At 38.4% G+C, this 144,179-nt stretch overlaps 1 protein-coding gene and 1 long non-coding RNA gene across 5 annotated transcripts; one reads left to right on the plus strand and one right to left on the minus strand.

Moving 5' to 3' along the window:
- Window positions 1-1,731: 1,731 nt before the first annotated feature.
- Window positions 1,732-99,936, plus strand: ST18 (ST18 C2H2C-type zinc finger transcription factor). 4 transcript variants are annotated; one of them, XM_023648623.2, is made up of 22 exons: window positions 1,732-1,768; window positions 2,490-2,593; window positions 8,901-8,955; window positions 11,031-11,061; window positions 37,102-37,301; window positions 44,880-45,671; window positions 50,260-50,394; window positions 52,019-52,109; window positions 53,087-53,191; window positions 55,507-55,700; window positions 57,911-58,122; window positions 66,481-66,726; window positions 73,368-73,483; window positions 78,910-78,972; window positions 79,786-79,854; window positions 82,599-82,661; window positions 82,766-82,846; window positions 83,792-84,013; window positions 86,357-86,445; window positions 93,077-93,180; window positions 95,137-95,280; window positions 97,484-99,936. In XM_023648623.2, exons 3-22 carry the CDS (start codon window positions 8,901-8,903, stop codon window positions 97,622-97,624), a joined length of 3,153 nt encoding a protein of 1,050 aa, XP_023504391.2. In that variant the 5' UTR covers window positions 1,732-1,768; window positions 2,490-2,593; the 3' UTR covers window positions 97,625-99,936. The 4 variants fall into 4 exon arrangements, with proteins under 4 accessions (XP_023504391.2, XP_023504392.2, XP_023504393.2 ...); XM_023648624.2 differs by having other exon boundaries at window positions 44,883-45,671; XM_023648625.2 differs by lacking the exon at window positions 66,481-66,726.
- A 26,886-nt stretch (window positions 99,937-126,822) lies between these two features.
- LOC138915399 (uncharacterized) lies at window positions 126,823-132,958 on the minus strand. Its single transcript, XR_011421291.1, has 3 exons — window positions 132,587-132,958; window positions 128,164-128,436; window positions 126,823-127,685 (listed from the first exon to the last, which is right to left on the minus strand). It is a non-coding gene; the product is annotated as an uncharacterized lncRNA (long non-coding RNA).
- Between the last annotated feature and the right edge of the window lie 11,221 nt (window positions 132,959-144,179).

Here is a 144,179-nt window from a genome sequence, read left to right on the forward strand (position 1 = left end):
TGTAAAGAACTAAGAGTCCATAATTATTGGCTTGAAGTAAAGCAGATAAGTGGAGTACTCTGTGATGACTCCATTGAACAAGTCAAGCTATGTCTTAACTAGAAAGCACACTTAAGGACTATGTAGCCCATTAGTTTACTAACACCTTGGTTGTCATATAGTTTTATCTTTTAAGATTGCTGTTTCATAAAAGTATGAGCTTCTATGGAAAAGTGTTCATCCTAGTAGGTGGGGGTAGAGCTGACGCTGCTGCAAGTGTGGGAGCTGGTCAAGATCCCAGGTCTCGGAGAGACGAGTACTGTGGGTAACACTTACACGTGGAATCTAAAAAAGTCAAACCTGTAAAAAACAGACAGAGAGTAAAAGGGTGATTACCAAAGGATGGGGGGTAGAGGGATAAGATTGATGGTGTTTAAAGGTGCAAACTTATAAGAAGCACCAAATAAGCCATCGAGATCTAATGCATAGTATATTGAATACAGATAATAATATTGTACTAAAAAAAACCGATTCCAAGTCTCAGGGTAATTGTCTTCCAAAATGCGTATTTTCTATGGCTATTTTAGTTAAGTCCTTAAGTTTTATAAAAATGGTTTAAGATCAGCAAAAGAGATGAAAGTATAACAATTAATAAAAATGGATTTTTAAAGTTATCTCCTTGACATAATAATGGGGCACATGCAGGGGATGGAGGGAACTGAATTCAGTGGAAGATTCCTTTTGGTATCAGCCAAGGATATGTTTCCAAAAAGCAGGTGGGTGGAGTTATTAATGATAGAGGAATGGAATAGGGAGCCTCTGAAGGGCTCATATTTCCCATTTGTATTTTGGTGTACTTGGACTTCACCAGCCCTTTTGTGAAAATCACATTTCTAAACTTATCTTTCGTTGGCGCCCTCTGTGCACTTCTCCAAGTCGATCTCAGCTGTGCTGCCTTAACTCTCCTCCCCAGGGAGGGGAGAGACGGCAGATGGGGTTAGGGCAGAGGGCTGATGCATCTGACAGCAAACGGCCGGGTTGTTGAGTGGAAGCTGCGAGCGTCAGGAAGCTACTTTTCCCCTGAGAACCAACTAACCACTGAAGAAAGTTGAAAATGAGCCCTTTGAGAAACGCTATTAAAAGTAGTAAAAAATTGCAATTGTGCAGATGATGTGCTGCTGTGTGCTTATTCGGATGCTAATGAGTTTGACATTAGGGAACTCAGAGGGTTTACAGCTACTCCCTTATGTGATTCAGTTCTTTATTGGCAATCTTTGAGAAAATAAATGGAAAATGTATTGCTAATAAATACATAACACGATAGGGTATTAGACAAAAAGCCATTACTTTCAGGATTTAGAAAGAGCTTTGCTCACCAGTGTGACTGTTTTCCAGAATCTTTTGTTTTACGTTTGAGTATGGCAAACAAAGGGGATAGGCAGGTGGAAAGCTTCAGAACTCTTTTTGAACTGAGGATGAAGTAGAATAAGCCAAACACATTTGTAGAGAGAGCGCTTTTTTTTTTTTCAGTTGCAATCAAACACAAACTAAGAATTCTCAAGGCCCTGTGCTACCTTTCAATTCTTGCATCCTGTACAGTAACCTACCCTATCACTCAGTTTTATCCGTTTTTCCCCAGGAACTACGGTTGCTGACTTGAGTTGAAGAAGCATCTGCTTAATGTCCGGTCAAAGCTTACAAGCAGTAATACAGAAACCTATGGTTAAAAAGCCGGCACTTCAGTCTCCTGCAAAGGGTGAAACACAGGACGAGAAGAATCTGCAGGGAGGTTGGTGGCTTGTGTTTGAAAATATCAGAACCCCTATACATACAGATTGTAAATGTGCTTTGATATATGTGGTGTTTGTATCAACAGCCCCTCTCTAGTATGCTGAGTGTACTACACTGAATTTTCAAGTTTTCTCTCAAGGGCCAAATGGCCTGAAGACAGATTCTGTACCCATCCCTGGGACCAAGTATAGGTGATGCAGCTCTGTGTATTATGTCTGAATGCAAAGTAAACCAAGAGCCAACTGTTTCCATGGAAAGCAGGCTAAAACATTGGCAAAAAGCACGAGTAGCATTTTATGACAGTCTCATTAAAGAGAGCCCTAAATAACAAAGGGATGAATTCTGAATCTGTTTTTTGTGACTTCTTGAGTATAGCACATTCCAAATCTTATCTGAACTGTTTCTTTTGATGATTAAAAGTAAGAATAACAGTGATAATAACTGAGAGCCCTTTTATCCAATTTCACTATGAAATTGAAGACATAATATATTTAGTTTGGTGATAAAGACAAACATGAACTTGGCTTACCTTAAAAAATGTAAAAATCTTATTCCCATTGATGTGTAATATAAAATTTTTTGTTCTTTTTAGAGTTAAATCAAATTATAGGTAAAAGTGTCAATGCATTGTCTATTGTTCACATCAGTGTTTATTAACGCTCTTCGATTTATTTGTCCTACCTGGTATGCTTTCCTTCTTTTATTTTTTACCTTAATAGAATGAATTTCAGGATTTCTCATTGAAGTGGACAAAGACATTTAGTCACTCCGACGGAGCGGGACAAACTGAGTTGGCACACAAGTCACCTGCAGAAAGAGAGAGGTAGGGCAACATTTTTATTAAAAAGTATAATAGGGGCCACCTAGTGGCATAGTGGTTAGGTCTGTGCTGTTCGGCTTTGGCAGCCAGGGGTTTGTGGGTTTGGATCTCGGGCATGGACCAAACGCTGCTCATCAAACCACACTGTGGTGGCCACATCCCACATACAAAATAGAGGAAGATTGGCACAGATGTTAGCTCAGGGACAATCTTCCTCACCAAAAAAAAAAGTTGAATATATTGAAAGGAAATGAATCCAATCAAAGCATTTATGTAAAGGCTCTCCTCCACAACAGTGCTTTATCTCTGCATTTGCTTTGAAAGAAATTTATTGTTAGTGCTGAATTTAGAATTGTGATTTTTGTCAGAAGCATTGTCACTTTAATATTTAAAAATATTAAACAAGTGAAGTCCTCTGAGCCTACAAACCCTTTTGCATATTGATTGGCACGTGTTATTTGTTCACACACATTTGCCCTTAAAGAAAGGTTCAGCATTAAAATAGTTTTAAAAATCCAATTTGAATTCATTTGTATTAGAAATCAGTTTACTTAAGGATTAAGAGTAAATTAGTGAGATGTTTTAAAAGCATGTTTTTTAAAGCACTGTAGATGACTTCTAGAGTTAATTCCTACAAATACTGAAAAGTAAGGAATTAGATTGTCCTTGGGAAAAATCTACTTAAATAATTTATCCCTACATGAATGAGCTTGTTTTCTAACATTAACATATTTTGCAACACATGCATCTCAAAATACCAGCAAGCAAAAATTTTTACGGCCCTTTTAGGGTGTTCCTTACATGAATTATCCTTAAACAGGTCGTATTAAAAGAAATTTTTCAAAAAGTTTCCTAAAACATGAAGCTGATGATTGCCCCCTTGTCTCCCAAAGCTGTGACTCAGAGGCCATGGTCTGGCGACTAATAGAAATCCTTGGCACATGTTGGCTACCTAAGGGAATAATAGAACTATTTGCTGGAATCGTTTGGCAAAAGGACACAAACATGTGGCTTTGGTTTGTATTCAGCATTACCAGTTGTGCAAAGTTACAGGATGAAGTCTACACCAGCAGTGACAACTCAGAAATAAGCAGCGAGAATCCAAACAGATCAGTGTCCTTCCAAAGCTCCCCAAGCTTGCCTCAGGTCTAAGATTTCTTTTATTGCGGTGCATTTCCAAGTGACTCTAGAAAATTCCCTTTGAAAATCACTTCATCTATGGGGGATGTGCATGCAGTTGGACCTCAGGAAGACCTTTTTCTAAAGAACTGTGCTTAATCTGAAAGCAGACCGGATCTGCTTCTTCCTTTGGTTGTGGTGTTTCTTGGGAGTGGGAGCCATTAGAGGAGACAAGGAGAGTTATCCTAAATTTAAAGGGGAGACATCATTGAATTCTCCAGCTTTCTATACTGAATCAAAGACAGTACAATAAAAGACAGATAGCAACAGAGAGTTGAAATCAGGGATAGTGTGCCCTAAATAAAGGATTCTGAAAATGTTTATTTTATTTTGGATAAAGGATTCAGAAAAAGTTAAGAAAATTATTAGTATGTCCTCACAGGTGACTTAAAAACCTCTGTTTAAAAAAACCTTTGTTTTTTTAAAGTTTATTTTCTGAATCACTCTTCCTGAGTAATTGATAAATGTATGAAAAGAAAACAAGAAAAACAAAAAGAAGGTAAGAACAGAGAAAAAACATACTTGAACATTCTGTCTTAGTATTCTTCTCAAGAAGTCAACTATTCTTTTAATGTCACAGCTTATTTTCCCCATCTTTTCCCTGTGTAACAGGGAAACATCTTTTGCTGCTATTTTGGGCTGATCCAAAGCTATGTTTAAAACAAAATGATGCCAGAATCATCAACAGAAAGGGCACTCAGTGCAGGGTTCTTTGTTCTTCAATCTGGCTAAATTTCCTCCAGAGGTACTGGCATCATCTAGTTGTTTCATTTTCTGGGTTTAGCCTTTTCCAACTTCCTGAGTTTCCCTTTGTCATTTTTTTAAATTGACTTTTGGAAAGGAAACATCCATGGAGGATAAAGGCTCCTCATAGAGAGGACCCCAGGACCTCTTCTCAGCAGCCACAGGGCTTCCTCTCACCATGGCCATGAGTCCCTAGGATTGAAATGACATTGTGCAAGAGTAATGTGACACAACTTTCAAACCTGAGTTGCCAGTTCAAAAATCTCAGGAGAGGAACACAATGAAATCTCGCTAAAAGTGGAAATTCTTGTTGAATGTATACGAAGGACTTCTCAAATTAAAGGAGCTACCTGCATGAGATTATATATAACTAGATAGTGTTAAGATTAATTGTGTAAGGATTTTGAGAAAGTGTCTACAAAACCTATGGTCACCAAGGCTTTTTCTATTAACTCAAGACTATTTATAAACATATATTGAGGATGTCAGTGTCTAGAGTTCTCATGAAAGGAGAAATCAAACAAACATTACTAAGAGATTTGTTTTATCAAATTCTTAAGAAGCGGCTAAATATTGACTTGGAGGGTTTTTGTTTTGTTTTGGCTTTGTTTTTGTTTTTACCACTAGGTTAAAATAGAATTTTGAGTGAAAAATAAAATCAAAGGGAATGAAATCTCACATACCAGTAATTGGCTTGCATGAATGAAAGCAAAATTGAGTTTATGAATCCTGTGTCCTGCTCCTTGAACTTCTCCCTCCAACAAACTAGCAATTCCAGGACTCCCTCTTGAGCCCAAAGGCAGGCACCAGACCTGTGCATCAGGGTGATGTGGCTGAGAGATATGCTGAGCGCTCCTGATGGAAGCGCCAGTGAGAAAAGATGGGCAAGTACAAGTTACTAGGAAATCACTGTGTGTACCTGTGCATGGGTGTGTAAGTACATAAAGATGTTAAATGAGAGCTGCCCAAGTTCAACTAAGTAGTTAAATTTATTTTATGGTCATTTTTCTTCTTCATTGCCTATCTTCTTATTTCCATTGTTTGTTCTTACATGTCCTTCCTCCAAGTTTTGCTTCCTTGCCTTCTTAATTTTATAAATGTCTTTTCCTCTTGCCATTTCTCCTTATATTGACTCCTGTCCCCAGAGAACTGGAGAATGAAGTCTTCTTAAAGTTTTCTTCATGGCTTTATTATGAATTAGATACCAAGTAAGAACCATTTTTCCCCCTTTCTATATGAATGCCATACATAATATGTCCATACTCATAGGTTAAATGAACTTTTCTTGAAGTAGTTTTAGATCATGAAAAATAAGAGTGGCAAAGCCTACTTTTAATATTCCTATCTCTATGAGAAGTAGATTGTCAAAGCCAGGAGGAACTCCTTATAGGAATCTCTGAAAGTATCTTCTCTTGTTCCTTTCCATAACAACAGAATGAAGCAGATAAAGGCCCTGAGAAACTGGGAGAAGGACAGCTTTTTAAAAATTCAAATCTCTGTTTTGAGAAAAGAAATGACACATTAAGTTTTACAAGATTAATTGCAAATTTTTCAATAGTGTTTGGGACTTAGGCAATAAAGATGATCAAGTCTCCTTTTCTGATAGAGAAAACCAATGTTCCCAGCGAGAAGCATGGTTTTCAAGATTGCAGCACAAGTTATTTAGGTCAGTGTCCTGAATCAAACCCTAATCTCTCCTATAACTCTGGGAGGATGTGAAAGGATGATAATCCCACTCTCCCCTCCCAGGTCTCCCACGCACTGGGGTAGAAATCTCTTTCCGCCTTTAATCAACCATTCACTGAACGAGGTGCCCACTGAATATGAGGTTTGATTTTACAAAAATTGTCTACCCATTGGCAATTTATTAAAGTCTGTGAGAATAATCCAAATGAAGAATACTTGGAAATTTCTACTCCCATATACAAGGTTTTAAAGAACAAAACTTATTTTCAAATTAAGATCTATGAGGAGGGTAAATGTTAAAACCTTCCACCCCTAACAAGAAAAGCATATGTGCTTCAGGTTTCTGGTGTTCTTATTTCCCAAGAAGCTATCAGACGTGAGTAGATAGTGAACTTAGTAACTTTTAGTGTTCTTCAGGTGTGCAGGAGGGAAAGAAGGTGAAATAATGGGTTTTATATTATGGCCTTGGTCCATTTCAGTCCTACACTTTGGCCCACAAGTTAAATTTGAAAACCTAGTTTTATGAATGAATTACTAGTTTTTAAAATGTTTATAGAGGACATAGATGCTACACCAACAAGAGGACAATAGCCCCACAAAATGCAATTAGGAAGCCAATATTCTAAGCACAATCTAGCAGAGGTCCGTGAATATTCATGCATTCCTTCCAATGACTGTAATGGGGAGGTGGCTGCATGGTGTGGTGACAGAACAGTCAGGTCCGAGGATAGCTGAACTGCAAAGTAGAATTAGTCTTAAAGCTGCTATAAAGGAGGTTAGCTTTAAGTAGCTTTCTGAAACTTTTGTAAGTGCCTGCTGGCACTGTTTGCAGTCTGAGTTACAGTTTAGTAAAGAAACTCATGGAGTTCAACCTGCACTTGCTTTTTGGGGGAATTGTTCGGAGTGGTCGGGGAGAGCTAATAACACCTGTTTGGCAGGCTACGTTAAACTCGTGTGGAGTCGATGCTCACCCACAGGAGTAGCTTCCTCAGAAATAGTTGCTGGTTTTCATCACTTTAACCCTCATGCTACTGATCTCTCTTAATCAAGTGATTCATTTAGCACATGGAGGGGAGTTTGCATGAGTTAGGCCACTTTATATGCAACAGAGGTGCTCATGGAGGAGGAGGATTTCACAATGCAGTGCTCACCATCCTGAGTAAACCAAGCCATTTTAATCCTAGGCAGTGTCACATCCATCATAAATTCATGTGGTTTTAAAAGAAGGAAAATCTACAGGAAAAAAATGATCACCTCTGTTTTACTGTTGTTTTCTCTTATTATGTAGTTTTAAAATATTCATAACAATGGGCCATTTTATTCAGATAAAGCAACTGCTGCTCAGTAAAAGCAGTGAACACTTTTTGTTTGCTAATTTAAAAAGCAGTTCAATGATTGGTGTGGTGTTTATTATGAAATGATGACAAAAGAGTACTGGTGGTTTTAATAGTTTTAGCTTACGAGGGCTGTCGTTAATTTTGTCCATAGTGTTGCAGGTGAAAAAATGCACAATGGATAAATAGTCTATATTGGTTTAACTGAACATAATATATAGTGTGTTCTGGAGTTGTTTGTCTCAATAGACTATAGTAATCAAAAGTAATGAACCTATTATGTGCAGGACCTTGGAGAGCGTCGAATGGCAGTAAAAGTGTGGCACATAAAAGGTTTATTAAAGGAAATTAAAGTCCATCATTGCCACACCTGCTCCCCTATTATAAGTCTATGGCAGGTCAGTGCCTTCAATCACAACTCAGCCTCGGAGAGCAGAGATGCGTCTCCCATTACCATTGCAGTCACACCACAACCACGCGAGTGTCAGGATTTAAGGATGGCAGCCACGGAGAGCACCTTCTGCCTGCTTCTGATTTTCAACTAGCAAAACAACTTCTCTCTATTTAAGAATTCCTTCTGATAATGTGAAAAAGTGGATTAACGTAAGAGATGATTAGAGGATTCTAGTGAAATGGATGAGTGTAGTCAGGTCAGACTCTATCTCCATGTGGACAAAAACAAGCTTTTAAAGACTTTGCATAGCTTTGATAATTTATTTGATTATGTTTAAAATAGTCAGTATTGGCATTTTAGGGAATTTGCTACTGACACATACAACACTCAAATTTCACCTTCCTTATAGATTTGGATGATTATAACCAATATTTATTATGGAACTCTGGGAGTAAATGTATGTCATTGTTGGTGATCAGCATTTCCAATGGGACTTTGAAGTGGTGGCATCTCAGAGGTTTGCCTTCATGTTGCTTTTTTATATACAGGGAATTATCTTTTCTGACTTAGAAAAAGTCTAGAAATGCAAAGGAATAAGGCTTTAGTAAATTAGTCTGAAACCTTTTGGTTTGGTGTTTGAGGTTTTGTCTCCTTCACAATGGCTGTTAACCAGACAATCCTTTTTTCTATCTTTGTAATGCCAGAAGTATTTGGATCACTAGGAAACACTTATGGACTAGGACATCTGCCCTCTTGTCACTGTTCCCTCTGGTTCCAGCATCTATAGAAGTATTTCTAAAACTTGGGGAATGTGAGGGCAGTCCCAGCTCTCTCCCTGTAGACTCAGAATGTTGTACAAGAGCATCAAGGCTACTGTCTTTTTCATAATGACCTTCAGAACTTTTAAAGATATGTTTTCATATTTTGGTCAATGTCAAAGGAATGACCTCAGGACTTTGTGTTCATGTTACAGATGGATGCAGACGCTGAAGATAAAACGCTGTGTACCCGCTCTAAAGGAACCAAAGGTGAGTTAGCAAGCAGATTCCACGACACCGTGCCCACCACACCATGAAATATGGGAGCTCCAATGCTTAGTCCCTAATGTGTAGTAGGAATGATTACAACTTCCTCAGGGCTTCATTTTTAAATCACGCTAGGACACTGGATCATGGCATTGAAAGGCAAAATATTATGAACCAGAAGTTAAAGGACTCAGAAAAATCTGAATGATACATGATGCTAATTTTTACAAAATGCAGTCATGAGTGGATTTGAACATCATGCAAGACAACATAAGGGTCAGCAAGGGAAGAATGCTTCATGGAGACCTTCAGATTATTGAAGTGACCTTTAATGGCCAAGGGAAAAGACTGAATTGTTAGTGTATTGCCAAAGCAGGTTTTGGTTTTTATGTTATCTGGTTTAGTGGCTCCCAGTCTAAACTTAGTTCAAGTAAAATGATGATGTTTGTTTTTTGACTGTCCCTGCTGGGAATTTCCAGCAGCTCTGCAAAGTAATGTTTGAAAGGTTTAACTTGCCGGTTATCCCTCTCTTTTTGTAACCAACAGATGGTAATGTAATATTGAAATATAAACAGGCCCTTGATGATCTAAACATCTGGAAAACAGGATTGACTGGCAATAATACCCCTTAAGGAAAATAACTTTTATTATAATTAGCTATATTTTTGTGACCCTTAATTCTAAATGGAAAACTGTAGGTTCACCATGGCCTCTGAAAACACTCTGGGTAGCTGTTCCCTACCCAATTCTTCTCACAGTTGGGCAGCCATCATGCAATCTTTTGGAAGAGTTTTGAGATTTACACTTGAAAGAGGCTAATCAAATGGAATTCTCTCGTTAGCTATGTTTATATATGTAGTCAAGGTAAATAATTCCTGTTTGAGTAAAGTCCAGAATCCTCAGATTTTTAATAGATTCCAAGATGATTTTTTCAGTTAAAATGTAACCATAGTTATCATTAGCCATGACAACCAAAATGCAGAATAATGTGGTATAAGATATGGAACGTTTTTCTACCCAAACAGAAGTTTTACACTCGATAGTTTTCCAGTTTTAGTTTAAGGTACTTTTAAAGTATTCACATCATATATCCTAATATTTAGAATGAAGTATTTCTAAATATTAGATTTTTATGCCCCAAACTTCTCAATAGAATACAAGTTTAAGAAAAACAATTTATGTCATAATTTAGGATAAGCTCACATCTGCCATAAATATCAGCATTTGAAAGACTCTATTTGGGTTGTTTGAATCTCCTGTTTTGACTTCTAAAAGCACACTACTCTATCATACTTTTGAAATGTGGGTCCTTTAATTTGCAATTCTTTTTGGACTTCGAATTCTTTTGGCACATACATATACATCCTTAAATAGATCCAAAATGTTCTTCGAGAAATGAAACAACTGTTTCTCGTGTAGCATGAGTAATCTTAAAACCACCTGTTGTTTCTCTCAAGATGCTGCTTATCCTCATGTAGGCAGGTATTTATAAACATGAACTTCTTTAGTTCCCATCATTTCAGTCAGAAAAATCAAAGCATTTTTTTCTATAAGTTTCTTGTTTTTAAAAAGATGTTGATATTAACATGACTGCAGCTTATCCTCCTCTTTCTAGACATAGGAAATTTATGGAACAAAATCTTGGGACATATTCATTAGTAAAACATTGCCAGTTTTACTTAAACACTTGTTTAATGTCAATGAAAATGTAAACAGGACTTTTTTGAAAACATTCCTATAAGCAATAAAATTGATTTAAAAAATAACTCAAGTCCTTGGTGCTCCTGTAATTTTTCAATGAATCCCTGAGGGCGGGTATTTGGAAAGTCCACTCCATGACTGCAAGGTCCCAGGGTCGCCAAAGACACTAAACCCAGAATCATCTGTTCTGGGCAATATTCATCTTTCCTCTTGTCTCCAAAGAACCAGAACCAGACAAGATCAATCCACCCAGTGGGAAATAAGGCAGGGTCTGTGCTCACCTTTATTGGTCATTATCTCTAGGTGAGTGAAAAGTTTCTGTTATACAGCTTTCAAAATTATAAACTGATTTTCCTTTTGTTTCTTTTTGTCAACAGTGCCAATGGATTCTCTAATTCAGGAGCTCAGGTAAGATTTTCCCGACATTACTTTTTCTAATATTGATTGGCATTAATTATTAGAATGTTTTGTACTTTTGAAGACTCAGAATCCCTGTTTTAGCACAAGGAATAAGCCAAAAGGCTTATTTCACATAGCCTCTGTCTATTCACCAAAGAAGCAGAGAAAGGGAAAAACTACTGAGAATTGATTGAAAACAATTCAAGCTACTATTTTGATAACAAAACACAACAAACTTTTGCCATAATGTGAGTAATTTCCCGCTTTTCTCTGCAGAGTGTGTGCTGCCTCTGTGTACACACCTTGCATGTGGTTTGCTTTTACATTGATGATAAGTGAAGAACTGAGTCTTCATCTGTGAACCTGATCAAGAGATAATCCAAGTCCTAAATTCTCCACTTTTTTTTAATTGTTAGATAATTCTATCTGGTAAGCACATGATTTTTTTTTTTTTTTTTGAGGAAGATTAGCCCTGAGCTAACTGCTGCCAATCTTCCTCTTTTTGCTGAGGAAGACCGGCCCTGAGCTAACATCTGTGCCCATCTTCCTCTACTTTACATGTGGGCCGCCTACCACAGCATGGTGTGCCAAGCGGTGCCATGTCTGCACCCAGGGTCCGAACCGGTGAGCCCCGGGCCACTGAGAAGGGGAACATGCGCACTTAACTGCTGCGCCACCAGCCAGCCCTGCACATGATTATTTTTAATGTAAACATTTGAAGATAATGTGACTGACAGGTTTTTGGGTGTATCTACGCATTTTCACTTTAGACACTGTGTGTGCACCTCAGGCAATATTTTGAAAATTCCACCTTAATAGGTTTTACAGAATAAACCTTAATTAGATTTTCTTTCAGAGTCTTTGTGAGGTGTAGTTAAAAAGAAAGGTACATATTTAAAAAGAAACACATGCTGAAGACATATTTTCTGTACTGGTGATATTTTTTAGCAAAATTGTGTCAGGAACAAGATGAGTCCCTTGTCTTTCCTCTAGGTTTGCTCTTACACACCCAGAAAGTCCCAAACCCACTATACCCCAGCTTTCTGAAAACAATGGTCTGATATGTGTTCCTCAGGGAAATGGTTGAAAACTAGAGGTTATATAACTGCATGTGGTACACCTGAAAATTTGTAATGTATGCATTAACAATTTACGTAGCTACTTTTCCAGGCAACTGTGCTCTGCGATTTCTTGAAGCAAGAGCTATCTTAGATACTTCTGCGTTGCTTAGGATTCCTTCTGTCAGTTTGGGTTCATCTCTTTAGTGGAACACCTATCTATCCAAACTGAGTACAAGCTTTCATGCTGATGCTCTTCTCTGTGGAAACTTGTTGGTAGGGAATCCATGGCCCTGATTTCATCACTGGCAATTTTACATTTTAAACTACTTTCCTAAGAGCAGAACAAATAGTGCACCCATACATTGGGACAGGAGTAGATGACTGAATTGTCTGGGTCACTTAAATTCTTGCTTTTTAAATCTGCTCTCATTTAAACTTCCCATCTGTTTAGAGACTTTATGTCTCCTGTAGAATGATCAAAAGAAGTTTAAAATGAGCGAAGGCTCCGAGTGCGTGAGCTGTTTGCCACACCAGGGGGAGGTTTCCTAGTGGTCCACTGCAGAAACAGAAACAGGCGCCTGCAAACTTGTGGTCGCCTCACCTGCTGAAGTGACTTTTCAATCAGAGTCGTTTTTGGAAGTCGAACTATGCATGGGGGAAAAAGGCCTTTGAGTGATGTGTCTTGAAAAATAACTTAAAAAGAAAAGAGAATTTTAGTGTGTGCTTTGGCCTAAGGAGAGATGTATAATTCATAGAGAAAGAGGAAGGAAGTAGCAAAGAGAAGTGACTTTTTGAGGAAAAAATGTCTAATATAACCTTTCTGAAGAAATAGAAATTACCATTTAAACACTTGATTAGCATTAATAATGATAATAAAACTAATATTTATTGAGGTCTTATTGTGTGCTAGACACTCTTGAGCGTTCTCTTTACCCTGTCTCATTTGATCTTCACAAGAACCTTATAAGGTAGAAACTATGATATTTCCAATTTTCAGATAAAGAAAGTGAAAATAGTTTATGTGAATAGCCCAAGATAACACAACTAGTAAGTAATGCAGACTTCTGACTTAGAGGGCAACTTCTCAAATGCCAGGCTGTGCTTTCTCTCCTACACAATGAATATTAACTGTCCAGAATAGAAATCAAACAGAAATGACTTGTGTTCAAGTCCTCAGCAGCTGGATTTTTAAAATTCTATAATTTAACCTTTATGGTTTGTTTTTCAAAGTCTAATTTTCTGAAATTCACACAAAGAATATATTTTAATTAAAAATAATAATGTTTCCTATTCTACTAACTGTCTAAAAATTATTTTTTGTCAGATATTCAGTTTTACCTCATTTGTCATTAGATCAACTCAGAAAGCTGGTGATAACTGCTCAGAAAATTCATAAACAAAACTAATTCATCCATTTTCTTTAGTAAAAACCAGTTTGTAAAAATTACTGATTATTGTTAACGTTATAATTACTTGTTTTCAACAGAACAATCAAGCTGAGGCTGAATAGGTCCCAAGTTGTTTCTTAAATGGTTTAAGTTGACCCAGCTATAGACCCTAACTATCGTTCTATATCAATCTTGAAAAAAAGTTCTGATTTATATGGGATGTTATATTTTTAGTGTCTTTTTAATTTTTACAGCTTTATCCATTTTCTGCAATTGCTCCCCCAGTTTATTCCAGAGACTTGTTGTGCTCCAGAATCCAGAATTTGTTGCATGCCTGAACTCTCAGTATCTTAGGAAAAGTATCATGTTTTCCCTGGTGTAAAAGTTATGGCTATTTTGTAGAGAACATTGGCAACTTTATTTAGCTCTTCTTTTTAGAATGCAATGGACATGTTATTGCTTCTAAAGCTACTACTTACAAAAATAGTAATACAAATGAAGCTAATTTAAATATATTGTATATTGTTCATGACACTAATAAAAATTGATACTGACATTCTCATCTTCTTATTGTACTCTATGTCAGCTACTATCATCACCATTAAAAAAGCAATTTATAACCACAGGCTCACCTTTAATCTTATACCTTATTAGCATTTCCAGTCTTTCCTCCAACACAATTCAGGTTACAGGTGGTGTTGAGAAGGCTCTCTTGCATCTTTCTAAATCATGACCATTGTATTTTCTCTGCTGTTTTCTTTTATTACTGTTATCCTTAATCCGATCTTCATACAATTGCATCTACTAATATTGGTAATTGTCTCATGCATTGGTGAAGTGTTTTACATCAGTCCATCCCCCTTTTTCATGTTTTAAGTATTTAATAACATCTTCTATATCCATGTTAGCAATATGTCTTTCTAAATATTATAGTCAAACCTATAAATTAGAATCCAAAAATTTGACAACTTAAAACCCATTTTCCTATAAGCTACTTTGAGGGGGAAGTGAGACTGATAACTAAAGAAGGTGATGATAAGGATTTAATTTAGAAGAGAAAGGTCCATCTAGGGACGCCCGAGGCATCACTGTCCGTTTGCCCACTCTCCTCCGTCTTTCTCACCCACACCTCTGTGTACTAGGTAGGCTGGTGTTGAACATGCAACTTTGAGCCATGAGGCAACTTAATCATCCCAGAGAGATTATTTTGTTTACTGTTCTGTACTTACTAGGGTAAGAAAGTGTCTTCAAATATATTAGGGATGCTTCCAACAAGAATAAAAATTTAAAAAGGATTTATTGTTTAACAAGAAAATTCTGTTAACTATAATGCTATCATATATGTATGTGCTTACATAGCACTTTATAGCATTTAGCATTGAACCTGCTATTGAGTGGGCCTTCAGTAGGTGTCTATTGAGTGAATTGTTGAAATAAAACATAGTGTCTAATTGGATCCATACAAGAAGCCTATAAGGTAGTCAAGACAAATGACGTTTTCCACACTTAACTCATGAGCCAAGTTCAAGGAAGTTAAGTGCTTTATATCTGGTCTTTGACTAATAAGTGACTGAACCAGAGGTAGCACTTAGGTCCCGTCTGTGGTCCAGTGCAGACCCCATGCCTCCCCATACTCATGGTAGTCACTGTGTTGTCTTCCATAAATGCAGGCCCCAGCATTCCTTTTTTTTCTTTAAATAGACTTTACTTTTTAGAGCAGTTTTAGGTTCACAGCAAAACTGAGCAGAAGGTACAAAGATTTTCCATATACCCACCGCCCCCTACACACACAGCTCCCCCATTAGCAACATCCCCACACCGGAGTGGTTCGTTTGTTACAATTGAACCTACATTGACATAACAGCATTCCATTTTGTCATCCACATTTTGGGAAAACATTAATTTAAACTTTATTTATAAACTAATAAATCAAGTTGAAATATATCGGAGCTACAAATTAACCTCACCACATTTTCTTTATTCACTGCACTGCCAATTATAAAGAGGCCACTGTCCATTCCTTCTAGATTTTTTTCTTAGAATTGATTATGAGATTTTAAGTCTATATTGAACTATCTGGAGATGACATAAATATCTGTTTATTCTATTTGTTTTCCCTTTCAAAATGCTACCTCCCAGGTGGTGAGCTATCACGAGCCTTGTCTGGCAGAGACTGATTTTACAGTGTGGGAGGTGTGTGTCACTTCACATCCACCTGAGGCCAGTGACAGGCATTTAGAAACGGGCCAACAATGGGCTCCTGTCCCTTCATAGCACATTGAACTTAGAGACCAAATAGCTATGTGTTTTCCAGTTTGCTCAAACACACAGACACACTATGTATATGTATATATGTGTATGTATATATACACAAAATTATGATTACACGGGACAAGGCCCTGCCCAACTTAATTGTATATGTTTTATTTTAAATTATAATACCTCGATTTCAGAAAAATACTATGGTACTTATAAGCAAATATCCAGAGTGGAGTTTTTCAGAAAAAAATAAGAACAGGAAAAAGTGCTTTGTTCACCTTACCTTTTTTTCTGTGTTCAAATATTATCACAAGGATGTTGGTGGCCTATGTCAACCAATGGGTGATGGGAGTCTAAGGCACTAACATCTCCAGAAATCAGACTTTGCTAAAACTGTGACAAAATGCCACCACCGTGGGCTGCAGGTGAAGATGTGCTTCACTGTGGCTTTTGGATTTGCAGAGCTCACCCACAGAGATAACTTTTTCATCCATTTAGCTTTTTTTTCTTGTAACATAAATTTTTTTACACAGCAGAATGTGCCACTCTTGATTGAGGAATGAATATTTCCTTTGCTATTTGTTCGTTCAACGCTTGTTCTGCACCAGTATAGTACTGGGTAATGTGGTGGAGACAAAATAAATGGCATGAATATAATAAACTCAGGAATTATGTAATAGCATCACTGTGGGTGACATAAGAAAGTGCTACAGGCATTCAGAGGCAGAGATCACGTCCAACTCGAGAATCAAATATAACCTTGGAGCCTGGCTGCTCAGAGTGTCAGCATAGCAACATCCCCTGGGAGCTTATTAGAAATGCAGACGCTCAAGCCCACCCCAACCTACTCAACCTGCATTTTAGCAAGATCTCTAAGCTATTAATGTGCACATTAAAGTTTGAGAAAAACTAACTTGGACTTTTCTACTTACTTGAAAAAACTCTTCTCTTCCTTGATAATTTTTAGTGGTTAGTTGGGTTGGCAGAAGAGTCAAGTGTCTGGGTTTCTTTGGAATTTTCTTGGTCTGAGAATTGTTGAGTTAAAGTTAATGACTGTATTTCTATTTGATGCAGACCAGCAGAATACTGAACAAACAATGTTGACAGTTGTATAGCATAACGCACAAGACTTGGTCTCCTGCAAGTTTTTGTTTTTACCTCTTAGAAGGGTTTGAAATCAACCAAATCTTCCATAAATATTTCTCACAGATCATTAGAAGCAGAATTTATGTAAGGATGCTTTTTTTTACTTTTGCTAAGGAAGATTCGCCCTGAGCTAACAATCTGTGCCAATCTTCCTCTATTTTGTATGTGGGTCGCCACCACAGCATGGCCACCTATGAGTAGCGTCTGCACCCAGGAACAGAACCCAGGCTGCTGAAGCAGAGCCTGCTGAACTTAACCACTAGGCCACGGGGCTGTCTCTAAGGATGCTGTTTAAACACCATTTTGTATGGTTCCATAGCTGACTCTATAGTCATCTAGAGTGTTTTCTCACAGTATTAATTTATTACATCTCAAACAAAATCCAAAATCTCTGTCAACATCCATATGTCACAGGACTGTTTTGCCACTTTGATACATTGGTAACTAATATGCTAAGGCTTCTTTCAACTTGCTCAGGCTCTTCACAGTTTATTTGTTCCTTTCGGTCAGTATCTTGTTATCCTAATGTGCCCTTGAACATCTCTTAACACAACACTCAGTTATTTAACACTATTTTTTGTTTCTCCTCAGTCCTCCTTGAAGGACTGTATTAACTTTAATCCTCAAGTGGAGCACCTCATTTTTTTTTGCTTTTATCTTTTAAGTAAACTATACACATGTGAAGTCCCATTTCAATTAATTATATGTTTGCAAACATAATGTTTCTGACATCTTGCAATCTTTTTCATCTTAAAGTGTGAACTGAAATAAATGTGTTCCACAATGTTGACAAATCACTCCCTAAAACTAAAACATGGTGTGCTTTAGTTTTCAATATTTCCTCATAGTGGGTGACTTCTCATAACTAATGCAAACCTTCTCTTTGAATTTGACTGGTAGTGGAAAGAAAAATGGGTTAATAGCAGCACCCTGGGTTCTGCAGGCTGTGTCACTTTGAAGAAGTGATCAAATATCAAGTCTGGCTGCCTTCTTGACTAATGAAACTTTTTTCTATGTAACACTTTCAGTCCTGGCCTCTGGATTCCCCTCTCTCCCTCCCCCCATCTCAAAGCATACTTAAATTTCACTTCTTGCTTTAGTCAGACATATCTTCTGAGTTCATCTTTGTCTTTGAGCTTCTTCTTTGCCACCTTTTCCTTCCAAGATCTTTCTCCTTGTTTATGTTCTCCTCCTTGAAGGAGAATACTCTTTTTTCTAATCACTCCCATCTCCAAATTTTGTTCTTCCGATCTCATCACCATTCTACTTTCTAAAGGAAATCCCATGCCTAAAGCAATTTTTTATTTTTCTTTTTATAAAATGCTCTTTCCATCTCAATTCTGTTACAGGCTATTCCTGGAAAAATTCTTTCCTTCATCTTTCCCATATGGGATTTGTACTCATCCTTTAAGGCTAATGACTAATGTCATCTCCTCCATGAACTGTCCCCATGACCTTTTAGCTGACTAATACTTTTTTCCATTGTGTACCCAAAGCACTTCTTTTCTTGTCTGTTGTAAAGCACTTATTACTTTGAATCATAGCTATTTTATTATTCATTCATCCATCTGTCCACCTATTCAAAAGAAAGCAGATCCCCTGCCTTGAAGTTTACAGTTTGGTTGGGGAGCCAATAAAAGGGAACAAACTATAAAAAAACTTTAATTGCTCATATATAATTTTTCTCTTTTGATACACTGTCAACTTTTTAAGGACAGTAAATTTATTTTTTTCACTGTTGTATCCCTAGCACATGGAGTTGCTTATGAAATATTTTATTTTGCATTGTCTACCAGTGTTTGTTTTGAGAATAAATAATATAGTCAGTAATTTATTGTAAAGGAATTTCTATTTCATTTATTGATTCTCTATAAACTATCTTTAAAATGCCTACAACTTCTTTGCTTCCAAATTCTTAGATTCTTTCCCAATTCCTGTCCCTTTAAAGTCAAGATCGTTTAGCTAGCAAAGCTTCCGCTGGCCCCTTAACCACAAACCAGCCTACTTTAGCTGTAATCATTTCTAATTCATTTTCCTACTGTCAATAAGTGTCTTCCTCTACAAACACATTTTATGAAAGTTTCAAATATAAAAGTGAGATTCTCTTAACTCTGTTAACTTCTGCCTTCGTCTCAATTTGGTCATTTTCAGTCACAAGAGAAAACAAAACTGGAATAGAAACACATATTGCCCATTTCTGAGTTGCTTGTATGAAGCGATCAGCCAAGTGAGTCTGTAGACAGGAGTGGCCACATGCCACAAGGTCAGAAAGTAAAACCACTGCTGGACGTGTGAATACTTAGAAGAAATCGAGGGCTGGGGCAGCCAGGTACAGAGCAGGGTAGATGAGGAAGAATAGCTTTTGAGCATGGATTTTCTTTAAAGATCCTCACAGTGGTTCTCAGCCTGAGGCATGGGAACTTACTCCCATCTGTGGGGGAGACACACACGGGGATGATTCCCAAAGTGGGGGTGGGGGATGTATCTCTATGACTCATTTCAAAATCAGGGCCAGGGAAGTGAAACTTGTGCAGAGAAATGATTGCAATATGCCCCTGGAGGCATCCTTCCTGCCTTGTGGGAATCACAGAGTAGACTGTTCTTCCAGGCTGCCCTTGTTAGAATAGAGAGAATTTAGACTTCTAGACTCCTCAAAGTGTCGATGGTAATTGCTCCAGAGCCTCTAAGGACCCTGTGTCCTTGTAGTGGAAGCTGACACAAAGCCTACAGTCTGTCCTGTAGGTTCACTAAGTGCTGGGTTCCTTGAAGGAAGGGCTGGCAGGCTCACTCTTCATGGTCATTTTCAAAGAAGCTTGACTTCCCGACAGGACATGCCCTCCGACTTCCTCCTGTCTCACTGACTGTATCTTTAGTTCTCACGACTAGTTCTCTCTCAACACCACTATCTGTAAACAGTAGAGCCCCCAGGGTGCATCCTTGAGCCTTTTTGCTGGTATTACCTTGGTGATCTCATTCAGGCTTTCAATATATCTCTCTTCCCTGAACCTCAAAATCATATCTCCAATTCTGGAGTCAATATGTTCATGTGGATCCCTCATGGGTATCTCCAAAATTGGAATCACCATCTTCTATAAATTGGGCACACCCCCAGCTTTCCTCATGTCAGTAAACAGAAGTACAAAAGCTTTGGAGCCATCCTTGATTTCTCTCTTCATACCCCATTTACAATCTCTCTGAACATTTTTATGGCTCAAATTTCAAGATAAATCCTCAATCTGACCATTTGTATTGCAATTACTCTACTGCCCACTGCTATCACGAGGCTCCCAAACCATTATTGCTCACCTGAATTACTGCAGTGACCTCCTCACTGATTTTCTGCCTCTGTCTTTTGCCCCTTACAGTTCACTCCACAAGGCAGCCAGATGATCTTGTTAAAGTGAAAGTCGGATCATGTCAGCCCTCTTCTCAAAACCCTCCAATGGGTTTCCCTTTTCTCGAAGGAAAAGGCAAAATGCCTACTCTGGCCTGGTCTCTCCAACTTCTCCATTGTTCCCTGTACACCTAGGCCCCTCTCTGGATCAGACCTACTGATACCTCAGTCCTTTACACGCTCTGCTCTCTGCCTGGAACGCTATTCCCTGCATAGCTGCATGTCTCTCTCCCTCACTTGTTTCGGGTCTTTCTCAAACTCCTCAGGTCAGCAAGGCCTTCCCTGACCTTAGCCTTTAAAATACCAAGCTTTCATTCCTCTGCTTTTTCCATTCCCCTTCCCTGTTTTATTTTCAGTGAAAGAAAATTGATCACCTTTTAACATGCAGTACAACTACTTATTACCTTGTTTCTAATCTGTCTCCTCTCTGACAATGTAAGTTTTCTGAGAGCAGGGATTGTTATCTTTTATTTCATTGATAATATTCCCAATATCTAGAATAGTGCCTGATGCACGTGAGGTGCTAATGAAAAAATAGGCATACATGTGCTCTGGAGTAAGAAAGGAACTCGCAATTTTTTAAAGGTAACAGCCTAAATGTGAAAACACGGTGTGATAATTCCTCTAAAATAGATTTATGGAAGGGAGCACAACGGAATGAGTGGCTAATTCTGGTTGGGGATTTGACCTGATTTGGAAGGATGGGAATGTATCCACCCAGGGAACTCCTACAGGCAGAAAGCAGGGAGTCTGCAAAGATGAGTTAAATTACATTGAGTGACAGACTTTTCCTGGTGCTGTGGGTTTGGGTGGCTGGGCGGGGGGGGGGGGGGGGGGGGGGGGACTCAAAAGAGAAGGGACAGATAAGAACAGAGACTGTCCCTTGAGTGTATATGAGAGCCAATTCCCTCCATTACTTCAAACCCTCTTCCATTTGCCCATCCTTAACAAGACTTCCATATTTTAAAAGCAATGAAAAATCATGTTATTAAAAGAAAGCTTATACTCTAAGATTCAAGTGTCTTCAATTTTTATGATTTTATGCTTTAATGAATTAAGCTCTGATGTTCAGTTTATTTCTATATCTAAAACAGAGTAGGATGATTTTTTGACAATCTCATAGACCAGGTCTGCAAATGGGTTTTTAACCTATGATCCCTATTAACCATGGAAACATCCTTATAAGTAATGAATTACAAGATAACTCCCAGAAGTTCATCCAACCACTATGTGGATCAAATGGGAAAATGAGTATCCTGAGCCCGTTCATGCCTGAAGCACAGCCTGTGTCTCAGGAACTGTGCAAGCAACTTTCCATATCCTGTTTCATAGGATGGGGACAGGTGGCTACTGTCCACATTGTCTAGACGAGTGAACTCTTAGAAGTGGGATCCAAGTTGCTTTGGTATTCTCAGGGAAGCCCAGTTATATAATATTCTAAATGAAAATATAAATTAAAATAAAATTACTTGATGGAATATTAAACTAGGATGCAGGCACTGGCAAAATAGTCACTCACTCCTACCCCTACTGGTGAATGGAAATACAGGGGCATCCCGTGAGGGGCCCTACTGGGTTGGAAGATGGCAGAACCCGTGTTGGGGCCAAGCCTGTCTGACTTAGTAGGGGCTGGGACAGAGGTAGGCCAGGAGGGCTGGGTCGTTGGAAGCTCTGGTGGTGGATAGGAAAGCAGCGGCAAGCACAGAAGGGATTGGATTACAGGAAGAGAAATGTGGAACCTGTAGGCTTCATTTTTAGTTGAGAGCGTCTGAATCAGGGACAGCCTTTAAAAGCAAGTTACTTCTGATTCAATAGGATACTTGGTTGCTAAAACATTCCACAGACTTGTGTATGTACATATATATATTTACACATACTCACACATAAATAGTGAGATATTACACATACATTTATATATACCTAATTGTAATACCATATCAAAGAAAGTGAGCCCTACTAATTCAGTACTCACTTGACTATTTTAACACTTGATCCTCCTTTTAAATGTTACTCCAGCATGGCAGCAAGTTCTGTGAAATGATTCATTATATGTTTCAGTAAAGTTGAGACGGATAAATGGAAGCATTCCAAATATTAGAAAATGCTTTTTCACAGGAAAGACCTTGTATATAGCTCTAGGTTTCTAGATTTTTAGTTTAGGGAGCCCAAAAAAGAACCTAGATTTATGGACCAAATCTCTGCATTCAAGTAAATGTCAAGAAATAAAATTGACATTTATGATAGTAGTCGTAAAACAGCCACATGCTCTCAAAAAGTCTTTTGCCATAGTAATTTTAAAAGCCCAAAATTACCATAGTACTCATTTTACTTGAAGCTCTGTCTTTGCGTTTGTGGATATGCCTGTTTTGTTTCGTTTTCTCTCAGTGGGTGTCCCTTTACCTCATATTGGTGTGTCTGTGTCTCCTGGTCTTTCCCTCTCTAAGTTGTCCTGGGTGTCTTCATTTCTGCTAGCCTTTGACTGTCTAATTGTGCTCCCCCCAACTCCCCACCCCATGCACACATTCTTAGTTTTCTTCCTCTTTCCGGCCTCCCTGAATTCCTCCATTCTACCCCTTCCATCTCATACACTCTCTCCCTCTCTCTCTCACTTTTCCTTCCTTTCATATTATTTTTCGTCTTCTGCAAGTTTCTACTCTGAATGTTCATACTAGACCCACACTACCTGAAAATGAGAAAACCATTCTTTTGAACATTGAGAAATAGCTATAGTAGAAACCACAACAGGAATTGCCAGAAAAAGAAATCAGTGAATAATGAAAAGGCCACCATTGATAAACTCTGTTCTGGATGACAAAAATAATGCGACTATCCTTCTTACTACAAAATAATACAAATATAAATAATATATGATAAAACTGCTCATATATAGATTTCATCTAGAAGTAAGGAATTAATTGTATTTCAAAAAGAAAAAAACTACTATATTAGTTTCTAATATGCAAGAGATGGTTATAATTATCCATTGCATGTAAAAACACTTTATACTTACCTCAAATTTTTAAACTTATATGAAGCTTCATTCTCTGTCATTTTCAATAGCCATTCAGAGCCTGCTCCTTAGAAAGAGTTGGTGTATGTACATCTTGGGAAAAAGAAAAGAAGAGGTTCGTACTGGAGAACAGAAGGACACCTATAGTTCACTCATTACAGTACTAATTAGATCTTTGTGTTTCCTGATCTTCCTTTAAAGCCCTACCAAATTAACTCAGTTTTACTTATGTCGCCCTGGTTTGAGTGGTTGTGGGAGTGACTGACCACAGTAACAAATAAGCTCCAAACCCCGTCATTAATGATTTTTACTTTGTGAATTAATGGGATCATTTTCACTAATAAGGATGTGTCTGCATCCCAAACATAAATGGGAACTTGGTGTTTGATAGATCTGGACATGGTGCATAACAAAGATAATTTCTTTCTAAGTTGTCCACAATAAACTTTAGTTCCATGTTGTCTGGCTAATTCACATGATTTTGAGTTCATTCACATAATCATGAATGAAATATTAATTACCTTTGTTATTTTTGTTCAAGAGTAACTTTAGAGCAGATTTTTTTTGATGTGTATTTTACAATCACTGTCACTTATTCCGTTCTGATGATCCCCTTCAAAAATGAATGCTCAAATGGGATTTTTGAACTGGATTTTGCCAGTGCCTGGATACTGATTTTCATTCTATTCAACAAGCTCCATTAAAACTTAAAGTTCTCATTCTGATTACTAAATAACTGCAATTCATTTTGAATTATAACTATTACGATGAAGTTAACTGTTTCTTCTTTCCTTAGAAGTGTGCATGAAAGGGTTCTGTTTCTCCTCCAACTGCAGAAAGTGCTCCCACAGTGTAGATGATCATAACAAGCATCAGTCACATCTAGGAAGTCCCAGGCACCATGCTGTACACACATATATAAAGTATAAATAAGTATAAATAACATACAAATAAAGTGTAAAGTCATGGAGAAGACATACAGCATGTCAGTCCTCACAAGACTAACACAGACATTCGTGGAACAAAATAAAATAAGATATTGATTAAATGGCAGGAAGAATGAAGCTTTTCTGCATCATTCATGGGGGTGATTTGAAAATACTATGAAGATACTTGTATTTAAGATTTCTTTTTCTTTCAAGTTTGAGGTTTGGAGCTCAGAACCCTTCCCCCTAGGGAGAAGCTGAGCCAGCACATCTGGTTCCCCCACAGAAAGCAGGAGGAACCCTGGCAGACGTCAATCTAGTCGACCCCGCCCAGGAAGTGGGGAGGGAGGGCGCCTCCCAGCCCCCTACCTAAGCAACGCCGAAGTCTTTTGCTTTTTTAGTTTCTCCGTTTTTGTTTTTTTTTTTTAAAGATTTTATTTTTTCCTTTTTTCTCCCCAAAGCCCCCCGGTACATAGTTGTGTATTCTTCGTTGTGGGTTCTTCTAGTTGTGGCATGTGGGACGCTGCCTCAGCGTGGTCTGATGAGCAGTGCCATGTCCGCGCCCAGTATTCGAACCAACGAAACACTGGGCCGCCTGCAGCGGAGCGCGCAAACTTAACCACTCGGCCACGGGGCCAGCCCCAAGTTTCTCCGTTTTTGAAAGATGTTCTGCTAACAAAATTTCTGCTGGTAGCGCTACTGCTATGTAAAATTATATAAAATATTGCGCTAGGGAAATTAAAGGAAGGCACACTTTATTTTCTTCTAAAACTAGGTATTTGTGATTAGACAAAAAAATGAATATGTATGGTCTTATCTTATACTAACCAAATGCACAAAAATGCAGTATTTTTATCCTCATTATCATGGAAATTCACAGCTCTTATTTTATTTTATTTTTTATTAGGAATATAAACTGCAAGTAAAAAAGAAAGAATTCAGATTATTGACTAAAGTAAAAAGAGTTACTTTCAACTCAATCCTACAAATGCATTTAACTTGAATTGTCAAGAGGCTATTATTACTCAACCATATTTAATTATTTTAGCAGATACAACTTATATTAAAATGCTTATCATAGATCAACTAAGATGATGTAGTAATCTTCTTTTAAAGTTTTTTTTTTAAGAAAGGCTTATTTGAAATATCTTCTCCTTGATATATAATAATTATTTTGGTAAGGCAAACATTCGTGAACCATGTGAATTCATTTTTGTATTTCTTCATAATCAAAATAAGATCATTTATATTTAACTTTTCTGAATATTTTTAGTTTTATACTGCTATTTGACAAAAAATATAAAACAACATATATTTTGTTTTATATACTTAAGAGAAAGTATTTGGAAGTATTACTCAAATTAAAATAATGAACAGTCTGGTTTAATGAAGCCAAATTTACCAGCAAGCAACAACAAATCTCCCCTTATATTTAAAATATTCATGAATTCTTTGTCTCCACATAATAATCATTTCTTGCTGTCTTTAACTTTCTAATTTTATCTTCATATATCCCACTTCTGTTCTCTTGGGAAATCCTTATGATCCATCATATTATGTTTCTGAAGAGGCCTGTGAACTGTTTATATATTGCATGGCTGAGCTATGGCTATACATTAACTGAATTGCTTAGTCAATCTATAGGCAATTCAAAAGAGTGTGGTTGTACCCACATTATTGAACTGAGATACATCATTTGTCTTTGGGTATAAATTGGAGGAAATTTATATTTTATGTTAGACTGTATTCCAAATTTTGATATATTATTTTGTGTTTTAGTTAATGATTGGTTCTTTCTTTAAAAAATTTGGTTCTTGTGAGGACTGAATTATCTTGAAACTACATGATTGTGCTGTATTCTGGGAGAGCAGAGTTTTGGACTGATCAATTCATAATGTCATGGTCATTTGGTCAATCTTCATGTGGATCAACTAGGATTTCTTGACTTACCTGCTACTGTTAGCTTACCTTCTGTCTCTTTTTTGACTGTCTTACAAAAGCACACCCTCAGTGGTGAGGGGAACTAGGAACAGAAGCTTGCATGGATCAGTGAACTTTGGTTCCAAGGAAGGTGGGCCAGCCACCTCATCTGTCCATTCAGTGGGTTGCTTTTTGATGCACCTCCTGGAGAAAGGCAGGGCCCTAGGTTCATGTTTGCACTGAAGTCATTTTTATATGCTTACATCTGGGTGGAGTTCAACTTTAATAAACATCTACTGAGCATGTTACTGACAAGACACAGGCCTTATGTTATGCACCAGAGATGTAAACATGAACAAGAAACAGTCTATGTTCTCTTGTAGATGTTTCCAGGGTACTGGGAGAGATGATTACAATTTGGAGGGTTAAGTTTTTTTCATGTTACTTGCATTTATATATATACTTAGATTTAATAAATATTTAATAAGCACCTCTTTTGAAAGATGAAAAGCCATCAAGTGGAAACTACTTCACTTCCCACCTCCGACTTGCACTTGTACCTCTCTCCTGTTCTCTGCTGTTGCAGAGAAGGAAGAAGAGGCCCTCGTATTAAAGGCTGGGCCCTCCACCTGTGCTTTGGAGCTCTGGCCTTCTTTGGGGCCCTTTGCACTAGTATCATCTCTTTCCTGTTTCCAACCACTTCAGAGAGTTAAGTTTTATAATCGTGGTAAATACCAAACACGATGGTGGCATAGAATCAATATGTTTTGACAACGTTACTGGAATGACATCTCAAAGGGGGCTGTATTTATCCAGAATGGCAGGGCCACAGGAGGTTTGTGGGAGGTCTTCTTAACTCCACTTATTACCTCAGGATTCAGAGCAAGTTATTTTTAATTATTATTATTATTATTATTATTGCAATGTGGCTTTTAATGGCTTGACTATTTTATGAAAAAACTGTTGTGAATGTTATGCAATTAATTTATCATTCATAAAACTTAATCCCAATTAAATGAGGAAAACCCAACTATTAGCTTTGGCCTTAGAGGACAAAAATGCTCCTCTCTTATAAACCTGATATTATCAAGTAACCTTGCCAATGGAATCAGTGTTCCATGACAGCAAACCAACCATCGATAAATAGCAACAACTTAGATGCTGAATTTATGACATGAGTAATAGGAGAAGCTTAAATTATAGGTTTACTTCTGGGCAAATGATAACTTGACATAGCTCTGTAAACATGAGCATGGTCACAAGTTTCTAAGACATAGCTGAGAGCTGGCTCATGAATTTCAGGGACTGTCCTCACAGAATGAATGTTATCTCTATAATCCTCACTGTGTAAATTTGTCATTTACGGTAGCTTTTAACTCTCTTTGGAATCATGAGGCCCATTTCAAATGAATATGGGACTTTAACTTTTCCACAGAGTCCTGCCTCCTGATGTCCTAAGTGTGGTCAAGTAACCATTGCAGTTTGTCTGGGTATCCACAGCACAGAGTGCTGGGCCAGAGGATTTCAAGAAGGGAAGTGACCACCTCCTCCTCGCCTGCTTCCCCCCGCAAAAAAGAGTGCAGCGGGAATATAGCATTGCATCAAATGTGACATCCTGTTGGGGGGGGAATGACTACATGTTTGCCTAAATTCTTACCAGAAATGATTTAGACATTTAGGATAATCTGTTCATTTTGTGTAAAGTACAGTGGGAAAATATTGAACACTCAACTCCCTAAGGCATAATATCAAGATGACATTTTCTTTTTTGAAAAATGAGGTTTAGATTTCAGTAGGTGGTATTTTAGATTGTTAAAAGGAGGCTTATCTGTTAAAACACAGGGAGAAGAGTACCCTTCCTGTCTATTTCCTCTTTGAGTGCTCTCTCACATATTGCTTGAGTCACTCATTTCAAACTTAACTTCATATTCTCTCGTCAGTTATTGTTGTCTCATGGGTTTACTTTCTCTCCTAGTTAGATTATGAGCTCTTAACAAATAGAGACCGTGTCTCATACTTTTATATTTTTTATTATACTGAGCTCATAGCAAGCTCCTTGAAAAAGTCACTGAAATACGTCAATTTTTTCAGATTTTAAAATTGAATATATAATGATAAAGACTCACCAAGAATGGATATCCCAATGAAGAAATTTGGAAACCATATGTCAAAACAGTACACTGTATTGTCAAATAAACTAACATATTTCTCCACCATTGGTCTTTTAAGTCAAAAGCATGGATAGCTTTTGGTTTTTTAAACAGATAATAATTAATTCTGTCTTCACATTCTTGCTTCAAATGAAGTCGAGAGCAACCCCACACACCCTATATTCTCTAGGCAATCAGAGCAAAGACTTCAAGAGGGACTATCTCCAACTTCTGTAGATCAAGAGAAAGCTTCACACCTACCAGCACTTGTAGTCTAGTTGCCAGTACCTGCCCTCGGCCCCCAAGGCTAACCCCTCATGCCTTTGCCCCCGGTTAGGTTTTCTAAGAAATAGACTGAGACAGGAATTTGTAATACAATGTTTTACGGAGGCATGCTCATGGAAATAATACCTCTTAGAGGAAAGGGAAACAGAATGAGGTAGAGGGAGAAGTCGAATTGCAATGCAGCTGCAACGGAAGCCTCAGCCATTCCTCCTGAGAGCTCTGGTGCTGGGGTTGCTCTTCAGAGTTATCTTGCCTTAAAGTAGGGGAGAAGACGGGCTGCCCCCATGGGGATGTGATTTTGGGTCAGATGGTTCTCTGACTGAGCGAAATTCCCTGAAATGGATTCAGCTGAGATCCATTAGCTTCCAACACTCTCATTGGGTGGGGGACATGAATACCTTAGTCCTGATGTGGGGAGAGGGTAGTGATAGACCAGAGTATCCACTACAGTCTGCCCCTTCAGAGTTCAAATCCACTTGCTTTGTATACTAAGTTCATTGTCTACTTACTCTTCTATCCATTCCCTTCATCTTTGCCAAGAACCTCTGCTGATCTAGATGGCTTACTTGGTGGCATGACTCAGAGCTTCATCCCTAAGTGATCTGAGCCCCTGGTCACCATGACCTTCAGATTCTCTGGCTGCTGCACATGTTGATTTGCTGTCAAGTTTGGGCTGAGAAGAACCAGGGGATAACTCAGTACATCTCTTGGATACTAAATGTATTCTCCTGTTTCTCCAAAATGTAATCGCAGCCTTACTACTGCTGATGATCAGAGTCTATTACTCCTGCCAGGATGGTGACTCTTCCACATCTTAGTTCTTGGACCCATATATTCAAACTATCAAGGATGTAGCATTATATAATGATCAGTAAGAGTGCGTATTACCTCCCATGAAGGCACTCATCTTGGCAGGGTATCACCTCCAAACTAGCATCTCAGCTAGGCCTTCAAGAGGTCATTGTATCACTCCATCAGGCCAGCAATTTCTGAGATGTGTGGTAAGTGATAATAAGTGTGCCCAATTATTTTGTTCCCATGGTCATCTTCCTAACTGGGTCCCTTTGTCCAATGAGATGTATGAGAATTTCTTGTTGGTAGAACATTCTATAAGCCCTCAGATAGTAGTCCTGTCTGAGGCTATCATGGCAAGTAAGGCAATTCCATACCCAGAATACGTGTCAATTCCAGTCAGGTTGAATTGCTGCCCTTCCCAGAGTGAGAAGCGTCCAGTGGCTGGTTGGTCTTCTCAAGGAATGGTGTTATACTGGGGGTATGGATTTATCTCTCTTGTTGGCAGATTGGACATTGGGCTGAGAAAGTAGCTAAATCAGTCTTAGTGGAAGCCCGTGCTGTTGGGCCTATTCAATGCCTCAATTCCCACCACTAAGTCTACACCATTAATGACTCCAATGTGCCAGCATGTGAAAGCTGAAGACAGAGGCTGACTGGCTGGCTTCTCCTGACCAGGCCATTCTCTCTGGTTGATGGCTTTATGCTTATGCCTTGGTATATGCTATCTGATGGGTGTCATTATGCAAGACAAAGGCTTTCACATTGCATCCTAACTCTCATAAGTCCACCCACCCATATGCCTCTTTCTCGTACCTCCTTGTCCCTCATCTTCCAGCTAAGCCATTCATCTCCTTGTCGCTGCCTGACTTGCTAAGCTGTTCACTTTGCCTGTGGGTCCGTATATTTTTTTACCTTGGCAACTTTTCTCTCCATGCAAAATGGAAGACCAGTTGCACCCCTACCTTCCCTGTAGCTCTTCCATTTGGGAAGATTTCTTCTCTCTGTTCCTTTCAGAGCCACCCTTAAGTGGTGACCTGTAACCTATTTTCAGGTTGCACTCAGATGCTGAGCCAACCCACTTATAAATACTTTTTCTTCCTTTATATCTGATATTCGGGAGCCCTACATATGCCCCATCTATGGCAGTTGAGGGTGAGGTACTGCTACCATAGTGGTGGGTGTCATGGGAATCTGCTCATATAGCTTGCTTATTTCCTCTAGGCTTGCTTCACCCTAATCTTGGACCCTTCATCCTATGATTGATTACTTCTAAGCCTATTTGACATCATGACAGATCTAACAGAAACCAGTTCGTGATGGTCAGTTCTGACCTCATGGTTGGGGATCCTGTCTCTATTTGGGCTGTTTTTCAAGTAGTGTATAATTCTTTGCTGCAAATGACATGAATTGCTCCAGAAACCTGTGGGTCTGTGTTGTGTTTCTTCCATTAGATCTTGCCATAAACTCCACTAGCATCTTTTCCTTTTACTACAGATACCTCAAAACATACCATAGGCTCTACCAGGTTTTATGTCCAACTAGTGAAGCTGTCCTCAGTGCAGCCTGGACCTGTTCCTCAGACCTTTCAAAGCTGACCGCTTCCCTTGTCACTCAAAGCATGGGTCAGGGCAGTATTCCAAAGCATGGAATATGGTGTCCCCAGAATCTAACAAGGCCAATCTAGCCTTGTGCTTCCTTCTCAGCAGTGGAAAGCATGAGATGCAATAATTTGTCCCTTATTATAAATGGGGAAATCTGGAATGACCTAGGTGACTTAGTCCCTGAAAACTTCACTGATACGTTGTGCTCCTGAATCTATGTTGGTTTATGTCCCACCCAAACCTTCTAAAATACTTGCTACTTCTTGCTTATTTGTTCTCATTAACATGATGAGAACATGATCATTGAAATGTTAACTTCTCCCAGTTCTGCTCTCTGATAGAGATGGGAAAGAAGGTATTTGCTATGTCAGTGACTGCAAAACATGTATTTGAGTCTGCGTTAATCTGCTAAAGCAAAGATCCCGTATTGTGGTTTAGCAGCTGCAGTAGAACTATTATTGGTTTGAATTTGTGGTAGTCCACTGTTAATCACCAGGCTCAGTCATATTAGAGTCCGCAGTGGTGAATTTAATGGAAAAATTACAAGGACCACCAACTATGCATCCTTTAAGTTTCAAGGGTGGCTCTAATCTTTGCCATTCCGTCTAGAATATGATGTTTTAGATTTACTATTTTGGTGATGAGAAGGAAGAAGTTTTAGAGGATTCCACTTACGGTTCCCACTTTATTAGCCAAGAAGCCAATATATGTTTTTGCATTTCCCTGGAAATGACAGAGCCTGAGTACCTTTTCATTTATGCATCAGTTCTTTCGTGATGTGCAAGGCCTTCTGCCTATTTTTTAAATTGATTATCATTTTCTTATTTCCTTGGAAGAATTCTTTATATATTCTGTATATAACTTTTTATGCATACACACACACACACACACACACACACATATATATATATATATACACATATATATGAATTGCAAATACCTTCTCCCACTCTACGGGTTACTTTTAAACTCTTACTGGTCTTTTAAAAACTGTTTTGAAGAGTATAATATATATCTAGAAGCACGTACATATCATAAGAGTAAAGCTCAATGAATCTTCAGAACCTGAACTTGCTGTGTAAACAGATAAAGAAACAGAATATTGATAAGAAGCCTCCCTTGCTGGTTGGTATCTTTTGATGAATAAAAGTTTTTAATTTAATGTGTTCTAATTTATCAGTCTTTCCCTATAAATTAGTGCTTTTTGTAAACTGCTTAAAAAGTCTTTACCAAGGTCACAAAGATGTTGTCCCACATTTTTTTCTAGAAGCTTTATTGTTTGTAATGCATATTTTAAATCCATAATTCTTCTGGAATTGTATGCTACATGGTAGAAGTCAAGACTTTTTTTTTAGAGAGATATCCAATTGACTCAGTGCCGTTCATTGAGGAAACAACTCTTTCCCCAATGACACTTTTGTCATAAATTGGCCATGTAGGTGTGAGTCTATTTCTGAACCCAAAAGATGAAACGTCCGTTTTGTTCCATTGGTCTCTTTGTTTATGCTTATACCAGTAACACCCTATCTCACGTCCTGTAGATCCATGAAAAACATAATACTGTAGATCTATGACATCCAAGCCTGTAAGTCTTCCAACTTTGTTGTTCTTCTTCAAGGTGGTCTTTGCTGCTCCTGGTTCTTTTCATTCCCACACAAATTTTAGAATTAACTTGTTAATTTCTAAAAAAAAAAAAAAATTTCTTCCTGGGATTTTGTTTGGGATTGCATTGAATCTAATAGATAAATTTGGGGAGAATTGAAGTCTTGCAATACTGAGCCTTTTACTCCCTGAACATTTTATATTTCTCCATTTATTTAGGTATTCTTTAATTTTCTGAAAATGTTATTTGTTTTGTATAGGTTTTACACACCTTTGTTAGATTTATTCCTAAGTATTTCATATTTCTATGCATTATAAAAGATTTTATTTTAAAATTTTTCTCCTAATCTTTCATTGTTGGTTTATAGAAGTTTAAATAATTTTTAATAGTGATCTCATTAAATTTACTTCCTTATTTTAATATTTTATCTGTAGATTCTTTTGGAGTTTCTTCAAATACAATCATGTCTCTGAAAATAATAGTTTAATTTTTTTCTTTTTCAATCATCATGCCCTTGTTTTTTCCTGCTAATCTTCTTAATTCAAATTCATATTTTTTTCCATGAGTCTGTGGTATTTTGCCTGATTAGAGGAAATCAGTGGAATACCCACTATGAATTTTCCACAGAAATGTGGGCCATGTAAATAGTTTCCTTGGACTCAGGGATTCAAAACTTCCATTTATTTTTCTATTTTATTCTTTTGGGGGGATGTGCTCAAAATATATCAATTACTGCACTTACATTTTTTGATTTGTTCCATATCTTCTAGTAATTTGCACTGAGAGTTCATTACTGTGGAAAATGGCTCTGGATCTGGTGCTGATCGGACAGATTTGGGGCATTCCGAGTCCCCTAATCCATCGTATTCTTTTCTGAAACCTGAAAGGTCAATGAACCCCAGAACTGCATCTATCATTAATGTTATCTAAGTGTTGTTTTCCTCAATCACTCTTTCAATAAAATTTCAGCCATATGTTGTCATCACAGGGAATACTATTTTAAATTAGAATTCGAGTTTCTAAATGGAAGTCTCTCTCAGATTTGTAACCAAAAATTTCTCTCAGGCAAAAATACAGATCTTTTAGAGATATTTTACTAAAACCAAAAGCACAGATATGAAATATGATGTTGAAAGGTATTTGGCACGTTGATAAAGTTCCCTGGAGGACTCTGGATGTTTAAAGCAACAGTTTGATTGAATAGAACAATAAATACTGAGCTGAGTGTATTTTTTCTCTTTCATTTTCATCTACTAGAAAAATATAGATAATAGAGCTCATTTATTTCCTTAACATTTCAGAGCTCCGCAGATGGGAAAACACAACCCAGTGGAAATTATTTCTGGCAACCTTGAGAAGATATGTTAGCATTTTGTGGCATTTCTTTCAGTGACATGTAAAGCATGGCTTTCCCTCATTGCAGTGTCACAGTGAAGTGTCACAATAAAGCCAAAATAGTGTGCCCTCAGGGAAAACTAGGGAAAGGGACCATTTTCCATGCACACACAAAGGGTAATATTTATTATAAAGCCTTTCATTTTAGCTCCAAATGCTGCCTGGGCCATGGCTACTTTGCAACAGAGAAATGCACAGAATGTGAGATTTAAAGCAAATGTTATGTATAAATCTAAGGTAATTTATGTAAATATACATAACATGTAAAAAAGTAGAATGCGTTTATGGACATACAAGCATGCACAAATCCGTGCCGTGTGCCAGGGAGAGAGTTTGTGATGTTGCATAGAGGCAGCGGCAGCCTGATGTTGATGGGGTCCAAAGAGCACTGAGCAGGGAGTCAGGACATCTCTATCTTGACCTATTTTTGTCACTGTCAGCACAGATGTTATCTTCTTTACCCACAACATGTGATAGAGAAATTATTATCCCTGTTTGATAGATGAGGAATTTGGTGTTCCAAAAGATTCAATTGTTTGTTGCAGAATACGCAGCTAATATCACTTAAAGCACTTCATACACAGTATCAAATACATTAATTTATTTTAAGCTATTTTAAGGTTTTGATAAAAACCTTACATATCCCCTTCATCCTTGCACAGTTATTACTGGGACTCAAATACTGAACTTGATTTTTATTACCATTAAACATCATCTTATTAGGTTCATTCTACTGTTCTAGACTATGGACATTTTGAGGTCTTAATTACATTTTGCAACATGTTTTTCATTGCTGCAACTCAGTATAATCTCCAGTATAAAAACTTAGTGAGTATCCTATATATCTGCACCTGAGTCACTGAGCAAAGCCCTTTTGTGAGCAGCTTCTTTCTTGTTGGAGAGGAGGCTAGTTTATCCAGGTACTACTTCACCCAATTGTCAAATGCATACAGACATTATCTAAATTCATTTTTCTGATTTGGCAACATGTAGGAGAGAGCATGCACTTTGGGGCCCGATAGACTAGAATTAAAATACCAGCCCCACTAATGACCAGTAATGTGATTTTGAGAATGTTACTTGTCTTTATAAGTAAATATGGATAATAATATTAACAAGATAAAGTATGTAAGGATCTTATGGGTAATAGATGTTTAGCTTCATTCATCACCCCAACCATCAAAGAAAGAAATGACATTTTTCTGACTGATCAGTTCTTTGCTACCCGCACTGACCACCCCGGGTCTCTTCAATCAATGTTTCCTGGAGCTGAAAAATTTTAATTTTAATAAACTTTCTTAATCCTATACAAGTACCAATGGTATGCTTAAGCTGCTATGGGTTTTAGAGTCCAGTTTCTTTTTCTGCTGAATGACATTTGCCAGAAGCCCCTCTCATTTTCTGTAAATCTTCTTGGTTCAAGAAAATGGTTTAGCGGTCTTACTTGTATGTCTTCTGAACATCTTCAATGGAAATTTACTTGGTTTAAGAGACTTTAACTATTTTAGGGAACTTCTTGAATGCTCTTTACATACCTAGGAACTTTATCCCCATTTGGTATGTTTCTCCTGCCCCTCCACTTTCAAAAAGATCCGTCTCCTTGACAAAGAAGGCAGCCGCACAGGCAGTTCTTCTCTGTGCTGGCTCTCATTACATCGTAACCACATGCTGTAGACTGTTTTCCTTGACAAACCAGCAGGTTCAGGCCATGTACGTCTTCACTTTCTGCAGTTTTCTTATAAAGGCATGTTTTTATCTTCATGGTCATCTGATTATATTCTCTTTTGCTCCACCTTTCGTACATGGTCACTTTAAATTAGGACACGTCAGAGAAATTTTGCAAAAGCATATTAGTTTATTTAGGAACTTCACCATTCTCTTCCTCAGGATAACTTTCAATTCTCCAATTTTTAATTTTTTTGTGAGAGATTTCTAACCCTCTTGAATTATCTCTCCTTCAGAATCGTTCTTCTCCCTAGAAGGAATAGCACTTTTTTCCTCTGAAGTTTTTGAATCTACTCTTCTAAATTCAAGAATTTCCATATGACTATAATCAAATAATTTTCATGAATGGGCTACCATGTTTGCATTGATGTTTCTAAGAGAACAATTTAAGGCTTTTTTTCTCTTTAGTAGTTTTACTGACTATTCAGTCGTCTTTTAGAGATGGAGTAAATAATGTCTTATTACTCCGAGTATAGGATTCTCTCTGGATCTTTTCATCTAAAGCTCTTGCATTTTTCTTCAAAGAGCATTTAGTAAATATCTCTCACATGGTCACGATTGGCTAAACCCTCTGGTCTTCCTGGATCTTGCCAAGAGAACATTGGTTTTAACTTCAACACATAGAGTGACCTGCGTTAATTCTGAGTGAGCTATATGTAGAAAATCTACTTTGAAAGGGTCACCCTCAGGAGCATTTCCAACAAAACCATACGAGAACAGGAGTAAGGATAAACTGTTGTCCATTCTTGTGAAATCCAATCATATTTCTCCTCTTTTTATTTCTTTGTTCCATGTGCCAAATGGGCGAGAATCAAAAGGCAGAATGTAGCATCTTTTCACTTTTTTTTAATGGTCACTGGAGATGGGTTGATTGAATGTTCATAGTTTGTCCCCTCCATTTATGCTCCTTTCTTTCAAGTCAAAGCCTAGAATGTGGCATCTCAAGTTTGATGTGCAACTGTGGCAGAGATAAGCAGCTTGGGTAGCAAACAACTATTTGAAAAACCTTGTGATTTATTCATACTGGACACGTTTTTTTGTATCTGGTGGTATATTTTTCACATTAGCTGTTTCTTAGGATTAGCAAGCCAGTGCAAATCTTGTTTCATCCCTGCCTGGGTATTCATTGTAGTGCCAAGCAAAGCACAGATTAACATACGCTTACTCAGGATTAAGGATGATTTTTTTTTTTAACTCTTCTGATAGGCAGTAAAATAGAATCCACACAGTTCAATGGACTCAGTAGATGGGTTGTTTTTGTTAGTGCCAACAACTAACCCTAAACCTTTCATTCCAAATTTCCACAGGCTTTGGATTATACTTCATGAAAGTCAAATGGTAGACAGTAGTAAACTATTTTATTATGTTCTTAATTTGCCTCAATACTACAGTGCTGCATATGATTGCTCCATGACGAAGAAGAGGAGAGCTGAAGAGCAGGCTTTGGGTGTCCCAGTCAACAAGAGAAAATCCCTGCTAATGAAGCCCCGACACTACAGCCCCAACATAGACTGCAAAGAAGAATATGACCACAAGACAGAGGCCGAGGAGGATGATGGCCTCTTGGAAACCAACGATCACCCTACCACAGGTAGCAAGAAGGAGTGGCCCAAAATTTATCTACTCCCTAGCACCAAAACCAGTCTTAACTTCTGTAGAACATACAGTCTGTTTGGTTGTAAAATCTTATCCAGTTTGCAAGCAAAACCAATCATTTATTTCACTCAGCATCCATTTATTGAGGGGTAATTTTTTACCAGTAACTGTAGAGAGTCTAAAGATAAGAAACAGTGTCCTTGCTTTGAGTCCATTTTCAAAGGCACTGGGTTGGACTCTGCCTCTTTTTGAAGAAAAGAAAAGATACTAAGCCTTAAAGTTGAAGAATACCTTGACTCCCTAATAGGGTGGATGTCTAATATCTGAAAAAAAACCTTGAAAATAAAAGGACATGTTTAAGCTTTAAGATATTTAAGATATGACATATATAAGTAAAACATTTATTTTTTGTTTTATAAACATATTTAGCACCCCAAAATATAATTGGTAATAACAACATGGACCAGTCCAGGTGGACAGTGACCTTAATATTTTCAACATTTTTTAAATAAGTATTGATAACAATGGACTGCAGAAGGGTCTTCAAGTTGGCAACCTAGATTCTCCTTCAGGAGGAAAATGATGTGTTGTAGAAAATTTATCACTGTGCTCATTATTTCCAAGATAAATAATTTTAATTTACCTTTAGGCACATGTGATATTTCATGAATTCAATTCCTTACTCACTCATCAAATGCTGTTTGCATGCTAAGTAATATGTAGTTACTATCTGAAATTTTAGAATGTGTTTCTCACCAGTTCACAGTTGCTCCCATTAGTCCCTGGTGGTCAGGGTGCCTCCAGGGGTTGGGCTATCACTAACCATTTTGTGCATGAGGCTGAAATTGGAGGGCATGCAAAATATCTCAAAAATTTATGGAAAAAATAATAAATGGAACTCTAAAGTTTGACTTATTAGAAAATAAAATTAAGTGTATGAATGTTCTCTTAAACACATGTTTTTTTGGAATGTGACTTTTTAAGGAATCAAAATATACTAAATAAGTTATTGAAAAGATGGATATATTATACAAACCAACAGCAACAAGATTCTTAGATCATAAATACCTATTGCATATAGAATTATAGTAATAGTAATAGGTGTTAATGGAAAAGATTTTACAGCATATTAAGTGAGCACATAGATCAGAATCATTAGATCTCCAGTAATCTTAGCTTGCAAGTAGTTTGAGATTCTGTAGTTAAAACAGAGTTGTATTCGGATTTGACAGTATCTAAGTAAATGTTCTGGCTTTTCTGTATTTAGCATATGGCTTAAAACCTCATGGTGAGGGCCCGGCCCGTGGCGAAGTGGTTAAATTCATGCGCTCAGCTTCCTCGGCCCAGGGATTTGCTGGTTCGGATCCTGGGCATGGACTTAGCACCTCTCATCAGGCCATGTTGAGGCAGCATCCCACATAGCACAACCAGAAGGACCTACAACTACCATATACAACTATGTACTGGGGGGCTTTGGCGAGAAGAAGAAGAAGAAGAAAAAAAAGAAGATTGGCAACAGATGTTAGCCCAGGTGCCAATCTTTAAAAAAAAACCTCATGGCTCATCTGTAAATTATAATCATCCGTGTTTCCTTGAGCTGGTCAGTTTTTTTGTTGATTCATGAAAACTGAAGGTTGAATCTAGTATTAGGGAAAGTCTTTGAATCAGAGTGATTAGACTTGAAGTATATTTATCTGGCTGACATTAATTTGCCAAATGCTTAAGGAAATGGGCCTCTTTTACACCAACATATCCCTGGAAGTGCTGCAAGGACAAGGACTTGTATCTATCCGCTGACTTCCCACCTTCTATTGTAGTTGTGTGGTCATTATAGATGCTTAATATTAACCAGGAAAATATGTCGTCAAAATGCACTCAGTTAAACATTCATTTATAAATATTGATGGACATCAATTTGCAGGTTCACAAATGTTAACTATTTTTATATTTAGTCCTAGAACCACTACTAATAATAATGAATATGCTGAAATTACAGCAGTAGTGGCCATTATTTTTTAATTCTTAATATATTCCAGGCACATAAATTATATCACTTAATCTACCCAACAATGATATGAGGTACATATGATTATGGTCACAATTTTACAGATGAGATCACTGAAGACCAAAGAAATTTAATGCTTAAAGTAATGCAGCTTGTAGGTTTTGGAAAGAAGATAATTAGGAAACAATTGAAGGGCAAACAAAATCATCATTTCCCAGCTTACCGTGCTTCACAGTCTAATTCTCCCCATGCTCTGGCTACCTTTAGAAAGCAGCCTGAGCAATGTCTCTACAACGTCAAATCACAAAGTCACATTTCCAGAAACGACAAGTCACAGATGCTCCTATCCCTGGTCAAAAGAGCAAAATTCTAAGTTGTCTTCAGTCCTTCAAGCAAGTTAGCTCCCATCCTGCAGAAGGAAAGAGAGTTGAGTTAGTGCCCAAGCCCAGTGCAAGGGCTTTTCATCATCTATCATCTTATTTATTCTGGGTATCCCCAGGTCTTTACGTGGTCAGGTGTGTGCCCAATTGTGTCTTCAGCGGACAGTTCAGAAAATGAAGAGAGTGCTCCCAAAGGCTGAGGTCATGAGCTTGAATCCATTTAACGGCAAAGCTACACCCCATACCCTCAACTGGCTGTCTTTCAAAGAGCTTCAGGTGGGCATTAAGGGCTATAGGAGAGAATGTGGACAAAATCATGTAAATACACCCTCTTTACCGGGGCAAACAGAAGACAAGCTTTTGTAGTACTACCAGGAGGTAGGACAAGCACATGCTTTCCTAATGCAGACAAGGAAAAGAAAAGTTACCTTGAAGTGAGATTAACCAAGTGTGTGGAGTCTCCAGTTTATAACCATATACTCATGATTTGGGAAAATTAGGAGTTCCAGGGGCTGGGATGATACTTTTAACATGTATTATCGCTCAACAAATAGCAAATGAAGGATAAGCCACTCCAATATTAGAACTTTCAAGGACAAATTCATTTTTCTAGGGCTTTTATTCCCAGCAAAATTTATATATTCAAGAGGCCTGGAAAACTAACTTACCTATAAAAGTAACTTAAATAGTTACAAAAACAGAGCTAAAGTCCAACTATTATAAAATCCAATTATACTAAAGGAGTCAAACTCTCAAAACATAACTTTTATCACACTTCGGTGGCCCAGGGTTTCCCTAGCTCGGATCCTGGGCGCAGACATGGCACTGCTCATTAGGCCATGTTGAGGCGATGTCCCACATGCCACAACTAGAAGGACCCACAACTAAAATATACAACTATGTACTGGGGGGATTTGGGGGAAAGAAAGCAATTAAAAACAACCGTAACTTTTATAGGATTTCTTTTGTTTAAGCTGTTTGATGGAGAACAGCTGACATATATGCAAGAATCCATTAGCATACACATTCTAGGATTACCAGACACTTTAGAGTTGAGATTTTGGTTTAAATAAAATAAACAAATGTGAACTTTCACATATCAGGTAAAAACATTTATTTTTTTCATTCTTCAAAGAAAGTGTCGTCCCAGCTCCAGCTCCTCCCCCCTCCCCCATACTTTGAAGTGCCCTCATGACAGAGAAAGGGCTGTGCTTGGTAGCTATCCACCTCTCTGACTGCCCCCAAGAATGCACCCTAGGAATTCTCTGACCTGTACTGTCACAGTATGGAGAAAGTTGAGGTCGGGTTATCTATTAGTTTTTATTTTGTTGTATTTGTTTTTACATATTTTTATTTATAATTTAGGGATCTTTTTTTTTTTTTTACTGACAAATGTATTCTAGTATCTTCCTACTAGATTCACTCTTGAAAATATCCAAACTTGGGAAAATAATAGGCTATTAGTATTCTGAATGGTTTCTCCTAAGAGTTGCTGCATTTTGTAAACGTCAGCCATGACATAGGACATTCCTAGGCTGTGAGGACTGGGGGTAGCTTGTTTCAGAGGGATGAGCATAGAGTTGGGAGGCACATGGCCCTGGGTCTGGATCTCAGCCGTCCTACTGACTAACTGTGTGATCTTGAGTAAGCCCTTAGCTCCTTGGAACCATAGTGTACCTTCTATAAAATGGAGTAGAAAGTACCTTTCTTGCAGTTATTGTGAAGATTAAATGAAATAAATAACTGAATACCATGCCAGGAATACATCAATTTATTGTCCTAAGATGTCACTGGATCATCCAGTCATTGGATCATCATCAGTTTAAAGATGAAGACCCAGGACTCAGGAGACATCAACCTGCCTAAGGTCACACAGGCAGGTGGTGCTGGGTCGATCACACGACCCCAGTCTCTAGACTTCAAACCCACAGAGGTTTTCCCTCCATGTTGTGCATTGTGCACTGACCCTCCAGTTTCCCACAGCAGCTGATGAGCCGTGCCATAACATGGGTGGCACAGGTGGTCACCTGGGCTGGCCCTTTCCACACTATGGACTATGCCCGTTCGCAGGGGTCAATTTCACTACTTACTCTAAATGAAAAACAGGTCCCAGCTTATTCATGTGGAGGGGGTCATGTATCCTCTGCAGTTATTATCTTCTAAAATAGTATCTTGGGAAGGGAGAAGAGAGCCATCACATACTGAATACCTGTTGTGTGTCACCTGCTTTCCATGTGCTCCCATGTAACCTCCACAGTGTGCCTCATTGTGCGAGTGAGGAGACCGGGCTCAGAAAAGTTAAGGAACCCGGTGAAGTTCGCACAGAGACAAGCACCAGGCCCAGAATCAAACCTAGGTCCCTCTAACTCTAAAGGCATGGTTCTTTTAGCTATTTCAGACAAAGGCACAAGATAAATCACCAGGCCACCAGGGAAAATAAAAACACACTGGCATAAAAAATGTAGGAAGCCCATTACAAAGCTGAGAGAAACTAGCACCTCGTCACAGATCTGTCAGGTTCAAACGCTAACTCAACTTTTTTTTCTTATAATTACAGTGAAAACCAGAGAGAGGTGGGTACACAGAAAGTTGGTTTGCACGTTTGCAGAACATCCCTGGAAACCATCACGTGCGATGCACACAGGCACCTCTATCGGCAGGACTCCTCTTTTTCTGAAGAATAATTAATAAATATTTTCTTTTAGCATATAACAAACAGTTGAACCAAACAATTATGTAAACTGGAAATGACCCAAAATGCTAGCAGTTGGCAGCGGCACAGGGAAATGCATTGTCGTGCACATGTGCATTTTTGTCACTCCCGCCTCTCTGGTGATCTGCACTTAATAGGAATATTTTAAACTATGTAGCTAAGCAACAGAGGTAATTGTTGCTTTCGAGAGCTTTTGTTAGCACTCTAACACAGCCCAAATATGCATAATTAGGTATAATGTCTATAAATCATTATTGTACACATGTGGGTAGTTAAGTGGAGTGAGAGAATAGTTCAATGAATTGAGCATATTCACTGAAAATGCTTTTTATTTGTTTTCTGTAGTTCATAATACTTTAAAATTATCATAACCCTTTACACTTCTCTTAATAGCCAACCGTGATATTGAGAAAAACTTCATTTGCATTTTAGACTATGTTTAATATATTATTTAAACCTGGAGTTTCTCCGATATGAATTCAGGAGAGGATAGACCATCCTATCAAATATTATGTGCTTGTTTATCCAGCCTCTTTTCTAGGAAGTAAAATGTTAAATTTTTCAGTTTATGTTGAATAGATCCCAACAAAAGACTGCACCCTATAATCAGCATTATTTAAAGGGGCTAGTGTTGTGACTAAATTCTTCCCTTCATCCAAAAATGCTTTTAGTTACTATGGCAATATTTACTTGATCCTGGCAGTCCAGTGTTGATTTAGGGAGATAATTACCAGAAAGGAAGATGATGGAGATGTATTTTTGAGTGTCCTTGTCAGAGACAATGTTTATAAAAAATCAAATGAAACACAGAAAGGCACATTGTCTTCTGCACAGACACCCTCTCCCACAGCCCTCACACGGGATGGCTGTGCTTTTCTTCTCTCCAAAGATGTTTATTAACATAGAATGCACTTCATTTGGTGTCTTTAACAGTCTTTAACGTGGCTTATTATTTTGTGTTTCCCATCCCCCACCCTGCCTTTTGAGACAGAAATGGTCCTGCTTATTTTTTTTTTGTCTTAGTGAATATCAAGGGATCATTGCTGGGTTGTCTGGCGCAATTCACAGCCTGGTGTGTGCTGGGCATCATGCTCCCCAAACCACCCTTCATGCTGGGCCAGGTCTAGGTCACCAGAGAATCTGTACCCTCAATTGGTGTGTTTGCGCTGGGACAGGCTTGGGTAGGCTGACCATATGTATATATATAGTCAGTTGCATTGTACATACATGTATCTATACAATGTATGTATTACACATACATACATAAATGTATGCAATTTGTCACCCCAGCTGGGCCATTACTGATAGTGAAAGGAGGTGACACTACAACTGCACTGAAACAACAGAGACCCAGCGCACTGTCCAAGACAGACTGGCGCTTGGGGACTTGTTCTCAGTCACAAGGCTTCTTGACTGTCAAGACTCTAATTGGCCCTGAACTGAGAACAACCAGTTAAGGTTCAACATCCTCCAGCCATCCCTACCTCTTGCCTCATTTCCTTTTACACAAATGCACTCAAGTTCCAGGCCAGAAAATGTGTAACTATTTATGATATTATTTGATCGTGCTAATTTTCCCATTTACTTATATTTTCCTTGGCATAGAATTTTCGTGTGACAATTATGAAAGTACTTAGGAAGTCTTGAAAGCTTCATTTCAATTCTTTTAGTTATCATCTCTATGTAGATGTATTTTATATTTTAGCTCACATTCCATAAAATCTGAAAGCATGTTTGAGAAACTTTGGAGCTAGAGAACATAAACCAAATAAGCTTTGAAAATGCATTGCCATGTAACAGAGAAATCTGGTGACTATTTCTTTTAAAATGTACAGTGTTATGTATATTTGATTTCCTTCTGGTTGGCTAAGATTTGCAAATATAAGAGGTACAGTAACAATAATTTCACATTCAGCACTGTTATTAAGTATTTATTTCAGCACTCTAGAAGCACTTAGCTCTTAATATGCTGAAAATTTGAATAGCTCATTTCTTTAAAGGTAATTCTCAGAATATTAAGGTCTAAGTTTTACTTTGTTTTGTTTTTCCTTTTTTTTTCTTTGAGGAAGATTAGCCCTGAGCTAACTGCTGCCAATCCCCCTCTTTTTCTGAGGAAGACTGGTGCTGAGCTAACATCCATGCCCATCTTCCACTTCTTTATACGTGGGACGCCTACCACAGCATGACGTTTGCCAAGCGGTGCCATGTCCGCACCCGGGATCCGAACCGGCGACCCTGGGCTGCCGAGAAGCGGGACATGCGAACTTAACTGCTGCACCACCGGGCCAGCCCCTACTTTGTTTTCTGTTAAGAGGATGTATATTTTTCTCCCCAATGTTTATAAAATTGATAGAGCCCATATATTCACATATTTCACATATTATATATGCATATGTGTTTGTGTATATGTATATGAGCAACTTCCTTAAAATACTTTTTTGCTCTTTTTCAAATATTGGTTTTCTTTTCCCATAGAAGAAATCATGATAGAACCTATGGATGACAACCTTCATTCAACTGCACAAGAAAACTCCAGTGGGAAGGAAGACAGATATGGCTGTTGTCAAGAGCTCATGGTCAAATCTTTAATGCACTTGGGGAAATTTGAAAAAAATACATCTGTCCAGACCATAAATGAAAACTTAAATGACAGCGGCATCCAGTCTCTAAAAGCAGAGAGTGATGAAGTAGATGAGTGCTTTATGATTCATTCCGATGATGGAAAAGACAAAATCAAGGATTCCCAGCTACGGTTCTGCTCCTCTGATGACAATGAAAGTAACTCTGAGAGTGCGGAAAATGGTTGGGACAGTGGCTCCAACTTCTCAGAAGAAACCAAACCACATAGAGTCCCAAAGTATATTTTAGTGGATAATAGGAAAGACCTACTGGAAGTTCCCGAAATAAAAACTGAAGGAGACAAATATATCTCTTGTGAAAACATGTGTGATTCTGAAACAGAAAGGAGAGACTCCCAGAGTGCTCACATGGAACCACTGGATGGCAAAGCCCAGCCCTCGTTCCCTGGGACTGAGGATGATGATAATGAGTGCCTGGCAGCGATGACAGAAGAGTCTGTTGACCTGGAGAAAGCAAAGGGAAACTTAAGTTTGCTGGAGCAGGCAATTGCTCTGCAGGCTGAGCAAGGTTGTGTTTTCCATAACACCTACAAAGACTTGGACAGGTTTCTGCTGGAGCATCTAGCAGGGGAAAGGAGGCAAACCAAAGTTATTGACATTGGTGGAAGACAAATCTTTAACAATAAACGTAAGACATATTTTTGCATTTATTTTAGGGATAAAATTGTTTAGGGTTGAAAAAAATTAGTAAGATCTGATTGCTTCTTCCAGACAGCTTTTTGAAGACGTGATTTAAAAACTAATTTATATTATAAAGTAAACTTTTTTTTTCCTATTCTCTAGATTTTCTCAGATCAGCTTGGTCACTTTTGCAGTGTTTTCATACACAAAAAAGGGATCATTGCCTCTATTTCTTTTCATTTAACTGTTTTTAAAAAATATATAGTACTTTTTTAAAAGTACTTTATTGGACATGTTAAAAGTATGTTAATACTTATGGGATTTTAAATCATTTTATTAATCAGATCAATTTAGAAATTTAATTTTTCTTTGCTATCTTCTTTCTGGGATCGTCTGACTCCTTTTGAGCTTCAAAATAATTTCAAGCTGCTTGCAAGCCAGGCAGGATGCTCTGATCCTTTTTAGGATAAAACTGGATGTTAATGCTTTTATAAGCCTATGCTTTTACATGCTCTCTAACTCAGGGTCCAAAAATATCTGGGCCAAACCTGAATGAGAGAGTAAATGTGCTTGGAGACCTAAAAATTGTTCCTCAGACTTTAGGGAATTTGTGTCCCCTGGGCCCATAAAGATACTCCCCCACAACCTCACCCCAAGTCGTGCACCAGATGAGCCTGGTGATGATTCCTACAGATATGCGAAGTTTTGCAGATGATGGTCCGTAAGTGCCTAGAGGGCTTGTTTAAGATGATTATCTCCAGGATCCCATCAGACTCACTGCTCCAGAACTTGCATTTTTTTCAGGCAATTCCTCAGCTGATTCTTGGGCACCCTAAAGTTTGAGGACCACAGAATTAGACGAGGAGTATCTTAGAGAAAATTAAGATCGTGGACCCAAAGAGCTTACAAGAATAATGCGTTAGCATGGCTTAGATGTTCTGATTGATGAGATTTATCCAGAAATGAATTGTATGTTTTGTCATTTTAAGTCCATTTAGTGCGCACCTGCAATCTTGTCACATAATATCTTGCAGCTCAGAGATGAAAAAACAGAAAAGAATAAAATAATGTCATGTGGTAAGGAGCAAGATAATAATGCTTTGCAAACATACTGCAAGGTTGGGATGGGGACACAATATAAACGACTAGTGTGTGATTTGGGACAGGACACTTGTATTTAGCTCTGTGCACTCCCATAATATGCAACTTGTTGAACTTACCTGTGTGGTTTTTTTAATGAACTAGAAAATCAGAAAAAAGATGAAATTTACTTCAAATCCCCAAACCCCATAATTTCCAATATACTATATTTTATTCATTCTAAGATACATAATTTTCCTGTTTTTAACATTTCTGAAATCAGGAGGGTCTAGCATAATTTAATTTTTGATAGTTTTTTCTTTCTTACTAGCACAGAAAATGTTTATCTTACAATTGATGATATCTTCCAGCCAAAGAAATCCAGTATTTGGAGAAACTTTATTTGTGCCATAGTTTAAAATACTTGACAATCCTTTGGTCATTTTTATACAACTTTTAAAACTTTTTTGTTTACAAAAATTAACAAAGCAATGGAATCTGAATCTGTGTTTGTAAATATGGCTCATGTTGGAAACTTAGAGAATTACTAATGGGCTGGATGAGTCAAGAGGATATCCAATTGTGTGGGGCGGGTCCTGCCTTGGAATATAAAAGCCTATGCAAGGAGATGCAGACCAGACTAGTATGAAACAGAAGCAAAGAAAAGTGAAGCCTATGTTGCAGGGGACCACAGGCTTCATCCAAAGGATGCCTGTAGAGTCCAAATTAAGTATTTGCTTTCTTATTGCTTGTTCCAGATGTGGGAGCAAGCGGCATAAGAGGCACTTTTTTCTCTGACGTGCCTTCTATGTTTCTAAGTCAACACTCATCCCAAATGATAACCATTCTTTCCAAAATACCATGCTCATTGCCATACTCCTTGGGCATATGATTCCTCTATTAAGGAGAGAACACTAGGATTTTAAAATATCATTCTACCTAAGTCTTCAGATGAGTAGGCAATTATAAAATAGAAAAGTTTGGCTATACTGTTGCTGTTAAGCAGTTAGTGAGACATTAGGTCACAATATAAGTAGAGTCACCAAATAATTTATTGTACAGCCTACCACACTTTTAGAGTAAAGGGGAGTGATATGAACAACCACATGACTATATCAGGTGTGAATAGGACAGTCCCAGGCAAACCAGGATATAAGGTCGGTCACCAAGTATAGGATTACCCTCATTATGCAGCATTTGGTGAAGAAAATAAAAGAAGAAGAGGAGCCAGGCCTGAGAGACCCAAGAGCTCAAGCTCTGGCTTCTTATCGTGCACACAGGTTCTGCCCTATAGAGCATTTCATCAGCATCTTTGTTCACCCTGCAGAGAAGAGGCTAGCAGACAAAGGTGCCTGACGGACTGTCAGTGGACCACACCTGGGCAGGTGCCAGCCCTGCCTTATCTCTCACACCCTCTCTGGCTTCCTGTAGACAAATAATGTGGCAAAGAGGGGAAATGCTCAATGCCAAAGCTTTCAATGTGGTCTCACTTGGAGGAGATCCAAGGGAAGAAGGGCATCAAAATACACATTGCATTTCCTTTTTTCTAATTCACTCATATGGTATCAACCGTCCTAATTTCACTTAATCAAACTTCAAGGATTTTTGACTAGCTGTCTATAGATATTATACGCCAAACTCAACTTGAAATTTGGCATCATTTTTGGATTAATAAAATATATGTCCACAAAATCATAGAACATGTCAAAATTCTTAATATGCCCCTTTGTCTCTTACAGAAAACACAGGATCGTCTCGATATCATGGCATTTAAATCCTGTCTCTCGTTAAACGTAAATGCCTGCTACTCAGGGCATCCTTACTTTCAGCTGTTCATTTCTCATTTACAACTTACAGTTTTCTCTCTGCTGACCCTCCCCTCCCTGGCAGTGTGTGTGATAACCTGAAGGATCCTTGGCTCCTCCCACTTTGCTCATATCATGCCCTCAAATAATTGCATTACATACAGCCTACTGTGCCCATCTGCCCAGGACCATTTATAATCCAACAACTGGGGTGGCATAGTATCACGGAGGCAAGTCTGCTCACCGCAATATTCCACCCTGGAGACGTCTGTCACATCCCGCGACATTGTGCTGTTCTCGGTGCCGTGTTCGGAGCAGTAGCATATGGGTCCTCTGCATCCTCGGGCAGCAGGACTCTTCCAGGCACTCCATCCCAGCGGCTTGCTTGTGGCAGGATCGTATAGATTATTTATTTTCACTCTCAGCATCAAGTGTATTCATTATTCCTGATACTTCGTGTTCTGAGAAGCCTGCAGCCTACCTCCGTTCCACACTGGCCCTTTCTCTGAGGCTCCCATGCTGGTTCTAATTCTGGTTCCTCGAAGTGCGTGGAATGCTGAGTGCCAGGCTTGCCCCCATGATTGGTATTATCATTCCATGCTCAAGTCAGGGCAGTGATTCTGGCTGTGAGAATGCATTTCTATTTTATCTACCATCTCAATCACAAATATGAAAATTTCTATGTGTTAGCTCTAACCTCATCAGTATTCATGTTAGTCCTCATTTATTTTATATATTTATATAACCCTTTAACATTCAGCAATGTGTGTGCCAGGAAATTAAAACCCCGAGCTTATCTGCAGCACTTTAGGCTGCCGTACCGTGGCAGCCTGACTAATTGTGTTACAAGGTGTCCCTTTTCTCCACCTGGCTGGCCCTGTGACCCCCCACCGTTACCCTATGTTCTTGGCAGCACTCTCTAGACCACTCAAGGCGGCCTCCATTCTCTGGACTTCCGTTCTCTGTAAGACTCCCAGAAGAACATTTCTTTGCCAAGCCTTCTTCCTGTTGCCTCAGTTTTCAGTTTCTGCATTCAGAGTAAAATCAACAGTTTCTTTTCTGTGGCTACTGCATATTGATCCAAAGTGGCAATCCATTGGGGTTTTGGAATCTCGGGCCTCTGCAGCACTGCCAGTTGGTTGGGCATGGCACAAGATGGCATCCTTGACTCCTTGTCCTAACTTTTCTTGGAGCAGGCCCCACACATGGCTAGTAGCAGCCACTTGGACCAGAAACCCTAGGGCCACGTGCTGCCGGGGACACACAGGGACAAGGCCTGACAGGGCCTTCTCAGATATGGTAGCTTACTTGCTTTGTCATTGTGAATCTGACTTTTCCAAGACTCCAAGTTTTGGTTTAAATAAGTTCTTTCTTCTTTCTCACTTTTTTTTAGGAGCCTGTGCATCCTCTGGTGTAGGGTTGATTTTTCATAATGAGGCTCTAACTACAATATGTGACATGACAACTTAGAACCATCTCTGTATTTTAACACTCCCTCGCCCTGTGTCAACCTTTGCTTAGAAAGCTAAGAAAATTGAAAACATTTTTTGCTTCCACAGGTCTTAGTTGAGGGTCTTATTCAAGGCAGTGTGAGAAGAATGTTTATGATGATAAAACTGAATAAAGTCAAAATGTCACCCTGCAAGGCCACTCTATTGAATGGGAAGGGAAGAATAACCACATGAATCTCTTGATTGAATTTCTCTATAGATTCACCGAGGCCTGAAAAGAGAGAGACCAAGTGCCCCATCCCCGGGTGTGATGGCACAGGACACGTGACAGGCCTCTACCCTCACCACCGCAGCCTTTCGGGGTGCCCCCACAAAGTACGGGTTCCCCTGGAAAGTGAGTACTGTTTATCCCTAAAAGAAGTAGGTGCCTCTTATACGTGCCACAGCATCACAATGTTATCGCCTTTCTCCTCCAATTTGGAAATAGGAATGGAAATATAGTTTTCTCTCTGTGTCAAGACAATTTCCATCTAACTAGGTGTTTAAAATATGGTGTATGACTAGAAAACCTGGTGTACAGTACAGCCAATAGATCAGCAGACAACTGACCTTGAGAAGATAACTTGTTACTCACAATTCCCAAGAGAAGAGCGCACGCCACACCAGGCAGGGCCACATGGGGAAGCGCCAGGATCAGTCGGGGAGTAGAAGGAGGGGGAATTGTGGACAAGAGCCTTTGTTGTGTCTTCTGTGGGAAGGAGCAGGGTAAGCAGGCTTTGGATTGGCTAGTTTGAATTCTTTCAGTGGGTTCTGGGGCTTAGGGACTGTCTGTAGTTGTCTGGTACTGGCCCTGGGGGATAGGCAGGTGGAGAGTGTCCTGAAATGTGAGAGCCTGATAAAGGTGGCAGTTGGATGTGGTCTTGGAATAAGTTGGTTTCATTTGAAAAGTGTTTACTATTTCTAGGTATTAGCTAGCTCTGGGAGGGGCAGTCTCTCCAGGGTTAGCAAGGCCCCAGATGTCAAAGTGTCAGAATATAGAAATTAAAAGACACGGTTAACATACTGTGGACCCCACAGTCCTTTCTCACCAGGCGGCATGGCTTCCACGAACCCACGAGCAGTCTCAGCCTCAGTGCATCAGCCAAATATGGGAAGTGCCTCACATCCTGGCCTCCCCTGGGCACGTAAGGACATGTGATGTCTGTGATGTCACCCCAGGACATCCCACAGCATCTGAGGGCCCTGAGAGAGAGCAAATCTTAGTTGATCTCTCCACCCACAGCCCCTCTATGAGCTAGGAAATGAAGAAAAGAAAAAGGCTACCTCTTTCTAAGTTTTGAAGTATCCATATGTTACATCTTCTACTTTTTGAACCTACTTATTGAATCACCTCTTGATCATACAAACTGCAGTGTTGGGAAGGCCTCAGCATCGACCGCTTCCACAGCACAGTTTTGCAAATCACTCAATCTACTTAGCTCAGCACCGTCCCACCAGACTAGCAGTTCTCAGACTGATTACCCACGTGTTCACTCAACCATACTCTTTCACCAGTAACCAAATGGCAGTGGAGGTGAGGGGCAATGGACAAAGAGTCGAAATAATATCTCTTAGGAAATGAAGAAGGCTATGTTCAGAACTTCACATTGTGGGAAAAAGATAGAAGCAACTATCTGACAAATAATGTTCTCTATCCACTCTCCTAAGGAAAAGCACATTAATGTAAAAGGAAGGTTATGAGCTTTTCAGTTTAAGTTAAATACAAGCAGAATAGTCTCCTTTAAGCCTAGAGCTAACCGTGACATGAAGTTTAGAGAAGCTAAAACTTGAACAAGCTTGCTGAATTTCATTTTTGAAGTTCTTAAGTGTTTGTTTATTTCAATCCAATTATCTATTGGGAGGGAGCATGGTGGAGTATGAAACTAAACTCATTTAAATGCAATGTTGAGAAATCAATTTGTTAGTGTATGTATTTATGGTATTTTATTCTTTTCTTTTATGTGATATTTTGTGCTTAGTTCTTGCCATGCATGAAAATGTGCTCAAGTGTCCCACCCCAGGATGCACAGGAAGAGGGCATGTGAACAGCAACCGCAACACCCACAGGAGGTAACTGTGATGAGATGCCAATCTTTTACATTACAGAAAGAAGTGAGAGAAACTTTGCACCAAGAAAACAAGGAACAATGTATTATCAAAATCCTGGATCACTACCAAATATGTTACCCCTTGAAACAGATAAGGAATAGTCTCCGTGCATGCAGAGTAAAAAAAAAAAAAGTTACTTCATTATTTACTTTCCTAGAAATTTTCATTTGGTAGGCAATTATACTAACAAGAAACGTTATATTTGAAGAGTGGGTTATGTATTCATATAGTCACACAAATAGGACATGTTCTCTTTAGCTCTGGAACCTCACCATAGCTGTGGTTTTGGCCGTAAACCAGGATGAAGGTAAACATCATTTTACTTCATTGAGGTTCATTTCCTTGAGACCGCAACTAACTTAAAACACATAGGTGCATTTAGATACAAATGTATTATGTATATGTAAATATTTTTTGGTGAAAATGCTTATTGTTTTATGTGCATTTTATATTATATATAGATTATGTGGTCATGAGATGCTATTTGACCCGTAGGCATATTGTGAGAAAACTTCATATTCTATACTTTCAATTTAAACTAAGACATAAAATTAAGTCCCTAATATTTTGCTAAAAATCCTAAGATAAATCATGGAATTGTCATGCTAACATCTATATCTGGACACATTGCAATTGGAGTGAGCACATTCTACTTAGAATATTAGGAAGTTGCAGAATAATTTAGTTATTTCTCCCTTACATAATATTTTGACTTTAAAAATGAGTTTGTTTTCTTTCCCCTCTGAGATGGGGTTAGGGGACAGATGTTGACACTATAGTTTGCAAAACCCTTTGGGATCTTTTAGCATGAGAATGGTGCTAAGTGAACTATTAATATGACGTAACATTTAGTGTGTGCCAAGTATGCTGTGAAGCACGTGCCAAAGCAAATCACATTATCATTTTAACTCAAATTCTCCCTCTTTTCCTTTAAACAGTCTTTCCGGCTGTCCAATTGCTGCAGCTGAAAAATTGGCAATGTCCCAGGACAAAAATCAGCTTGATTCTCCTAAAACTGGGCAGTGTGCTGACCAGGTTCACAGGTATGACCATCCCGTGACATTCCTGATACTCTCTTCATGCCATGCTCCCGTGTGACAGGGCCCTTCACCCATGTGCCAATTCACTATGGCCTGACCTTCATGTCCGGCTGCCAGTATCCATTTGAAAGGCTGGTCCGGTTACTCATACTATCTCTTAAAGTGACTGCCAGACTCTCCATAAGTTTAACTTGAAATTAATCTGTCTGCAAAGGTAAGATATTGTGGATGACTCTAGAAGAAATAAAGTATTTGATAACGTATATGTATTCATCAAAATACTATGTCGCTAAATGCAGCCCATGCCACTAGTCAGGTAAGCTCTCCCTTAAGATTGACTTAACCTCTCTGCTTGAAGAAAATGCTATCATTAATCATTCAGACCCACTCAAAATATGGGGTGTTGTATATTCATCTTGCTCCATATCTACATATAGTTTCTTTAAAACAAAAGTTTGTTCCATGAATTGATAACTGTTAATAAAATATCTCCTATTGATCCTAGATGCTTCACAATCTCTAGTAGTTTGGAAGAACTCACTTACACGGAAATAATAAACTATACATGATGACACAAGGTGAAGTTATACATTTATTAATACAAAAATCATGTATGTTAGGAAAAGTGATTTCAGGATTAAAATAGATGACCTGATCTTCATTGTTGTTAAAGAGATGCTGAAATGCAAAATAGTTATTAGGAACATTTTCAAAATATGGCTTCTATATTTTCTTCTATAGATTTAATATCCTAGAGTCAAAATTGTCATTCAAATCACATAAGTGAAGAACATATGTCAGGAAAAGATCATGAATGACTGAATAAATAGCAGTTAAAAATCTTATAGCAAGATTCTTGGTTGGTATTACTGTATTCTCTAGTCTCTCTCTAAGTAGGTCATTTATCAAATATAGAAATAACATTACATTTTGTTTTGCTCATTTCTTTCTTTTTTTTTTTTAAGATTGGCACCTGGGCTAACAACTGTTGCCAATCTTTTTTTCTTTTTTCTGCTTTATCTTCCCAAACCCGCCCTGTACACAGTTGTATATCTTAGTTGTATGTCCTTCTAGTTGTGTGATGTGGGATGCCGCCTCAACGTGGCCTGACGAGCATTGCCATGTTCGCACCCAGGATTCGAACCCTGGGCCACCGCAGTGGAGCGCGCGAACTTAGCCACTCATCCACGGAGCCGGTCCCTGCTCATTTCTTCAAAGATAAATATTATTTTAGACTAGAACAGTTGTGCAGCTTTAGGAGTATAAGCCAACAACTAGATCAACTAATCACTCAAATATTTTTATGTAGTAGCTAAAAAGTTTTTTATCTAATCCAAGAAATATCATCAAAACTGACATTCTGATGAGTCAGGCATGTTTTGGTAGAAAACAAAAGAAAAATAAACATTTTTGATACTGCTAAATTCTGAAAGGTGTATGTGTTTATGTTCTTTACCATTAGACCACAGCACAAGGACATTTGTGTTTTCCTTGACTGGAGTTGGTGCTACACAAATATGAGACCCTTTGTTTAATCCAAGTAATTCTAAAGGAATATACAATTCACAATTAGCTTGGATTGGGATACTGCTACTGAAAAATGTGATAGCCATTATAACACAGTAATTTTGATTCATATTGAAATGGTGGCAATTTAATAGATAAAATATTGAAATACTATTTAAATCAGCAGAAACATTCAAACTGAAAGTGGAAAAAAGATGAAGAGCCAAGAAGAAACTCAGAATTCAAGAATCAAGTTTCTGGTGCCTGCACTGCCCTGATGGGCACCGGGCTCCTGCCAGCTCTGCTGAACGGAGCAGAGCTCAGCTTCACTTCTTCGGACAGAATATAATGACATTCTCTCACTAGTTACGATCATGACTTCTCGCTGCTAATCTGATTAACAGTCCTAACAAGCAGAATGTGCACACCTTGTCAGTGCCCTAATGACAGTTACACGGCACTTTTCTCTATGGAGCTCAAAGTGCTAACAGATGTCAAATACTTACTCTTCTTGGCATCTGCATGAGAAGAATGGAGGATTGCACGTTCCACTTTTACTGAGGGGAGACTCGGACACACAATATGCAGCCTCACTATAGTCACCTAGAGCCCAAAGTGCCTCCCATCTTTCACTCCAGGTGCAGAGCACCCTGCTGTTTCATGCTGCATGCAGCCAGAGCTCTTGTCTTAGGTGCAGTGTCTCTGTGGGTACCTACAGGAATGACACATCCAATCTACTTTAAATTCTGATGCTAATATGTCCGCCAATAGTTTCATGCTATTTCTTTTGAACTCTTCCCCTCTCTCTTCAGGACTAGTTTGGTGAAGCAAATTGAATTCAATTTCCGATCACAGGCCATCACCTCTCCCAGAGCCACGGTGTCAAAAGAACAGGAGAAGTTTGGGAAAGTACCATTTGATTATGCCAGTTTCGATGCCCAGGTTTTTGGTAAACGCTCTATCATACAGACAGGTCAAGGACGAAAAACACCACCATTTCCAGAATGTAAGCTTTAAATTCTAATACTTTTTCCAAAAAAAATGCATCTTGTGTATGTGTGTGTTGGGGGAGGGGGCGTACTCAAATTTACAATACGCTTACTGCTGGGAGGAGAAAAAATATACTGTACAGTGAAATAAAATAAAGGAAAACAATAATAAGTTGATCAATGTTACTGATTTTACATAAAGTTACACTGAATATGGTGAATAGTTAATGGATTAATTATTCTATAAATATGGTGCCATTGTTTAAATATAGTAATTCTAACGAAATATTTAATTCACATTTGACTGGGATTGGGACTAATATTGAAAACTGTAATAATTATTATAAAACAGTAATTTTGACTCATATTGAAATTATGGAAATTTAATAGTTAAAATGTTGAAATATTACTTAAAATATTATTTAAATTAGCAAAAGTGATCAGACTGAAGATGGGAGAAAAAATGAAAAGTCTGAGGAGAAACCCGCAATTCAGGAATCAAGATTTTACTAGGAAAAAAATGTGTATGGCTATGGAGATGTTTATCGCAAATTTAAGAATTAATATAGAAACACTAAAAATGTGTTAATGCTGTAGTACTAACACATCCATAAAGTCGTAACTCAACAATGCTATACCATAGGAAACTTGAGGTTTACTCACACATTTCTTAAGTTGTTTAGAATCCTTGAATATTCTAATGAAAAGGTAAGAACGTGAATGTTGGGAATAAACCTAGGAATAATTTCTGCATTATGATAACTTAATCATAAGGGAAGAAGTGAAATAATTCCCCAATTTGAGACCTCTATAGACTATGAATTTTTTATAAGGTTCTACAAATCCAGGGAATCCCATTGGTCTCACACCTACTTACCTAGACTGAGTATTCCTAGGAACACAGAATATTGGCTTCATTCTGTAATGTTAATCACCTCTTTCAAAGAACTAGAATGCTGTGTAAAACTCAGCAGTGGATAAACAGAATTGAAAGGAGTTTTCCCATCAACAAGAAGCGCATGATACTCCAAAAGATATTTTGCCTATTCTTACCAAAAATAGGGCCCAGCCAAATAACCTGACAACCTATTAGATTCAGGAAAAAAATTTATGCACACACACAATTTGTCCGTACAAATATATATATATGCATACAGTTTTATTATATATACACAAAATATACACACATACATAATCATATACATATTTGTTTAATTCAGATGAAACTAATTAATAAGAGCAATCTATATACTCATCTGATATGGATATTGATTTAAAAATGTGAAACATTCAGTGATATTTTCATATATTATAATTATAGGAATAACATTTGGTAATGTCAAATTATTTTTGAAAAATACTGATCAAATATTTAAAATAAACCATTTTTACAGCAAAATAAATAACTAAATACGTTTTTATTATTCCACATGAAATCTTGGGTGTTTCTCTGTAACCTTGAGTGATGTTTGTGAACACCCAGAGTGAAGAGAACTATGGTTAATTCTATCAGTAATGCCTTGGTACCCACAACAGAAACTTAGAGCAGAAACTCAGCCTTGATCACTAAACTGGCTTTCTGTTCACATGGAGAACATTTTCTCTGTCCTTTGCTCATCATGGTTTACCTGAATATGCAAAATGCCAGCTCATTAAAGATTCCACCATGTATTTAGCTCCATCTAGTTAAATGAAGAACAGCTTCTACTGTTTTAAGCACAAAACAAGCCTGCATGTCAAATAATAAAAATGCAATTCCATATCTAAGTATAGACTGTGTTATTGTGAAAATAGATATTGAAAGGATACATTTTTTTCTCTACTGGAATTACTTGTCCTCACACATACAGTTTGTAGATGCACTGGCCTTAACCTCTGTAGTCCTTGATGGGTTTTGCTAGTGTGGCTTTTAATCCACAATTTTTACCACAAATGCTGCCAGTGCACCTGCCCCATAACATTAATTATGGAGGTTTTGTTGTAAGAAGCGTAAATACAAAAAATATTAAGAGAATAGACATTCTTTCCCAACAATCACATCATTTGATCTGTGAACTTCTGTGAAAACCAATCAGAATAACCTTCATTTAACATACCAATGGATAATGGATCATGTTTTAATTTATTCTTCACATTTTTTAATGCAAGAAGTTATACCTTTAAAACAAATCTATTTAATGAATAAAACCACGTACATGAAATTGCTAATCAAATCTCTCTTCAACAGCAAAGCATTTTTCAAATCCAGGGAAATTTCCTAATCGACTGCCTAGTGCAGGCGCCCACACACAGAGCCCTTGCCGCGCCAGCTCTTATAGCTACGGTCAATGTAGTGAAGACACCCACATAGCAGCAGCTGCTGCCATCCTGAACCTTTCCACCCGCTGCAGGGAAGCTGCAGACATCCTCTCCAACAAACCACAGAGTCTGCATGCCAAGGTAGGCCAGTCCAAGAGCCCGGAGGGTGGGCCAGCGACTGAACCGTGAGAATAAACTGCCTTTCATGTTGCTAACCACATTCACTACCACACCACTCCCCACCTCTAAAGCACATCCCCTCCTTGTCTTAGGGAGACACTCAGAGGAACACTGACAGTGATGAGCTTGATGGGTTCAAGGAGGAGTGAAAGAGTGGGTGTTCTTGCAGGTAGTGCATCAAAGTTTGGGAGGAAGTGAGTTATGGAGACTGGTTGAGGAGATTTATAGATTTCAAATCTATTTTTGTGTTGGAGATTTTGGCACATAAGAAGAGTGGGTTGCCATTAAAATCAGTCTGAACAATAGAAGCTTTTTGATGTCTGCAAATCAAAGATGGTAGGAAGTGTTTGATTAAACAGTGACTCGTAAAACATTTGCAAAATTGACTCATGAAATTTTATTATTGCACATGTTACTATTGTAAAACATAAGATAGTGTAAGTTGCTGTAGTATTCTCAAAGGACACATAGTAAAACCTAGATACATTAAATCAGCAAGAGATGGTTTGGGGGACTTGAAAATGCAGGGCATTCAGATCCAAAATCAAATTCTGTGAAGTTTGTGAAAATACCACATTTCCGAAGCCCGTGAAATTAACCACATTTCTCTAATAACCTCTCATTTTTGACTAACAACGAGAAGTAGATATCCATGTTTATGATACCTTGATGAAAACAGAAAGCAGAGATCTTCCACTTCTTGCCTTTTGAGGAGGAGGGATGTATCAGCTACAGAGTGACAGCGATCCCCGGAGGAAGTATAGGAGCTGCTCGGCCTTCAGCTGGAGCCAGCAACTCCCATCCACACAGAGGGCTCAGTTAAAAGGAATTATTGTCCTACCTAGATGGCTGATGCCAGCTGAAATCAAGTGCTCAGGCTTATTTGGAGAAGAGATTTTTATGCCTGTTTTAAGTGGAAGATTCCCTGGTTCAACACTCCCCCTGAAACTCAGCCGATAAAGGATACGGCTCTCCTTTTCCCTTTAAGCAAACCCCATCCCTGGTGTGGTCAGCTGCTCACCTGTGCCGTGCCAGGCCTTCAGGAGAGCAGGGAACGCGGTGCCATCGAGCATTTGACAGAAGAATCAGAATTAGCTTCTGGACAAATCTGAGCCAAGTAAACCCCAGGAAGAGTTGATGGCCAAAAAGCACTCAAAAACAATTTTTAAACAAATGAGGTTCTTAAACAAAGAAAAGCACATCCTCTAAAAAATATTAAAAAAATACCAAGCTATCCAAATTCAAAGGAATCCAAGTTAGAAATTATTTATATAGATGAATGATTTCAAGTACTTCAAAATGCACCTTTAGTTATTTTTAAATTTATTTTTAAAAACCTGAATAAATTTCTTCTTTTTGAAAAGGATATTCTGATATGCACCTAGTTGGAGAAATACTAAAATATCTTCCTTTTCAGTGCTTTATTACTTGTTTGTTTAGGCTGTCCTATGAGAATAAAAGTACCAAGATTATAATGATTAATGTTACCTAAATTACTTGAGTAAACGGTTGTAGAATGAATGTTTTCCGTCTGCATGTGTAGATATTTTTTTGTTCCTCAGAATTCTGCCTTTAACCTTTGCATTCTCCCTGTTCTATTAAATGTTGAAGCCAAACAATGAATCAAACAAAGGTGACTAAAATGTGAGAGTACTTTTCCTTATCAATATATATTCTTCTCTTTTTAAACATCTTTCTGGTCAGAAAAGTGACTGTTAAATCAGCACATTTCAAAAATTCCAATAATCGACTTCCTGTGCATGTTGTTGCGCTCCTATTGGGAGCTCTGTGTGCACCAGGGGTGCTCTGTGGAGCAGATGCGCCTGCGCAGGTGACAGCAGCTCCACGGCATGCCTCAGCCTCACAACTGCCGGCCACATCTCAGCTGCAGAGGCCAGACCATTGATGTGATGCTGAGGATGGAAGAGACAGAAAGGGCACCCAATGACTTTTAGAAGGAGTTTGTTATGCTGACAGTTTTGAAAACCATTTTCCAAGGAAAATTGTCTCATTTGACATAGTGGTTGTTAAAATAGGATAAATATGGCACCCTCCAATGTCACTTTGTGCAGAATCCTTCTTCCAGGTGTGCATTCACACACAACTGTAACAATTTGCAGAATTCTGTCCTACTTGGATCCTATTTTCTGAATATGAGAGAACCTCATAAATTCCTGAAACCACAAAAAAAAATAATTATTTTAGCAAAAAATGAGAAAAGGCCAAAGTAATTAACCCTGAAAAATGGTCTGTGATCAAACAATACTCAATGTGGGCTATTTCCATTGTCAATGTTGCACTTTACTCTGTGTCCTTTACATAATGTAGGATTAACTATAAATAATCTTGCCCTCCACATCGAATATGAGCTTGATTCTCTATCCACTATGGTTTGGTTTTTCCTCCATGGCAGGCTGTTGGTATGTTTACTTCTGCTAGCCAAAATCCATAGATCTCTTGAGTTCCTTATTTAGAAAGAAGCATGTGATGATGTACAGCTTTTCCTTCCTCTTGACTTCTGTAGCTGAGCATAGAAGCATTTTTGAGGTACTAGAGAGAGCTTCTGGCAGATGCACTCTTAGTTGTACAACTAAAAGGTCTGTAAGTGCTGGACTGTTTAAGTCACACGTGAGATTCCATCACAGACCCTACCTTCGAGGAGTTTTTGGACAAAGCAAGACAAAAGAAATGGTTGTTCCAGGCAGAGAGCTAGATTTTAGAGATGATGTTCCTAATATCCAGGGAAGGCACAGATGGCTTTGAAGGAAATTTGATCAGAACTTGGGTGAGGGCTGATTTCTTGTTTTCCTTCTGCCTCCATCCAGTCCTTTCTTTTACATAATGAGCTTCTCTGAAGTTGCTTAAAGAACCCAATAGGAGAACAAATTACAGATCGTGCTGTCACACATGGGCACGACCTTTTCAAAATCAAGCCAGAGAACACTAACCTTGAAATTGCCTGCATACCCGCTTGTCAGGGCTAATCCAGATTTTTCATGCTATGTGCATGGGAGATCTGAATGCGTGATTTGCAAAATCTCTAATCTTATGGAAGATAATGAGAGCAGAGGCTATCTTCAGAGAGGCAAGAGAACTTTGAGTTCCTACCCACTCTGAAAACAATGGAGAATGATATGGATATTCCAAATTGTTCTTCTCCTTCTGAAATTTCTCAGCACCGAGCAGCTGTTTACCCAACACTGAAGCACTTCCTTCAAATGCCCTTTTCCAGCACTGTGCTAATGACGTTAGTGCTAACGTTGCCCATCACTGCCCAAGCTCAAGTCCATTATATACTGAAAATAGGTCTTAAGAGGAATTTTTTATTTCTTAAACTATAATCTGTCATGTACACAACACATCAACACCACCAAAATCACTGGTATGTGTTTTAATTCCTTTTTGAGGAATCAAGTCAAGAGAAAAAATTGGTATTATTAGCACGTAGTGGCTATCGTAATGGGTAAGGGTAATTTTGCCTGAAGAATGAGCCCTCTCTTAATACCAATACTTTCATTGGTTCTAAGATTTGTATAATGTCCTTCATTTTAATTTGGAATTAATTATGAGTTTGTAAAACATCCATGGACCACAGCTTCAAACACTCCCGTTTTAGTCTGGAGACTGTTGCTACTGATATGAGCACAGCATTCAGCAGAAACGAGGCAGCAGGCACAGAGCGAGCATCCTGGGTTTGCTGAGTTTGCTGATGCTTTCCTCAGGCCCCATGAGAACACGCGCCAGCACGTGTCAGAGAGAGTCCCCACTTTTCCTTCTTCCTCCCACCCTCATCAGCAGAGGTAGGAACATGCTTCACAGTCTATCTTTATCCTAATCACTGCTGCTTGCCAAGCATTCTGTTGTTTGTTTTGGTGTTTTCCCCACCTGTTTAGACAAAGTGACATATGCACAGTGTGCCTTAAAAGAAAACAAAAAATTGACACTTGCTTGAAATGTTTAAAGTTCAAAGTCTGTTTTGTGCTTGAACAAAACCTAGAAACAACATGATATCACATCGCCATTCTTGCTGCCTGATATCAGAAATAGCCTGGGGCTTCTCAGGATGGTTAGAATCCAAAAGTAGCCTTTTTCAGTAACTTTAGCATTGGGACTGGTTATACCATATATTGTGATTGGAATGTTATGAGGGACTTAGGTCAAAGATCACAAGGAACCAACTGACACATGTGGAGGGAGACTAGATATTGAACAGCTGTCTCTTTACCTCTGTGTACAGTAGCATAGGGACGTATCTCTTTTGGTATTCAAAATCCCGATCAAATCATGCTTATCTTTAGTTGTCATTTATTGAAGACCTACTATGTAGCAGGCACTGTAAATAAGCTCTTTGCCCGCATTAATCCTTTTTAATCTTTCTAGAAACTCTGTAAAGCAGATATTATTATCCCATTTTACAGATGAAGAAACAGCAGTACAGAGATATTAAATAATTTTCTCCTAGTGGCACAGCTATACCTATGGGAACTGAAATTTGAATTCACTCCTGTGCAACTTCTTCTCTTCTTAAAGCGTGTATCATTACATGCTATATAGACCGCTGGCCCACCCAAGAACGTTCACTGACTATGATTCCCAGTCACAGACAAAGATTTTTGGGAAATGGGTATAAATTTAATTTTAATTTTATGCTGTATATCAGTCACTTATTTCTCCTCTGAATTCCATCATTCTATTTATATTGAGTACATTCAAATTTCAACTCCTAAATTCCTAGTTTTAATACTCAATTACTGTTTAGTAAGAATAAAGTCTTTTCCTTTTATTCATTTACTGTTAATACCCTGCCTACTTTGAAAACATATTTCAGATAGCTTTCAATACAGAAAAGATACTCTTCAAACAAAACACCCTGGTGGGAGAATTAAAGAATAGGAGTCAGGAGATGAAAACCAGAGCACTCACAGCAGATACCCAGGCTGAGGGACACTGAATTTTGTGTCTCCTCTTAGCCAAGTCAAAAAGGCAGAGGTGGTGCATGACGTATTTTGTATTAGTAGAAAGCTTGCCAAATAAGGCAAACAATGCTGTCTTACTCTATTAATCAACAGAGGATTAAATTTAAATTTAAGGACATTAATAATTTTCACAATCATAATATTTAAGGTAAAATTATAATTTTGCTTTGACTTCGTCACTATCTTTGAATGTATGACAATTTTCAGTTGTTAAAACAATATAATATTATTATTTGCCTGTAGAATATTGGAGGAAAACAGCCATAAGCCTATCCTCTAAATGAAATACAATAGTCTCTGTGCCTGCCCTTGTTCTTCAGAAAACAAACTTCTCTTGTTTCTCCCTAGCTGTCAGCGTAATAGGCGAGCCAGGCTGTTTCCTGCTTTCAGTAATATGTCTTTCCCTAGGTGCAACACAGTCTTCATAATTATCATTTTATCAATTATCATTTTACTGGCCACTAATGTGCCATTAAATAGATGCAACATAATTTCATTAATCATCTCTCTGTTGGGGGACATCTGAGTTGCTTCTTATTTTATAGTACAGATAAGGATTATAATGAATAATTATCTCAACTTTCAGTTGAATAATAATTTATAATATATTTATTAAGTTACCTTTCATTAACAATCTCCTATATGCATAAAATAAGCTCCTTGAAGACAAGAACAATATATTTTTCAATTTTTCTTTCCTGAAAATATAGTGGATTGAAAATGTTAAGTGCTTTCTCAATAATCTAATGAATAAATAAATCCTAGGTAGCATCGGTAACTCAAAAGTGGTTGGTCTAGATGGTCTTTGATGTCGCTCCTAAGTTGCAAAATACATGAGTACTAGACCTATGCCTACCCTCAAAAAAATTTAAATTTAGATGACTAAAATAAGAATCCAAAATAGCACCTTGAGAAATCAGAATATTTGAAGTCTGGGGCAGGGAGTCGTGTCAGCTGTCCTGCTATTGCCTCCTCCTCGTGTGGCCTCTCCCAACAGCCCCTCCTTTTTGTCCTGCCAGTCCGAGTTTCAAGCACAGAAAAGTGATGTCTATTGATACTGCTCTGAATAAAAATCCATGCAGTAAACGCATGATCCACCCATCTCTGGGCAGAAAGGGCCCCCTCTCTGGTACTGTCTGTAATTGTCGAGTGCATCTGTGAGCTCACTTAAAGCCCATCTGTACCCTGCTACCCAAACGTGCTGCCGCACTCTCTCCCAGTCGAGTCAGGTGCCCTGAGCAGCCGGCTGCGGCGCGGGATGTAGAAAAGCGCCTCTTTTAAACATTAGCAGTGAGATTTTTTTCAATCAGCACAAGAGTACTCAAGATGTGTAATCATAACAACTCAAAGAATCTCTAATTTTTTAATTTACTATTTGGATTTTTTTCTGTAAAAACTAAAATATATATGTGTTGTCTTGGAATAGTTGATATTTTTTCAGCGAGATCAGATCTGCACTATTTATGGGTTTTGCACTATAAAACTCTGCAGCCCAGTCACATGGCTTCTTTTTCCTAAGCCATCTGTCACGGAGGTCTGGAATTTTATGTGAATGTTGGTTGTGCAGTCTTAACCCAAGTTTTTTATTTTTTATGAAAAATGTCAGCAACTACAATATTTAGCATTTTACTTTACATTCGCCATTAAACTTGATTACCATAGCTCTGTTTCATCGCTATAGTTACATATCAGCTATGATGCCAAAAATTGTTTTGATGTGCTCATGGCAGAATACATTGTTATATCATGGAGAGAGCATGTGGCACTGATACGGTTAATATCTTGGATTTTTGTAACTAAGGTTTATTAATGCTGGTATAAAAATGTATTTGATATTATACAGATGGCATAAGATGTTGTGGTTACTAAGTTATTATCCCGGATAAGCTGTACTGTCAAATTCAGGGCTTAAAACTATCACAGGAGATTAAACTATTTACTAAAAAGGACAGAAAGATATGGCCAAAGCATCTTAGCACAAACATATTAGAAGTGTATTTACCTCCCACAAATATAGTAAAGCATGTCTATCTCGTAGGCTTAGAGAATGAAAATAGGAACTTTGCAGGTAAAACAAGCATACAGAAGTGGTGTTTTTACTTTCTAAATCAGGCTCAAGCAGTGGGCCTTTGGAGTCCAGCTACGGCGGCCACACCTCTGTGGCCACTGCTGGGGCTTGGGGAGGCCAGAGTGTAAATGGGCAGTTCGAATAAATCCCCTGGGAAGTAACTGGCTACCGTGAGCATTCGGGATCCTGCTAACATATTCAAAGATTCCTGCTTTACCAGCCAAAAGGAAGAAGAGTGAAGACACGGTCCAGAAGTTAATTGTGAATTGATGGATGATAGTAAAAATACCAGAAAGGTATTCATCTGACCTACTTAGGAAAATTACAAGCTTATTCTTCCCAAATTCTGAGAGTTATTGTGGGGCAATGTTCACAATTCATGGCACCACAGAAGGCTTTCTATCACCTGTATCTGGTGAACAATCCAGAGCACAGCGGCAGGTTGTTGGGACTCGAAACTTAAAAAAAAAAAAAGAGCTTAGCCAAAGATATCCCAAGGAGAAATGTGGTAAGGTATAATTTGTCTCATATTAACTATCTGGAAAATAATCATCTTTATTCTGAAGTTTTCACTGTAGAACTTGAACTCCAAGTAGTCCAGCAGGCAGCTGCTGCCCAAAGCCCCGGAGTGAAGCGTGGTTTTCACTGTCTACCTCCCCCAACCTGCCCCCACGTTTAACAAACCTTTTCTGGTTCACGTAACACAGGGTAAAATGTCACTTTCATGTTAATCTAATATTCCAGTAAAAATTCTCTTCCAGCTGGTCGTTTTTGCAAATTTCTCATGTTAGATTAATATTGTGATTTGGAGGGTGGGAGGGTAGTTGGGAAGTAGTGTTGTGCCTTTTGATAAAATCGAGTGTTAACGCTTTAAATGATGTATTGGAAGCAATAATTCTGCGAACTAGGAAAGAACATTTAAAGCTACACTTTGTATATATATATAATATATTTATATTATTATATATAATGTACATATTATATATATGTATGTATACATAAAACAGGTTTAGCCAATACATTTAGGATTTGGAACATCTTGTTTATATTAGGCTTACTTTGTTTAAACCCAGAAACACAAATCTCACTGATGGGGCTGCTCTTAAAAGTCTACCTAAGAAATGAACATTAACCAAAGCAAATCGGAAAGCTAGATTTAAAATCAGATATACTTACATAAAAGCTTGCATTTAAAATTATCCCTTAAAAGCCCCACATGGCTAGGCTGTAACTGCAAACTGCTTAAATGTTTTTCTGTTTCCTATTATATACCAGGGAGCCGAGATAGAAGTGGATGAAAATGGCACATTGGACTTAAGCATGAAAAAAAACCGAATACTGGACAGAGCTGCACCCCTAACATCCTCTAACACTTCTGTTCCAACTCCTTCCTCTTCCCCATTCAAAACAAGCAGCATTCTGGTCAATGCAGCCTTCTGTCAGGCTCTCTGTGATCGCGAGGGCTGGGATACCCCTATCAACTATAGCAAAACTCATGGGAAGACAGAGGAGGAGAAAGAGGTATTGTTGCGATATGTTAATCGATATGTTTAAGACACAGCATGATTGGAGAATATTATTAGCTTTTCCCCCTAAATTATTTTTCACATTCCTGTTTAGATGATACATAATTCTGTACCTTGTTTTAGATTTTAGTAAAGTGATGGTTTTAAATTTCGGAAGAAATTTATAAATCAATCCAACTTTTCCTGTCACTTGCCTAAAATGGTACGTCATTATGGTGAGTTTTATCCCTATTATGGCTGCAATTGTGTGCACCGCACGAGAGATTATCCCTTCAGATGCAGCAGCCTGTAAGGGGCAATGTATCACTCAACAGTGAAATGCCACTTACTAATTCTGAACCAGAAGGTAGAAGATGAAATCAAATCAAGGACAAGGAAGAATCATATCAAATTTGTTTTCTTAGTTTTGTGAAGGAACTGTGTTGGCATACCTGTGTATATGGTCATTGTCTGAGGTATTGGGTCATGAATGTTGGCTGTCTGAGTTGTATCAATCCCAAAGTCAAGGAGGTACATTTACATATTTGGTTACCTTGGAGGTGGTTTCACCCTGAAAGCCAGATGATGTGACTGTGTAGGAATTCATCCACCCTTCCTCTCCACAGTTTGAGCCACTTGGCTTGGCTAGATTAGCCATGATTTAGTGTCATTCAAAAGAATCCATGGCCAGAACCCTCCTTTGTTTAGACTCTATGTAATTGCACGTGAGACCCTAATTATTACAGTTAGTGATTCTTACTGTTTTGCTGGTTGTCAGGAAAGTTGTTAGTAGTTGTTCAACTTGTTCGACAAGTTGTTCAACTTGTCAGTTGAAATGTTAAAGATCTGAAATAGCTATTCTCTTGGGAAATGTGCACCACCTTTTTCAGCTTTTTGAAGTTCAGAGATTTTGGGGGAAGACTAATTTGATTTTCGTACATGGTTTAACATCTCAGAACATAAATTGATATAAACAGTAGTGATCACAAGATTGGATTGTTTCCAATTCCCCTTCTTCATTCCCTTCTTCCCTTCCTTCTCCTTTCTTTCTTTCTTTCTTTCCTCCATCCCTTCCTTCCTGCTTTCCTTTCTTCCTTCCTTCCCTCTTTTCTTCAGTACACTTTTACTGGCATTTCCATGTCCAGAAAATAATATAGGTCCTGTGGATGCAGCACCAAATAGGACACACTTCTGCCACATGTGAGCTCAGTCTGGGAGGAGGACTGACACGTACGTAGCCAAATACGCTGATAATCGCAGCAGCAAGAGCAGGAACAAAATATATAGAGGAATGAATAGCCAACTGTACTTGGGGAGTCAGGGACAGATCCCTGCAAGAGCCCCCTAGGACCTAAAGCAAGCTCTGTGTTCACCGCCCACACCATCACGGAGAAGGGTGAGGGAATTCACACAACAGCAGTTTCTGATTAGATTCTGCCATAGCGTTCTTGGTCATTTTATTCTTCCTTGCTTTTTAAAATTGACCTAAAGTATTTAAGGATGATCTTATTTAGTCTATCATAATACTATTTTAAAAGAATCACTTCTTAAAATAATATATGTTTGACTCTAATAAAGATAAAACTGAACCTGCAAAGTGTAAGAAGCTGTTTTACCTTATGCGATGACCACAAACTGGCAAACATGTATCCCTTCCCTCCACCACATTTCCCCCTGCCACTTCAGTCTGGTGCAAAAGAACAAAATTTACACCCAATTTCTGTCTATTTATATAATTGAGAAATCTGTTGCTATTCACATTAACTGATCATTCCACATGACCGGTCCGAAATGGGCAGAAGGAGGCAGTGGTAGGTTGTTGGGAAGTACAGTCATGATGAGATCAAGATTGCTGATTCAGTCCCACTCCATGCAAGTCAGCCTCCAATTCACAAGACTACTTCATCTTCAGCCAGCCGATGACATATCCCACTGCACACCACTAAAGGAAAGCCTAATCCTAATCACAAGGTCTGTTGATGGGAGTTCAGTAAAAGTCGTATGTTACATGAAGGACAGTGCTTTACAAAGTAAGCATAACTGTGCCCCTATTCTTGGATGAATCCTGCCAGGATAAAACCCACTGTGTTAGGGCATATCTCAATACCATTTACAGGTGGGACTTAGGCTTTCTGTCCTCATCCTTGTGGGTGTGCTGTAAATGGGGCATGGTCAACATTCTCCAGAGATCTTTCTGTTTGTACACAGTGTTGGACATACGGATCCTATCCTGAATAGTAATGAAGCAAATTTGCGTCAAGTGGGTTCTCATTTCCATTTAGGGTCTTATATTGTTTGATGTGGGTTATAATTTTGTGCCTTCAGCAACAATGTCAACATTGCACCCCTTATATTCTGAGAGATTCGTCCTGTTTAGGGGTCCAGTTAGTACCTCAGGGACCTCTTGGCTATATTTCATATCACTCAGCCAGAAAATGAGCTCTCATCACAAATATTTTAATCTTTATTTCCAATCTAATTTTTTGAATAATTCTAAAAAAATCTGCATTCACCTTGGCAGCTTTATGGATTCAACAGGAGTATGTTCTTATCTAATGTTTACATATGTGTGACAGTGTTTTATTTCTCAGCAAATTCATGGGAAAAATGGATTTGTTTAGATTACATTTCTGCTCTTTCGGAATGGCTTACTTACTTCAGATCTGACAACAGACTTTTACTGCCACAATTTCCATTCTAAGTATTCTGAAATCTGCAATTGAGAAGCTATGTGAAAATTCAACGTCACTAAGAATGACAAAGAGACCTGTGGAGATGCTGAGCTCTTGGAGTCAAAGTGCTTGCCCTGGGTTTGAGTTGACAAAATATTTTTTATGCTTATTGTCACAGTTATCTGAACATGGGTGATTCATTGCTTGCGGACACTACAGCTGACAGAGACACACACAAAAGTGCTTCTGAATCACTGTAATTCCCTAGTACAGTTTCTCAGCCCTTGTTCTTTGTTCCTTCGTCCATGCCAAGGTCATCCACTAGGAGAGAGTATTTTTCACATCTTGCTCTGAATCTTGAAAGTGAGAAATATGATATAGTTATTAGTTTGAAAAAGTAGATTGTATTCAATGTCCTTGTTGCAAAGGTAGCAGAGGGATACCACGTTCAGCAAGAAAAAGAGAAGGGATTGGAATACCCAGAGTCCCATTATCCTAACAATCCTGAAAAGCAGGATTATTATCAAAAATTTTAGAGGAGAAAATTGAGGCTCAAGGAGGGACAGCTGTTGGTCCTTGATCGTATAGAAATTAAGTCATGGGCCTGGACTTCCCTAAAATGAAGAATATGGAGAAGGGGGAAAATGGAGAGAAAGAAAAGGGAAAAAAAACACTAAAACATGGAGATGACTGGAGAATAATGAGAAAAATTAGAAAGGAAAGAAAAAAGAGAATAATGAAGAAACCGTATGTAGCAGGTATGGTGGAGGCAACAATGGTCTATGGTGCTTCTCGGGACAGAGGACCCAGATCTACAGGATGTGACCACACAAACCAGTTACAGGGACTGTTCCGGTGCTTGTCACGTCCAACGAACTTTACCAGGATGGCTGCACATGGCCCAGGCAATATACTGAAGACGAGAATTTGGTCTGCTCCTGCTCCCACACTCTCAGCCTTCCCATTGCCACCTCCACCACCTCTCCACACCCCACCCAACATGACACTCACACACGTACACCAGAAATTGAGTGATTATTTCTAATTCATTGTTATCTAGTTCATATGCACAACAGTTGCTTAATTTTGGTGGTAATTTTCAGAAAATATTGTCTGTCTCTCTCAGTGAAATAGCCTGTCCAGATGCCCTCTAAAAAAAATCCTAAATCTGGAAAAAACTCAAAATATCTCGAAAGGAAAGTGCTGAGAAATAACTAGAGCTGTCAGTTTCATTCAACTGTCAGTTCTCCAAAGATTTCAGGGCTTAAAATGTTAAACGTGCCAGATGCTATTATCTGTTATTCATGTTACCATTATGTTCCGGTCTTTACTGAAATCAATATAAACTTCCATCTGTACATTAAAGGAATTTCATTTCACCCATATAATCTCCAAATACACACATATATGCTACATTCTCTCTTACATAGCCACAGGGTAAAATTATTATTTTCAAATTGATACATTAAATTTTGAAAAAATTCTTACAAATGATTATTGTAAGATATTGACTTATTTTTTACTGGTTGCTGTTTAGGAATTTATCCAATATAAAATGTTTTTTAACAAAATTAAGAATTCTTTTAGTGATGGTTCTTGTACTTTAACATATATGCTTTCTACAAGTTTCCAGGGATGGTATGCTGAGCAAAGAAAAGGGAAAAAGACAACCATTGCATAATGCAATTGCATACATAAGAGTCCATAGTTTTAAAAGGAAGTTACAAAATATTTAAAAGGACACATTTAATAAAATTATCCTATTAAAACATTACCACATATTACTATACTAGATTAAATACCATATATTTTGAAACATTATTTTTGTATGCATTTTAGTCAAATAATAACTTAAACTTTCATAATTGATAATTTCTTTCAAAATCTATTTCCTTGCCTTCCATAATGTATAGATTCAGCAGTCAGACAACGGTAGATAACCTTTATATGTTCATCTATAAATGTACATGCCTTCTGAAAGATACTTTGTTCTTAACTTTATCATAAAGAAAATAATAAAATGGCTCTTTTTTTACTCTATGCCATTTTTGTGAAAAAATCAGCATCTAAACAGAAAAACAAAGGCTGTTCCACATTGAGACAACATTGGATTTAGCATTTGTATCTACTTGCAAAAAGCCAAGACATTTATAAATTGTAGTGGAAAATACTACCCGGGCCAAATCCGGAAAACACCAAATGAAATGGATGGTGGTATATCGGGTTTAAGGTGTTGTGATTAGGAATTGCTTCCCTTTAGGTATTTACACTGTAAAACTTGAAAAGGGTAAGATTCATTCATTTACTTTGTTGTTGATTCCGTGGAAGCAGCATTGAAATAGCATTTCTCTTTGTATATTAGTAGGTGATTGTTACCAAGCATCCATTTCTCTTTAGTTTTTTATTTTTATTTTTTTGAGGAAGATTAGCCCTGAGCTAACATCCATGGCCAATCTTCTTTTCACTGGAGAAGACTGGCCCTGCACTAAGATCTCTGCCCATCTTCATCTATTTTATATGTGGGATGCCGCCACACCATGGCTTGATAAGTGGTGGATAGGCCCGTGCTGGGGATCTTAACCCTAGGCCACCCAAGTGGAGTGTGTGAACTTTACTGCTACACCACCAGACCAGCTCCCATTTCTCTTTATTTTCAAATGGTCCATTATTATCTGATACTATTATCAAACATTTATCAATAAAGTAAAATGGAATATATACCACTATAAAGAATATGAATAAAGAAATTGTACCAAACCGGGTTTTATTACTTTGGTGAAGACATGTTGCTTGAGACAGTTTACCAATGTGTTTACCACTGTACGGTCTTGTGTAAAATAATTGATTGAACTGTTAGCCAAGTAATTAATGAAGGAAATTACATTTGCCTTTATGACTGAGATTGAAGTTTAGAATTTTTCTTTGCTGGGGAAAATCCAGGGATTTTGTTTTTTCATTGGTTTTGAGTGTAGACTCAGAATTATTAAAATTCTATTTTGATATCACATTTTTTATATCCATTTGCTTTAAATGAGATTTACCTTGAATAATTCCACATAGTTGTCTCACTTTAAGTAGACCAGCAGTTTGGAGAATTCGAATACGGTCTTCTATATTAGTTAATCATATTTTAATATTAAACCCAGAAAGTATTGTTTTTACAGGACACAAGCTTAATGACGAAAGTAAGCTAATTATGTGGTGGAGGAAAGCCATCGTGAGTTTTCTGTAAGATAATATATCAGATGGTAAATAAGTGATTTGAAAGAATTAATGAGTCCTCCTTATGAAATCAAGTTTAATATTAAGCTTAAAAGAAGGCCGTGAAACTTAGTAATAATCCAGCAAGAAATTTCATTCAATAAGTAAAAGCATTATACAAGATACCAACTTAGCAAGAGGTAACTTAAGAAAAACAGGAAGCGTTATGAAAATAAAAGTAATTATCCAGAAAAATCAAACTAAATGCTCAAATATTGTGGACTCAGTTATTATATATTTTATTAAATAATTTAAATCTTAATTATTTGTATATTAGAAAGGACATTCTGTTAACCTAAGTTTACTTCTTCCTTTTATGTTTAAAAATTTGTGTGATTCATTTTTGCAACATTTCTTTTGTTTTGCCAGTGACTGCTGTGTGCATAACAACTATTCCTGTGTTCTTTAATAAATATTCATTATACAATAAAACTTGAAACACATTAAAATATTAATTACATAGCTGAAGAAATGCCTCTATAGTTATATTTGCCAAAATGTGAACTTTTTAAAAGTGTCCATGATTTATAATTTCTCCTTCTTCATTGTCCATGACAATTGGGATATAACCTTATACTCATTATTTTATTTTGTGTACAAATCCTATGAGGAATTTCAGCCAAGTCTTTGAGCCAAAACTCAGATTTGACCCTGATGACTTCAAATACAGTTGTCTTTACAAGGTTCCCTAATGCCTTCTGTGCTTCTGTATTGCTTTTTCCAGAAAGATCCAGTGAACTCTCTGGAAAATTTAGAGGAAAAAAAGTTTCCTGGAGAGGCCGCCATACCAAGCCCTAAACCCAAGCTCCATGCGAGAGATCTCAAAAAAGAATTAATCACGTAAGTGATCTCCAATGGCTCATTCTGTGAGACTCTGGGATTAAGAGACTCAAGTTCATAATTTGAAGTAATAATATCTTGGCTTACATAGTTGACTTTAGGAATGTTTTAGGGGAATTTCAAGCAGTCAATAGTTAAATGTTCTACGTATACCTAAACCTATGCTCAAAACTAAAGGATTATGAAAAAAAAAGTGTACGTGACACAATCTCATGCTAAAAGAATTGAAAGCCTGATTGAAAAATAAAACAATAGAAAGCAATTAGAAGTGTTAATGTTTCGATCAGAAGTTCTTAATCTGAGATCCACTGACCCAAGAGGATCCTAGTCAAGGCTTCAGGAAGTCTGCAAACTTTATAACACTTCATGCAAACTGTTATATGAGTCAGAGAGTTAATAGTTTTTATGACATTCGCAAAGAGTTCTGTGACTCAGGAGAAGTTAAACACCAGGGCACCCGATGGCAATAAGTACTGGTAAAACCTCCAGCAGAGTCCTGAGACAAGAGTTCAGGATGCACAGAGCAGGACAAAGCTTTGTGGAGCGGAAGGCCTGAGCGGAGCCCTGAGGAGCAGCGGGACCTCGAGAGAGAGTGCAGGCACAAAATGGAGCAGACGAGGGCCTTGAGAAGAGTGGCCCGGCCCGGTGGCACGTTTCAAATGAACCAGCCACAGGGTGTTGGAGCAGAAAAGTGAACTAATTATATAGCGTTTTAGGAAGAGCAGTGTGCAGAATTATTCCGAGGCGGGGTGCGCTGGAGGACGGTCTGGAATCCAGGAAGATCATCTAATATGTTGATGTAGAGATTCCGACGATGCACAGAGAGAGGAGGTATGAATAGAAAAGGACAAAGTGCTCAACACAGAATTGGAGGACGCACATCCTGCTGGGACCTGAGAAAGAAAAAAGAAGCTCACAAAGAATATAGACGTGAGGTCTTTTAGAGACGGAGGAGGGGAACTACGGAAAATGATTGTCATGGGAGCTGAAAGCTGAGAAAATTCCAAAACTGGCCACTGGAAGTCTAAGAGGTTAAATCAAAAAGGGCCGGGCAAATCTTTGGAAAATAGGTCTTAACTGGAGGGCAGCCAGCAGGTGGACTGTGAAGGCAGGGAAGGGAGCAGGAGCTGGGGAGATTCACAGAGAAGCGTGTGTCCAGGTACAGAGCCAGAGTCACAACCAAATTACTGCAGAGATAGCAACTAGGATTGTGGACTTAGCCCACTGCACACATCCTTATATTGTTTTAACCCTGAAGATTTCTGACTGTGGGTTGTTAGAATTTAGGGTGTGATTCACACAACTTCCTTACGGATATGAATTAGTTTGGGTCATCGCCAGGACAGAAGGTGGGCCTGAGCTCCTTCTCCACCTCAGCTTCCAGGTATCCTGCAGTGGGATGGAGAGATCCCGGCAGATGCTCCCTGAGACAGGAGGAGGGGGTGAGAAAGGCTTTTCAGGCAAAGATAAGGAGGAACCACTCTGGCTTTTTTGCATTTGTATCCTCAGCAGGTAGTATAGTGCTGGCTGGGTTGTGTTTAACATGAATGAGTGAATGAGTGAACAAAATGCAGGAAAATATTTTCCATATGTAAATGATTACATATTAAAGCATATTCATACGCAAGTTTATTTAAAGCTGCCAATTAATGAGTTTCTATCAAACAGTAACCCTTCCACTTAGGCACAAGTGTCTGTACCCTCTCTTCTGAATCCCTCAGCATAAAAATATGTTTAAATGTTTCTAATAAAAAGAGAATTTAAAACCGCCTCCTGACCAGGCTTCCACCTCGACCCTGTCTCTCTTTCCTTTTACAGCTAAACTCCTCAAGGAAATTGTTTCTACTATGTGACTCAGTTTCCCTCCCAAATCTTTCCCAGACAGGCTTTCACTCATCATTCCACCAAAACCGTTCTTAAATTCTCCAAGGAACCCCATCTGGGTGTTGGTTCTTGGTCCTCTGGACCCCAGGGCCACAGGATGTGACAGAGCTGATCCCTCCCTCCTCCTCCTTCAATTCCCAACACTTGGCTTCTAGCACACCATACCTGCGGATGTTCTCCACCTCACATGTTACCCCTTCTCGGACTCCTGTGCAGCCTCTTAAGATGGGAATGCCTCAGAGTTAGGCCCTGGAACCTTTTCTCGTCTGTCTACACTCACTCCTCCCGCTGCCCAGTGTTAGAACCACCTCCACGAGGAGGACCCCCAGGCTGGCGTCACCTGCCACCCATTTCCAAAAGTCCACACAGCAATGATCTCTCCCCTTTTTCTCCATGCTTTTCCTTGAGGCCTTAAGGCCTCACAGTGGCTGTTCCCTCTGCCCAGAATGCTCTCCCCACAAACTGCTCCTTTCTCAACTGTCACTTACCTCAGAGGTCTTCCTGGCTACTGCAAGGCCACCCCCCACACACCTCCAGCCCCAATACTCCCATTCCCCTTTTCCAGATCTTTTTTCCTTCATCATTTATCACCATCTAACGCACTTATACATTTTGCTTCACCTGTATTCACTACTGTCTGCCTCCCCACCCAAAGAGAGAGGCCCCAGGAGGGCAGGGTGTGCTTTTTTCATTGATTTTGTTCTCTTTTTCTCTTCTATGTCCACACCACTGGTACACAATATTTACCGTGCTGCCTCTTATTTCCCCAACTATAAGGCGAGTGACTCGAGAGCAGGGAACACATCTCAAATGCTGTTACAGGGCCTTGCATAGAGAAGGCATTCCATAAAACTGTTCCTAATCCAGCATCAGTTTGTTGTATTGACATGTGAGTGATTTTTAAATAATCGTAGACTTTGCATTCTTTAAGGATTTCATAGGCAAACATAACTGGCTTAAATATCATGTATTATGAGTTTAATATTCACCTGGAGCATGGTGGCTGAAGCAACATGACAGACGATGCCAAACATACTGGAACCTCAATTTCACTGAACACTGTTTCTTCCCAAGAGGTGACGCGGGGTCAGCCGTATACTTACTCCCTCAGGGAGCTGCAGTTCAAGTTCTTAAAATCTTTTTATGGATTTTGTTTCTGCAAAGTATTTTGAATATCTTCAAAAATGACAAATTTTTTATCCTTTGAAGACAGATTTTTGAAAATTGTCAGTGTCTTTCCAAACAAAATGTAGTGTAAAAGGCTGATAATTAATCTGAATTACCATTTTGGACAGAAAGATGAAGTGTGACCATTTTGTAATGGGCACTTCTCATTAGTGCAAAGGTAAATACAAGAGAAGAAGGGTCCAAAAAGATTTTGAATAACTTTTGGAATATAATCATGAATTCCTAGAAAATTAACTTTCTGGCGACCGTATGTTCTCACCTCGCTTTACAGATAGGTGAGCACTTCAGTGGATTCCACTGGGTTTTGTATTTGTATGGATCTGTGTGAGTACACTGGTTGTGTAAGTCTCACTACTTTACAATTTCACCCTGTCCTTATTATATTTTGTGTTTTGTTTCTAACAGATAAATGTACCTTAATTGCTTAACAAAAACTGTTTGGCTGGAATAGAATTTTTTTGATGTCATTGATTAGCACAAATTTGCTTAGAGTTTGAGTGCCACTTATGGAGGGAACTAGCTAGTTTTCTTTCTCTAAATTTTGATGCTTTCATTTGCAAAACTTCCCAGAATATATCACCCAACTGGTATTGGCACATGTTATTGTCTAAGGTTTTTGTTGAAATTCGTAATGTAAGACAGCGATCAGAATCCCAAACAGAAGCTTTTCCCACTACAGCGCCGCCCCCAATCCTGTCTTTATTCCTTCACCTCTTTATACCACTGAACTTAAAAACATTAATTAGCTGATAATTAAATGCACACCTTATTATTATATTTTCTAAGTAATTTATAGTTGACTGATTTAAAAATCATTGGCATTTCTTTGCCTCTCCTGGCAGTATTAATAGGAGTAATTTTTTTTTAAATAGAAATATAATAAATGCACTGCTATTTGGCACACTAGATGACGATGTATTTCCAAAGTGGGAATTCCCAGGCAGTTAAAACACATCTCTCACGCACTGATTATTCCACTCGTATGATATTCAGAAAAGATTGTTTCTCCATTTAGTAGGTGAATGGCACGTGCAAGATAACTCAGCTCAACTGTGAATCATGGTTCATTTTTGCCTTTACTTTTTAATGTATATTTATAGCTTCCATGCTTTCCTTTCTGATATCCCACCTAGGAAAAGGGGTGGGGGAAGAGTCAGATGATTCAGCTTGGATCGAGCCCTGAAAATCAGACATCTTTCTGAGAGATGGGAATGTTCTAGCTCTTATAGTTTCTTTAGATTACCTGAAAATGATTGGAAAGTAGCTCACAGGAAAAAAAAATTACTTAGAAGGTGGTATTTCAGAAAATCTTGGATGTTGTCAATCTGTCCCTAAGTGTCTTTTCAAATGGGTAAATTCTGCATTCCACATATATGGATAAGCCTTCACTTTAGGCAAGATGTCAGAGGAAACCAGAAGCATGGGTGACGTAACTGATTTTCTCTCTGATTATTAATATGGCCACAAATAGCGCTGAGTCGCCTGGGGTCACTCTGCTTACTCCAAATGAGCAACTTTGAGCATCATCAGAGGAAAATAAGTGACTGAGAAACCAAGGACTCTGTTAACTATGGAAGCAAAACTGCTCAGGACAACTACCCTCTCACATTATTTTTAAACATATACAAAAATAAGATGCACAGAATTTACCAGCTTCCGAGATATAATGAAGTGCACCAGCACAGACCCTGTCCTCTGCAGACCACTTGGAGAGCCTGCTGCTTAGGTTAATTGTTAATTAGCAATTGTTTTTGATGGGTTCAAGCTTTGGATGAAACTGATCGCCATCTCTACTAGACTTCTTATCTATTTCTGTACTGTCAGCAACTTTCCCATGTAAAATGTCAGTTTACATTTGAGTAGTATGTACTATTTTCACAGATTTTCTTCTTTTTCAGTTTCCAAAATGTTATGAAGTTATTATGTTCCCTTTCTCTTAAAAGCTCACAAAAATGCCTTTCTGAAATCTGTTATATAATTGGTGCCAGTATTCCTAAGAGCCACTATCATTATAAAGCGTGGGTTTATAGTATTTATTTTTATAAAGCAAATTTTCAAAGAAATAAAACACCACTGATTGTTGACTCACAACATCGCTAGGACATATATTTTAGCATTACTTTCCTACATCATTTGAATCAGAGAATTGGATGTGATACTGAAAACTAATAACTGAAGATCATGCCAGTTTTCTTTTAGCTAATCTACTGGTTCTTACTTTGTTCAGTATCTTCTGCATGTCCTATACTGTGTTAACTTATCTTGAGAAGAGAAGCTACCTGATAGCCAATCAGACAGAGCAAATGAATTCATGTAATGCACTTGATTCTAATTATACATTTTTTATTGACCAGCTGTCCAACGCCAGGATGTGATGGAAGTGGCCATGTCACAGGAAACTATGCCTCCCATCGCAGGTAACTCATTACCTCAGGCACGTCAGGTTTTCATGATCTTGTTCTAATTTAAATACTTACTCCCACCTAATCTAGGAAAATATTATCTGGTTCACGAAGTGGAGAGTGAGTTAGGTGAGTTTTTGGTTTGCTTCGTTTTTCAGAAATAAAGCTAAGTTGAAGCTTCAGTCATTTCACTTATGTGCTATATAAATAATGATTTTTGGTCAAAAACGGTTTTCTAATCCTTAGTCTAGGTTACAAATCAAAAGTTAGAGTTTATGTCAGGGCTTTGGTTCTCTCTAGCTTTGGGACTCAAGTGAAACTAAGGTAAGTCAGCAGAGTGACTCAGGTTAACCATTCAATCTGTAGGATGCAGCATCCTCAGTCCTGTGCAAAAAATAAGTCAAGGTGTCAGAGAGATTAAACAGCACAAAAAGCCGGTGTTTAATCTTCCACTTACCTTCTTCACTGCTGTGATTGCTTTCCCTTTGGGCACTGGTTTAAACCTTTAAGCCATAATCCTTTGGTGATACAATTGGAATGGACTCTGTGTCAGTAATCATTGTATCGCTGAATTCTAGAGTTGGGAAGTCTCATTGGATTAAAGACGTTTGTTTGATAAATAGCGAACCTTAGTCTATGAGAAATAATTGAGGTGCCCACAAACCCAGCCTGGTTAGAGCTGCAAAGCCAGATTCAAACCTAGTTGTTCTTTTCCGCAATTCCCAGTCCCCGGTACATTTAAAGTATGTTCACAAATTCAGGATGCCCTTTGAGTTGAATTCGTATATGTCAGCGTTGTGTGTTTTTGTTTTTCTCATCTCTCTTTAGTGTTTCTGGATGTCCTTTAGCAGATAAGACTCTTAAATCCCTCATGGCTGCTAACTCTCAGGAGCTTAAGTAAGTATTGCAAATATGACCGCCTTGCCCTTTGTCCCCTGTGGTAGGACTCTCTTCGTTCAGGACCAGTGTGGTCGTTAACAAGTAGTAAATCATGCCTCACTAAATTATAACCAACGCGCTCTTTTCGCCAAGAAGTTCAAATGACTAAAACCAAATCACTGTAACTTAATTTAGTTAATTTGCTTGCTTTGGTAAAATCATATTTTACAAAAGTTTTTAAAGCATTAATGTAATAGTTAAACATGATAATTTTTTTCTGTTAATTACTAAATTTATATGCTAAATCAGACCTATGAAGGTGTGGCAAAGCATTTTCATCATCTAATAAGGAAACTGCATAATACTTTACCTTATGGGCATTTTGAATTGTACAACTGCCTTTCACTTTTGGGTGCTACACACAATTTTGGTTCATTTCTACTTAGTCTAAAGGATCTCAAAGTCACCTGCATATTAACTTTTACTTATTGACTTTATTTTCTTCTATTCTTTTCTTTTATTCCATATTTCTCACTTTATTTTAATATTTTGTTATATTACATATGAAATAAAAAGTTATAATCCACCTTATTCCATTAAAACTATGATAGGGCATAAATTTAGAAAAGAAGGAATAACAGTGAACAAAATTAATGAAATTTATTTGCAAATAATAATATTTTAGGAAACATGAGTGTTACTAGGTCTAGTAATAAAACAATATCTGTATAAATAGTAGAATCGACATTTGGTATCTAAATCACAGGTGAAATTTCAGATGTTAAGCCTTCTTAATACTTTGTTAGTATTCTCATTTTCTAACTTGTTTAAAATTTTTATTTAAAAATAACAAAAAATAACTTTATGGGAGCCGGTCCAGTGGCGCAGCAGTTAAGATTGCACCAATCTTACTCAGTTGCTCTAAACTTCAGCATTGCCCTATCTTAATAATAGCTATCACTTTTGTTACGTATTTTCTCTAAATATTTTTTCTAGGAAAAAAAGGTTGATAATACATTGAAAACATGTAGATTGAGAGCTGCTATAGCAATATTCAGTATTTACATGTTTTATACAGCCATCTAATAAGTAATATCTTTGGTTTTTCTCCATACAAAGAAGAAAGAGATATTTCTTTGACCACTTGTTTAGATACGCGGGGGGAATTTCAAAACAAGGTTATTTGGCACAGATTTTTCCATAACTGTAATATGCTGAGAAACCACTATTTTACTAAAAATGTTAGTAGAAAAAGACTAGCATTCAAGCCTTTCCTACAGTACAGAATAACTACATATTATATCTTTACGTGGTGATTGAAGACTCAATGCAGCATTCTCTGCTTAGCTTGAAGAGATGTATGCTGATTTTATATTTCCTTTGATAAAAGCATTTACTCCCTATTTTCCATCTCAGGATTAGATATAAAAGCATTTCCATGAAAGTTCAGTGGGAAAGAGTTTAAGAAAAGGGATAGTATTCAATTTTCCTTTGGATTATTATTTTTCTCAAACTCTTGTTTGGGTAGAAATCTGAACCGGGATGAGTATACAAGTAAATCTTTAATAACAAAGATAATGTCTACAAAAACCTTCCGAAAAGCAAACATTTTATGACAGCCTTTGTGTTTTCATTAGTATTGGGCATTTTTTTTAAAGATTTTATCTTTCCTTTTTTTCCCAAAGCCCCCGAGTGCATAGCTGCATATTTTTAGTTGTGGGTCCTTCTAGTTGTGCCATGTGGGATGCCGCCTCAGCGTGGCCTGATGAGTGGTGTGATGTCCACGCCCAGGATTCCAACTGGCGAAACCCTGGGCCGCCAAAGCAGAGCGCATGAACTTAACCACTGGGCCACGGAGCCGGCCCCAGTATTGGGCATTTTCTTTTAAAAAGGCAACAAAAGGATGAGAATTTGTAGACATTTTTGTATTCGAGTGTATTTGGAAGCCTATTCCTAATCGGCATTCCAAGTAGAATTGGATTCCTCTTCCTCTTTCACCTTTGCCATTCCAAATTTAATGGTTGATTGTCGATAACAGTTATTGGTAGATTTTCCAAAAAGCCATTTAAACTGAGCCATGAGGCAGAACAGACCAGGTGCAAGGAACTTAGATTCTCTGGCAACTAGATGAACTTGCCAAGTCTCTGGAGCTCACATGTACCACTGTTGTTTGTCCGAATTTCATGGATTATCGTGGTAGTGGAGCTTATCAGAGGAAATAAATTATGCACAAAAACAGTTTGGAAAACTTTTTTCTTAGAGCCACAAATAAGAACTTTACATGATAGACAGAAGCCCAGAAGCAAGTTGTGGGCAGAATTTTTGGTTCCTTCCAAAATAAGATTGAAAAAAAAGAATATAGGATAACGACTAATACATTGTCTATCAACCATCTCCCAATGGTTACATACCTTAACATTTTCTTTAAAAATGGATTCTCAGGTGCCAGCCCAGTGGCCTAGTGTTAAGTTCGGTGTGCTCCATTTCAGCTGCCTGGATTCAGGTCCTGGGCGCAGACCTACACCACTTGTCAGCCCTGCTATGGCAGCAACCCACATATAAAGTGGAGGGAGATTGGCACAGATGTTAGCTCAGGGCTAATCTTCCTCGACAACAACAAAAAAGAATTTTTAGCCAAAAACTAATTATATTTAACCAAAAAGAGTCCCACAGACAGCTCCTTCTGCTTAGTTCTATCTGAATATGTCATGACCCCCTCCCCCGACTATAGCCCACCACTGTGCTCTATTCTGTGTTTTCAGGTGTCCAACCCCAGGTTGTGATGGTTCAGGGCACGTGACTGGAAACTATGCTTCCCACAGAAGGTAGGATGGATCTCATTTCTGAGAGATGGAAATCTGAGTGTCAGCAGCAGTGGCCAATGAGATCACATGGTTTTGTTCTGTTCTCTGTTGGGTACGTATTTTAGCTTGTCCGGCTGCCCTCGTGCCAGAAAAGGTGGTGTCAAAATGACTCCTACAAAGGAAGAAAAAGAAGACCCTGAACTCAAGTAAGTGCGACAACTGAGGCCGCAGCATTAGGGCCAGCTGTAGCTTATAGTCAATTGGGTGGCCCCTTGGTTAGGACGCAACTGAGCATGGGCTGAGTTTCAGGGACGGTGCACCCTAGTAAATCCAAGTACCCTTGAAGCAGTGGGCAGAGCGTTTGGAAACTCGAGAAAGAGTTCCCATTCCTAGCATGTTTCCAGGGTTCTTTCACAACGAAAAGGAAAAAGAAGGAAGTTCATACTTTTTTCAATTGTTTTAAAGGAAAGTAGCATTGTGGAAGTGCTAGAGAGTAACAAATGTGGCAGCATTTCCTCCTGAAACTTTAACTTTGCTTAAGATGACATTTTATCTGAATTGAATTCACACCTCTGAGAAATATGCTGTCTAGTCTCAGATGATATATGCAGCTATGGATGTAGATATTTAAACAGTTCCTTCTACAACATTTCTAAACACAATATTTAGACATTTGGACCCCATAATTCCAGTTCTGTGAGCGATGTGCCATGTAACATGGGGCAAGGCAGTTAACATTTTATCCCTTTGGTCTTTGTTAGGAGGCAACATAACGCAGTACTTATGTGATTGGCTAGAGCTAAAAAGTGTGGGCGTGACCTTGACTCCACTTCTTGTAGAGGGGGTGGCAAGTCACCTAAGCTCTATAAGCCTCATTTTCCCCACCAAAAAATGGGATAGCCCTCTCTGCCCAGTAGATTTGCGGTGAAGATTACATGAGCTAGTGCATGAAAATTGCCTAGCTTGGAGCCTGTGGATTATTATTACTGCTAGTACAATGCTGTTTTGCTAGTTATAGTGGCATCTTTTAAAACTCTATAATCTCACCGTTTGCCTTCTGGATAGTATAGAACCACCACTGCCTTCTTATTCACTCAGTCACAGCTCTTCATGTCTCTTCCAGCTGTAATGTCTCTGCTGTGTCTCTCTAGGTGTCCTGTGATAGGGTGTGACGGCCAAGGTCACATATCAGGTAAATACACATCCCACCGCACAGCTTCTGGCTGTCCCCTGGCTGCCAAGAGACAGAAGGAGAATCCTCTCAGTGGGGCCCCCCTCTCCTGGAAACTGAGCAAACAAGAACTGCCACACTGTCCTTTGCCAGGCTGCAATGGGCTGGGCCATGTAAATAATGTTTTTGTCACCCACAGAAGGTAACATTTGCTCTCTGTCTTTTTGTTGTGTTGTTGTTGTGATTGTCACCTAGGTTGCTTTGCGGAGGTGAAAACCCCTCCTCAAGGCCATGTATCATAGCACTTTAGATGTTATAACAATGAGTCTAGCTAGATAGATATGTGACTAGTTTGAAGAATGAAAAACATTATTTTCTCTATTTCTGAAAGTTCACTACACAATTTTCAAGTGCTGTAGAAACTGTGCATTTGTTTTTTGCATTCCAAAATATTGCTTATGTTATTTTTTTAATGACTCAGTCTTTTAATGGTTCACTTCAGTTCCAAGTGGTGATATCCACTCTATTATGTTGTGCATTTGTAAACTTTCACTTTACATATTTATATCACTCCCTTCCTCTGGTGAGCTGACTCAGTTTCAGGCCAAATCGTAGTTATTTTGCTGCTGAGAAGATGTGACTCATCCCCGACGGCCAGAAAGAAAATGATACAATGACTGCTAAGTGTACGACAGGAGAAGAGATTCAGAAAACCTTTTACACTCTCACAACGACTTAATTCCTTTATCACTAAGTGCTGTGTATTTCAACCCAGCCGTTTGTTGGGAACGGTGATCTTAGCCCAGCTCTTTGGTTCACATTCTACCTAAAGGAAGGAGCTAGAATGTTCACTACACAGTTCTCCAGTCAATGGAAGCCCTGCGCATGATGCAGATTAAAATCCAATGAAGCTATAGTGAGCCCTGGTGCTTTGCTTACGAGCAGTAAGCAGGTATGAGCAAAGCTGGGGCATTTTGACATACTGTTCAGATTTAAAGATACATATTGATGGCATCAGAAAATGAAGCCTTTCAGGAAAGGCTGATTTAAGTGGATATGCAGTAACACCTGCTTAGGTAGAAAACTTGAACTTTTTAAGCAGTTTATTTTTGGATGGTTTTCAAAGGCATAGTCACATCCACAATAGCACACCCTGTTTTATTCTGAGTTTGAATCATCATGCCATATTCAGGAATGACAGTCACAAATCAAGTGTGCCTAATGGCACATTTACTGCACAGTAGCTTTACTTTCTTATCATGGACTCGGTAATCTCCATGTTAGCATTGATAATGAAATATTAATGTTGTACTATGGTGAGCACATCCCTCAGTTAACAACTACAGAATTATCTTTAAAAATCATGAAGAAGTTTTAAATGGTGACGCCAAATCTTGATGAGGGTGCGGAGCAACGGGGACTCTCACACACTGCAGGTGGAAGAGTAATTGGCAGAGCCGCTGTAGGAAGCAAATTGCCTTTAAGGAGTCGGTTGAAAATGAGCAAGTGAATGTGCTCTGCCACCCAGCCACTGAGCTGTTAGGCTTACGCCCCAGAGAATCTCCTGCACAGTGGAGCCCAGACACACGTCTGAGAATGTCTGTGGTAGCATTGCTCTGCTAACTCGAAACTGGAAACAGCCCACGTGCCCACTAACAGTCAAGCTCATAAATAGTATCCACATACGGGGGCTGCCATAGGGCAGTGAAGATGAAAGCCCAGGATGGGTGAATTTCAGAACACAGTGCTGAGTGGCAAAAATTGCTGACGAATGTGGCTGCTTAGAACAACAAAATCGTCTGATCACGTACTATGGAAAACAAGTTTTGTTCAATGTCATTATAGTTTTGCTGCAACTTAAATGAAACAGATGACATTAAAGGCAGGACGCCTGCTGAGCCCCCGCAGGACACGCACTGCCTGGGCATCTGAATACACTTACAGCGCTTCCTTTCCTCCTCTCAGGGCACAGACTATTTTAATAAAAAATAATGGTTTAAAAGTTAAAGAATAAATTAGAAACTTTCCCATATCCAACTGCATTTGCCATGGGAGGGGGTTATCATTTGGGGCTTGTATTAATTTGAGTCATTCTGTAAAAATCAGACTACAGTATGTATAAAGCAGGGAAGAACTAGATTCAGCTTTATTATTCATGGAATTTTGACTAATTTGGAACAATTCGTTTGCATAATATTTATGTAGAATTTTAGGTTTACAGAAAATAAAGTAACAAATACTAAAAAAAGGCAGTTATACGAATGCAGAATAGTAACATTTTAACAAAACTAATTCAACAATAATAGCAGCAGTAGCTATTTATATTTTGACTTCAGAAAAAAAACATGAAACATTTCTACATTATTTCCGTGCCTTTTGCTTTTGTTTTAATAGACATTTACTTGTTACTTTCTACAAAAAGACTGCAGGTTATAATGTAATTAGTAGACAGGCAAAGGCTTAAATAGTAAGTAGTGAATAGAAACTTAATTTTTATGAGAAATAATACATGTTTCACACATCTGTATAATTTCTATTTTCACAGCTTATCTGGATGTCCTCTAAATGCACAAGCCATCAAAAAGGGCAAGGTCTCAGAAGAGCTAATGACCATCAAGCTCAAAGCAACTGGAGGTAATAAGAGCGTGTGGCTGGAGGTGACCGTCCCCACTGAGGTCTAGATGGGAGCTCCCCAGAGGGTTCTGCATGCCAAATTATACTCTATATGGAAAGTGCAACTTCAATATGCAAGAAGGAAGCTTTCCTCAGATTTGAACTAGCAGTATCGTTTTATCTAAAAAGCAATTTCTTGGTTGTTTTCCTTACTTTTTCATAAGGATCTCCAGCAGGGAAGAGCAAGCAATGAGAGTTGATGGATTGAGATACACTGGCCGCACTTTTGTCCGTCAGTCTTCACAATGAGAGACTGTGCATGAGCACGCGTGTGTGCGTGTGTGTGTGTGTTCCTGGTGTAAGCCCTCTATCAGATTTCAAGAAACACAGTTTCTGGCATCTATATTTGAATCCTTAAATTTTGTTGTATACTTGAAATGATATTTTATGGTGAATCTGGATGGTTTAAATTTAGCATCTACATCTGTATTTCCCTACATATTTCCTTAGCGTCGATTCCTTATCAAAGTTAATATAGGGGGCCAGCCTGGTGGCACAGTGGTTAAGTTCGCACATTCCACTTTGGCGGCCCAGGATTCACCGGTTCGGATGCCGGGTGCAGACCTATGCAGCGCTTGTCAAGCCATGCTGTGGCAGTCATCCAACATATAAAGTAGAGGAAGATGGGCACAGATGTTAGCTCAGGGCCAGTCTTCCTCAGCACAAAGTGGAGGATTGGCAGCAGATGTTAGCTCAGGGTTAATCTTCCTCCAAAAATAAAAGTTAATATATTTCTAAACTCTGTATTTGGATCCTTCCATTTTCCTTTGATTCTTGAGCACTTTTCTTAACATTTCTCATCACCTTTGTCTCAGCCACGTCTCGTTTGCATTGAAGATCATTCTACAGCATCTGAGAAACATGGCAAAGCAATTCTTTTGCTTTGGAGATTTTATTTGATGGGGTCCTTGGCACATGACTAGAATTGAGCTGGGGACTCAACTGCTGTTGGTTTATTTCTCTGAAAGCATTGCTCAGTCTTTTTAATTTATGTGTGAGTTTTTAGAAAGAACATGTACAATATCTGAAGGAGGAGGAAAGCACTCTTGAGCTTCCTACTGATGTCCTTTGAGGCCTTGTCTGCTTTGAGGACAGTCCCTTAGGGCCTGCTCCCCACCTGAGTGCTCACTGCTGAGATCTGAGGGAGGTCATCACCTGTGTGGAGCAGCCATAGCCCTGGCTTTTAGGGACAGGGCTGCACTCCACATTCTTTCCCACGTTGAGAGACTCTGTAATAGTTCTTTCTCCAGATGCTTTCCTTGTTCCTTGGAAATACTCCCCATTCCTCAAATGCCTCTTAGCACATTTTCCGTGAAATTGGCACAATATTTATTTATGTACACATCACCTTACTTCAAGCAATATTTAAAGGGTGGGAAGCGCAAAGCTACTTAAAAAAAAAGGAAAGCTACTTAAAAATTCATTCGAAAAATGAGACAAAAGAAAATAAAAGATAAGAAAGCAAGATGGGGCAAGCCTGAGGATAGCAGAAGAATGTGTGGAGCCAGCCCTTTCCGTAGGTAAAAAAAGATCTCAAGTTTAACTTTCAGCTTTTTAGAAGCCAAAGCAAAAGTAGAATATAATGACTATGAGACTCACACCGTCAGTAAGTACATTCAAAGCAAAACTCTCTTTGGAACTGAATGTGTGAAGGAAACACTTCCTGTGAGTCTTCATTGTAAGAACACCAACACCTATGTAGTAAATGTAACATAGATCACAGCTGTTCCTAATAAAGACAGAACAAGATAATAAACTGTTGCATTACAGCAAATTACAATGAAGCTTTACAGAGCGCCTGTGCCACGTGAGCTGGCACACACCTCTGCCAGTCTGTCGGAACCACTGGTAGACTGTTACAGTTCCTGGGAGCAGCTGGACTGAACGCACGCTTCAAAGGGTCCCGTACAAATCCAGCATCTTCAGCTGAGCTTTCAAAGGACGTGGAGCAGCAGTGAAATGGGTGACACACATTCACAAGTGTCTGAAGTGAAGCCATGCTAGATGAGCCAGGAAACTGGAAAATTACGTGTTTTTATAAGGAGCTAGAGGCTGATGCTCATATGAAGCTTGAGAACTTACAATAACTTGTGCATGAAGAAAAATCCACCTGAGTTCAGGTCAGTGGTCAGTTGAGGGTCAAGGAAGACCTCAAGTGATACAAGGTCTGCTCTACAGCTCTTCATGCCCTAGCCCCTGCCTTACAGCTTGGCCACAATAATTGTTCCCTGGATGATTTATAAAGCAGGTGTAACCTAATTCTCCTTCAGTCCTAAAACAACAACAACAAATTACAATAAAATACAAAGTACATGTGACTTTAAACTTCCTGGTGTACTTTGTTAATTTAAACTAGGTACAAATCATTCAGCAATTGTTGAATTAGGTAACATGTTAGGAGAATCATACCTACAAACCAGTTAAAAGCTGGGAGGTCTATACTAAAAATATTTACATTAATTTTAGAAGAATTGATCTTCAATTCTCCATCCTTGCTATAATTTAATTCCACACTAACGTTTTTAAGACTATTACTAGTCCTTGATAATAAAATTAGATCATCTGTACATGAACAACTGCTTGCCTTTCTATTTTTTGTGGGGACCAGTAAAAGTTATGATAGTTGACCTACCTGTACATTCTTACATTTAGTAGATCCTTCTAGTTCTTCCCCTGTGGCAATGTAGCATGTTCTAAATTAGTGATACACCCTTCCTTTCTGGATATTAACTCTCCTTTCCCTTTTATTAACTAAAATAGTCAAATTTACATTAACTTACTTTCCCCTAAGTAAAAAAAGAAGTAAAATTTTACTCTGTAAACATGATAAAAAAACAAAGATTCACTCAAGAAATATAATCAAATTTGTTCAAAATGTGATAGAATTGTTTCATTTGTATAATATGGAAAAAATAACTACTTAAAACCCCTTATAAGTTAAACACACTTGCTATAAACAGATATATATATCACTTATAAATTCATAAAGAAAATATTATTATAAATTATATAACCCCTAATTATGTAAATTAGGCCTAGATTTGTACGAAGAAAAGATTAGAATTGTTGAATGCAAAGACAGCAAATTCTCTTGCTTTTCAATAGGTAGATTCTATAAAGAAGCAAGGCTATTGAATAGTTCAGTAAAATATTAGTGGAAAGCTTATATGGTTTCCTTGATCAGCAATACCTAGCTAGTGTAACCCAACACTCTACACTCTACGCTACATTCTCTCATAAATGTACCCATGAAGGAACATCAGTGCATACATTTTATTGATACTTTCAAAACAGATTAAGTATCTGTGAGTATATATAGCATTATAATGGCTAAGAGAACATATTCAGGAACCAGAGAGTGTGTGTCTTGAATCCCAGCTCATCATGCTTTGGTTTTCCTATCCATAAAATGAGGAAATAAGTGTATCTACCTCCTGGGATCCTGAAGAGAATCAAATGAGTTAATATTTGCAAGTGCAATGTGAAATTCACAGTCTATGGCATCCTCGTAGCTCCACTTAGCTACACATAAAGACTATGTATGGAGACGAGGTTGGCAGATGAGTGTGTCAGTGGAAATAGATAAGGTAATGTAGTCATGGAAAAACATTTCAAAGAAATTGACTGAATTTGCTCCTGTGGCTAAAATATCTCCCCAAATCCCAGAAATCATAATGAAAACATTAATTCACTCATTTATTAATTACATGAGAATTTATTGAGTGCCTGTTATGTATTAGATTCTATCATAATATTTCTTTTTTGAGGTCCCATCTCATGATCACATCTCCCCCATAGACTTCCAGGCATCTTTTGTTATTGTCTTCCAAATGATCCCACCTTGATTAAGAGACTTGAGCATCTTCGCTAATCCTAACGAAACATAATCCTAACTAGATCTCAGCACCAAGAACCCAGGCTCTCACTTAACGACTCTTCTCACAATCATCCGTAACTTGTCAAAATTGAACTCTTCATTTTCCTGCTGCAAGCTGCTGCTCCTCAAGTCTTCTTTATTCCAGAAACACCACTAGTTTCCCAGATGCTCGAGCAGAAACAGGTAGTCATCCTTGATTCCTCCATTCTCTCATCCCCTTCCTCCAATCTTTCAAGTGTTGCAAATTTTACCTACAAGTTTTATCTTGAGTTCACTTCGATTACTCCTACTACCACTGCCATGGGGCAAGGGGTCATCAGATCCAGCCAGGACCCCTGCAATAGTCTCCTGACAGTTTTCTGCCCTGTCTCCCCTTAAATCCATTCTCTGCTCAAAAACCTGAGTTTTGCTTTTGAAAAGTCAGCCAGATCACATCACTTCCTGCTTAAAATCCCTCACTAAGTCCTGTTGCACCGAGCATAAACCCAAGTTCCTTGTGAGATCATCCATGACCAGCTCCCTTCACTCAGTGTGCATCCAGCCAGGAAGACTTTCTTACGGAACTGGAGCAGAGCTTCCCATTTCCTTCCCACCCCAGGCTTTGTGCTTTCTGCTTCCTCTCTGTTTTCACACGCCACCTCTTTCGTATCAGTAAAGTCTCAGATTAAATGAGTCTTCTCCAGTGAGGGCTCTCATGGTACCCCGCTTGTTCCCTTCATAGCTCTTCATGTTTGATGAGTGTTTCCTGGCTTATTGTCTACTTCATCAGATATTATGTAAGAAAATACCATTCCCTGAGGTGGAATTTTATTCCAAAGATCAGAAAGGAAAGAGAATGTGTCAAAGAAATATACCAATAGAAGTTTTCATTTGCTCAAATCAGAAAAATTTCAAGTGCTGATGTCACTCAAAATACCTATTTAATTGAGAATCTATGCTCCCTGAAGTTGTTGAAAACAAATATTTCAATCCCAGTTTTCCAAGAGAAGACCCTGTGCCAGCATACCCACTGATAAAATATGGTGCTCAGAATGCAACCCAATTCTCCAGAGAGAGCTGGCCAGTGAAGAGGAAATCCTGTTTTCCAGAGACCTTAGTTCCCTTAGTGTGGTCCTGGGTAATTGTTGATTGTTTTCTTAGTAGCCGTCACACTGTTGACTCATATTCAAGTTGATCTAGGTACTAAAATACCTACATCTTAGTTGTTTGTCTGCTTTTATTTTCTATTGAATCTCAGAGCCCCGTGTTAGATCAGTCTTATGACATATTCTTTTCAGAGGTCCACTTTTATTTAGGTAGTTAATTTCTTTACATAAAGCAATAAGTACCTACAAAACAGCCACCTGTTTTACCATGCTATATGTAAACTTTCAGGGCTTACCTTTTTCTCTTAACATTATACTGGTAAGAGTCATCCACATTGTTTTCAGGGGGCATGTGGCTTCTTTCCATGTTGTGCTTTTGTGAACAGTATGCCTCATATATCTTGCGCATGCCTCCTAATGTACATGTGCAACCATTGTCTTGAGTGTGCACCTAGGAATGGAATTGCTAGAGCATGTGAAGTGCATCTTCAGTAGATAGTGAGCGATTTTAATTTAAGTATTAGTAACCCCAGGAAAGTGTAAGAGCCTAGATCTCTTTCAAATTGTCAACTCTCCCCATCTTCCTCTCATGAAATCAATCTTGTTAAATCTAAATGCAAAAGTTTACATTTATCCCTCTTAATTGTCATCTTTTTGGTTTAGATTCATCATTCCAGACTGTTGAGATTGCCTAAATCTTGCTTCTGGCATCCATACTATTGGCTACCATTCCTAGCTTTTAAAAATATTTAAAATGTATTCATATTCCTTCTATAAAATAGTGATGGGAAAATAACTCCTGTTCATTGAGAGCCTACTCTGTGTTCAGCACTTTATATTTTATTGCATTAATCCTCACAACATAGATTTTCTGCCTATTTTACACACAAGGAAACTGAAACACAAAGAAGTAAGTTGCCCAAGTTCAAGAACAAAAGTCAAGGCCAATATCCAAACTCCAAAGCCCATGTTCCTTCTCCAGATTGCATTTGCTCCTTATCCAAATCCATGCGGAGAACTCAAATGGTTTGTCCTGGGCTCTAACCCACCTCCCAGCACCCCAGCTCTGCCTCTAATAATCGTCCATAAGGTCCCACCCAGTTGACAAATATATAATTGATCAGCCTAATTCATGTCTTACGAGTCCCTGCAGCACTGTGTACGAGAGAATGCTTGGGCTTTGGAATTCAGTCCCAGCTCTGCCTCTTACTTTGGACCCAGGCAGGTTATAGAGCCTGTGTCGGTGGTTAGTGAGGCCTTTAGCCTTTCTAAGGCTCAGCGCCTTCATATGTGAAAAGGATATAATGGAACATGCCCCACAGGGTGCAGCAAAGTTTAAATGGGAAAATATTTACGAGCACGAACATGTGTAGCAGCGTACCTGGAACATAAGGAAGCTACATTAAATGGTGGTACTTTTATCCTCTCTTTTTTCTTATAAAGGAATTAGATCCTGCAACTCCTTTTACTCACCTTTTTAGAATCTTGGTTATGGATTTGGGTAATAATTCAATATTTCAAATTAAACTCTAATTTTCACTTCACAAACCACAAATTAAATGTAAAATGACTCAGATTTGTCACAGTCTTATATTTTCATTTTGAACTAAGATAGTCTTATTCTTTATAGGTATAGAGAGTGATGAAGAAATTAGGCATTTGGATGAAGAAATAAAGGAATTGAATGAATCCAACCTTAAAATTGAAGCAGATATGATGAAACTTCAGACGCAGGTAAATACACAGAAAGTTATCTTTATGTTCATCATAATCTTTAGTGAAGGCAAAACACTGAACTGTTACACCTCGTGGTAAAAATATAACGATATCTTGCAATCAATATACTGAGCACATCTCAAATACAGAATTACTGTAAAAACTCGAATAGGTGGGTCACCCTGGGCCATCATTAATTTGGTAGCTATGGGCAAAGCTACTCATGTTTTTGCCTTGGGCGCATCAAAGGCTTGATAAGCAAATAAAGCAGATCATTCCATAATTAGAGTTCTTAGAGCATGCAGTGCTTTAGAAAAACTGTCATGAGAAGATATGAGACTACTTAGTTTTATTCAAAATTCAAGTAAAGCAGAGCAACTTTTCAAATTTAATTTTTCTAGAACACCTCTAAATGTGTCAGTATTTGTTAGAAACAGAGCTTTTTGGAGATTTTACTGAATAGATTCTTTACCGAAAAATGCAAGCAATTTCTCAATTCTGCATTCTCCTATGTAATGTCTGCCCCATCCCTGATTAAATGTACCCAAATGGAAATCAAAAGTCTAGTCCAGGACTTTTTTAAACACCAATAATGACTCTATTGCAACAAGTCAGAAGGAAAAAAATAATGAAACAAAGTATAGACTGAAGTATCTTTCTCCTTTCTGTCCACTCCTCAAACGTAGGATTCCTAGACCACCGTGGTACTGACTCTCAGAAATCCTCATTCACAGCAGCTTAAGATAAAAGGTTTTAGTCCACCTGAAACACAGGTTTGGTTCCCTTACCCAGTGTGACTAGTGTCATAATCTCCTATTCATAACCATCAGGTGTACAAAATCAACTTGATGCATCGGTTTACAAGTCATGTGAAGTCCTCTTGTGAACCATTAGTGAAGAAAGCAAAGCCATCTGTCCTCAGGGAGCTTAAAGGATAGAATAGGGAGGCAGAAAATAACAAAAAAAAAAATCAAAAATGATAAATTATGTTGTATGAGAGAAGGGGGCGGGGAGAAGCAGCCAGATTTCAATATAAAATAGGATAACCAAGGTAGGCTTCAGGAGGAAGGAAAGATTTTGGCAAAGACTTGAGGAGTTGAGGGAGTTAGCCCAATAGGTATGGGGAAAGAGTATTTCAAACAGTAAAAACAGCAAGTGCAAAACCCTAAACCTTGAAAAAGCCCAGAGTTTTGAGAAATAGCAGGATGAGTATGGCTCCAGGTGAGTAATCTGGGGGAATCAGAGGAGATGAGTCCCCGAGGTAGTACGTGGAGTGTGCTAAGCCATTTTAGAGACCTTGGTTTTTATTCTGAATGAATGCAGAACGATTATGGGGTTTTAAGTCAATGGTTAACGTGATCATTTTTGACCTACATTCTGGCTTACATTTTAAGAGACTAAATTTGGTAGCTGTGTTGAAGATAGGCCAAGAAGAGATTCCATGGGGCAAAGCCAGACACAAGGCCACCCATGAGAAGGCCGTCACAGTCACTCTGGTGGCTGGGCCCAGCGGGCAGCAGCGCAGGTGGGTGCAGTCATTCCATCCTGGATTGTCTGAAGGAGGAACTCAGTGTATTTGAAGTGTGAGAGAAGGAGAGCCAACAGGGATACCTCGAAGGCCTGCGCGATGTTCAAGTTGCTATGAACTGGAAAGGAAAGGACTGTGTATGGAGCAGGTTTGTGGGAAATAGCAAAGATTTACTCTCGAACATACTGAGCTTGAGATAGCCATCAAATAACCATATGGAGATGTGGAAACTGCAATTCATGGGAGAAGTCTGGGCTAAAGAAATAAATTTGGTGATGTCATTCCAAAACTTAGAGCAATATGATGGGGTTGCAGTTATGTGAAGAGAAGTTACAGTGTCTACATTCCTTGGCATTTAGGTTCAGTTGATATTTTCTTTCAGAGAGAAAACTTTCGGACTCCTTCCAAACTCTACTTCTCATATTCCCAAGTTATTTCCATTTCAGATCACATCTATGGAGAGCAACTTAAAGACGATAGAGGAGGAGAACAAACTTATAGAACAGAACAATGAAAGCCTGCTGAAGGAGCTGGCGGGTCTGAGCCAAGCTCTCATTTCAAGCCTTGCGGACATCCAGCTCCCACAGATGGTAAGTCCAGGGCTGGAACGTGGCTGCTCCATTGCAAGTGTTTGCAATGTCAGTGTGCGATCACAGGTACCAGGCCTCCTCATGGATGACTTGCAATAACCTCCCTCCTGGGAACATGATAGATACATACATTTAGATTACAATAAGGCCAAGGGTTTTTATAGTGTAGGAGTCTCTTAAAGATGAGGGTTTATTTGAAACTTGTTTTATAATGTAATATGAAAATTGGAGGCTAATGCTCCCTTGTGAAAAATTTGTTTCCAGGTATAAAGCTTACATTGCTTACAAAAGCTGAGACTCAGCCCTTTGCGTCATCTGTCCAACTCAAGAACTGAAATAAAAGTCTTTTTTAACTTGGTGCTTTCTTTATACTAGATACAAAGAACATACCTCACTTCTCCTTATATAGAATAAAAAGTACCAAAGTGAGCAAGGCATCCTTATTTCCAAAATCCAAACACGTATTTGAGCTATGGCAACTATTTAAAATTCATAAAAAATTAGTTTCCTTTACATTTTCACAAACATTAAGCATGTGGAAGAGGCGCTGCATTGTTGAACACTTTTAACTTCCTCAGTGTGGGCATGTTTAGAACAAGGTTTCTAGACATACAAATTTTACGTATAGAATGGTTTAGAGAAGCAGCAATTTAATGAAGAAATATGATTGATTTTCCTGAAAGCAATAAATCCTTCAACTTACCCAACTTCCCAGCATGGAGCCCTCGTCATAACCAATCCCAAGTGTGTCTCTTGACATTAAAAAAAAATCAATAATTAAAAATATCAATAGTGGAATAATAAAGAATACAAAGGAAAATAAAGTATTACTTTATGGAAACTATTAAGGTAATTATTAGAAATTATTTTGATATTATTTATTAATGTTTGTCTAATTCATACTTCAAATTTGTTTTCCTTAATATTTTTTCCTTTGCCAGTGTCCCCAAAATAATCACTACCATACAAGATAAATTGTGAGTTTTATAGCTACCCTACGAGACACTCTAGTGGTGATTTCTGAGGCTGATCTCACCGGATGTTCACAAAAGTACCCAAGACTGAGCATTGGTGTGCCCGTTCTACAGCTGAGGCTCAGAGAGTTTACATGATTTGATCAAGGTCCCAAATCTGGCACCAGTCGGGCGGGCCTGGGTCTATCACGTGGCCTTTATCCACTCTGCCACCTGGGTCTTATCCAGTTACATGAGTCTCCAAGAGACGTGTGACAAAGGAAAGGCAGACGCTAAAAGGGAACAGAAAACCAGTTAGACAACACTAATAATTTAGATCAGAACCTTGCTGAGCACAACAAAATAATCTTCAAATTTAGAAAACCTACCTTCTAAATAGAACAATAACAATAATACCCTTAATATCTATAGTATTTAGGCCTTTTACAAGTCCTTCCTTTCAAGTATCTTGTGAAGTAAGGCACATGTCATGTTTTCAAAAAGATGGGAAAATGGAGGGACCAAAAAATGATGCGTAGCATTCCCTTTGTGTCGTTCATTTCCTTTCACTCATGCATGCAATTTCCACATATTGAGTGTCTATTCTCTTTGAAGTACCACGTTAGGCAAAGGAGATACCAAAACACAAAAAGAATAAGTGATGAGCAGACCCTGACTTTGTGAATCTCATATTCTACCTAGAAACACAGAGCAGTAAAAAATGGGTTACAATGATGCTGCAAGGGAAAAATGGACAAAGAGGATGAAAAAGGATAATTTTTCACCAGACAACTGGTTAGTGAGCAGCTTGCTCAAATCTTAAATTCCTTAAATTCCAGCCTAGTGCTGTTAAAGGAACCATCTGGTACAAGCAAAGCCTTCCTCCCCAGCCTCAAGGACATTCACCTTCTGCAAACAGGAGGTCTGTTTTGCGCTGAGCACGTGCCATTGAAGCCAAGGCAGCCTCTCAAGAGTAGCGCAGCTTTGAGGCAGCCAGACATCTACCTTACGTGGCTCCAAACTGACCACAAAATACTGTACCATCAATCACATTAATTGAGTAAAGAGTGAGCAGATGAAGCCCACACCCACTCAGTCTCTTTCCATCTCCCCAAACTCAAGCAGCAATGCGGGTCCTTACCTTCCGCCCCAGACTCTGGGGTCACTGAGACTCTGCCGCGTTACTTGGTCCTCCTTCTGCCTGAGCCTGAATCACAGTGATTATTTCAATGTGTTTTGTCTCCATTTAGGGGCCTATCAGTGAGCAGAATTTTGAAGCATATGTAAATACGCTCACAGACATGTACAGCAATCTGGAACGGGACTATTCCCCGGAATGCAAAGCTCTGCTGGAAAGTATCAAACAGGCAGTGAAGGGCATCCACGTGTAGGACCGCAGCACTGCCGGGCAACCGTAATCAGGAACAGCAGTGACACAGGTGGATCTGACAGAGGCTCCTGTGCTGCTAAGGCGTGTAGGTTGCCGTACGAATTTACAGTTGCAACATTGCACTAATTTTTCCCCCAGCTGACATAAAAAGAAAGAAAAACTATGATAGACTTTTTGGATTAAAAGCAATGCAGTCAAATATTAGATCTTATTTATTTTCATATGTTTTTCTTTATTTCTTCATTGCACTCTTTTTTTTTGTAAAGTAATGTAAAATAAATGTGACGTTTTTATATTTTATTTATTTCTAATCAAAGAATTTTTTATCTTTTAACTGCATTTTGAAGTCTGCCATATTTTTACAAGTGTGTTTATTAATTTATTTTCCAATAGAATTTAAATAGAAATGCTATTCTCAAATCACATATCTTGCTGGGTTTAAATGAGAAAACAAAAAAGTATGAAGGAAATCCTTGTTTAAGGAGTGCACTATGCTCCAGTTTGATTTTTATTGCACACTTCTTTCCCCCCTTCTCTGGCTTTGTATTTGTAAGTGGGTGTGCGGTGAGATGCACGGAAGGCATAAGAAGATAAATGGCGCCCACTAGTGGCAAATGCGCTCTCACAGAAGCACAGTACACTGGAAATCGGCCTGTCCAGAATTTGTTAGCAATAATAAAATATAACAATCAGCAAAGTATTCGACTTAGCTGTACGGTTTTAGTCAATATGAATTATTTATTTGAAATGTTTTAAGAAAACATAAGCTTTTTTAGTGATGCAAATTGTCTGTTTTTCAAGTCATATCAGATAGTTCGCAACTCATATCCCAAGGTAAGAACTAAGACTTGATGTGACCAGCTAGGCTTTCCCGCCATATGTTGGTACAATATACAAGTAACAATATTGATGTAGATTTGTACTGAGCAAATACAAACACAGACAAATGGAAAATTTTGTAGACACTGTATCCCCTGAAATAGCATTTATCTTACTGGGTTGACTGGAAGGGAATGGAAAATAGAGTAACAAGTGAAAAATGTTACTCCAATCTGAGTAATTACTTTGAACACTGGTGACATTATTCACCCTCCTTAGGCGACAAGACGACTCTCAATTTGATCAAAATCTTTCTGTAGAACTACAAGTGCTGCAAAGTATACAGACTCACACGCTGGCACACACACATATACACACTCACAGACACTCACACACGTAAAATTGAGCCGCAATCTTGAATTTCTGGATGGATCAGAGTTTAGTAGTTGCTGTAGTAAAGGCAATGTCTATTTCAGGGATTGTAAAGTAGTTAAGCATTGTTTCAAAGTTTTTTTATATTTATTTTTTTTAAGAAAAAGGTATAGACAACCAGCTAAACTGCCTTTTTGGTGTGCACACACACCTCGCGTGCAATGTGCCTCCATGTAAATGGACACTTGAACTTAGTGTGGGCTTAATTGTCTGTGCTATAACAAAAGTGTTTATTTTTTATTAGCCTCATGGACATGTAGATTGAATGTGATGGCACTCACAGGCTTGATATATTCCACTGTTATTACTGTTATCTGCACAAATTAAAAGTACTACAGACAATAATTCCACTTCCATGACTCTGTGGTCATTGTTATGTATTAAGTGGGGCTGATCTTTGGTTTGGGGTTCATTTGAACCCTTGAATCTTAGTTTAGTGAAAATGAGATGTCTGTTCTTAGGTAGGAACGGTGTTTATTTAAAAATCCATTTAAAAAGAAGAAGAGCTACCATATGTGCTGTCTATTATAAATGGGACACCAAACAAAATTTTCTATTAAGGGTATGTACTTGCAAACATTTTGCTATACAGTACTTGATAGATGCATACAAATGAGTTCACTTATTACAAAGACAGAAGTTTAATTTGCTAAATATTTTAACAAGTTTGTTATATATTTTATTTAATTTAAAAGAAATCTCTTACCAACCTATGTATTTATTACTATAATTTACTATGACTTCGGGTTAATTTATTTGTGTTTGCATAGTTTGAGCAGGATGTTTTGTGAAGTATGTTTGTATTTATTTGCCTTCTTTGTATTTGATGTGTTTTGTAATGTGCACTGAATTTTTTTTCCTTTCAACTATGTTAATGATCGATACTGTAAATTGGGTCTTTTGTAAACAACAAAAAAGCAATGATGTATGCAGTTTTTTAATTTGGAGTAGTTTGTTTGTATACTGTTTCTTCAAACAATTAATATTTCTTACATCAAAGCAACAAAATTGTGTTCAGTGCTGTACATTTGGTGTATGGTAGGAAATAAAAATTGATAATGAGCTTTGCCGTGATCTTTCTCAGGCTACTCTGTGGAGCCGTTATTGCCCGCCCATGAACAACTCTGTCCTGGAGGAGCTCTGCCCCGGCGGAGTACGCTGGAGCTCTCCGCTAGTTCTGGCGAATTCCACTTCTCTCAACCAATGTGCTTGGCTTATTTTTTCACCCCAAATGGACATAATCTTTTGACATTTGATAAACTGTCACAGCCTTTGGTTCAGTACACAGCTACAGAGCAGTGGATGAATTTGATATGAAGAAAAGCCTTTGCTAGCACCAGGAAATTTACCTGGATCTAGTGAGCATAAGATACAGGCCCTGCCCTCCTGATTCCAGAATTGCTGAGGGTATAACTGTATATTCATACAAGTCAGTTTGAATTTCTTTCAAATTAAAGAAAAATAATAATTAATTCTTGACAGCACCTCTTTTGCTTGTGTGTTTTTCCCATCTAATGTCAAACAGTTAGCTTAGTTTAATTTTCCAGTTTCTGCCCAGATTTATGCATCTCTAGGACTGGTTGCCATTCACACTCAATGTGGTAAAACCCATGTAATCCATGTACTGAAGCAAAATTGACTAAAGGGAAGTCTCGGTCCCCAGAGGAAGCCAGGATACTTGGGGAGACCTTCCTATAACAGAGGTTGGCATGCTGCAGTTGATGCACAATAGAGCTTGCTGTTAGTCACCTAATTTATTTGTACAAGATGCACATATGATACATCCTGTGAAAATGGATCACAAGATGAAAATCTGCTCAGCCAGGTTCTTGGCTTACCCTTTGCAGAATATGCGTATCTTGCCCTGATTGGGATTTTACATCAATGAGTAGTGTCTGCATCCCTGTCACCCAACATGTCAGAAGAGGAGTAGAAGTTCCACTGAAAATGAAAAGAGAATGATGACTGAGATCCATACGTTTCTACAACAGATGTTTAATTAGAAAATGTTTGTACTAGGCCCACTTCCTGACTTCCATGTGAGTTCAGCCCAGTGGGGGATGAAATGAGTGATAGGGGTTGTGATGAGGTACCCACAGGCTCCTGTGGAAACAGTGTGAGGGTTGCCTGACTAACTCCGATTTCCTGGGAAAATTGCTGGCTACAGATGAGCTGGGCAAGTTGGCCATGCAGGCATGGTGATGAGACAAATTGTCAACCCAGCAGCTTCAGCTGATTCAAATATTAAAAACTTGGTGAGAAGTGAGAAGATAAGAGACAAAATGCCCAGGTAGGTAGGAGAGGGAGTCATATTATAAAAGGCCATTCTAAGGAGTTCAAATTTCCACAAGTAGACTTCAGAAGCCAAAGAAAGATTTGAAACCAGAGAATGACAGGAATCAGATTTCCATTAGAGACAATTTATTCTAGCAATTCAAACAATATCTCTTATCTCAAGTCATCAAAACTGTTCTCTGTGCTGTACCTCTGCTGTTTGGTAGGAAATTAAATTGATAATGAGCTTTGCTGTCATCATTTGCAGGCTGCTCTACAGAGACCTTAGAACTGATACGCTGCTACTTGAACCCATGTTCTGAATGAAAAGAAGGGGTGAATACTTGCCTCATTAGAAAAAGTTTTAAAACATAATTTGTTGCAGTACATAAATATTTTGTTAACATTCAAAAAACAAGTATTTTCTCTGTCTTTTTCTGCACATTGTGCCCATTCTAGAGTGGTCTGGGAATAGTACCCTGCTATTTCCTCTTTTTATACGGCAGATAATTATAAAGGAAGCCGATTTAATTGGCTAACACTGTCTACACTGTCAGACACAATCAATGGTGCCTTGTCTACTTCATCTCATGAAATCCTCAAACAAATTTATGAAGTAAATGTCATCATGTCTAATTAAACTGGTGATGGAAGTGGTGCTCAGAATAGTTAGTAACTTGCTTAAGACCATAAAGCTAGGAAAAGATACAGCCAAGATTCAACCTCTTTCCACAATTTTTAACATCTAACCCATGGGGATCTGTCTAGTCCCCTGTCAGATGCCATCTAACCTGGAAGAAAGAACACAGGAATTACTTAAGATTAAGATATATGCTAGGGCCAAGGCATATCCAATATTCTTAAATCTTGCCACAATAATAATGTCTGTCTACTACCACTGAGTGACTCACAGTGCCCTGGGCCCCTGAATTTGCTCTCATAGGCTTGATGGCCACACTGCAATGGCAGTATTACGATCAGCATTATAGTGATAGAAACTTGAGTCTTAGAATAAAGAGCTTATCTGATGCCCGGGAACCCGGTTCTGACCTGGAGAAGAGCTCCTGTCCCTTCTGCAGGCCACCGTTACTGCCTTGAGCCAACCCCTAACTCTTTGGCCATCATCCTAACCTGCCTCAAGCCACAGTCATTGAGCAAGAGGCACTCGCTTTAATCACCACTCTGGAAGCATCCTTTTCGATATTTAAACCACACTATTATGATGTATTTTTCCTGTAAAGGCATATCATAAAAATGTGACACCTTAATAATTTATTTGATGAATTGGGATTGAAAACCTTAATATGAGTTGTAATAACAGCCAAAAACTAAGGAAAATGTAAATTACTCTTTTGTTTTGTTTTGTTTTTAGAACAAAACAACATAGTTATTATATTCTGTCTCTAGCTGCTTTGTGCAAGCTTGACAGCTTTGGATTGGCCTCTGGCAAATAAAAGGACATTTTGTACTGACCTTTACCAGCTATTAAATATTTTAAAAGACAAAGAGAATGTAAAGTTTCCTGCACTTAAGAAATAGCTGTTGTTTTAGAATTTTCCACTCAAATATGTATTGTCTTATATAAATGCAATCATTTTCCTTCTGTGACCAATTACCTTACTCAGTTTGAAATGAATCCAGGGTTGGATGTTTGGACTAGATACTTTGATGTTAGAATGACACTTTGGGGATATGACACTCCAATAATACTTTTAAAGGCTCAGACTTTTAACCATTAGAAATCTTCATAAATATTTATCCCTAAGACCAGTGTACTTGAGAGAACTTCCAAATTTTGTGCCTCATCAAAGCCCCAAGGACCAGAAGCATTCACACCCCCACCCCTGGCTGTGCGCCTGGGCCATGGTTTGCTGTCTTCTTTGACACAGATAGCTGCCTTAACTACTGGGTTGTCTCCCTTAACGTCAGTCCACTATTCCAGGAAATTCTTGCCCAGGAAGAAAAATTGAAAATGTCTTCATTATCTGTTCCAGGAACATCTTAATAGTACATTTATTTGAACAAGAACTACTCAACATGCTCTCGGAGTAAATACCCCTTCTCAGGACAACAGACTCTAAAATGATATTTTCTCTTTGAGACGCACTTTGAAACCTCAGCTACGCTGTGTGCCTCTCTTCCAATCTGCTGTGTCGTGAACTTGCCTAACTCTAATTACACTTTCACATTCAAGACTCTCCTTAAACCAGACCCCTCAAACCACATGAACATCCACCCTTGCCTGACCCTCTTCTCAGAAGCTAAGACCCTGTCAAGGTAAACTAAGTTTTGTGTTATTGACAGATTATTTTGGTTGTACTCGGTGGGAGCAGCATTCAACAGAGCCAAGTAATTCCTACACAAAGCCATGAATATACATCTATATCCTCAGTGTTTCAGTAAGCAGGTACACAAATGGCTCAATTTTGAATCATCAAAAACCTAAAAGCTTAACTCTAAACATTTTCAACAAACTCTTGAATACTTCTGCAAATATAAAGAAAACCTGAATTTTTTTACTCTCTCCCACAAGCCTTTCCATCTTCAGAGAATCATCTAGATCAATAGTAAAAATATAAATAATCAACAGAACCAGGGGAGGAAGAAGGAAAAGAATAAAGGGAGGAGGGAGAGGAAGGAAAAGAGAAGAAACAAGAATAAGAAAAATCATCGTTCCCTAGGAACATATGGTTTTGTAAAAGTAGATAAAAAGTAAATGCAGATTTCCTTATAGGCCACAGCGGAAGTTAGCTCATGGGCCTGGACAAGCACAGAGTCTGCCCCATTCCCACAGGTACTGCAAAGCGCCCTGATGTTTTTTAAAAAGGAGGGTGTGTGTGTGTGTGTGTTTTAACATTTATTCAATGCTTAATGTTCACCAGAAATTTCCCAAGCACTTTACATTTATTCTTTAATTCTCACAGTTCTGTGAATTATGAATTATTATCATCACACATTTTGAAAGGGATTCACAAAGTGGTTAAGTAACTTGTGCACAGCTGAGGACGGCTTCATACCTTCACCCCTTCTCAGGTCTCCCCCTGAGGAGGTGCCTGTCTGCATCCGTCCTTCCCACCCTCCCCTCAGCCTCCGGCCCGGCCTCTTCCCTGTAGCAGCCGTCCCATCCAGAACAGTGGCTGCTGAGCAACCGAACTACGGCTGTGCCACAGGGTGAAATAAAAATATGTGGAAGTATTGGTTTGAATAACATACAGTTTTAAAATTAATTTTCCTTTTCTTTTTACTTATTTTCCAATGTAACTGCTAGAAAATGTGAAGTTACATGTGTGACTCTCAACCAATTTCTACTGAACACTGCTGTCTACCCATTCTTTATGCAAGAGGCCAAAAGAGTGTTCAAAAAGAAAAACTGAGAAAATAGTCTACTTTTGCCTTTTCTACAGTTTAGAAATCACAATGCTTTTCTTCTCCTTTTTTGTTTTTTGTTTTTTGAGGGAGAAATCACCAAACTATGAAAACATCTGAGAACTATTATAATTTTCATGTGTTCAGACAAAGAAACAAAGTGTCTAATCATACCATAAAACCTATAAATATGTCAAATACGCTTGCACAACCTGAAAATCTACTCATTTTAGCTTTTTTTTTTCTTTTTACAGTTACCTATCTACAGAACCAAATTCTGTTTTAAAACTCACAGTAACAGAATGATTTTTTGGTCCATTACTGCATATAATGCTGAATTAGAAGCTTAAAGAAGCTATTACAAATTAGAGAACCAAAGAAATGTCAAGTGGATTTCTTTTCCTTTAAGCAATAACTATCTCTTGTTGATTAGGAAACCTGAGTTTATTGTTGTCACGGAAGAAGACCATCATTTCTTGAATGGGAAATGCAAACATGGGTCTTTTATAGCTCGGGGCTCTGGTTTAAGACAGCTCTTTCAATGGCAGGGCCTCATCAGCACTGGGTAAGGTGCATGACACAGCTTACAATCAGTGGTCATGGGTTAGGAGGTGAGAGTTTTAGAGGGAGTCTTGGAGAGTAAACAGTTGTTTGGTGCTATTTATTGAAAGTTGGCTGGTCTGATGTTCATGTAAATGGATTTTGGGGAAGTTCCTGAAATGAATCTTATAGTTATTTGTAGCTTTATCTTTCTGGGCAGAACTTCCCAGAATAGTAAAGTCATATGGATAGAGACACTGCGACAGTAAAGTTGTGTTCATTTATATAATAAGCTGTGTGGGGTAGTTTCTGCTCTCCGCAGTAAATCTGCAGGGATCTTACTGCAGACTTAAGGAATCCTGGAGCCTTGGAGCTGACAAAGATGGCCTCAGGAAAGGAGTGGCGACCAGATAGCCAGAGTCAGCAGGAGTTCCTGGGCATGGGGACTTTACACATTCTCGAAACATGGCAGGAGTAAGCCCATTATCTAATGTCAACAGCATCAGTCTGGACATGGTGATCCAGCACTCCTTTATTGTGTGGATCTTGGAAGGGGCTCATTAGAAAGTGTGCACACTGCCCTTGCCCTTAGCAGACAGACACATAAGCCCTTAGTACAGAGAAACCGATGAGCAGAGCATGGGGAAGAACCCAAAGAATAGATGTCTAATGTAAACCAAACGCCACCAAGTGCTGAGCATGTGTGATCTTAGAAAGTCTCTCACCACGAGGCAGATATTTGTATTTTTATTTACTTAAGGCTCAGAAAAGTTAAGTAACTTGTCCAAGCTCACCTAGCTGGCAAATGGAATAGCTAGAATTTAAACCCAGTTCTGTCTGACTCCAAATACCATGGTTCTCCCACCACATTATACTGAGCCTGATCCTTGCTTGAGAAAAATACTGGACCTGGGTAGGGGGTGAAGTAGATGGTGGAGACGAAGCGGGAAGATCAGCTAGGAGGCTATTGCAAAGGCTGAAGAGATGCCGAGGGCCTGAATGAAGGGGTTGCATTGAAATTTGGAGGAACGCTAAGTTCAAGGACACATTTCAAAAAACAGAATTATTACACCTTTTAGATTAGCTAAGAAAGTAACACCTATGTTTCATTCATACGCTTAATACTCGTGAGTTTTTTTACTGCAGGTGAGCAAGAACTGTGAAGCTTAGCTGGGGCTTCTTAAGTGTGGCGAGTAGGCCACTGTGAAGCCGGGTGTCTGCCTTGTCATCTATAAGAGCTGTGACAGTTTCAGAGGAACAAGGAAGGAAACAAATATGTCAAATGCATTTTAAAAATTTGAAATATAATCTAAGTTACTATTTTTACAGAAATCCCACTTATCATTAGGCTCTTAAAAATGGCAAATGAGCTATAGGATGGCCTGGGCTAGTTGATACAGGCTAACATTCTGTTAATGGGGTGTAGTTCATCTCTGCAAATTATTTTCATATCAGGTATGCCTTATATTTAAGTTGATTAAATTTTCATTGTCTTGGTGATACATAAATGAATCAAGGGCTCAAAATTGATTCATTGAAGTGCAAATGAAAAGGTGGTGATTCCAACACAAATATTTCAGCTTAGAAAACCATTCTCCCAGGAGGCATCTACCAACATTCTCCCCAGTAATATATGGGGAAACTGAGGCACATAGCGATTTCTTAGAGTAGGATGGCAAAGCTCCCAAGTAGCAGAGCTTGGATTTGAACTCTGCCATTGTGGGTCTGCAGCTCACAGTTGTAAGCACCGTGATACTGTCACGCAGTTAATGAGGGAGACTTGTTCCGTTATCATCCGAAACCTGTGAGGTTTTTTTTTTTAATTAATGATGATTTTTAAGCCATTATTTATACTTGGTATCAGGACTAATGGAGCACCTGCTAAGTGTGAAAAAAGGAAGGGTGTTTGTACTGGAATAAAACTGGTTCAACCTGAATGCCAACCCACAGACTCCATTCCCAGAAAGCAGCTGGCATTGCAATATGCCTCTTGATCTTAACGCTGTGTTGAAGGAATAGTGGAAATCGAAAAACTAACTTTGGACACTGAATGTACCTAGTCTTAGTATTCTTTGTGAAGAACTCCGAAGCTAGTTTGCTTTTTCACCCTGAAGCGTGCTCTCTAAGAAAGGGAGGGTGAAGGTGCTATTCAAGATTCTTTTTTTAATGTAGAAGGAAATAAAGACATTTCTTCATTATCCTGATAATGCTAATTAAAACCGTATCTAAGGGGGCCGGCCCGTGGCCTTGCGGTTGAGTTCCCGCGCTCCACTGCGGGTGGCCCAGTGTTTTGTCGGTTCGGATCCTGGGTGTGGACATGGCACTGCTCATCGAGCCACGCTGAGGTGGCGTCCCACATGCCTCAACTAGAAGGACCCACAACTAAGAATATACAACTATGTACTGGGGGCTTTGGGGAGAAAAAGGAAAAAAATAAAATCTTTAAAAAAAGAAAACCATCTCTAAGATTTCATGCAGCTTTGTCAATTTTGAATTTCAAATATATTCAGTGTCTTAAATACACTGAACCTATAACTTTAAAGCCAAAAAATCATAATTATTAATGTTGAAGATAAGATAGCAGAGTTTCCTGAATAAAACAAACTATAGGTGAAACAGTTCAATTCTCTCAAGTTAATACTGTCACAACACTTGATTATTTTTTCACTCAGTGGAGAAGGAAATTAATGGCTCATTATTGGATATGTTTATAAACTATACTAAAATCAAATACATTCTGAAATGCTTTCAGAGACATACAACCAAGGAATGGATTAGGAATTCATGGGCAGCTATTGTCCATATTAACATTTCACCTTTCAGCGTTTGTGGGAGGTATTTGTCACCTTAGTACCTTTGAAGCACCGAAATTACTAAGGAGTGAGAAATCTCACCATTATTTCTGCATCCATGTTCAATTCAAATATCCAGAACTTCCTGCCAGAGCCACCAAACAATTGCTATCATCTTAATAACTTATAAATATGTTAGGATTTTCTAATTTAATAGAAATAAAGAGTAATAAACTTAGTTGTGTTAGATAGATTTAGTTCATCTGAACATAACGGTAAAACCCCACTAAGAGTAGCTTTAAAAAAATAGACACTTATTTCTCTCTCTCTCTTTCTCCAAGAAGTTCAATAGCTGGCAATCTAACGTGGCTCTAGTTTCATCTGTGTTTCAAATTTATCATCCTATCACTAAGTTGCATCCTCGAGGTTATCACATGAGCCAAGATGGCTGCTAGATGTCCAGCCATCTCACCTGCATCCTAGACTAAGAGAAGTATGGCAGAAAAGGCAAAAGAGCAAAAAGGAACCCACAGAGCTTAGCCAGGTCCCTTTAACCTGCCATCCCATACACCACATGTAACACTTGTACTTACTTACATTGGCCAGAATTAGTCACATGGATTTACCTGACCCTAGAGGAAGTCTTTTATTTTGGATAACAATGCACGTAGCTAAGAACTGGAGTTCAGAGTTCTGGTACTCAGTAGGAAGAGAATGGATGTTGAGTAGGCATCTCGAGTTCTCTGCTACTGAGCTAACTTGATGTGAGACACCACCTGTGGCTCATTTATTCAGGGTAGAATTGGGTGAAAGTTCTTCAAATAATAGCATTCCATTCACTGCAATTTTAAAAACTCCTATTTTTCATTTCTCTTTGCGTTTATTATTTTTTTAAATTCTGACAAATCTTCTTTTCTTCCTGAAAAATAGAAGTTTGCAATTATTGGACACTCATTAAATGGATTGCATATGCCCAAAGTTTGATATGCACTTATTGATATGACTCAATTTGAGGGGGCTAAAAAACCATCCCACAGGGTTCAATTCTCTACTGATCCTAAAATTCCCACCATTGGGATCAGCATGAGTTTTCCAGTACCAGACACACCAAGCACTTCATTATTCACGTCTGTTAACCTGGCTGAAATGTGCGCTACAAGGGGCCAGACCTACACTGTGGTCATTGTTGTTTCCCAGGGCCAGGGACAGTCCCAGGTACAGAGTCTGAATAGCTGAATGAATGAATGAATGAAGCAATTGAGTAAGCGTGTTTCATCTAAAATGTGACTAGATCTTTGCTATGTCTATTTTCCCAGAGGTAAAATAATATGACCCAGTTCTCTTCAAGGTTCTTAGGTGATAACAGATGTGAGAATATGTGGCAAATTTAAAAAGTAGAGTTATATAGTACTTTATATTATATTATATTAAACTATACTATATATCAATTGTGTTTACCAGTAATCTTCAATACAGTAACGCTTTTTAATTTTAGAAATGCTTGAGGTGTTCTGAAAAACTTTATCTAATATATTATGTGATATAACCATAAGTTCTTGGTTTTCTTTCCATTTCAACTATCCTTTTTTTTTTATTGAGGTAACATTGGTTTATAACATTATATAAATTTCAAGTGTACATCGCTATATTTTGATTTCTGTGTAGACTTCAACATATTCACCACCCAAAGACTAATTGCCATCCACGGTACACATGTGCCCTTTTACTCCTTTTCCCCTCTCACCCCCCCTTCCCCTCTGTAAACCACCAATCTAATCTCAGTACCCAAGTGTTTGTTTGTTGTTGTTGTTGTTATCTTCCACATATGAGTGAGATCATACAGTATTTGTCTTTCTCTGTCTGATTTATTTTGCTTAGCATAATACCCTTGAGGTCCATCCATGTTGTCACAAATGGCAAGATTTCATCTTTTTTATGGCTGAGTAGTATCCTATTGTGTATATACACCACAACTTCTTTATCCATTCATCCATCAATGGGCGCTTAGGTTGTTTCCAAATCTTGGCTATTGTGAATAACGTTGCAATGAACATAGGGATGCAAATATATTTCACATTAGTGTTTCCATATTCTTTGGATAAATACTCAGAAGTGGAAAAGCTAAATCATATGGTAGTTTTATTTTTAACTTTTTGATAAAACTCCACACTGTTTTCCATAGTGGCTGCACGAGTTCGCACTCCTGCCAGCAGTGTATGAGGGTTCCCTTTTCTCCTCCTCCTCTCCAACACTTGTCATTTCTTGTCTTTTTAATAACAGCCACTCTGACAGATGTGAGGTCGTCTCATTGTTGTTTAGATTTGATTGTCATTTCCCTAATAGTGATGTTGAACATCATTTCATGTGTCTGTTGGCCATCTTAAATCTTCTTTGGAAAATGTCCGTTCAGGTCTTAATTTGAGGATATGAGAGGGACCAGGCACCACAGGCAGCGCAATTAAAAGATTGTTACACTCTACACTTCACCTTGATTGTCACACTCTACACTCCACCTTGCAAAATTCTAAACAGGTAAATCATTGCATTTTCTTTCACCAAAAACGTGTAAAATTGTGACTTATATTAGCAAAAACTGTAAGGTACTTATGTAAGATATTTGGTATTGAACTAAAAACATCTGCCTCTCTATGAATAGTTTTTACTTTCCATCTAAAGGTTTTGGCACTAAGTAGGCAGAGCCTGAAAAATGTTACAGCCTGACTCATATTAGCTAATGTTATATAGATTTAGAAAAACAAATTGGCCAAGACACAGTTTTCAAAACTGCTATGCAATAATCTAATGCTAATTCCTCCACTGCAATTACATTTGGATCTGCACTAAACAATGAGTAAATCAACTTTTCAATAGCCTTTTTTAGCTTATTCCTATGACTGAATTATACACATTTCCCGTGATGCTCTTAATTTCAAACCTCATTTCCTATCATAGTGCATATCATTTTTCTGAATGTTCCCTTATGACTCTGAGGCTGTTTCTATATTTGATTCCTCAAACACCTGATTTAGTTAGGGCACACAGTATGAGGAAAGCTTATGTCATGTATAGGTAAATGATTTACTCTTTACTAAAAGAGTTGCTTTACATGATCTTTGTAGAGGAACTCATTAAAATGAGAAGATGGGATTTACATGTATTTCATTGACCACTACAACTGAGTTTCATCATCTTTCAACAACTCATTTTAATTTGTTGTTCTTCCATCTCTTTTGCTCTAATAATTCTTTTCCAGTCAAGCCTACACAATATTCTATTTGAAAATTAGTCCAATTTATTCTCTGATTTAATTTGGTCAAAAGCTCTGGTTAGTAGATTTACAATCAATTGATACCCACTCTCTATTTTGTAGACGTGGAACAATTTCTCTTAATGTCCTTTAGTAGTCCCTAAAATGTCTCAAGGCTTTTCCTAAAAATATCTATAATAAAGTTTACTTTTATTAGCTTTGGGAAATCCAAAGAAGTGATCAGACAAAAGTAACATACAGCCATGGTGTGACACGTCCCATTTCTCCCAAGGGACACCAACAGACATCACCTCACTTGCAGTTTCCCTGGAGGATAATCCCCTGCAGCCATCCTCTCAAGCCGGAAGGAAAGGCCATCTCTCCCTTACACTCTCCCACCTAGAATTGTGGGGAGAATTCATCCAGTACAGCTGGCCCACAAAGCTGCCAAGCAGATGTAATCTCCTCCCCTCAGAGGACTCAAGACAGTGCCCTGTCAGAGGGAAGACAGAGATAGTGAGTTCCATGAAACTACTAGTTCAGCATTTGCCTAATACTAAATCCACTCAGGATGTGTTCCAGCCATGTTACCCTGCCTGGCTTTGGCAGGTCCATCAGGAATTCTAAACACGGCTTTGGGTTATAGCTCTGGAGATAGAAACCTAGACTCTATTAGGCTGGCTCTCTATTTCCCCCAGTGTCTCATGGCTCCTCATGCTATCACAGCATACAGGGCAGGGACGCCTGAGCCTGTAAGTGATGCCTGAGATGCTCAAGCCCCAGCTTCAAAAGAAATTCTCCGAACTGCAGCGAGAGACTACCCAAAAAGAGGGTTCAGATTCCAGAGAGAAGTCTGTGGAACTGTTAAAGGGAAAGTGAGGACCAGAAGAAGCCCAGCAGCCACTTTAACAAAGAATGTTTGAATTTTGGCTCAATGGCAAAGTAGGGCTTCAGACATGAAGTCCAAGGTGGAGCTAAAATTAATTTTCTTTCGCATTTTAAAAATGTTTTTCTATAATGATCCCGTTGGAATCAAGACTTTCACAGACTTGAAGTCACAAGCTTTTTATGAGATGGTGGGAAGTTGTCTTGATGAGAAGACTGGCTTACAGCTCTAGCTCTGTTACTTACTAGATGTATAATCTTGGCTGAGTTTCTTAACCTGTCTTGGCCTCGGTTTCTCCTACTATGTAAGGTAAGGATTTAATTTAATTCAGTATTTGTTGCATTTCCACCCAAGAACTAAAGGCCTTGTCTCCTATGTAAATCCTTTAAACAGCTCAAAGCTAATCTGTCATGAAAACAAGACCTAGGTTAGATTCCTTTTTGATGTTGAGCTTTGATAGAGGGCAGAGCTAAGAACCTTTGCTCTGTTTATGTCAACAAACATATTCTCAGTACCTGCACTGCAAAGACACATGCCAAGAGCTGCCAACAACATCCAATAAGGACGAAGTGAGATCCCAGGAAAGAGACACTGAGGTGAAAATTTGCATGGAGGAAATTTAGTGGGGAGTGCTCTTACAATAAGCCCTGTGGGGGCAGGATGGGGCAGACCGAGGAGTTGAACTGCAATACAGTCACTGCAAAGACCTCAGCTGAGCCCAAGGGGAACTCGGAGCTGGGCTGGCCCTGCAGAGCTGTGCCACTTTGAGGCAAGGGGGATGGGGCTTTAAAGCCCACCCATCCCCAACAGATGAGACCTTAGACCCTGGTAGCCCTGTGGAGGATCGTGGCCTGGCAAAGTCAGCTCTCTTCAGGAGCTGTGAGCTGTGGGCCACTCACTCCCAGAAGTGAGGGGAAAGGGTGTGGGTGCTTCGGCCTGGTAGTCAGAGACAGGGCGGTGCACCCAGCACCTGCCTCACCTACACTCTACGCAACTGGAAGCCTTCTCTCTAAATCACAACAATGCAAAGCAGAATGTATTAAGTGCTGTGGTAGGGGAATAAAACAACCAAACAGTATGCTCTGAGAACAGATAAAAAGATTAACTGTCAAAAAATATCTCTTGGAAGCAGTAATATCTGAGCTGGGATTTGAAGAGTGGATAGAATTTTGGAAAAAAGGGATGGAAGATGGGCACTCTAAGTGAAGGAAACAGTGAAAAAAGGGTAAAATATGCAAAGTGCAGGATGAGGTTTGGGGGGCAAATATTGATTGGTCCAATTTAGTGCAAAAGGGAATAGAGAGAAAGTAACTGGAAAAAAGGTACATAAACAAGAATGGGACAAATGAGAGAAGGACGGAAGAAGGAAGGAAGAAGGAAGGGGAAGTATCTGGTGTCTAGAATAAGCAATCAGAACATATCAATAATGCTCATTTGGGAAATGAGGTTGAGTGAGCTAATAAGATTGAATTTTAACCTACAAGGTCTGTCTTTCTAAAATGACTTTCACAGGATAAAATAATAGCTCTGGGCAGCATTACTTATGAGTAGTATAAACGCCCACAAGTTCTAGCTTCTGAACCATTTGGATATTAAAGGAAATTGTAATTTAACTCAAGTCTCGACTCTGGCGTTCCAGCACCTTCTCCAAATCGTATTGGGATTCTCAGAGGGACCATGTTCTTCTGGTGGCCTCTCAGTCTAAATTCCTGTTTCCAAGAATTCTGATCCCCACTCACAGTAATCGCAGCTGCTGGTCTTGTTTCATGTGACTTTCTCCACTTGTGAACACTAGAGAAGTTAATGAGTTAGTCTGAGTTCGCACAGCTACTGTAATCAAAGCCAGATCTTCCTGGGGGCGGGGGAGACCTCCTGGAACCATGTAGAGATTTTACTGAGGTTTAAAGTTTAACATATCTATTAAAGAAGATAATATAATGTATAATATATATTGATTACTATGGTGTGTGTCAGTCTAGTTATAAAAGAATTTTGAACAAATTCTTTGATTCACATTGTATGTCTTTTTAAAAATGTATGAAACTTCATCTATCTTTATAAGAGTCATGTTAGCAACAATTGAGTAAACAATATAGCATTACAAATGCTTACAATTTTGTCACTAATTCATAAACTATTCATTCTGTTTAAAAAGTGGGAGTAATAAGCGGATACAATTTTGACTATATAATTTCCAGTAGCAGATTCACTCTCTTGTGGCGCTACAGAAAAGCCGAGAGAAATGCAAGGCCTGCGACTATGTCTGTTATATACTGGAAATAGCTCTGCTTTATTATCTTTCATGAGGGACACAGGAAAAAAGTCACTGCCATGTTTATTTTGTCTGACCTCTAGTGGAAATAACATGGGTGATGTTTGTTGTTATTATTTAATATTTGGTTGTATTTTTTTCTCGCAAATTATTCCTCATTGGCATACAAATACATTATCATGTAAATATAAAAAAATTGCACTGAAGAATACAAAGAAATATTAAAAAGAGATTTTATGAAATGTTAATCTTTAAAAGTACACATTTTTCATCAGCAGCCATTTCCTATAGTAGCAAATTTCTTCCCTTCATCTCCCCCCAATATATCCCAAATAATTTCCTTAACACTTACATATTTTTGTAAAAATTTTATCACTGGAGAGATGAATGGAAAAATCTTATGAGTTAAAACCTTTCTGATAAGCTACTCTGAAGAAAAAAAATCTGTAATTTTTATCCAGAAAACATCACCAGGTACTTTTTGCAAATACTCTTCTCAGAAAACATGGCAGTTGGACATGAGTCTTGTTTTTAATTATAGACACCAACATTTGTCAGACTAGAATGAAGGAGTGGTGAGTTAAAGCAGGAAAGTAGCTAAACATTTTTACCCTCCCTCAGTCTTTTAATTTGCGTTTCCCAAAACAATGAGAACCGGCAAGGAGCAAGGAAAGATCACAAGCATGACAAAAAGTGCCCAGTGAGAGGAAGGCACTGTACAGCTGTGAGGCTTGTATCCTGGCTTAATGGTCCTGTACGTGATGAACAAGGGTGTAATCTAATCCTTAGGAACCTTCTGCCCTGGCCCCGGCTGTACCATGTGAGGAAATGGCTGCCTTTTCCTAATTCATCCACTTACAGGGCCTACTGTGCTTGTAATTCACTCAAAGGAAGCCTAAGTCCCGGGAATGGGCTTAAAGCAAGAGTTTACAGAAAGAGAAGAGCAGGGAGACGTGTGAGGGTTAAAGAGTGGGTGGGAGAGGTCCGCAAAACAGACCAAGAGCTAACAGTTAGAAATGTAGGTGAAGCCCCGGGCGAAAAACAGAATCATAGAGTCCAGGAAAGTGGAAATGTTTAAGTAGGAAGAATGTGATGAACCATATCAAATGTAGCAAAGAAGTCCAATAAGATGATAATCGCTATCTGTGATAAGCGCTATCAAAGATAATCGCTATCTTTGAATAAGGCGATCTGCAGGTCATCTAGGACCTTCCCAGAGCATTAGCACTGTTTGTGTTAGGGCAGAAGAGAGCAGGAAAGGAGATAGACCAGCAGCTGGAAGGGCAGACAAGGTCAAAGGAGTGCTTTGCTTGTTTCTCATGGAAAAGGTTTGACTATGATTACAAGCTGATGGGAAGGAACTGATAAGAGACACACACACTACCCATAAAGAAATGTGCTTGAATAACAGTTTTGAGGTCTTTTTAACCTCTTTAATCTTCTTTCAACAATCTGTATTTTATATCCCCTACCATCAACCATATCATATTACTTTCCTGTATCAATTAAGCTTCTGATCTATTAATTCGTGTTTATTACAATCATTAGTATAATTTCTTATTAATGGCATATCATTATGATAATTTCATGCTATTGAAAAATATTATTTGAAACTTATAGATGTTACAGGCAACATTAATTCTCCCTCTTTTTTTTATAAAATCCATAACTTTAAAAGCCAAATACATTTTTTAAATTCATTATTCTTTCTGAAAGTATTGTTAAGGTCATCCTGTTAACCTAGGAAAATCGCTATAGAAAGTTCCTACCTAAAATCATTGCTTTGGTCATACAGTGAAGGGTCAGTTTCAAGAAATTCTAGCAAGGGAGAATTAGTACAGAGCTAAAGATTTACGTGTGCTTCGTGCCAGCCTCTCACTCCTAGGTATTGACCCAAAAGAAATGAAAGCATATTTTTATAATATTTGTACACAAATGTTCATAATACTTTTATTTGTAATCATCACAAACTGAAAACAACCCAAATGTCCACCAGCAAGCAGAGTGGAAAAACAAACTGTGGTACATTCATGCAATAGAATACTCCTCGGTGATAAAAGGTGGTGAACTGCTGATACACACAACAACATTTTGGTGAGTGAAGGAAGCCGAACCAAAGAAGAAAGAGTACGTTCTGTATGATTCCACTTATAGAAAATTCTAGAAAATAAAAGCTAGTCTTCCTATCATGCCAGAACATAGATCAGTGATGTCAAGGATAAAATGCACTAGACAATTAAAGATATGATCTTATTCAGCCTGTTTCAACAGGGAGAATGTTTATTTGAGTTGCTTTCTATACGAATACAATTTTTTGAGAACATTGAAAAGACTGGAAGTTAAATTTCCAGGAATTTTAGAAATACTCAATTTATATATGTGCCTATTTATCTCTAAGCCAATCAGAGTATAGTTCCTTTAATTTAAGAGATTTTATAATCCAATTTATTAATACCATCTGGAGGTAGAAAAATACTACACACTCACACAGTGAGAGAGAAAGATCTTTCCAAGTAATAGCCATATAAACATACGACACAGAGAGACAAAGCTTAGCTTCAATTCAAACTTTCAGTCATGGGCCACGGGTAAACATAGAATTACAAATTCACTGGCTCCAAAAAGGGCATGAATCCTTAATAGATCTGAGCTCAAAATAGATTAAACAGACAAACAGAACAGACTAATAAATCAGATTCTTCATTGTTTTTCACCCAACAGACATAAGATCTCTATAAACTGTGAATTCACTTAGAGAGATCACCAAATGGGTAGACCTTAAAACCAAAAGAAGCCAGCACCAGAAATCATCAAGTACACAAAAGGAATCAAAAGCAAATCCTTACAATGCTACCAGTGAAGGGTTCTGACAAGAGTCAGAGCACAGGACCGGAAGTAGGTCAGCTGTTGGGTCCCCAGATGGCCAGTCAGGATCAGAGCCCTTTGAAGGCCTTGTCATGGGGTGGAGTAAACCACGATTCCAAGGCGAGATCCAATCTTATGGAGTCATGGCACCACGCTGTCAAACACAAAATGCACCAGACAATTAAGGAGATGATTTTATTTACGCTATTGCAATAGAAAGAATGATCATTAATGAGACAGATCTCAGAGAAAAGGAAAGGGGCCTGGAGTCTTAAAGAGGCAGGTAGACAAGAGATCTTTCCAGAGTCTGATGGGAGTCATGAGGAAAGATATAGATGGTTCTTATCTCAGAAATGTGGTGTGAAGGAAATTGCCTTCAGGTTAACCACTAGTTTCTGTCTTATATTACTGAAGGGAGGTTAAGATATACAAGCAGAGACTAATAGTTGGATCTGTAACTCAGGTTTGGTACGGAGTTCGAGGTATTCATGGATCATCCTGTGGAGCACGCACAGTTATCTGTTTCATAAAGGAGCTGTGCAGCTCAGCAGAGAACTCTGTCAGGCCAATAGAACTGAAAAACTGAACAAAGGAAACTACTCTTACATACTTCAAGGGGAAAAATGTTTGCAGTGTTGAATTATCTGAGAAACTACTAAAGTCATCTATTACCTTGTATAAGTTCGTAATCAGTGAAAAATATCCAGATGACTTTAGCAGTATTCTTTTTTCATAAAATCTAAGTTCATCTATATCTAACAAATTGGGACCTGAGATTGCCCACAAATTGTAATTTTGCCTCTGGCCTTCTGTATTCAAATTACTTATAACAGAAACACATTATCCTTGTTACGGGTTGAGTGGCGTCCACTCACAACATTCATATGTTGAAGTTCTAACCTCCAGTACCTCAAGATGTTACCTTATCAGGAGATAGAATTTTTAAAGATAATTAAGCTAAAATGAGATCATTCGGGGAGGGCATAATCCAATGTGACTGGTGCCCTTAGAAGAGGAGATCAGGACACAGACACCTATACAGGGAGAAGTCCATGTGAACATGAAGACGGCCCTCTTCAAGCCCAGGAGAAAAGCCTAGGTCAGATCCTTCCCTCACAGCCCCTCATAACGAACCAAGCCTGCCCACACCTTGACCTCAGACTTCTAGCCTCCACAACTGTGAGACAATAAATTTATGTTGTTTAAGCTACCCAGTTTTTACTACTTTGGTATGGCAGCCCAAGCAGCCTAATACAATCTCCCATACACTTTTAGAATGCATAACTTACTCTGTTTATAACATGTTGAATTTTTTTAAAAATTTAACATTTAGGCCAGTCCTAAAGTTGACTGTCATGTAAAGTCCACCTTGACTGAGATAGAAGCAGCAAGCTGATACACTAATTATTATGTTACTTCTCCTATTTCTTTTTAAATGTTTCAGGGGAACATCTGTGCACTACTCATGTGTAGTTGCTGTTTCACCCACGAGCAGCTGTGGGATACCCCTATGAACACCCCCACATGTAGATAATTGGAGTGTGCATTACAGCCACAAAAGCAGGCAATCAGCATGTGCTTTTAATTTCCACTGCACCAGTGCTGGTGTGCCAGTTCTGAAACTAAACTAACATACAAAAAGAAGCTTGTCTCAGCCCAAGTAAAAGAGAATTTAATCAGTTCTGAATAAGTTTGAGAAACTTGACTGATATAAAAGAGACATTCTTTGGTACAAAAAAAAATCTGTTTGATAAACTTGTTAAAAATCAATGGGAGAAATGTCAGCCTTCAAAAGTTCATCCTAGCATTAAAAATTACTAGATTAGCTAAAAATGTGAAATAGTGAAGGTTCTGTCATTTTGTGATTTGTCATATTCTCACTCAGGTCTTATCAATGTGATAAATTTCAATAAATACTCAAGTACTCACTAAAGACCTAAAGTTTTATGATTTTTCCAAATTTCATTTTCCTGGAGGCTGGTTACTGGTGGGAGGGGAACACATTTTATAAGTATGAAAATTGATAACACTGCCTGGAGAATTTGGAAGTAAATTTTCAAATGATTAAAATAATAACAAATACAGGAGATCACCCTCTTTGCTATTAAAAGTATAAAACTCTTCATGTTAAGCAGATTTTCAATTAAGTAAATAACTAAGAGATGCCACATGTAAGCGTTCTTTAAAGCGATTTGAACGTCACTAGTAATTCGAGGAGTAACGATTTCCCCCTCAGTCTTTGGTGAATACAATACTCCTACAGCTTAGAGTGTAGTGTTACACATTTTACAAAACTCCACCATACACTTTATAATGATTTCTATTAAATAGATGCTCTTAACTCTTTCTTCCCTTTTACAAATACAGGTTCTCCAACTCCATCTTTTTCTCCCTCTCTCTCTCAATATAACTCTCTCATCTCATCCTCTCTCCCTACCTCCATCTTTCATTTCTATAGTTAAATAATCTCACTTATTTGCTTTGTAATGCAGTATCAAGTTTTATCATTTAGGTTGAATTAAGGAGATTGTTGTACCCTAGCTACACCTATATTAAACAATAAGAACATATGCTATGTTTCATATAACACTATGTCTAGAGATGTGCAAGCTTCAAGGTTGGTTGGTTTATTACCTCAGTTAGTTCAACCAGAAGCCAGCTTCCTCCCATCTCTCTGCTTTCTCTCCTAAGTATCATCTTCATTCTCAACAGTTCTAGGCCTGATGTCATTCACAGGATGAAGATAGTCCATTTCTTCTATGACACTCCCTTAGGAGCAATGATGGTTTTCCTGGAATGCCTGTTACAGACTTCTCCATGAACCGGTTGTTAAGAGAACAAGAGATTAATAAGTCTTAATCTTCTGTCTGCCCTTCTTTTCTTGCCATGGACTTAGGATATGGAGCAAACTGTCATTACCCTCCTGATACTCCCAGGGCCCAAGCTTCTTGGTGTTTGGTTTCTCTGCATTCTTTGTGTGGGCATCCACCAGTCTGGATCTATCACACTGGACTGATGTCAATCTTCCCCTTGTGTCCACAAATCCCTCAACTCCGAGATCTTCCCAGCATCTTCTGCCCTCCAGTTTCCATCACTAAGCTGCAGGCTAGTTGACTGCCTAGCCTGTCACTGTAGGATTAATTACTGAGGGACATTCAGCAGAGCCCAAGATCTCACCCAAACCTAGAACTTGGCGGATTATAGCAGCCACAGGTCCGAGGAGATGCAAATTTGGTGGTAAATAGAGGAGAAGGGAAATCTCAGAGTGTGTTTTTTCTGGAACCCTCTCCCCCATCATTAATTTTCATCCTTATTTGAGCTCGAGTTGAGATTCTCTCATTTCAATCAAAAGAATCCTGTCTAATCAACTGCCCACTAGCTGAATCTCTCCAAGTCTTGGGTCCTTGCTGGAATTTACATCCTGTCAAGAGGAATTGCACAGAACTGACCTGCCCAGTTCTTCACATACCAAATTGAGCAACTTGTAAGGTAGTAGCAAAATCCTTAAGAACCTTCAAAGCAAGTCAGGAAGATCCAGTGCTAAGTCCAAAGTGGTGAGACTCGGCTATAAAAGGAAAGCAGAGACAAGAACAAGGGAAGATGAGATCAAAAGAGGGAGAAGTTGAAGGAACAAGCAAGAGAGCTCATCAGTGGGTACCTGAGTGTGATAGCCTGGCTTAAAGGTCCAGACCCAGGGTAAATGGCCTTCTTCTTAAAACAGAACAAAATAGTGTTTACCTCTGAAAGGTGGTGTGAGGTAACGTGTAAAGTGCTGAGTACATGGTCTAGGCAAATAGTAGATTTTTTTTCCTCCTCAATTTTTGTCGAATGAGATAATGCATAAGTGAATTGTTCAGGAATGACATATTCTATCTTCCTGAGTTAATCAATGCTCCTCATTCCTTCTGCCCTTGTACAACATGGAAACTGATGTTCTCCTGCATTTCCAGTGATTGGAATCTTCCCAGCTAGCCAGACTTCCTCCATCAATCTCTCCTCACCTTTGTACATATTTTGGCTAGGAGTCAGAATTTCAGAAGTAACATAGGTTTGAACTCATAGAAGCAGAGTGTAGATTGTCAGTTGCCAGGGCCTGGGGGGTAGAGGAAACAGGGAGATGTTGGTCGAGGGTACAAACTTCCAGTTTTAGATGAGTAAGTTTTGGGGATCTAATGTACAGCATGGTGACTACAGCTAACAATACCTTGTTAAATACTTGAAAGTGGCTAAGATAGTAGATCTTAAATGTTTTCACCTCAAAAAAAAAGGTAATTATTTTAGATGTTAGAGGAGTTAAGGAACCTTATTGTGCTAATCATTTCACAATATATACATATATCAAACCATCATGTTGTACATCTTCAGCTTAAGCAATGTTATATGTCAATTGTAGCTCAATAAAGCTGGGGGGGAAAAGAAGTAACATAGGCTCTATTGTTCCTAGTTTAATTGATTATATGATTAAAACAGTGCTTGGAATATTGGCTATTAATATTTTATTATTATTATTGTCATTAGGAAATAGATCTGAGAAGTAAATTCTTTATCTACGACATCTAAAGTATAAATATACTAATAAGCTTTTGCCTAGATCAGAAAGAAATGTACATATGGGCCAAAAAGAGATTTATTAATCTATAATTAGCTTAATAAATCCTAATATTTTTGTGTGTCTCATTTCTGAAGCATTTTTCCCATGGGTAGTTTATTTGACCAGCCTTGCCACCACACCTCATTTCTTTGGCAGGTTAGATGATTTTGCAACAAAATATTAAATTAATAGAAAATTAGGGGCTTGCCCAGTGGTGTAGTGGCTAAGTTCACATGCTTCACTTCAGCAGCCCAGGGTTCACTGGTTTGGATCCCAGACACAGACCTACACACTGCTCATCAAGCCATGCTGTGGAGGCATCCCACATACAAAATAGAGGAGAGTGACACAGATGTTAGCTCAGCAACAATATTCCTCAAGCAAAAGTGGAAGTTTGGCAACAGATGTCAGCCCAGGGCCAGTCTTCCTCATACACACAAAAAAATAATTATGACTTATATAGGTGATAAAATATGTTAATGTAAGTGATATATAATTTAAATCCTAAATTCAGAATACTTAATTTAATTCTTTAGTAAGCCATGTTTATATTATTTCAAATTCTTAGTTTATTTCAAGGCTCTAGGTCACATGGCCTATGGGAAACTGTTCTAAACTTTATTCCAAATTTAAATACTTTTAGAGGACAAGATTATACACACGTGTACAAACCCACCCACCCACCCACCAATACACATATACATACATAAGAGATGCATTATTACATAGATATAGATATAGATGTAGATAGATTATAGATAGATAGATAGATGAAAGATAGTTGAAATTGTATCAATCAAGGTGTAAAGAACACTGAATTAAACTCAACCGACAAATATTCTGGACTTGGATCTGCAACAACATTGGATAAGCCACTTTCTTTCTCTGACTTAACTTCCTACAGCAATAAAATAAGAGGTTGGATTAGATGATCTCTTGGATATCTTTTTCTACTGAGGACATATTATTAAAATTCTCTTAGTGAAACAATTTCTACCCTGCAGTCTTCTGTTGCCACTCTATCATTCTTGCATCTCTCCCTAAACCACCCCTCTTCAACACCAGCACTGATAATAGAAAGTAATACTCTTATAACAGAAGTCATCTGGTCAAGGCTACAGCATATAATGGATAAATCAGATCAAAGTGAAATTAAGGTTACAGTTTGCTTTAAAAAACATACTGGAACAAAAAAAGAAACTCTATGTCGATCAAGAACACTTTTCCTAGGGCTGACTTAATGGCCAAGTGGGTTAAGTTCACACACTCTGTTTTGGTGGCCCAGGGTTCACAGGTTCAGATCCTGGGCGTGGACCCACACACTGCTCATCAGGCCATGCTGTGGTGGCATCCCAAATAGAACTAGAAAGACCTACGACTAGGATATACAACCACGTACTGGGGCTTCGGAGAGGAAAAAAAAAAGAGAGGAAGATGGTAACAGAAGTTAGCCCAGGGCCAATCCTCCTCATCGAAAGCATAAAAAAAAGAAATAAAATTTTTCCAAAACTATTAAACTCATTTAATCTAATAATTCCACATTAATATCATTTTCTATTTGGGGCTGAAGCACATGAAAGCTTATTTATGCAGGAACAGATCAAATCAACATCTTCATTCTAGATTTTAAGCTACTTCTGTAAGATGACCTGAGGGAAGTCATTCTAGTAATGATAAATTATACTAGAATCTATCAATAGAATATCAAATTCACAATAAAAAACTTGCCATATGTGTTGAAATTCCTAAACAATTGGCATTTTCTAATGTTAGAATGGATAAACTCTAACAAATGCTAAGTTTCTTCTGATTTACACCTTGAGTAAGAAATTTGGTTTTGTGACATTATTACCATGGAGATAAAAAGTAATATTTGCATTTTAATTCAACTACCACAAGTTTGGCTTTTAAAGTTCTCTGGCTAGATGCGTGTTGGTCATGTTAATAGTGTCTCCATTCTCTCAGACAAACTAAATATTGATTCTTTGAGAAAAAACAAGGAGATGGGCATTCTGTGACAATGAGAGACTAAGGACAGTTCAAAGTTTTCTGTTACTCATTTATCTTTTACCCAAAATACTGTTAAATATTTGAATATTATTGACATTAGTTTCAGCCTTCTGAGGGAGACATTTAAGCCATCTGCTAGAGCTATCTCTTGCTTTGTATTTTTTTAAGTCCAAACTGTTGCTGAACCCTACTCGCTTTTGGAGAACAAATACAGAAGGTTTAACAAGCAACTACATGAGTTTAGGTGCTCTGAGCATCCCTCTGTTACCTCTCCTGGAACAGAAATGATGAGCCATTCTACAACTGGTCATTCTGTATTTGATCAGTGTTCAATAGGCAAATCCCTCTCTCTGATCTAATAACAACATTTAAAAGGCCACGAGAATTACGAAACTTGCTTTTACAATATGCACAGCGAATATTTCAGAAAAAGGTGTTACAGACCTTGATGTGATTAATTTAAGGACGATAGATAGCAGTCAGGGTTTCCCAGCCCCACAGGATTGTCTCCCATGAGAAAGAGAAAATAATCTCACCTATAAAGGTCTCTATGAATACTTGGTAACAGACATTTTACCTGTGTTGTTGGTGGATTGAAGCAATGAAGGGGAATCTGGAGGGATAAGAGAAGCTATATTTATCCTTGGCCAGGGTTTTCTTGTGTTTCCCCACTTCCAAACCTGTGAACAACTATAGTTGCCTCTTTGTGGATGTTGTTTGTTAGTTGGGTTGGCAGTAAGAAGTCTCCCCAAAAGGAATTTGTGTTTTTCCCTCTAGAATGGAGGCTGGCTTTAGAGTAGTGGGAGGCCCCACTGTCTCACCTTGGACTAAGCTCCTCCCTGTGCAGGCTCTAGACTGCCTGGTGTGGATACAGTAGGTGTTCACTTAACTCCAGTATCTATGTCCTTTGGAGCTTTGAGGAAAACACATTGTTCTTCATCCTCATTAGTCATCTTTTGGTTTTCCTACCTTAGAAGGGACAGCCACCTTATCTAAGCTGCATTTTATGTAAACTGAAACCTGTATTAATGGCAATGTAAAGATGCTTATATAATGGCATTTTTAAAATAAGCAAAGAATAACAAGCTATCAGTTAGTCTTTCCTGCACAGATCTCAGTGGTTGTGATCTATGAAGAAGGTTGGAAGACCATGGTTAGAACTATGAAATGATCAATGCAATAGACTCCAGTTCATTTTTCTCTTTTAACTTCTGAGAGTTGTTACCATAGCATCATAATTTGCCTCCTATAATAATTTCCTATCGTTTTGCTGTCCCTGTGTTTCTGCCTCTACTCACTTTTATTCTCTTCCACAGGCATATTCTGATAGTTCACACTAAGATTTGCCAAAGATTCGCTTATTCTCACAAATTCCTTGTTAAACTGGCCCAATGTCGATAATGACCAAGGCTAGGGGTCCCTTCACTGCCTCTACTCAACCTTGATGAGCCTAATCCATAGCAGTTCTCACCTCGTATCTGGTGTGAAATCAAAAAAAGCTTTCCTTCAAGTCATTAATTAAATCCATGCCTGCTCAGTTCAAAGTGTGTGTTTAATTTCCCCTGTTTTGTGCTTATCTGCATAAAATGAAAAAGAAAAATCGGAAGATTATACCTTAAAATAAAACATACTAGTATTCAAATATTTTAAATTAAAAATGATTTGTACTTATCAAATTGCTAAAGATAAAAAAAGAAATACAACTAGTCTTGACACGAGTTTTAGGGAATAAACTTTCTATTACACTGCATCAGAAACATAAATTGCTACATTTCTAGAAGAAAATTTGGCAAGATGTGTCAAAAACCTTAAGAATGTTAGTATCTTGAACCCAGCAATTTTATTTCTAAAATGAGACCTAATAAAATAAAGACGTATGCAAAGATGTTAATTGCAGCATTGTTTATAAGGAAAATGTAGAAGTATCTTCACTGCCAAATAAAAGGATAGTTTAGTCATTTATGGCATATTTATATGATAGAATGCTATAACCATTAAAAGGTAACTTAGAATTATATGCACTAATCTAGAAAAAACTTTTCTGACATACTCTTAAGAAAAAAATTATAAGCTTAAAAACAATATAATAATATAACAAAATATTACTAATGGTTACCTCTGGTTAATGAAGTTCCCATTGAAATAAATTTATCTATATTTTTAACATGAACTTTTAAATTTTACTGCCATAAACATATTTATATATTTTGCAAGGTTAATTTTTAAAAGTTTCAAGTTGATTCCATTTTTTAAAAGACATCAGAACTGGTGCTGGCCCCGTGGCCGAGTGGTTAAGTTTGTACGCTCCACTGCAGGAGGCCCAGTGTTTCGTTGGTTCGAATCCTGGGCACGGACATGGCACTGCTCATCAAACCACGCTGAGGCAGCATCCCACATGCCACAACTAGAAGGACCCACAACGAAGAATATACAACTATGTACCGGGGGGCTTTGGGGAGAAAAAGGAAAAACTAAAATCTTTAAAAAAAAAAAAGAAGACATCAGGACTGTTAATGTACCTACTCCATAATAATATTAAGACAAGTTATTAGAAAGGTAGATAGCTTTCTTCAGAAACAAAAAGAGAAGCCAAAAACGACATGAATAATTGAAATAGACAGATAGTTTGAAACTTATTTTCATATCTTCTCTTTTTAAACAAAACTGCAAATAAGAAAATCAGTTACCCAGTTTAGGTTCAGCGATTTCCCATGTTCCCTGATATGATTGGAGAATTATGATGAGTGAACTAGAACAAGAACCATATATAACCCCAAGATAACCTAGGAATTATGCATTTATTGACCTGTTGAGTTGGTCGAGGCTGGCTATAAGCCCTTAATAATCAACATTCATATTAATCAAAAGAGATGGAGAGGCCCAGGAATTTTGCTAGGCTAAGTTACTGGACTAAGTTGTTAGGGAGTGAAGACCCCCGTAGTATTTCTTGTCACAGTATCTTCCACACTGCATTTTACCTTCATAATTATTATCTCGTATTTAATGGCAAACTCTTAAGAGAAAGGACACATCTGTATCTTCGTTACCGAACCTGAAGTGAGTTCACTCACCGCTGCACAGCAAGCCAATCTCTGACACCGGGTGTGGTGGAAGAAAGTAGGAATTTTATTTTTGCACAGCACTGAGCAAGGAGAGAGGGCAGCTAATGCTCAAATCTCAAACTCCCCGAAAAGCTGAAAGGAAGGGTTCTTATTTGGGGTTTTAGGTAGGGGAGGGGGAGCATATGGCCTTGCTGGTCGGAGCTTTCCCACCAGCCTGTCTTTGGCCTTGAGACACTTGCAGAGAGGAGGCAGCTCATGACCCTGCTGGTCAGCAGCTTTCCCACCAGCCCGTATCTCTTTGCGGGAGGAGATAGTCCAGGTGCTTGTCCTTGATGGTGTCTCTCTCCATGGAGGATAGTGGATTCTGGAGCCAGGAAGCCAGAGAGTAAGCAGGGAATGAGTGTTTTGGTTTTAACCCCATATATGCTGGGTTTAATGTGGGGAAACTGATATCAGGGTCGGTATCAACTCCCCCCTATTTTATGTCCATCCGTCAATCTTTAGGGATTTGGGGTGGCGACCCATCTAGCTACTTCCTGCTGAAATGGGGCGTAGGTTGTTTTATCTCATTGAACCAGTCTTTTAATAAGGCAGTGATGCTGGTGGGCTCCTGAAGGTAGGCCTGTATCATGTAAGTAAGTAACAAGGTATTTAATAAGAAGATTTTCTAGAGAAACTTAAAGAGAAAAACAAGGTTAATGATTGGAGCAAATTATAAACAAGTTTCTGAGCCCAGGGGGCAGCCAATCAAGATTCCTAGAAGTCAGAGTCAAAGCATCTTTTGCAGTTTGAAATGTCTCTGATGGTGTCATGCAGCAATCAGGTGGCTTTTTGAGTGGCTTACACAGCAGTAGACGTGAATCTCTCTTAAGTTTATATTGGGTCTTCCAGCTTCAGTTTGTAAGGCTTTAGGAAAAAGGGCAGATTTAGTTTTCAATGACTCTAAATGAAAATAATGGGGAAAAAAAGACCCTGAAAATGTTAGCTTGGAGGTTTTTGGCCAGGTAGTTCAGGAGATGAAGAATTTAAGATCCAGTCTAGTTAACAGAAGTAAAACAAAAATTTCAAAAGGACAATTGAAAAAACTAAAATCTAATATCTATAAACATGAATTATAGTTTCTATTGAAACATAATCTTCCTCCCTAAAATCACCCTCAATTTCACTAGACATAGCAAAATTAAGACTAACTGGTTTGCACAATGTCTAGTTTTAATAAATTTGGAATAATTATTTACATAAGTACAGCAAGAATAGTAGTTGATCATATAGGCTCTTTTTAATCTGCTTTGCTGGAACCTTATAAGAAATCTCAGGTTGATCTTTAAAGGCCTCTCAAGGAAAGCCAAGCAAAGGACCTGTTATCACATTCTGCCTGCAGTACCTGCAGATTTGGGTGAATCCCTCTCTTCATGAGGTTCCCCGAAATATTGAGGTTCCTTGTACCTGCCAAAAGGAGCGACATTCTTTACTCAACCTTACCAGGTTACAGAACCCATAAGCACAGTACCAGGCCAATATTTCCAAGTGGCTTTATTCCAGAATGTCAACCTTCATTCTTCAAAAGCTGTCTTGTTATATTTAAGCCCATATGTTTTTTCAAATATGATGTTCCAGTCAAAGCCTTGGTAATATAACCAGTGTTTCCAATTGTGTCCTGTTAAAAGAAGAAGAGATTCCTATTGCACTTATGCAAACAACTATATTGCCATAAGAATAAGAATACTTATCAGAAGTTTTTGCATTTTGGGGGACTCAGATAGGGAGGAAAAGACAAATGTTTCAATTTTGTTTATAAATTGCTGCAAGTCATAGTTCTTTAAGAGAATAGAGAAAAAGGTTTCTTAACTCTGAAAAAAAGCAAAACATTAAAAATAATAATATCTCAATTAAAAAGTCATAAAAGTTATAATCATCCCTATCAGTTTATTCTGTCCTGTGTAATTGGTTCTTGATCTTAATTTTCTGTCAGCAGTTTGTGAGGTCATCAGTTTCTCTGTTGGAGTTCTGTAATTTTCACCCAGTTTAGTTTTACAATCTGAATGTTTATTAGAAACCTGTATTCTAGAATGTCAGAGTCCTTTCCATGAATTTCTCTGAAGATGAAACTTATTTGCAAAAACATCAAAGTAAAACAGTCACTGTTTATAAATAACAAAAGATTAAAAAATGGTAGTTGACAAAGGCGTTTGACCATGTCTGTGATATATAACATTTTGAGACAATAACCAGGATTATAGCTGACAATCAGAACAGATCAGATAATTTGGAAAATACTTATATCAATAACACTCATTTACACAATATCATTTAAGAAAGTTTATCATTACTTATTTGACAATGCTTCTCATGTAATTTAACATACAAAATAAGCCTTATTAGTTTAGCATTCTTTTCTTATAGGAAGAGAGCAAACTTCTCCGAGAAGTCCCAGGGACCCCCTGAAAATCCGCAGAGAAAACTTCCCTCCTCTTCCAGGTCAAAAGAAAGCTTTTATTCAAGACTTGAATATTTGTGTGTGAGGAGAAGCTTGTCACAAATATTAAAGGCTTTAAAACATTTGTTCAGATAGGAAACAAAGTTCACTGTAAAACCATGTTCGGGTATCTATTCAAAGTGACAACAGAAACAGTCAAGGGGAAACAGAGTTAAAATAGGAAAAAATAGCCTTTTTATAATCTTTTTATCAAAAGCAGATTTAAAATTTAGGAAAATTAACCTTTTAAGAAAGAGGAAACCAAGTTTTAATTTTGTACCAGTTTACATTTGACATACTAGTCGATTTACTTAATTGGATTTACTTTAATCCTGGACAACTTGACCATACATAAATCCCTTTAGGGCTTTACTTTTACAAACCTTTGGTTACTTTTTTACATTCAGAATTTGTCTCAGCACTTTAAGACAAATTTATCTTTCTCAACTCAAGAAACAAAAATATTTCCATTCTTTATATATTTTTACTGAAACCATATATTTTACTTTCCTTGTATACAGACCTTTTAGAAATATATGTTTTCTCACAGAAAATTTCTCAGCATACATATAACATGTTTATCAATAAACCTAAGCACTTTTTAGTCTCTTTGATATAAGAAACCAAAGGCAGACAAATAAATGCTTAGCAGTTAACCTTTAATATTTTATCTTATGTGGAAATGACCTAGATACCCAATAAACTGTTATTATTTAATTTAGCTTAGTAAAACTATAAAATTTAAGTTTCCAAAAAGATTTTGGAAGCTGTTTTTTAAGTATTCAGACTATAAAACATAATTATTGTACTTAAAACTCTTACCCAGTTTTAACAATTACTCTTAAAAACTTCATGTGACATTACAGCAGTTAAGTATTATCCTCAGTTGTTTTAAGTACATATATCATAGTATAATTATTATACATATAATTATATATATATATTTAGTTTACCTGTTCTTAACAATTATATTTATATCGTCTACAAAAACTCCATGAGGGGCTGGCCCCGTGGCCGAGTGGTTAAGTTCGTGCGCTCCGCTGCAGGAGGCCCAGTGTTTCGTTGGTTCGAATCCTGGGCATGGACATGGCACTGCTCATCAGACCACGCTGAGGCAGCGTCCCACATGCCACAACTAGAAGGACCCACAACGAAGAATATACAACTATGTACCGGGGGGCTTTGGGGAGAAAAAGGAAAAAGAATAAAAAAATCTTAAAAAAAAAAAACTCCATGAGACATTAAACAAAATTAGCTATTATACTGAGTTATGAGTTTTGCTGATAAATTTTGGAGCAGAAATGACATGAGCTCATTTGACCAGTAAACCCAGGCTGTGTGTCTGCATTATAGCCAATGCTGATAACTTTGAGGACATGTTCACTTTAAATGAAACCAGCAAACTTAAACAGGCTTTCATTCATCAAAGATCATTTTATATCATGTTAAATAACTTTGTCTCTTAGAAGTTTTTGCATATTCATTAAAGACTGCTTTCCATTATGAAAGATTTTGAATCCTGTTCTGAAACAGGTTTTCAGAATGGTCATTACACTCCAAATTATCTCAAAAGTTTACTTACTTTTACTTCTTCAATTTTAGATCAGGAATTTTGGGGGAATGAATTTGAGGTGAAGTTCAGTTTGCTGGGAAGCTCAGCAAGAGAGGAGACAAAAGCAGCAGATTTGGGTTCGGCTGCTGGCATGTTTAATTATTTAATTATTTTCTCTTTAAGAGGCAGTAAAATATTTCTAATTTTATTTAGAAGCCTCAAAAGATTAAAACAGGCTCCCCGTTGTTGCAGCTGGCTTTTCCAATTGCATGCACCAGTTTGCGTGAAGTGAAATTGGCCTGTTTAAGTATATCAATTTTTACGAAACTTTATCTTAGTTTTACTAACACTTATACTTTTAATTGTAACTTACATTAGCATTCTATTAACAAGTTTTGGTATTACAATATTGTTCAGTGAAAGCATTCCCAGTTAGACATAACATTTATTCCCAAAGAAAACACCCAGGCAAAGTTGACATAACCTCTTCATATAATATTAGCTTAAACATTTTAATCTGTATAGTCTTATTAATCTTAGTAGCCTAAATGTTGCCCCAAATAATTGTTGGTCTGGTTTCTCACTCTGATTTTTGCCTCCTGACCTTTTAAATTTTTCAAACTGGGGTAAATAGAACAGATGTGTCTGATGTCCTTTAATGTTGGGGAGCCAATAGGGGGGGTCCCTTTAGCCCATCCAACCTTAGGCAGCGTTTTATTAAAACCTTTGTTTTAACTTCATTTAATATCTGTTCTGTTTATCCCATTGGGACCAGTCCTGTGACTCTTCCCTTTCTGATTTCTCTTTGTTAACTTAACATTTTCATTAGCATCTGTAAGTCTACGAGAAGCTGAGACCCCAAGTTTGATTAAGTTCTTTTTTTTTTTTTTTTTTAAAAGATTTTATTTTTTCCTTTTTCTCCCCAAAGCCCCCCGGTGCATAGTTGTGTATTCTTCGTTGTGGGTTCTTCTAGTTGTGTCATGTGGGACGCTGCCTCAGCGTGGTCTGATGAGCAGTGCCATGTCCGCGCCCAGGATTCAAACTAACGAAACACTGGGCCGCCTGCAGCGGAGCGCGCCAACTTAACCACTCGGCCACGGGGCCAGCCCCTGATTAAGTTCTTAAGACTAGTCATTATAGTTTCCTCTTAATTTGTTCTTTTCATAGGTACCAATAAAACAGTTGTTTATCATAAGAGCTCTCTAAAAAGTTTCCCAACTTAAGGATCCATCATTTGGCCATTTTTTTTTCTCTCCAGAGTCTAAAGAATATTGTGGCCACGTGGTGTTACAAAAGAAAATCATCCCTCTTTAGACATTGGCTTATAGCTATAGGTCGACCATCAGCCAAAGTTTTTCCCAAGGGGCTCTTAGGTGGACTAAATGCAGCACCTCCCATGTTAACACTTTTAAAAGGACAGACAAACAGACAACAACAAATACCAAACAAGCAAGCATTCCCAAAAACCCTTGGCCACAAACAGAAGCCAAAACAAAGACCAAAACCAAAAACCAAAGTGCTTCCAGTCCCAGCTTAGTCCGTGTCCTGCACTCGGTGGGCTCCCAACAATGAAGATGCGCCATGCAGATCTTCCCAGATGAGCAAGGACAAGGGACCTCGGTTGTGCACACCTGGGGGACTTACCAAAATTTGGCCGGGGCGTTGGGCGACTTCAAAACAAATGGAGCCCAGAGGGCTGCCAAGGTACCCATTATTTCCGGCAGGTTCTGTTGGAAAAGGTTAACACAAAGACAAAAACAAAAACTACCAGCTACTTACAAGAGACGTCTTCCTGAGTCCTAAACCTAGTTTCTTCCACCACCAAAGCAAAAGCATCGTGGGCCAACATCGTCTGGTTAGCAGCCAGTCGCTTGGGGCTGTCCCTGAGACAAGGGGCTCAGGCAGCTGCAGGACAGCTTCCAAGAGAGGCCTTTAGCCAGAGGCCGGTGTGCCCCAGGCGAGACGTCCACCTGGGACATTGTCCCATCTGGGTCACCAAATTGTTACCAAAACTGAAGTGAGTTCGCTCACTCGTTGCACAGCAAGCCAATCTATGACTCTGGGTGTGGTGGAAGAAAGTAGGAATTTTATTTTTGCACAGCGCTGAGCAAGGAGAGAGGGTAGCTAATGCTCAAATCCCAAACTCCCCAAAAACCTAAAAGGAAGGGTTTTTATTTGGGGTTTTAGGTAGGGGAGGGGGAGCATATGGCCTTGCTGGTTGGAGCTTTCCCACCAGCCTGTCTTTGGCCTTGAGACACTTGCAGAGAGGAGGGAGCCTGTGACCTTGCTGGTCAGCAGCTTTCCCACCAGCCTGTATCTCTTTGCGGGAGGAGATAGTCCAGGTGCTCGTCCTTGATGGTGTCTGTCTCCATGGAGGATAGTGGATTCTGGAGCCAGGAAGCCAGAGAGTAAGCAGGGAATGAGTGTTTTGGTTTTAACCCCATATATGCTGGGTTTAATGTGGGGAAACTGATATCAGGGTCAGTATCATCCTCTGACTATTATATTTCTGTTTCCCTCCATATGCCTAGTATGGCTACATTGGCAGTATACTGTATTTGTTAAATGAATGAATCAATGAATAGCAAATGCCTTGTTGATGTTCTTCCACCTGTTAAAACATATCTCAAAACTTCAGTTTCTGCTGCATCTGATCCTGTACTCCCTCCAGCCAGGTTGGGGGGGAATCCCACCCTCACACATTGGGGGAGACCATGGCAACTTCCCTTCATACTTTCAATTCCTTTCCCTCAGCCCCTATGTTCTCATCCAATAAAAATGACTCTATCTCTCTGGGGAACTGCTGCCAGATAAAGTAGGCTACCAGCTCCCTGAGGACAGGAATTGTCTCTTAACTCCCCTTGAATCCCTATTGACTGACTAGGACCCTGGAGCCCCTGGCCTTTGTAAATGTCACTTCCTTTTCTCCCGTCCCCTCCAGCTCCAAGATTCAACCAGAACGTTAGATTAAACTTATTTGTAACAGAGAAGAGAAAACAAGTTGCTTTACCAGTCTTTTAATTCAATTCCACACATTTCTTAGTCCCAGAATGTCTCAAATGGAAGAATTGGTCTGAAAGTCTTCTTTCAGCAATTCTCCAAATTGCCATTTGGCGCCTGAGTAATTATTAACACCAATCTAATAATAGGAGGACAATCTGTTTGTAGATATTTTCCTGGCAGTGGTTGTGATGGTTTTAGTCGACTTTGTATCATTTAAAAACAAATGCTTCATCCTTTTATGTTATTATCAAGCTGCTAATTTTTTATAGTTAAAGAAAAATCCAATTTCATAATGGCAAAGACTTTGGGACATTTTCCTTCATTAATTATCATAAGTGAATCCAAATTTTTCTTTAATAATAAAAAAATTACATACTTTACATAGAATTTTATATATGCTTTGGCTCCCTTAAATTTTATGTTTTTTCCCCCCAACGTTTTGAACTATTCTTTGTAGTTAAGCAGAATAAAAATGAATCTTTTTTCTGGTTTAAGCATTGATATATGCATTTTTATATGTTCTGAAATTTTGTTTTATGAAATGAATAACATTCATAAAATTATATACTAGCAATAGATTATAAGCAAAATAAGTAATTTTAAAACCAGGAATTATGGTTCATCCTCGTGATTAAACACAGCATTCCTGACATTGCTTTTCCAGCTTTATGCTGTGATACCTTCCCGATGATGTCAACTGTGAGCAAAGTGTGTAAGTTCATAAAGCAACTGTTTCTACCGCTGGTAATTGTGATAACTGCACTCCCACTTGTTTTCCCCCCTACCTCGTATTGTTATGGCATCACAGTCACCCACCACATAATTATAGTTATCAAACACCTGTTATGTTTTATTCAGAATCCAAAGGCACTAAATACCACCTTTTGTTGATGACTTTCAAATTTATGCCTCTGGTCCTGATGTAACCCTAAGCTTCAGCATCAAATTCAATTGCATATCTGATATCTATACTTGAATATTTAATGGACATTTCAAACTCAACAATCCCAAACACAGTTCTTACATGTAAGCCCCAAAACATATTATTCTCCAAGATTTTCCCACCTTAGTACCTGGCAGCACCTTCCACTCAATTACTGAACCCAAAAACCAAGGGATACCATACACTCCCCCTGTCATACATCCCCACATCCAATCTAGACGAGCCTCAAGTTAACCCACTTTTCTTCTTGGCTGGACTACTAATGAACTTCCATTTTTGACCTCTTCATTTTATTCTGCTCTCAGTAACCAAAATGATCATTACAGAACATAGATCATTTCACTCCCAAACCCCAACTTAAAATCCTTCAAAACCTTCCCATTAAAGTTTGAAAAAAAAAATACTAAGTCATTAATGTTGGTTTTTCATGGACTGACTAAATAATGACTTTCTGTCCTATTAGACACAGGAGATAGGTGTAGAGTGAGCAAAGCACAGTCTTTACTTCTGATAATACTGTTTGGAGAATGCAGATCTGAGAGTGGGCCAAGTGGGGCTGCTAACACTGCAGCCCTGGATTGGACAGTGGTGCTGCTAGACAGCCATGGGCTTCACGACAGGAGCAGGCAGAGCTCATCACATGGCAGAGCACAGACATGACACAGCCTTCTGCAGGCAGGTGGATTACCCCAACGAAGAGAGGGCTCAGAAGGGGCATGCTCTGCTGCTTCTCCCAGTCTCACCATGCAGTGAACTCACTGCTCCCCTTGGAACGGAAAGAAGCCCAGAGAATTCCCCTCCAAGGGGGGCTCCCTTTGTGGGGACACAGGACTCCCATAACCCTCAGCATGGCTACAAGACCCTCCCCAACCTGGTTCCTGCCCTACTCCACCCAGAGGACGCTCACCACTCTGCAGCCACAGTGCCCCCTCTCAGGTCCTCAAACAATTCTATGTCAAGTTATTTCCTGCCTGTCTTGGTATTTGTTCTCTCTGCCTGCAAAGGGCCTATGCTGAGCCTGATACTTTTCATCTTTAAGGTCTCAGATCAAATGGCATGTCCTTAGAGATGATAAAGAGAACACAATATAACGCCTTAGAAATATGTCCAAATCTATCCGTAATGGTTACTACTTGAAAGAGATTTTTTTTTAAATCCAGCAATATGATGCTTTATGTAAGACAAATGTAAAGCAGAGAGACAGAAATGTTGAAAATAAAGAAATGGAAAAAGACATGCCAGGCAAACCAAAAGATAGTATAGAGATATTAATACCAGACAAAAGAGATTTTGAGGATAAACCATTAGGGCAGATGATACGAGATGGTATATCGTAATAAAAAGGACCAATTAAGCTAGTAGATATAATGAAATCATGAACTTGCATGTAAAAATGGCTCTGTGTATGTGAGAGAGAGAGGAGAGATATCTCAAAATGTGATGGAATCTTAAGGAAAATTGCTAAAACTACCATCATGGTAGGAGACTTTAACACATCTTCATCAGAAACTGATAGATCAAGCAGCAAAAAGTAAGCCTGCCACACTGGCTTCAAGGCCAGGCAGTGAGACAAGGCTGGAGATGCCTCAGGAGACCGTGAGGTCTGAAAGGTCAATGAGGAACTGGGGAGCTGATTTATTTTCTGTCAGATCAATAAGCAAAACTGTAACTTTCAGTAAATGGATATCAAGAAGGATTCCTAATGAAATTACGCATGTGGCTAAGGAGATTTCCATCACAGAATGTTGAAAGTGCAATTGGCTTTCTTTAGCTGACTGTGATAAAATATGGGAGAAATAACCTGAGCCAAAGAAGGAACTGTTTTATTTTCAACCAGAATTTAGAGTGAATATAAACGAACCAGGACTTGCTTGGTTCCAAAATAAAACTGTTTCTCATCCTCAGGCTCTTTGTAGTGAAAAATCTCAATGTTATAAATTTCCTCAGAGCAAAGATAAAATTTAGAGTGCTGCCAGTAAAAGATTGACCTCAGGAACAAAACTCTATAAGACACTTTGTTAGACTTCAGAAAAGGTTAAGGCAAAACCTTATAGACTCTCTCAAGTGCACAAAATGCTTGGGTTTCTAAGTATCTTAAGAGTACCCCTCATAGACTGTCTCAGATAGACAGTTGGGCTTCTAAGAATTTTAATTTATCCCACACCACCCTGACTTTCAGCCCAAAGTAGAGACAGATCTGTCTAGAAGAGATTTATGACTATGGCTTTTATCTAATGGAGGAGATTTATAATTTGATACATAGAAAATCTATTAACTTTTTAATGGACTTACACCATATTTGGACTAAAAAGGTCAGAGTCAGTTCAAAATGAAAAGAGGCTTTTAGTCTTCCAGCTTTCTGTGGAAGAAAGGCTGTGCAGGAAAGGGTTAACTTAGCAGACCTGCGTTACTTAAACTCTTCGTATTCCCAAGAAAGGCCTGGCTTCACAATTGGACCCCGGCTGGCTCCTGAGAGATGAGCTCTGAGCCTTTGAAATATTCTGCCTGATAAGAGTAGTTCTGTACACCTAATGCCTTGGAACGTGTACCAGTTTGATTGGTTAGTTCATAGTAATAATATGATTTATAATGAATGCTTATTTTTGCTTTGGACGGAGGAGTCTGAGGAGCTGAAGTGCCTACATGACTGATCTCAATAAAATCACAGATGTCAAGGCTCAGGTGAGCTCCCTTGGTAGTCAGCATTCATATTTGCTGTTACTTACCAGTGCTGGGAGAAGTAAGTTCTGTCTATATGACTCCTGGGAAAGGACACCTAGAAGTTTTCATCAGGTTTCTCCTGGTCAGCACCCCTTTACTGGCTTTAATCTGTATCATTTTACCTTTATAAACCATAACATTAGTATAATAGCTTCTGAGTTTTGTAAGTCTTTCTTGTGAATCATTGAAACTGAGGGTGGTCTTGGGGACCTCTGATACAGTGGACATTAGTAGCAGGATTTGCTAGAATGACCCTGACTCACTGAAACATGGGGAAGGCATTGTTTGGGGAAAGGCAGGATGATAAGCTGGAGGATGACAAACCTTTGATGCCTGGATAGCTGCCAAGTCACCTGTAGGATGAGACAGCTGCTGTGTGATCAGTTACTGGAGGTAAAAATTAGGAATAGAATTCAGGAATGATAGACCCACCTCCTGAGGAATTGGCTCATTGGATACATAAAGAAATGCAAAATAATGAAAAATAAATGAAATATACAATTTCTTGGTTGTTTTAATCTGCAATAGCCAAAATGAAAGTAAAGGGGTGTGCTGGAGCTGATCTTGGCACTGTGCCAAGTTCAGATTTTTAACTGGTTTGAGCCACAGTTTCCAGTTTCAGGGTGACTACTGAAGGGCAAATTTATGCTGAAACAACAAATAGCACCTCTAGGACTTCTGATCACCAAGAAGGTAGTCTAGGTGGTGAGGGGAGGCAAAACTAAGAAACTACTGATATTATCAGCTTTCTGAAGAACTTTTACTAAAATGGACTATGAGAGACTAACTTAGGGACACTCTGGTTTTGAATGCTGCAGAATGGAATAGCATGTTTGGGTTGATACTTCTCTGGAAGACCTGGGGAAGAGGGTCGGGGGAGGGTGCTTGCACAGCTATACAGTTCTTCCCCACATCATCTCAACTGCTCCAAGACCAGAGCTACAACTGCAGTGCTGGAAGTAAGAATGATCTCTAAGCAAGAACTTTACCTTTAAACATTTATGTTAGAATTTCTAAGGGCCTCATGGGTAGATTGTATTTTCACCCCATCTGGCAAAATTAGGGTTGACAGTGAATGCAGCTATATCACCTAGTGGTTGAAATAGTCCACTAGTCCTGTACCTATGTAAACTGACCCCATAGCAATGGGAGTGAACTCAGGCGGGAGGTGCTTGATAGGCAAGTATTGCTGCTGGCAATATGGACCAGCACAGTGATGGAACATAATGTTTCTTCCAAAGCTGGAAAAGTTTGGGTAAAAATCAATGACAAATGGAGAAAAGGAAAGCTAATAGCTGAGAGTAAAGGAATGCATAAATGAGCTATGAAACAAGGGAAATCCAATATTACATTGCTGCCTCAAGAGAGACTCGGAGCAAGGGATGATATTGAGTCTTGGTTAAATCATACCAGATGCCAGAAAAGGTGAAGCCATATGTTGCCAAAACCATACCTGCTTTTGAATCTGACAAGGCTGAACAGAAGCCTGCAAACCTGACTGACATCTCTCTAGGAGACATTTCGATCATACAATACGATGATGAACTAGACCAATTTTTAATGATGAATCAGACTCTAGCAACGTGTCAATATTTTTTACTCTTATTTTTCAGGTTACATCTATTACAAAAGATATCATTTGGGAGGGAATTTCTGGGAACTACTCTGCCTAAAGCCATTGGACCATGCAGTATACAGCTCCTGGCAGACTGATCTGCGTAACTATAAACCTTGACCATCAAATGCTTAGAAAGTTCCCTCGTTATAATGGATAAAACATAACAGCTGCATGCCCAGCATGCTACAGTGTGCTATGCACAAATACATACCAGCCTTTTTTTATGGATGAAAAGCTATGAACCAGTAGAAAAGGACGATAGGAATTAAGTAGTTGGCATCGCATCTGGGTCCAAAATTCCCCGGGAAATGGCCCCATCCTGAGACAAGAAAGGCTGTAGGTGGCCTTATGGCATACTCAGACTAAATTACATCTAGGTGTGACTACCACTCACCGACCCTAGTATGGGGGACTCAACATTTTTGGGTAAAGAGCAAGTGTCTAACTGTACTCAGGCGATTAGTATACGATGGCACCAACATGCCTTGTTGGATTTGTGGGTTAAACAAGATGATGGATTAAACAGCACTAACCCACAAGATAGAAAAGGGCTTTAACGGTGCTGGTCTAGATATCCCAGGACAAGTTGAATTTGCTTTTAATGAGGAGCAGCATTCAGAGGCAAAAGATTTATTAGCTAGAATAAGCAGAGTAGAGGAAATTTTCTTCCAGGAAGAAGGCAAGGGATAGAAGTCGGCCCAGAAACATAATGAAGATTTAATGAAATGGGTCAGTTAAACTTAAAAATAATGCTGCGTAAAGCTAGGACCCGGTCTTAAGAAAGACTGTCCTTGATCCAACAGGGCCTCTTGTCTATTTAATGCAGATGGAGGTTGAAGTAGCTATGGGATAATGGCCCTCTATCCTGGCTGAAGAGGTCTAAGGGGCATGCCTGTGAAAAACATATAGGCCTCCAAACCTACGGAAATTCTCTGAGGGCACTTATAATTTACGTAGATGCATTACAACTGCCTTTGCCCTAAGAATAGATTAAAATAAGACGTATTCTATAGCACAGTTAGCAGGGGTAGGAAATGTTCTGAATACCACCTATGTCCTTCCTGCAGAAGGGAGGTAGGCCTCACTGTATAACAACATAAGATGTAAACCAGTCTCGGTACAAGCTTATTAACTAAGGCAGGATGACTGACTTTGCCCCCAACTAACTTGAAATCCAGAAATAACCAAATCATGGCCAATTGTAATCTGGCATATGGGCAAGGGATGATCCTGTTGGGAAGGCATAGCAAATGCCTCTGTAATTTTTACCTATCTGTTCTGTAATGAAATTGAATTGCACCATGACTGTACCACAATATGGTGTAACACTGGCATCATTGATAAAATTCAGCTACCTGTGTAAAACAATGATATGATAATACTGATACTAATGATCAAATGTGTAGGGAAATTGAGTTAAAGCCTCCTCAGGATGTAATACCAATGGAAAATTACTGACCTGAGGAAGTACTGGATTTAACAAACCATCAGCTGATTTCTGTGTTAAATAGTTCTGCACAAGTTTATCACAAGTTATAAAAGTAGATCAAATGGAAAAGTAAAAAATCAAATTAGTACAAAAATATGAAAATATATATAATGGCTTTAAAGGATGGGTTAGCTGGTCCTTTAGGTCTATCCTTAGCCCACACTGGCCTCTCCAAATGTTGGTTGTATTCATGCTTATACTATTACTGTGTCTGTCATATAAATGGTCTACTAGTGAATATGCTCATGAAAATATGATTTTTTTGCTGAAAGAGAGCGGAGGGCAAGGACCATGGGGTTGGTCCATGCAGGAAAAATTTAACTCAGCAGATCTAGGTTGCTCATACCCTGCACATTCCCAAGAAAGATCTCATTTGGAACTTGACCTTGGCTGGCTTCTGGCTTATAAGCTCTGAGTCCCAGGAATACTCTGTCTGGTAAGAGTGTTTCTGTGTATTTGAGGCCTTGGGCTATGCTGTACTAGTCTGATCAGAGAGTTCATGCTAACAAAGTGATTCATGGAGAGTGTCTGTTTTTGCTCTGAAGAGCTGGAGTCTTAGTAGCTGAGGTGCTGTGTGCCTACCTGACTGACTGCAATAAAAACACTGGACACCAAGCCTCAGGTGCACTTCTCTGGTTAGCAACATCTTATACATGTCGTCACACATTGTTGCTGGGAGAATTTAATGCATTGTGTGAGTTCACAAGGAGAAGACACCTGGAAGCTTGTGCCTGGTCTCCCCTGGATATTACCTCATGCACCTTTTCCCTTTGCTGATTTTAATCTGTATCCTTTCACTATAATAAACCATAGCCATAGTTTCCTTGGAAGAGCGTTTGTTAAAGTACATCTGTTGCTACAAAACAACCTACCCCCAAACTTTGCAGCTCAAAATCACAAAAATTTTATGTACTCATGCTTCTGTGGTTAGGAATTCGGACAAGGCTCAGTAGGGTGGCTCATCCTCCTCCATGTGATGTTTTCCGGGACAAACGCCCTTCCAAGGTCCCATGCACTTTCATTTACCAACTAGTTCTTCCTTTTCATTCAGAATTAAAGTCAAATGTTATCCATCCATTTGATTGGTAGACACAGTATGGGCTATTAGTCTAAGGACCTGAGTCAGAGTCCAGTTCTACCACCCTAGCTCTGTGACCCAGTCCCTTAGCTTTAAGTTGCATATTCTCATGTAGGAAATAGGATAATTTAGCCTCACCACCTTGTGATGAGAATTAAGTAAAATAATAACAGTGAAATGTCTTTGAAACAACTAAGCTTATTCTTCAGTCTTCTTCCCATAACTGAAATTATTAATTTCTAGATGTAGGGGCTTCCTCTCCCCCATGTGCCTGCTGTAGGAAAGTAGACACAGTGATTGCATAGGCCGTGTACAATAAGTGTCTGTCTGCCAGTTACTGTAAGATGTCTGTTATCCCAGCCATAGAATGAGAAACCACAGCCTTCCAAAGGATACATTTTAGATATACGTATATTTTAAAGTGATTATTTTGACTATCATTGAGATGATGGGGCCTTCAAGCAACTACTTTTTCATTGGGCATGAGCACAAACTTTGGAATTAGGCAAACATGGACTGAAATCCTGGCTTTTTTGGTTACTCTACATGCAATTTCGGATGTTACTTGACTTCTCTGTAATCTACTTCCTTTTTCTGTAAAGTGGGATTAATAATACATATATCACTATTGATAGTATATTTTTTGTTGGCTAAATTTGATATTGTGATATTTGTCAGGCTTCTATTCAATTTTTCTTTAGTTTTGTCCACAACTTCCACGAAAGCAAAATATTTCTAGCAAAAGTAATTGTACTTAACCATAGCATTAAAATTTATATTCATCTATTTATCATAGAGACTTTTTGTGAAAAATTTACAAAATCCTACAAAGAATGCATGTATTATCTATTCCATGAATAGAAAGATTTTTTGTGGTGGTTGTTTTTAAACTAATGTTAAAAAAATTCTTATTGCATGTATTAGCCAATAGATGGAAAGACTTCAGAGAAAACTGAAGTTCTGCTTCCCCTCTGCAAAATAATATGCATAATCCGAAAGATAATTAACAAAAGATACAATAGCTCCAATTCAGAATTTTAAATTCAAGCTCTGCTTATTTATACTTTCAATGTTATGCTATCTTCTTTCAGTCTAATAATAATTTGCCTTTTTGTATAATTTGAATACTAAAACATCCCGTTAAACATGAAAATATGATGACATGATATAATACTAAGGAAAAAATGCTATTCAAAATACTAGGGAAGATACATAATTCATCTCAGAATAGATTTAGATAGATGGCTCTTAGTTTAGAAAAATGTGTTTTTTAGGGAAAAGATAAGATCCCCAGGGTATAATTTGGAAGGAGACGAAGAACAAAGTAAGCTGATTTTTGCAGCCTAATAAAATGATAGACTAGGAGAGAGAAATTGAGTAACATAGGGACCAAGAGAAGAGGCGAGGATGTGAGGACTCCTTGAGAAAGAGCTATGTAGGCAGCATGCCTCCCCTTTTTCCTATGCCATTTCTGAGCTCTCCTGCAAAAGCTGCAGCCTCCTGAACCATCTAGTCCTTTTGAATATTATATAATGCCTCCCCTGGGCCCTCGGGTGCTTTAACCTGTGTAGGCCTGGGGCTTCATTCTGATATATATTAGCAAACTTCTGCAAATGTTTTGCTCCTTTTGCAAATCTACCATCAAGTTTAAATCTATAAATAGCAGCTTGAGTTAGGTTTTGTAAACTAAAATAATGTTCAGGCACACTGGGACATTCATACCCTATATTATTCTAGTACTCTCAGCAAGAGCTCATAAGTAATTGTACACTACATTAATATTAAACAAGACCTTTTAAAGTTTTCCTGAAGGGGGTGATGCAATTTCAGTAGTTTTTCCCTCCCCTAGACACTTATAAATATCAAACTGGTTTAGTAAAAGAGGCACTATTAGGAGGCTTCATCACAAACTGCACCTCTTAAAATAATCTTTCAATATACCATGTAGAAATCTCCAAAGCAGTGGAGTTGAAATAGATGGCATGATTGTGCAATTTAGCATCAATGCCACCCTTAGACTGTTAAATCCAATTATGAAATTTAAGTCATAGAGGGGTAGATTATGCCCCTGGTGCTGGTTGGAAGTGTGCTTCCATAGGGTCACATGTTTCTTGACGTTCTGTTATACAGTAGGAGAGAGGCATCTTAGGATACCTACACCAGACCACTGCCGGACACACAGAAGCTTAGTTTTAGGACATGCTTGGTTTGCGTCAGATCGAATCAAAGCCCTTTAGGAGAGGTCTCAAGAAGTAGGTTGACAGAACCCTAAATTTGCACCATCTTTCTTTGATTTAAGAGGCTCCTCTGCAGCAAGCGAGCAGAATGAAGTAGTGAAATAATGGCAGAACGAAGCTGGAAGGCAACATCTTGCTTTCTGAGGCTGAACAAAATAAACAACTAAGCTTCAAGGCAGTTAAAACTATGCAGGTGCCATTTCACAAAGGGAGGGGCACAGCTTCAGGCTATTTATTATCTTTGAGGCGAGAATATTAAAAAAGACAGACAGAAGATACTAAG

This window comes from Equus caballus, chromosome 9, assembly GCF_041296265.1.
Source record: "Equus caballus isolate H_3958 breed thoroughbred chromosome 9, TB-T2T, whole genome shotgun sequence".
Lineage (NCBI taxonomy): Eukaryota > Metazoa > Chordata > Mammalia > Perissodactyla > Equidae > Equus > Equus caballus.

Coding starts and splice junctions, on each gene's coding strand:
- ST18 (XM_023648623.2), top strand. CDS start 8,901: ATGGATGCAGACGCTGAAGATAAAACGCTGTGTACCCGCTCTAAAGGA. Junction 53,192..55,506: donor TGTGCTGACCAGGTTCACAG/GTATGACCATCC, acceptor CTCTCTCTTCAG/GACTAGTTTGGTGAAGCAAA. Junction 66,727..73,367: donor AGACAGAGGAGGAGAAAGAG/GTATTGTTGCGA, acceptor TGCTTTTTCCAG/AAAGATCCAGTGAACTCTCT.